The sequence below is a fragment of the Saccostrea echinata genome, unplaced genomic scaffold (assembly GCF_033153115.1).
Source record: "Saccostrea echinata isolate AGI-Se365-2 ecotype Australia unplaced genomic scaffold, CSIRO_AGI_Sech_v1 ptg000024l, whole genome shotgun sequence".
Lineage (NCBI taxonomy): Eukaryota > Metazoa > Mollusca > Bivalvia > Ostreida > Ostreidae > Saccostrea > Saccostrea echinata.
Genome location: NW_026889773.1, coordinates 941,799 through 1,085,977, shown reverse-complemented (window position 1 = coordinate 1,085,977; position 144,179 = coordinate 941,799). Strand labels below are relative to the sequence as shown.

The following is a 144,179-nucleotide window of genomic DNA, read 5'->3' as shown; positions in this document are numbered from 1 at the left end:
TTTTATGGATCTAAGATAAGCAGCCATGCACAAATCAGTCAGCCTTTCCTCTGTTACTTGACAACATCACGGAATATACCAGTAGAGCAATTGCTATTCATAATGCCATGTTCACTGAATAATGTTTTTTATTCCTTAAACAACCAACTAGAAAAGAGATGAAGCAAGTACAAGGATGTATATATAGCAACAAGTACAGGGAGTGGCAAATGAGTTACATGTGGATATTCGTCAGTTGTTCTGAACATGATGTAATGTGACATGGTAGCTGTCTTTTCATCAGTTTGAAGGGTTTAGCTTGGCAAAAATAAAATACTGGCTATAGTTCTAGTTGCATAATCTGCCTAAAGCCTTTGGTTTGGGATGACGTGAGGATCAATTCATTCAGTAAAATGATATACATGTACATCTGTCGTCATTTATTGCTGCATTAAAATATTTCAACATGGACATACCTCCAAACTTCTTCCTTCTTTATCTACAAACTCCCAGCCACTGCTACTTGAGCTACTTTCAGCCATCATCAGATATCTGTAAAAGGTCAATTCTAGTATGTTATACATCACCAGTTCTTAGATACTTCTTGTTTTCTACCCTTCAGATAAATGACCTTTTCCAAGCAACAAGGCTCATGAGAGTCAAACAGGTGCTTATGCCCAGTTTCTGTGGTGCTAAGCAGATGAGAGTCGATGGGACGCCAGTCCATTACAGGTTAACCCCTTACATAAGCCGGTACCCATTGCATCTGGGTGGACTGAGAAAAATGCAGATAAAATGCTTTGTCTAAGGACACAACACCAAGTGCCCACAGTGGGGCTTGAACCATGCAGTGACCTTTGGGTTACTGGCCAAACCCTATGACCACAGAGCCATGAGCTCCACTTGAGCCACTTATACTTGCAAGTCACCAGTTTTTAGACCCTTCTTGTTTACTACCCTTAGCATGATAAAATTATCGAAGATCAATATTAACCCATTTTTAGCAAAAACAGATCAGACAGGTTCAATAGTCAGTGGCCAGATAGCTCAGTCGGAAGAGCGCCTGGCTAGATATTCTGTGGGGCCTGGGTTCGAATCTTTATATCTTGATCCATCGCATTTTTCTCCTCCACAGTTATACCAGTGAAGAGTAGGGCTGTCACGAGTACCCGAAATAACCGAGAACCACGGTACAAGTTGTTCGGTTCGGTTTCGGTTCCATTTTTCCGGATTTCGGTTCGGGGCTGGTTTATATATTAGAGTCTGTTCAATACAAAAATGGCGTCGAAATCAAAGGAATGATGGCGATAACAGTGATAAATAAACATTACAGTCAACTGAAATCTACTTCTTTCCATGACAAAACACTTGTCACGGAAGTATTAGATAATTATCAAAACGAGCAGGAATAGTCAGGTTGTGGCTAATTGTAGGTCAAGTAGTTCTACACACTGATGTCTAGACGTTCGCATGGTTAAGACTTGTTTTCAATGTAAATTTAATGTAACAAATAAAGATTTTTCAAGTTAAATTCATGAAATTAAGGTTTAAATAAGGTTTACACAGATGTGAATAACCGAACCGAAAAACCCGAAACCGAACCAAAAATTTACAGAACCGACCTGACCTGAAGAAATTTTGGAACCATGACAGCCCTAGTGAAGAGCCTGGGTTTGTCCATTTGTCATGCCCCCCTCCCAATTATTTTATCAGAGTATACTTTACTATAGAAAACAAAGCTACCCCCACCCCCGCAGGAGGGAAAAACTCTGTGGCCAGATGAGTTTTGCTGTAGGCCAGCTTGTTCAGTTGGCAGAGCATGGGATCTTATTACTGGTGTTTCAGAGGGCTCGGGTTGAAATCCCAGTCTGGTTCTCCTTGTCAGTTACATTAACAAACCCCAGAGTGTATAATTTAGGTCCTTCCTAAATCTTAGATAACATTGAGAGTGTTACACATAATATTTACAGATTGGCAACTGGGCTGACAAGTTTAACCAGCAGGACAAATTTGACCGACTGGCAGACAGACTGACAAACAGTACGGTTTCATATCAAAACAAATTAATATACAAATCCATCTCTACTTTTTATACACTGTTCATTAAGAAATTATAACATAAAAGAATTCTGCAAACTAACTTTCAATGTGTCTTTCATCAGACACATAAATGTTAACGTTACTTACATTTTATTCGATGTAACATCACTTACAAACTCATAAACGTGGAAAAAATAAGCTTATTAACAGAAACTTTACCTGGAGTATCAGTGTGTCATCTCATGTGTCGTTACCAACCATGCAACCTTCTTATTACAGTTGTAAGACAGCAAAATGTCCAAAATATTTATCAACAAATGTCACGTGACATATAGTTAGTTTCGCATTCCATCGTAAATATTGATTTCATGGGGAAATTCTGAAATTTAGAATGTCGATAATAATGTGCCTTGACGTCTCATAAATATAAAAAAAGTTTATTATTGTCTTAATATTTCAGTCCAACTCTTGCACAAAGTTTTGACTGAGGATTTCTCAAGCCAATCAAGTTTCGACCAATTTTACACTCGCCTCTTGGTTTCACCGAATGAGTTTTGCGCGGGAAATGTTCGATTAGGCCGTACAGCAGACCTTGCTTTAATAGGTCTATGATTTAGGTTTATGATTACACCATGTAAGAGTATTTTCGTGTGAACACATTTATCGATAAAGCAATGTAAACAACAACCAGTGAGCTTTACGAGCGTAGCTGCCTGGGTTGGTTGGCCTTGACCCCCCCTCCCCCAAAAAATGCCAGCGTATATATTACTATTAAAAAAAAAAAAAAAAAAAAAAAGACAAGCCAAAATTAATTTGTGTCCGGCCCCTTAATAGTTTTGTCAGTATATAATATACATATAAAGAAAACAATGATAATTTACATATGCATATATGTGTCCCCTCAAACATGTCTATAAATTTTTTCAGTTGCTTGATAGATTGTGCCCCCATCCTCTACCCCCCCCCCCTCCAAACTGAAATTGCTCGCTTCCCTCATGAAGCTCACTGGTGGTTGTTTACATTGCTGTATTGATAAAACTGCTGACTCCTGTGGTGTGAAAGACTTTAACACAAATTACACAAGGCCATCATTAAAAATATTTTTGTTTCCCCTAACCCGACCCTAAAATTTCAAGTTGGGTAGGTAGGTAGGTGAATTATTTATTTTTTTTTTTTTCTCACAGCAATTTTGAAAATACATTCTGAAAAATTGAATAATATCTTTATAAATAAGAAAGAACAAAAGAAACCGAATTTTTAACCGAATATCATACAAATGAAGCAACATGTATGGTAAATTATTCACAAATATTCAATTATTCATTTGAACTTGTGCAATATCTCAGGCCAGAGTAAATTTATTGAAATCGAATACATGTATTTTTAAAAAAGACAAGATTCACAAATACTCAACCATCGGACATCCCAGTATATTTTTCAAACCTACTATCATCTTCGAGTACTTACACAGATAAAATGTTAAGGGCCTCGCGTGGCGCAGTGATTCTATAGTGTTTCGTTTTGGAGTCACGACGTAATTCAGGAGCTCATTCTAAGTGACTCACAGATCCCTTCGTGGGACGTGGAAACTGGTCAGTCGAGTGAGACCGTAAAAAACGTAGGTCCAGTGTTGCAATATACATGTAGATGTTGACACGAAAAAGCTCCCTTACTGCAGTGACATTTTTTGAGATGCATACACAAGGTGGGCCCCTCATCTGCTCATGAGGCAGGCTTTGCCATGCTTGCTACGTACGCTAATTTGAGAAGACACATTTGTAAATACCATTTTAACACTCATTAGTCATGATGTATTTAATTCACGAAATGTTTCAAGAGTGTAGAATTCTAATAAGTTAACGATATCCACATGAATATAGGACTCTGGAGATGCAGGTCTTCGGGTAGTGGTGTACAGCTACTTCTCCAAGGCTAGTGGGGATATATACGTCCAGACGAGAAGTCTGGGAACCATGCACCTACATGTAGTTCGCCAGTGGGTTAATTCAAGGACAAGCTTTGTTGCGTGGAGAGGAAAGGGTTTGTGAACAGGGGGCTTCTCACTCATATTTAAAAAAAGAAAAAGAAATTAAAGATATTTAGTAGCAATAAAAAAAAATGACAAGAAATTATCATTTACAAATATTTTTTACTCCATTTTAAGGACATACGCAACGTACCTTACCTACTGATAATTTTTCAAGATATTCTTAATTCAAGATTATATAGTCCCAGATGTTCGTAGACAAAAAATCAACATGCATTACCAGGGGTTTTGAAAAAATATCGATTGATGAAAATTCTTGTATAATTCAAAGAAAAATATACAAAAAATTCTAAACATATATTCTAGATGTTTTGTTTATCCAAACTTGTTTTAGAAAAAGTGTTCAACAGCATATATAGACATTAAAATGCAGCACAGAGTTCCTTTAAGTATTGGAACTCTTCAACTCCAGGGAAAAAGACAATAAAGTTCTTGAAAACTACGTTGCGTATATGTCCTTAATAAAATATCAACTTAATGTTCCTTTCCTTATATTCTTCAAAAACATTGATGATCCAAGTCAACACTTCTGTGAATTAACAGAAGTGCTAACAAATGCCGTTTCGTCGATATATTTTGAGTTCTATAGTGAACTAAATTAAAGGTTTCTGATGCCTATCGGGCTTGAAATAGTCCTGGGGTACGGGGGGGGGGCTAGTTAGAATAATCTGTGTTTCGGAACAAGCCCTCACTATGGAGTATATAGGACAATGTCATTCTAACGTGCCCCCCTCTTAATATGCCAACATTGTTTATAATTATATAGAATAGAAAACAAAGGTAATTTACGATTGTGCTCCCTCAATGTTAACTGATGACCTTTTTTTGTTTTAATTATAATTATAATTTTATTTTTATAATTTGAATAATTATCTAACATGTTTTTTTTTAAATTATATTTCTTGCCTATACAATGTATATTTAAATTACACTGTTAAAAGAAATGAAATTTATCATCAATATCATGACATAAAGCACAGGTACTTGTTGACAGCCCCCCCCCCCCCCCCCCCGATATTCAACCCCGGGGCTTGGACATTTTTTTCACAAATTATATTTATTGCACTTATTCATCATGTGTATCATAGGAAAAAATCGTGAAAACCCCAAAATAATCGTTCCACACAAAAAATACCCCACTATACATTATAAGAGAGAAAGGTATGTCACTCCGGTTTGTTTACGTTGTACCCCCACTGGTCTTTCTGGGTTTAAAAACATGTTTTTGTTTTATTTTAATCTAAAATGTCGGTTCACACTGTCTCTATATATATTTCTGTCTTAGTTCATGCTATCGGATTGGCTCTGCATCTCGTAAGAATCCCACAATTAATCCTTAAACAGCATTGCAGTCAGTGCGTTGAAAAAATCCTTAGGTAAACGCAACGGAAGTGCATAGAGAATATATTACCTATTATGAAAACACCCGAGAGAAGATTATTACGTCAGGGCAAAACTCTCTCGGACGTTATCGTAATAAGTGATATCTTCTTCACCTTTTCTTTAAAATGTAATTAAATTGAATATAGGTATCGGGGTTACTTTTGGGCATGATTTCAAATTGAATTCCATGAAAAGCTTTATTTTCTACATTATATAACCGTAAAGTATGGCAAAAAGTAAATTCAACTCAAATCAATCATGACTTCATGATGGATCAAGGGAATTACATTCCTTCGTGGTTTTTCATCCCAACCCTCCTCATGCATAAGTTGTATATATTCGTATATGGCCCTGCAGTTTCTCGAATTTTGCATTAACAGATAAAATTAGAATTCTTTATAATTGATTGATTGATTGTATATTGTTTTACGTGCCATTCGAGAATTTTTCACTCATATAGAGACGTTACCATAAACCCGTGAAGGGCTTCAACTTTAGCTGCAGAACTGTAGCGTTATGGTATTATATATTAGTCTTTGACCATAACGATGCCATGTTTCCCTCTAGATCTGCGCATGCTACCTATGTCTTGACGCGGCGAGGCGAACGAGAATCGAATCCGAGCCTCCCCGAAGTGAACGCCCTACCACTAGGCGACCGGTAGAATTCTTTATGATGAAAACTGGGACCATGCAGCTGATATTTTATTGTAGTAGTAGTTTAAAAAAGCATAAGAAATAAGACCTTCTGCAGGTAAAAAAAAAATATATATATACTGATTTCATTGTTATATTGTAATTCCTTGGGTATATTTAGAGTAAACTAATCGATAATAGATAACCAGTAACTAGCATAAGGATGTATCTCTAAATCAGCCAATCAGTTTAATTACTACAACATTTCTTATAATCTGATATGCGTTTGCCAAAAGTCTGAGCTCGATCCCCTTCAACTTGTTTGTTAACACTTCTCTCCAAGATTCATTGTTTCTAATATCAGTGAGTGAAGGGTAATATATTCTGACAGCCCATTTTTGGAAAATAAAGGATTGACAGCGAGTTTAACAGTTATATATTCTTGCGAATAATCGGATAATAGTTCTAAATGAATACATTGGTGTAACGAGATGAATTTATACATATATGACCTTGAATTTATTTTGATTAGGTATGAAGAGGTGCCACCGATAATATTTTTATTGTCAAAAACTTGTTTGATTTTTTTTAATCTTTGTAGTGGCGCTCTCGGAATTTGTTTTTCCGGTACTCTCTATTTTAATCCGCGATTTTAAAAATATAAACCGAGCCCTATTATTTATCAAAAATGTACGGAGGCTTGTAAGGGCTGCGGCAACAGATTTTATAAATTAATAATTAACCTGATATTACAGGTTAATAATTCACAAATTACTAATAGAGGGCGGAGCCCTCTCACGGGCCCGAAGGGCCCGTGAGAGCGAAGCTCTCCCTATAGGTAACACGTATGTATGTAAAATATACTGAATTCTATTGTAAACTATATTTTTATTACAATACCTATGGAACTGAGAACCTTGTCGCCAATATGGCGTCCATAGTCTTTTCCATCTTGAATCTCGCGACAAATTCCCGCATAAACGAGATGCTGGAGAATCGTAATTTTACTTCCAATCCTGCGTTTATGAAGTTTTATAAATTCTAATAATCAAAAACACCCTTATAGTACACATCCTTGTTACTTTCGTTTTCATCTAGGCCCAGCCTAACTTGCACTCGATCGTACGTCATAGACCTGACATGTGACGTCATTCATTGACTGCATGAATCAGCGGAAACTGTTGAATTTTTAACAACCTGTAATAATTGATATTTCATATGCGTACTCTCTTTTTAAAAACAAATTTATTCACCTTTTAATAAATCTTAATATGTTTTTGGTGAAGCAAAAAACAGTTTAACGAATTCCAGTGATGTCACTGTCTAGACTGCGTACTACGTACATGTACTATGGAGGGGCGGATCTTTCTGTGGCCCCTTCCACCAGACTTTAGGGAAAAGAAACAACTCTAATTTACTTGTAAATAAAATTTATTAATTACGAATTTCTTTAGGATTATTTTCAATACACAAACTAGAAATAAAAGATATTTTGTGACTTGGTATAATTTTCCTCTTGAATAATACATTTTAAAAATGTTTCAGTGGTAAAATATTGCATGAAAAGCTTTACTGAATTCTGGTATGAACTCAAGAAGGGGGGAAGGGGTATGCATTTTATTTTTTTTTTCATTTTTCATTAATTAATTAATTAATTCATTCATTCATTCTTGTCTTTGATTACCTGCTTGTTCCTATATACATTTGCAGGTGGAGGCCTGTGTCTATCTGTTGTTGTGAATTTTTTTTCTCAAAAGTTTTATCATTTTTTTTAAGTGTCAAATTTAGTTTCGTGAAGTTCCCTATCAAAAGAAGAATCTTTGGACCTGTCTGAAGCTTAAACTACCACATCAAACATATGTTCCATTTATGGATACGCTTCAAATGATAAAAGAAAATGATTTCTAATTTTTATTTTTTTTATTAATTATGTGGTGAATAGGGATGTCACAGAACATTGATACTTCCCAGAAATGTACCCTATTATTCACAAGTTTTGGTTTTAAAATTCTAATAGTTTTCGCATAAACAATTTAATATCTGTAAAAAAAAAATCCTTTTATTGAGTTAAATTTGTTTTTTCCAGAAAAGATTTTTATCTTGCTTTTATGTTAGTTTTTAGAAAGCACTAAACACTATTCGAATCGGATTAGTTTTTTAAAATGCAGAAACGTTAAATTTACTCTACATTTTTTCCATTAAAATTAAGAAAATAATTCTCAGAAATTTTGCGATGCTGATACTTTTAGCCCTCACGATACACAGCCCTAGTGTTGGTCAGATGATCAGTTTCCAAGAGTCCTGATAACCCAGGAGTTAGATCATCTCTCTGTAGTTTGGGTCCCAAGTTCGACTTCCGATGTATTCCCTGAAAATTGTCCTTATTTGTATTTGTTGTCATGACCATGCATTGGAAGTAAAAGATGAGAATTAAATGACTTGATTTTTCTGGATTGGGATTTTTAAATTAAGTCGTGAAAGATAAAGAAATGTTGCTCAGGCATATTCGTTTATTAATATTGTTGGACAGATACATAGGTGAAAGAGTTAATGTTTAAGAGTTCTTGGGCTTTGGTAGGTTGAATCCTTGACTGGTCCAGTGCACGCTCTTTCCACGTTATGCTACTTGATTTTGAGTGCTCTGGCTATAGGCAATCCATGATGAAATAACTTAGAAAAAGTATTCCAGATTTATAAAACTAAATACCCTTAAATTTCTTTATTTGAAATGAAAAATATTTGAGGTAAGAGAACTTAAAGCTTTTTTTTTAAAGACTGAGGTCTTTTTTATGATTTTCTGACACTAACTAAACACCATGCATACAATTTGATTTTTAACACTGACTTATCATTAAACAATAAAATGTAGAAATATTCACTTGATGGCTCCGCCCTCACCAACGGTCACACCGTCTAACATATTAATTTATAATAATTGCATTTTTTTAAATTAAATTTCAAATAATTGTAAATTTCAAAATGTAAAGAAGTATCGGTGCAGTTATCGTGGAAGATTCCGTAAAGATCAATTTGATCACAAAATTGAATCCCAAATTTAATTGAATGGAATATATTGAAATAATTTCAAATTATATACATGACATAGATATATTTTACGAGTATGATCATACTAGTTGAGTTACTATACAGAATATCTAATTTTAGATCGATTTAAATAGATTTCTGTATGCCTAATGCCCGATCTAGATATCATGCATAGTTTAATTTAAATATACCTATATGTTTCATGTTTCATCATGCATTTTTTTAATTGAACAGAACAACAGGTGATTGTATATTGAATGAATGGTAAAACTCCAATGCACATCGCATAACGGGTGATTGTATATTGAATAAATGGTAAAACTCCGAGGTACATCGAATAAATGGAAATGCTTTCAAAGAAAAAGAAGAAAAGTTTAAAACATATTTGTTTCACTAACAATAAGCCGTAATTTTTAAAGGTAACACTCAGAAAAGAATATATAAAATGTTTTTAAAAAATATTTTATTAACTGCACACTTCGGGTTGCTACAAGCTAAAACATGAATTGGCCAATCAAAAAGTTGTATATTTTAAAATTTATCCAATCAATGAACAGCGGTAAGAATTTGAAGACCTCCGCAGTGAATATGGTGAGAACAAGCATCAGTATGTTGTGAAAACAGGCAGGCACTTACAGGCATCATATGCAGTGGTTTCACAATAAAAAGAATTTGAAAGATATTTACATGCTCAAAAAGACACAATGGCTTTAACAAATAGACCACAGACGGTAAGAGTTTCAGCTAAACTTGAATTTTGTGGTTGTAAACAATCCAGGACTTGTTCGACCTGGAGCACGAAATTCCCGGGCGCTTTGTCAGCAAAGATAAATATGATGTATAGAATCTGTTTGTTTTATGTGTCTGTTTGTTCTATAAAATATGGACTCAATGATACATAATTTGAAGCATGCAATTGAAATGGTGTTTTTGTGGATAAAAATCCAAGCACAGCAGGAATAGACATGTTTGCCTATAGGGTACAGTATACAACATAATATTTTTACGGTATACCGTATACAACATAATGTGCATAATGTAATAGAAAATAATGCATTGTTGTAGTCCTTAAAATTCCTGCAATGATCATTGTTTTTCCTTTTTTTAAAAATTTTATTTAAAAATAAAAATCTAACTGCAACAGATTTTTAGATAATGACACAAAAATGTGAAGTGAATTGACTGTTCTGAAACGGGGTACTGTCTAAAGCAAAAAGCAAAAGCAAAAATTGACTGAAATCTTTATTGCGACAAAGCAGAATTGTTTGACTTCTTCAAAAATATGTTAAGTCTTATTATTATTTTTTATATTGGTGGGGAGATGGGGATTCATGAATATAATCACCTAAGTACTTGGTCGTTAGCTCACTAAGAATTGTTGATAATTTCAGGCACGTCCACAACTTGGCAGCACACATGTTCTCATCAACAAGGAAAATCCAGATGGAGGATTACTTGCCAAAACGGAACTTCATCGACCTTCATCTCATATGGGAACAAGATCAGCCCTTGGAACAATTGAAAACATTGGACACAAAGTCTCTGCAATTACGATAGACCCTAGTAAAAAGACAAATGCAATCAAGAAAGAGATCATACAGCAGCAACAGATAGTGACCAGACAGAAAATAGTCAAATCTAAAGCTACTTCTTCCCTAAAAGAACTTGTAGAAACAGAAACAAAAACTGTAAGTTGTATTTGCTAAGATGAGAAATACAATTTTCTGATTGGCAAATTATTCTTATCTTGGCATTTTGAATCGCTGTACTTTTTTCATAAAGTTATTTCTTGATATTTACAATCATGAGTAATAAAATAAAATTATGCCATGAAACTACATTAAGTTTGTGAAATACATTGCAAAATGTTTTTTAAATGGTATTTTACAGGAAGCATCCATAGAAGCAGTGAAAAATGTTTCTAAACCAGACATATTACTGGGACCTCCCGAGTCTATGGACATCAGTGAAGATAAACCTGAGGCATTCTCAAAAGCTTTATTAAAAGTGGAAGATATTGATGAGAATGACAAAGATAACCCACAACTTGTTAGTGAATATGTCAATGACATTTACCAGTACATGTTGGAGTTGGAGGTTAGATTTTAATCAGTTGCAATATGTATTTTACAACCACAGGCACTTGTTTCTGTAATTGCTTTTTTACCCAATAATAAAATAATAACATAAAGTATCTAACTCTGAATTACATGGAGTACCCTTCTACCTACTCCTACAAGTAAGAGCTTCAGTTAAGGTCCCTACACTCTTTGTATATCTAGGAGTCTTGTATCCGAAGACCATTTTTTTATTTGAGCTAGTTCCCACTGAAATTTGGTCGGAACATTATGAGTGAAATAAACTGTAAATGAGTAATTTTCAGGTACTTTCTTATTTGCATGAGGTATAAGCGTCAACAAAAATAATAAAATCCACTTGAGTCAGTATGCATTAGTGTTCATTAATCAAAATCTTCATTATTTAAACTTGCAACCAGAATTTGTTTAGATTTGACATCACATTAATTTTGCAAGCTTTAAAAAAAAAGTGTTGCATCAGCAAGTAATTTTAAATAGGAATAGCAGGGTTGTGGTTAACTTTTGAAACCTTAGGGGCCATGTGGGCTCCTAACTTTTCAAATTTTACGGGCCCACAATGTGATCCACGGGCCCACATTATATGTAAATTAAAAATAAGAACACAAAAATCCTAATGTTTTTTTTCGTAGTATCTATATGTTCACAGAATATGGATTATTGTCACGTTTTCTCTTTTCTAAAAACTTTGATCCGATGATATGTTCATTACATTTTGTAGTATTTAACCTTAACTTGTACAACTGAAGCGTCTATGGTTTAACAAGGGGCATATTAAATAATAAATTACAACCTGTGATTAAGTTTGATCCCGATCTTGTATTGTGTGCATTTGACATGGTAATTCAAATTCTATCTGTGAATAACTAGTCGAATGGCGAGTGTGACAACCATAGCCGATTGTTACAATATTTCTATTAGAACAATCTCAAACATTTGCTTTCGTATCATCAGATTTAACGGAGATTTAACCGCTTCGATAAATCGCAATTTTTTTATCTCAGTCACGTACTTGTACATGTTTGAGTAATATGCTTGTACGCAACACAAACAATCTAAGTTAGTAGAGCGTTTTCTTAAAAAACTGAAAGTACATAAAATAAAACTGAAATGTGATTATGTTCCGGTAAAAAAATCATTCGCCATGTGGGCGACCAGATTTTTAATATCCAGTCGCCCACCTCAAATCTTACTCACATTTGCGAGTGGGCGAGTGGTTATCCACAACCCTGGAATAGACACATGACATAATTTTGTTTTGTGGATTTAAAAATGGATTATTAAAAATCCAGGCTTTGCCATGTACAATTGATACACAAAAATATATGAATTTGACTTTTGACTTCACAGTTCACAATGTATTGAATGCTAATATAAAAAATAACTGTTTTAATTAAATGTAAGTTTTATTGTAAAAATGAGTATTTAATTGTTTCCATGTCACTTGTACATGGCAATGCCTTGATTTTTCGATAATTCATTCTCACTTTGGCAGTTTCAGCAGCGAGATACTTTTGACTTGGCGCCACCTCACCTCTAGCATACTGGGGTACCCCCTCCCAATAATTACAGTCATTTTATGCTTCTAGAGAAAATGCACTGGCAAATTATTTATTATCATTCTCTTCAACAATAATTTATCTTCTTTAATCTGTAAATAGCATCCAAACTCTGCTTGCCGACTGGGAAAATCATTTCGCACCACATAAGTGCTATGCACTAATCTCTGGCAGTATATCTAATTGGATTTTGATTGGCTAAAAGACTGTTTCTAAAATTACATCAGACAAATGTATTTTAGAAAAATAAAATGTTAAAAAAAAATCAAATTTATTAACTGCAGTATTTAAACATTAGGATTGGATTTTCAAGCCCACTGACTTATGCTTTCTGACTGAGATTAGTACATAGCACTTTGTGGTATGAAACAAATTTTCCAGTCATCTTGTAGAGTTTGGATACTGTTTACAGAGATAAAAAGAAATAAAGATGGGCTTTCTTTAGTATGAAAGATATTCAATTTTGTATTTTTCAGCAAAAGTTTCCAGTCAGGCCTAAATTCCTCGAGGGTTATGAGATAACTGGTAAAATGCGTGCCATTTTGATTGACTGGTTGTGTCAGGTTCACCACAGATTCCACTTGTTGCAAGAAACTCTCTACTTGACTGTATCCATCATCGACAGATTTTTACAAGTATGTCATTGCATGAAGACAGTAATGAGGTTTTTTTTTAAGACTTCACCCTTTTTTCTTGTGATTATTTTAAAATTCACTTAACAAATAAACAAACAAAAACTGTTTCACATGAATTTAATATGAATTACAATGGAAGGTGCTGTGATAGTCCATGAAAACTTGCACATGAACTAAAGGTTAAAAATATATTTTAGTTTTCTCAGTATATATATTTTTTAAATATATATATTTTTTGTAATTGTAAAACTTGAGCAAAAAGGAGATGGGCAAACATAGCGTGCAGAAAGCCTATAGCTTCAGATATATAAAAATCATGTTCATTTTGTGAATTTAGTATTTAGAGTAAAGTTCTCATTATTGAAATTTATAAAATTATGATAAACAAAACTTTTCTGAGGAAAATTTTCTCAGCAAAATTGATTCTTTTATTTAAAAATAATGTGGTATTTGTGGGGCTCGAACCCTACCAGTAAAAATCCTGAGGATCATTTTCTTTCAAGACTAGCACGCTATCCACTAGACTACACAAGTCCTGATGAATAGTGGCATTTAAATCATGTTTGTGATATGACCCTTGACTTAAGGATACACCAAAGGCTTTTTTCAAGATTTTCAACAATTTTGAGATTTTTGGCTAAGAAAAAGAAGTTAATCACTGCTTTATAATGCATGTAAAATTCTTGGTAATTATGAAATGGTTTTCTAATTATTTAACAATAATGAAACATAAACACTACCACATGTGAATGTTCCGTTATTGAAGCTTCTGATTTGATCTGTGACTGCCTGCTCATGAAAGACGCAATAAATCACTGTGACCACTTGGGGAATTCTTCACTAGCCACAAAGAGATTATCAGTAATTAAACTACAGGGACTCTAGATTTAGAGAAGGAGATCTAACAGATCACTGATGACCATAAAATAGGAGGTGGAGCTTAGCTCTTGCCATTTTGCCGGGAAATCTTTCTGATTCAGAATTGAACCTATTTTACTTAATTAAAAGCATCTAAATACAGAAAAGAACCTCCCATTCTTGTGAATATGCATAGGAAATATGGCTAAGTGACAGGTATCCAAAGCTGAATCTCCAAGGTGTCATATATTCCTAGCTTTGGCAGATTTTGTTGTGTAATGGGTTTTTGCCCTCTACTGTAAAGTAAGATCAGACAGTTTGTGGTATTATTTCAAAGGATTCAGCTCCCTCATTTATTGACCAATTTCTCTGAAAATTGGATGGGCTTCTTCTCAAATGTGTGTTCACAAAACCGTATCTCAGATTTTTGATATCTAGCTTAGTTTTGGAATTATTGAGGGAAATGTTAAATTAGGCTAATAAATTGGTAACATTGAAGGGCAAATGGCTGTAACTTTTGAATTAGAAGATTTATCAAAAATCTGAGATACAGTTTTTAAGTTCAATCTTTAATCTACCTTGAGGCAAAATGACCACTTTGAGGGGTTAAATACAAAAAAGTTGATTTATAAAATATTTAAGCACTAAAATTTACATTAATATTTAAATAATTTTTAAATAAGTTATTAATTAAAGTTTAAATTAGGATAATTAAATAGTAAATTTAACAAGCTTTCAAATGATATATACTTTTATTATGTTATCTTTGATAATGAAAGAATTACATGCAAATTAAATTCTAGCATTTGGAAACCTTTGGTGTATCCTTAATGTACTTCAAGTATTTCTCGAAAAGATGCGAATGTTATAAAAGTATATTTTTAAGGTATAGTGGGTTTTTGCTCCATATTTTTGTTAACCAAAAAATGTTTATTTTTATGCAAACTATGAAGATCAACTTTTAAAAAAAAATGGTGCGAAGACCCACTCATATCGAAAAATGGTGTTATAGTATGAGAAAATGACTCTTTTTGGCCTCTTTAGTGTGTGTATAATATTTCATAAGCAAATAATTTCAATCTTTGTGAGATTTTTGCCAATTGTAGAAATTTTACATAAAGTATATTTTAATGTTAGATGAAATATCAAGGAAAATTTTGATATAATTGAGATTTAATTTTTCACCTTCATGTTTGTCACACTAGGCTTTTTGCTCGTCATGTTCACCCATCTTCTTTGATTTATATTTTTAGATTCACCAAGTGCCACGTAACAAGCTTCAGTTAGTTGGTGTGACTTCCATGCTGATTGCATCCAAGTATGAGGAGATGTATGCCCCAGAGGTAGCCGATTTTGTCTACATCACAGACAACGCCTACCAGAAAAAAGATATTCGGGAAATGGAGGCTCTTATCCTCAAAACTCTGGACTTCAGCATGGGAAAACCTCTCTGTTTACATTTCCTCAGACGCAACTCTAAAGCAGGAGGGGTAAGACTTCTAACATTATCAGCAGAAATGGTAGACTCAAGTCAAAAAGAATCTTGAAAAACCTTCCGAGAAATGTACAGTGAGAGTCTTAACAGATAAAATGAAAGGAAATAAAGCTGTTTTCCAATTTTCATAAAATCTTTTTTTGATAGGTTGATGCCAGCAAACACACATTGGCCAAGTATTTGATGGAACTTACAATCATTGAGTATGATATGGTGCAATACTACCCCTCACAAATTGCAGCTGCTGCCCTTTGTCTTTCAATGAAATTATTAGATGGATCAAAATGGGTAAGCAACTCTTAAGTGAAAAGAAAATTCCATTAAAACAACAGTGTTGCCATAAATATTAAATATTTTCAGTGCTTTTTATAGAAATTTTTTTTTTTTTAGATATTGGTGATTCATTAAGATAAGAAATAAGCCTTCAATCTAACACTTTATTCTACAGTAAAAACATAAATATTTGATGACAAACTTTGTGACATCAAAATGTTAACATTTATTGTTTATTTACAGACTGACACATTAAGTCACTACAGTTCCTATTCAGAGAAGGATCTTTCACCATTAATGCAAAAGTTGTGTAGTCTAGTCATAAAAGCAGAAACCTACAAATTAACGGTGAGTAGCATTATAGTACATTGGAGTTAATCTTCCTTCCCTCATTCAGGCATCTGTCAAGTTATGTTAAATAATCAGATTTTATTCATACTAAATGACATCTACTATGCAATCTCTGCAAATATGGAAAAGGTAGATATTTGAACATCATACCTAATTCTAACAGAACTTTATTAATAGCAATGTACATGTTTGACAATGTTCAATAATGTTGTTAGTAAATGATCATTATTTTTCTATTTCCAGGCTGTTAGAACAAAATATGCCTCATCAAAATTTATGAAAATCAGCACGTGCTCGGAACTTAAAGGACAAGTGGTTAAAGACATGGCTAATCAATCTGAATAAATTATAAACATTCCCTTGGAATTTTAAAATCAGGCTGTGATGTGTGTATTGTCAGGAGTGGAGTTTTCAGGGAGGATCAAATTTGTGGGGATTCTGAGTTGTGGATGCTGCTAGTTTCATTGTACCAAATTTGTTCTGCTTGTAGAGTTTGTTTTTCATACTTTTTGTTGGTACCAGAAAAAAATTCTTTCTCCCGTAATATGAATTTTTATGCACAATTTTTTTATTCTATAATTTAATCAATAATTTATAAAACTAATTTTTTAGATACAATTTTAGCTTTTACGTTCTCATTTGGTATAATATAACAGTAAATAAAAATATGAATAATTCTATTAGATTTAAGTCATCCATAAGAAAGACGTATTTGGTTAGGTTTGTGATCTATCAAAAGAAAAACTTTCATACACAAATATATAACCCATTGTCTCAGTAATATTCCAATTCATATCTCAATTCAGAATGTTTCATGGGAAGGGGGGAGGGTGTAAAAATATATCATTTGTCACAATGTTCTGTTGGGTTTTTTGGTTAGATATTGAAATCGCCTCACAAATATGAAGTCACCCATTAGAATATTTTGTAGGTTCCTAGAAACATGCAACAGTTCTTCATTCAGAATTCATTATTTATTCAGTATTGTGTGAATGATTTGTGAATGAAAGTGTATAGAAAACTCTAATAAATCATGATATTAATGTTGGAAAAACAAGGGAAGGACATTGCTTTTCACTTTTGACTTCATTTTTTTTTCTTTTTTTCTGTACATTTCACTTGTGTAAAATCCCCTTGTTTTTCTGACAGGAAACTTCTTTTATGTAGGTGCTGAAATGTTTGGATCATGGGTAGTATCATAGAATTCCAACATTTTTTTTTTTAAATCTAATATCTAGGGAAAATGAAATGATAAACTGGGAAGCTTAACAGATGATGCATTCATTTTTAAAGATATCAATCTTGTTGAAACTGTTTAAGGACACTTGCTGAAGCTGTGTAAGTTAAACATTGACCTATATGGATATTTTTAACCTTACGATGTTTGCATTTGAAATTAATATTTATCTTATGTAGCCATTTGCAGCATTTGATATATTCAGCAGGTGTCTTTTCATTTTTACATGGCTATTGATGATTTTGATACTTTTTATTTTATTCATGTATTTGTATGTGTAGAGGAAATAAAAAATAAAACTAATTGCTTGATTTTTTTTTCTCTACTGGATGCTAATATGCAAGTATTAGGTATCATTTTTGTTTTGCTTATTGACATATTCGGTTTGGTCTCGTAACTTTTGAAAAGATATGTACTGCCTTGTAAACTCTGATCCTCTATTGTAGCTACATCCTAATCTCATCCTGATCTGAACAAACCTAAACTAAGAATCTAAACTACCTGATAATTGCATATTAATATAATAATTCGAAGATTTTTCCTATGTAAAACTTTGATCCAATTTACCCCCACTCCCCTCCCACCCACAGGGGTCATGATTTTCACAAACTTGTATCTATACTTTATGAAGATGCTTCCATATTTATATCATTAACCATTGCTTCCCTATTCTTGAGGTTTTTAGCTAACCTGAGTCAAAAGATCAAGTGAGCTTTTCTGATCACCTGTTTTCCATCATTTGTCTGTCCATCCATCTGTAAACTTTTCACATTTTCAACTTCTTAAGAACCACAGGGCCAATTCAAACCAAAGTTGGTACAGAGCATCCTTGGTTAAGGATGGTTTAAATTTTTAAAATGAAGGGCCAACCCCCCTTACAAGGGGAGATAATCAAGAAAAGACAAAAGTAGGGCTGGGTCATTAAAAAAAGTCTTCCCAAGAACCACTCGGCCAGAAAAGCTGAAACTTATGTGGAAGCATCCTGGGTCATGTAAATTCTAAATTGTTCAAATCATGCCCCCCTGGGATAGGGTGGGGCCACTTTAGGGAATCAAAGTTTTACATTGAAATATGTAGGAAAAATCTCAAGATCCACTGGGCCAGAAAAGCTGAAACTTATGTGGAAGAACCCTGGGATAGTGTAAACTCTGTATTGTTCAATTCATGGCCCCCCGGGGTAGGGTGGGGCCAAAACAGGGAATCAAAGTTTTACTTAAGGAATTACATGTAATTTGATAGCTACCCAATTTATACGGTATAAACTGGGTTGGGGCAGTTTACGCTTTATAAACCGCGGTAGCTATCAATTTCATTCCTTGTAATTTAATTTAATTTTCATTCATTTAGTTTTAGAAAAAAAGATTATTGCCCTTAAAAAATGACTTCAAATTGTACAAAATTTAAATGTAACGTCAGGCGGATCGATACTTTTTTGACGCAAGTCATTGTGGCAGAGGCAACCTAATTTATACGATATAAAGTAAATTTTTTATCCAATCAAATGGCGCGTTACAATCAGAATTAAATTATATTGAAATATATAGGAAAACCCTTTTTAAAAACTTCTTAAGAACCACTGAGCCAGCAAAGCTGAAGCTTATGTGGAAGCATCCTGAGGTATTGTAGATTTTAGACGCCAGAATTATCAGCCCAGGTGAGCTAAAAATTATTTTAGGTAAATGTTCCAGTTTTCGACTTTAGCTTCATCCGTCGGTTCGAGACCGGCAAATATATTTGTGAGGTTCGATCAATTTAATTTATTCAGTCCTTTGTGAAAAATAAGGTTCGATTAAAGGTAAAAATGATGATTTTAACAAAAATACAAAATCTATCTGTACGATTGTCTCAATTTTCACGATTTGTTCTTTCTGTTCACTTGTATAACAAGAAGCCCATGGGCCAACTTAGTCAAAATGGCCTTGTTCTTTTCCTATATATTCCTCTATAAAACTTTGATCATTGTGGCCCCACCCTACCCCAGGGGTCATGATTTGATCAAACTTGAATCTACACTACCTGGGGATGCTTCCATATCAATATGACTAATCATGGCATTGCTGTTCTTGAGAAGTTAATTTCAACGATTTTTTTTCCCTATTTATTCCCGTGTAAAACTTTTATCCCCTATTATGGCCACACCCTTCCCCGGGGATCATGGTTTGAACAAAAATTGAATCTAAACTGCAAGATTTTTAAAAGAATTTTCCTATGTATTCCTATATAAAACAACGTCAGGGGTCCTGCACTCGTGGACATGGGACCCCTAACAAACTTCATACGATATTTTGCGGGCTTACTGTGGTAAGTCTTTATGTGAATATTAATTACAAATCTTGATTGTTTTTCTCATTTCTGGTGCAGGACATACGTGTAATGTAAAACCCTTGTGAGTTTGCTTAAAATTACGGTACATTCTGTATACGTATTTCCAGCAAAAAAAGTATTAAGAAAGAGGCTGTACACACTAAATACACTAATCCGAAATATCTGACGTTTTCCACGCTTCGTAATGAGAGAAGCACGCCCGTAAAATAGCAAATAAAGTTTGTCAGGGGTTCCAGGTCCACGAGTAGACTCAGAAGCCCCTGACGTAGGAAGGATGCAGTGGGGTTATCTCGCTTATTGGAAGTCGATGAACCTTAAGCTATTTTTGGTAAGATCGCTGTCATCGGGATATACATGCAATGTAATATGTAAAACAAATAGAAACACTTGTGAGTCTGCTTAAAATTACGGTAAACTCTGTATAGTTTTTAGCGAAAAAGTATCAAGAAAGGAGGGTGTACACACTAAATACACTAGTCCGAAATATCTGACATTTTCCAGGCGTTTTTATTCGATTTTGATATTTGACGTACCAGGAACATGTCAGAATCGGCGCCATTATGAAATATGAGTAATCATTGATCTGAAGCCCGCATTAATTCAATTATTGCTCTCATAAATTCAATTGTTGCGCGCAACAATTCATTTGATGTGCACCTCAATTCAATTGTTGAACTCAACGATATTGTGGAATTATTGCTCGCAAAAATTAATTTAGACATCGGTATACATAATGTGTTGATAGTTGTAGTTCAATTAAACCATATCTAAATATTTAACAACGATTTTGTCAGAGGAATTAGTGCGTGCATCAATTCTTTGAATTCAATTAAATTAAATAGCTGACTCTTTCTTAAAAAAAAAAATTTGCTCCGCGCATAATTGAAAAAAAAACGATATCATTAACTCAACTGAAGAGAGCAATGATTCAATTTTTGCGCGCATTAATTGAATTGACAGGCGAGATAATGGAATTGAAGAGAGCAATAAATCGACTATTCTGCACATTAATTGAATTATTGCTCCCTTCTATTGAACCATTCTGTGCATCAATTCCATTGTTGATAGAAATTTATTTACAATATCACATTGTAACTCATCTATGAAATATGAAAATAACGAACAATAATCAAGCTCAAAAGTCCATTGAAACAGTACAAATTGGGAGCAGAGCTAACACGGACCTCTAAAACACCAGAGGTGGGACCAGGTGCCATGGAGGAGTAAGCATCCTGTGTCGACCGGTCACAACCGCCGTGTGCTCCTTCGGATGACTTGTGTATACAATCAGAATGTTAAGGACATACGCAAAGTACCTTACCCACTGATAATTTTTCAAGATATTCTTAATTTAATATTATAGTGCCATCAGATATTCATAGACAAAAAATCAGCATGCATTACCAGAGTTTTTGAAAAGATATCAATTGATGAAAATTCTTGTATAATTCAAAGAAAAATATACAAAAATTATTGAACATATATTCTAGATGTTTTGTTTATCCAAACTTGATTTAGAAGAAGTGTACAACATCATATATAGACATTTAAATGTAGCACACTGTTCCTTTAAGTATCGAAACTCTTCAACTCCAGGGAAAAGGACAATAAAGTTCAAACTACGTTGCGTATGTCCTTTAGTGTAAACACATTTTATCTGCATAATAATGCGAGTAGTAATTTCAATTGCAGGATCAAGCTCAAAATTCGGTGAAAATGAACCCTCAAATCATTTTCAAATGTTACACCGAAAGTTGAAATATTATAATTAGGCCATTCCATTTTTTTCTCCGTTTAGCGTCATATTATCATTCATAAAAAATAATAAAAAAGTGTATAGTTTTCTTTTATTGTCTTTATCTCGAGGAAAGGATTAGTTGGATGTAAAATAATAGTAGTATATGTATAGATTAAATTCTCCGGATCGTTCAGTTTGATTTGTTGGGATGTTCAAATGACGGTGCTTAACATAGAGAAATTTGAAATGGCGTTAAATGCCATGTATGAATTCGGTTTATAAACATCCGCATAATCCACCTGAGAGATGAAAACATGCATTCCTGAATAAATTACTTCACTTTGTCCCTTTCTCTCTTGCCTCAACCGTAATCCGGCTGTATAGATTTCCGATTTCGATGTTGGGGCAGTGACACCACTTTATGGTAAATGCACCGTTGTACAATTACCTTCGTTTATTCCCGTATTTCAGTCAAGAACAGAGGAAATATTATGCTTCACTATCACAGATTAACATAGTCTTTTTTTTATTATTTTTACATCGCCTGGATCAACATTACAGTTTCCTGTTCGATGTCGATCTGTTCACGAACTCAGGCATCAACAAGAAGACCCATCAAAATGCATATTGTCACAAAAGCAGTGTATTCTGTTTTATCGAAAATACTTGTACTTCGACTATTCCCTCGCAATAATAGCAATTGACACGTATACACGTGCGAGCTTCCATAACAATACATACCATTTGTTAGTCTATCGCTGGCTGTCAGAGGAAGTCAAAAGACGATAATATTTTGAAGATTACCTGTCCTATCCAAAATATGCTAGAAAAATGCTAGATGAACAGAAGACACCAAGGGCTGAAGGTCAGCTCAGTAGTAGATGTTTTTTAATTGTTTGTTGTTTAACGCCCTTTCGAGAATTGTTAACTCATATGGAGACGCCACCATTTACTGGTGGAGGGCTGCAAATTTGGACTTATACTCGCACTCAGGGGCATAGAGCAGTGAGGGATCTTTTTCGTCCTAGTACCTACTGCGACACGGGACCTCGGTTTATAAATACGGTTTGCTCCGAAGGACCAGTCTCCACGTCCCATAGTGGGATTCGAACCCGTGACGTAAGGATCAACTCCTTACGTTGTGACTTTAGAGCAGAAAGACGGACAAACAGACGGACATGGTGATTCCAATATACCCCCCTAAACTTCGTTTGCGGGGGGTATAATAATATACATGTACATGTAGAAGCAGTTCCGCTTATTTAATTCATCATATCCAATGCGCCAAGTAAATTTATTGATAATATTAGATACATTCCATTTAAATCTGGTAGCAGGCTAAATACTGAGAAAGAATTTCAGTGGAGGGGGGGGGGGGCTCCTTTCATATCCCCTAGATCTGCGCATGCAAGGTTTGTGTTACTTTTGCATAAGAAATTAACGTTTCCAGAATAAATTTCGCCTTCCCCCAAGAATAAATTTCTTCCCCCTTCTCATTTTCCCGAAAGAATTAAGTTACTGATACGGTTTTAGTTCTTGCATTTCATAAGCCAGAAATGCCTGTCACTTGGAGAGAGAGAGAGAGAGTGAGTCAAACTTAATGACACTGAATGAATGACCTTAGGGTGGCTGTTTATTTTTAAGGTGTTGAAAAAGACATGGAAATTTGTAACTCTTGGCAAACCAAATCAGAATGACCTCTAGCGAACATTTCTCGCGCAAAAGCCAGGTCTCTTATCTCGGCTGCAGATTTCTTCTTTATTTATCCATGCATAATAAATTGGGTTGTATTTAATTCAAGAAAATTCTTCGTTCTATCTTGTGTACGACTGACGCATGGAATGTCAGCGAAAATCAAATAAAATCTTTAAATTATAATAAAGTTTGACCTTGAAACAGAGTTGAAATAATTTCAAAAGCATATATTTTAACGCAAAAGTCATGACAACACAAAATTATTATTCCCGATGAAGTGAAAAACGAAACTTAGATCTGTACTTCCTTTGTATAAATTTAGTAACAACTATCCAGGGGTGCGTTCAAAAGTGTATAGCGGCTACGTAGCCTCTACATAAAGCTGCGATTTTGAACTATATGCTAGCCTAGTTGCGACGTAGGGGGAGTTAGCATAAATGTTTGATGCTAAGTACCATATACAAGATGGCCTCCTTAGTTAACAGTTCGCAGAACACAGAATTTTAACAAAAAAGGGGTTGTTTTCTACATCTCATCGAATTAAATGTAAATTTACACATATATTTTTGCTTGAAATAAACTCTTTGTTACAAAAATAAGTTCTTACTGATATCTTTTTTATCCGAAATCTAACACTTAGCGGGTAGGCTAGCTGTACATTCTATAGATAGATATCTACCACCTAGCTGTTAGGTTAGCCGCTACGATATTGAACGCAGCCCTGGTCTTAAAAAAACTAATTCGGGGAAATTTTGGCCCCCACTTAACGACACAATTTTATGTGAGATATTTTTCGGAAACAAATTGAAATCATACAAGTTTGTAACCGTGACCTTTGACCTAAAATTCAGTAGAGGTCATTTTTAGCTGTAATAGGGGTCTGTTTAAGTTTAAAAGTCAACACTGTTCAGGCCCGTAGGAAGTAATTTCACTTTGAGGGGCCACAACCATACATTTTCAGTTGAGGGGGCATTATCGACTACCAAAATTCCTTGACAAGCAAAAAAAAAAAAAAGAAAAAAAAAAAAGGTCACCAGACGTTATTATTGAGGGGGCACAAGCATGTAGTAGCTATGTTTTCTATAGTATTCTATATATCGGCAAAATTATTGGGGGGGCACGGCCCCCCGTGCCCCCCCCCCCCCGGTTCCTACGGCCATGCTGTTTTATTGTAAAGACGCAGAGAGAACTAAGGAATCCTCTGAAAACTATTTTATGAAATATTTGAGATATTAGATAGTAGGGAAGGAGAGTAAGGAGTAGAGAATGCACCCCCTTGTCCAACCTCGCACTAGACTGAACCCTTGGAAATGTTGTCTTAGGAGACTTGGATCTTAGTACATGCATATATATGGAAGGATCAGGTCTTTTGGGTTATTTTACTGCATGTAGAGTCTACGTCTTGGTTAATATAATAAAAAGCAATTTTTTCTTAGCACACTAATATCAACTGGGTTAATTTGGATTGTTCTTTCTAATGTGCATTCATATTTATTTTGTTCATTTACAAGTACAGTGTACCACGTACTTCCCCCTTTTGGTAAATTATACACATGCAATTTCGCCAGAGCGCCCTTAATTTATATGTGAATGTTAACTACATTAATCATTTGTCTTGCTTTTTACACCGTTTTACCGCGATTTAAAAAAAATCATTACAAAGGGGGGAAACAGTTATCATTCCTGAATTAAATCTAATTCAGCCAAACAGTTTAATCATCGTCATTCACGAGATTCAAGAAATACGTGAATTATGTTTTTAATTTTAAATGTATTTGGCTTTGGAATAATATCGGTATGTGTTTATATAATAGGCTTCTATATGGCAGGATTTGGAGTCCAAAGGCCGACTATACACGGATTCCTCTCTATTGAATACTATGCAGTAATGACATATAAATTTCTTCCTCAATAATAACACCTGGCTTATCATGTTCATCGATTTTTTATGTTGTAGTTTAAAGTATCATAGCACTTTGTCCATACCCTAAGGAAAAACCCCGAGGACTTTCTTATCCAAAGGATATCCAAAAAACATTAAAACATTAGAGATTTCTGGATATGAAAATTGCAGAGAAAAGGCGATGATTCCTGATTTACCGGTCACGTGGCTACTCAGTAGAGGAGATGGATTAAGGGGTGTTAAATCGCCGATATAATTATTGGACATATTTAAAAGCTGTGCATTCATTCATTAGATCTGCACCGTTTCGGGTAACCATTGATTGCAAGGGGAGTTTTAATCATACATTCACATTTAAGAGCACATGTAAGTACTAATTTAATACCTACTTTTCTCTTTACAAGCAGGAAAGGAATTGTTATACTCAGAGCTGGTTTATATTAACAATATACAAGGTGTTCTGGGTCTTCAGCTGTTTGTTTTGTTTATACGAAAAGAAATAGGAGTCTTTCTCCTGTATAAAAATCTGGTATGGCACACGTGTGATCGACAATGCATAATTCAAGGATAAGAAATAAGAAATCTTTTTATAGCATGCTTATATAAGTGTTATAACACATCAGGACTTTTTAAAAAAAAAATCTTCATATCAAAACGTGAAGTGGCTAATCAAAGCTACTGACGCTCGCACGATGCGGGCGGTATAACATTCACTTGAGGGAAATATTACTCAGGAAAAAACTAAAATATTTACGAAATGTGTGTAAAGACGACTGTGGGTGTTGGAATACTTGAATAAGGATGTCGAAGTTAATGTTTAGTGTGGCTGACTGATGAGCACTTTGTATAAAAATATAATATTCTAAGGGTTCTCGGAGCATGTGAAATGTTACAAAGACACATTGTGTTACAGACGGATTTTTTTTTTGAGCTGTGTATATCTAAAAGCTCTCAAATTAGTCAAAAGATATTTTCATCCACTAACCCTTTTTCTTCGATACTGCTCCAGTCATGTATTGAGAAAACATTATAAGGTACGTTAATTTCTTTAGTGGTTAAAAAATTGCACTGATAAAAATAGTGGTTGTTCAAGGTTGCTTCTTACACAGTGAACATATTTTCGACGGGGGAAAACGAGGAAAAATTAATAGATTTGTAAACAATATAGTTTTCAATGCTCCTTTCTTTTTGGTGTAATATCAAGAACTCATAACGCAATTCTACTCTCATCTTCTTGGACTTATCTCAACAACAATGAATTGACGTAGACTATCTAAACACAACTTAATGATAGGAGACCGTAATTAACCCTCTGTCTATTTGATCAGATTTATGACATACCACGAATCCTCTTCAGGGACACCCCCTTCACGGAGGAGGCATGGTCCACAATCTAGCTATAAATTGAGTTTAACGACTTATCTGATGAGCCATTCTTACAACTAGCTTAATTTGAACTGGCCATATTACGGAACAAGAATATACCATTCGTTGTGTCGTCTAATCAATAGTAATTATTCATTTGGTGCCTGCCTTTAGGTTCAGGGTCAATTTAAAGAGAAATAATTGTCGTCTGGAAATGACATTGTGTCTTTTTGCAGAGTTTTGTCTCCCCTTAGACTTGTCATCTACATACGGTAATTAGTGGTGCCTCTTATGCCTTTGAACCGATTACGAGATAACTCAAAATTTTCTCAAATAATATACTCATACAAGATTTCCCTTTTTTTCCTGAAGTTATCCGAGAAATGACTTACAGTAGGATTATTTATTTATAATAATACTCGTCGACAAGGAAAAGTTTCACACAAGAAAAATGTCTGAAATAGCAATGCAAATCGTGAGCAATATTCGTCCGTAGATCAAGGTTTTTTAAAATTTATTTTTCCTTTTGCCTTTCTTCTTGTTGACAGCATGAACTTAAATAAATCGGGGTCACAATAATATATCATTCTGGCCACTGTATACTTCAGTTCCTAAAGCACATGAATGACAAATGAAGTACAGCATATCTTGACTGACCCATCACATGTAATGTCTTTGAGATTAATCTTAGGGAGATGGATCCGAAAAATAATTTAAGTGTACAAATTTATTTTTTCTGTAGTTTTTGAGAGAGAGAGAGAGTCATACTGTATAACGTTGCCAGAATACATGACAAGATAAACCCTTACATCGAAGGGGGAAAAATTAAACTTCATGAAAGATCAATAAACGTATTTCGTGCAAAAGAACTATTCTTCTCATCCCAAAACCCATTTACAGTGGTAATGACTTCGTATTTATTTATTTTTCATAAAGAACGCAATTTAGTAATGAAGTATCTCACGAAAGATTAAAAATAGTAAAAGAAAAAACCCTGTCGTTTCCATATCTACTACGACCCTTTCCCTGGTACACAAGAGAATTATTTTGTTTAGCTGCAGGCATAGAGCCATGTAAATCAAACCTGGTCACGTCCGTTGACAAACGTATAGAATTTTATAGGAGGAGGCTTTCAGCAATGAACTGACAGAGGACGAACATAATAATTTTTTTCTTTCTTTTTTTTTTAAGTGGAAACGGGTCCCTCTGACGTTTTCGGATGAAATCATGGCGATGGTAACACATAATGGACAAACGATCGGGATAACGGAGTACGTATCTCTTATTATTGAAGCAGCGAGGAAAATTATCGAGAAAGAACAACGAGAAAAAGGAATTTTAGATAAAAGTGGAATGTCTCTTGCCAGCGCGGACGCCCAGGAAGACAGGTTGGCCAGCAGCGAATCAGAATTCCCAAAAGAAATGGAGGAAGCTTCGACAAACTCTCTAGGTAAAATTCGATCAATTACATATTTTCAAAATAAATAAATGACTGAAAAATGTAAGATTTAAGCCCTTAATAATGAAAGTAATATAACATGTTTCTCTCCCTCTCAATTTCCATTAACTTCTGCAACAATTCATCTAATGTTTAAATAGAGTCGATGAGATAAAAATGTCACAACTTCCAGTCAAATAAACTAAACAGTTTGTTAGATATGATAAATAATAGTTATGTAAAACACGTAAATAGATTCTTGAAGAGTGTGTTAAAGCTTTCAATGCCGTTGATTACTCAGAGGGTGGGGAATGCGTTCAGAGTTAATAGACCCCGAACAGCAACATTGAAATCCATATGGAAAAGATAGCCATTCATGGTCAAAATGGGATCTGCAGTACCTAGTGTAATGTTTAGCAAAAAGGGATAACACAGTGGTGATAATGTCAAACATTTAATGAGCTAACGATTTTTTCCCCTGCAGATGATATCATTGTTCAGAATAAATGAAATGTATACACCCGTCCTGTTTTGAATACATGTATTTGATTTCCATGAATGTAAACAGACAACATCGAAATTTTTGGGGGGGTGTTCTAGTTCTGTATATCTTTATTCATTTTTTTAATTTCAGACACAAATTCAGTGAAATTACGTTTACCCGATGGAACTCTGCAGTCGGTGGAAGATTACATCATCGGAATTATAAAAGACGCCAGTGATCAGATCGAAAAAGAACGCCAGAATGCGAGTATAAGAGCAGACGACACCCTTGATAAATCAGCTGTTGGTGCTAACTTGCAGACGCCTTCTGAGACTGAACCCATCAGTAATACATGTGAAAAAGACTCAACACGTAAGGGAAATTTACAAACAGTTTGAAATTTTTTGTCCATAAATATTAGATATTTCCCTAAGTGCTAGATAAGAATAATTCAATTACTTTGGGTGTTTCCCAACACTAATTATGACTTAACACACATACTGAATTTAACAAGATTCTACTGCAAAATTTAATCAGTTTTTATTAGATGAAAAATTATGTATACTTTATCATTTTTACTGCAGCAAAGGCAGCTAAACCCAAAGTATCAAGTCCAAAGCAAGGACCTGTTTCAAAAGTTCTCAATAGGATCTTCAAGGTAGTTCAAACTTGAGAAGGCTGTGAATATGATTACAACAATAAGTGAGATTTTGATATACATAAAATTTTTTTGAATATGTACTTCCTTCCTCATGGGAGGCAATAGAACATTGAATCCTTGAGCCATAAAAAAAATTTACAAGAATTTTTTCTTCTTGGTAACCGGTAGCAGTGTACATGAAAACGAAATATCTGCATTCTATTAACATTTAGTGTTTATGATAAACTGTTTTGTCTAATCTTCACCTTGGCATTTGGATATTGATTTTAATCATAAAAAGTTTATCCAAAACACTTATTGTGAAGTGGACATTGATAAACATTTATTAAAGGAATCCTTAGTTTTCATAAACACACTCTATCTTATCTTCTTTTCAGAGAGGTAAAACAAAGGAAAAGGAGAAGCCAAATGAAGGAATTATCAATGGATTTGACGATTCTCTCACATCAGAGAGAGGTACCTAATTAATCTCTCCTTGACAGGGAAAAATCAATACCCAGAATGGATTTATTTCACTGTCATCATCTTGCACTCTCAACCCCATCATTACTTCCCCATTTGTTTTTCTATGTGACAAAAAGGGAATTACTAAGTGCCAAACCATCACAGTTGTCTTCAGCATTTTAAATCCTGGTCTTGAATCTGAAGCCTTAGTTTGTTTATTACTTTGCCTTTTTTTATGAACAAGGAACTTAGGCACACTAAATTTGTGTCTTCTATCTGAATGAAGCTGACTTGGTTATTACATGCACTTCATTTATTTTCCACTGAGAAGGATTTCTCCCTTAAGATATATATTTTAAGGTTAAAAAAAAACAAAACAAAACAAAAACAAAAAAAACAAAACAAAACACTTCAACCCTACTCATTGTTTTTAAAACCACAATGCTAATGAGAAGCTCTCCATTTGATCTATATAATCAATACATCAATTTTCAAAATCAAATTACTAGAAAAAATTTGTACTGACTATTTTTCATTTTTCATTTTTATTTTGGACAATTTTTTTTCTTTTTCTTTGGTTCATGATAAAAAAAATATTCCACCACCAACATTCAGTATTTCTGTCGCAGTATATCACTCGATTTCTATTGATTTTAGCTCAGTATCAACCTGTGAATGAGAACTTATTTCAAACAAGTCCTATTCACTTACAAAAAAAAAGATACATGTACATGTAATTCAAAAATAACAAAAAAACCCTCCTAAATAAATAGAATTAAAAAAGGATCACACTTGATACCCCCAACCCGTCTACAACCCAGAAATCTACTAAAATTTGACCTACAAATACAGGAACCAAATTACCTCTGCTGATTGATTTTTGTTGTTAATGGTAGTTCTAGCAATCAGGCAATTACACCAGTATTTTTCTCCACAATGATGTGAATGATTTGAGAGCCATTTGATTTTTTATATTGAATTTCTCATATCAGTACTGTAAGTGACTGTGGTTCTGCATTGATCAGGAATATTCTGTGGCTTTTGATAAAGGAAGATCAAGTATAAAACGTGAAAAAAATCAATCATAAAAAGAATATAAATTTATTTATAATTTGAAGGGAAGAGGGAAAAAACTTTCTTTAAAGTGATTAAAGAATCGTTTCTGTGATATATAGTATACATCAATATTTGTAATTAAAATACCAAAAGTATTTATTATTTGCAGAAAATTACTAATGTTACAGAATAAATACTGCTATTATACAATCCACTAGAATAAAAAAAAATATTGTTACTTAAAACTTAATCTGTACTGTGAAGTACTTCTGCATCATCATATTTTTTATTTTTCTATGTCCTTAAAACAATTGAGATGCTGAAAAAAAAAGTACTGCATGATTTATCTTCTGTATTTATTATGATTCTCTTTTTTTCAGCCAAAGAAGAAGAAAATACCCCCTCAAAACCTGAAGAAAAGTCCCCCTTCAAACCTGAACCAAGTTCTCCAAACAGTGTTCACAATGAAGAAATCACTGTTCACACAGAGAACCACGAATCTCCCAGCAAAGACAATAAACAAGAAATTCCCAAAGGAAAAGTCAAAGTCCAAAAGAAAAACTCCCTCAGGAAAATGTTGTCCTGTTTCTCTTCCAAGGCAGCTCAAGCAGACTGATCTACGTACGTATGGAGTACGATATCCGGACAAATCCTAAGCTTATATTTTGGATTGGCATGTTTCTATTCTGATTACATTTGGCTTGATCACAAACATGCATTACATGGATATTTATTACATTTGAATCCAATATTTGCATTAATAACTACATGGAGAATTCATGCAGTTCTAAACCAGTATCCTCATCCTCCAAAAAGAAGATAAGATTTTGTAAAGTGGAAATGTTTTTGTGCCATAATGAAAGGGTGTGAAAGTTTAGAAACACTTCATAATGAAGAATGTAAAAGAAATTGCTTTTCAATTCATGGATTCAAGAAAAGAGAACAAATTTTTTACTCAGTAGTATACAAGCTTAGATGGGATTCTTTAAGAAATAATATTTCAAATTGAAAGGATAAGAGAAATTGAGAGGAAATAGATTGGTTTTCAAGTAATATAAAAACTAGTTGGAACTGATGTCAGTGACAGTATCATTATAGCATTACTGCAGTGACAGCACAGTTGTGGTTGTTGTGAAAGTAAAAAACTGACGAATGACACCTGTCACTTGTGTTTTGCAAATTGTATAAAAATAATTTTGATGGCGAACTGACAATTGATAATAATAATGCAGCAGTATTGTATGTACCTACTGGTATATTAATGTTTGAATAACTAGAAAGACATATACATGTTTCTCATTTTTTTATGATCACAGACAATTAAATCTCATTTACTAGTACATGTAATACCTTTTATCTAATTTTACTACAGTATTATACAAAGAGTTCTTAATATGGTGAGGAAATAAAGAACTACTACTTGTTACACCCCCCCCCCCCCTCCTTTAAATATAGCTAAAATCAAGGATTGGCAATAAATAAAATGACTCATTTTGTATTCATCCTTGAAAATTTTTTTTGTTTTTTTTTTTTGTTTTTTTTTTGTTTTGGTTGAGTTTTTGATGTTCAAATTATACACCACTCTGTAAAATGCTCTAAAAAATGTAACTATGTATACATGTACAAAACATTTACTAATAATTCATTTTCATAGTAAATTTTTACTTCATTGATAACTAATTTCATTATGATTTATTCTTCAAAAACAAACAATGTCTATTTATAGAGTTCTCCTCATGCCAAATCATGATTCAAGTGTTGTAAAAATAAAATGGTGTAGCATGATTAAGTATTTTTCTTGTATTTTTTTTAATACCAATGTAAAAATGGAAACACTATAACAAGATAGTTGATATAGGTCAGTTGTTTCTGTGTGTGATAATGTGTTAATCATTATCACAATTTACAGCTACCATTGCATCCGAGTCATTTACTGAGTCTATCTCATGTACTTTATTTCAAGAAGGTATTTCATATGCCAGTACTATACTTTCATTGTCAAGGTGCTTAATTTTGTCAAAGTTATGTACATAGATATTTTATTCATTAGTAGTTGTTTCAATGGTTGGACATAATTAGCATTAAAAAACTGTATTCTACCGTCTAAGGAAACAATTGAAATATTGTACATTCAAATCCTGTGAATAATCATAAGATGAATTTTTTTTTCAAAATTGACTAAGAAAAATAAAAATGCATATCAAAGAGTTTATCTTTTTTAATTAGGAGAAAGATGGGGCTATAATTTTGCATAAAATTGGTTTTCTCTTACTTTTATGTTAAAATGTCTTTTGCTATGTGCAATGAATATTTTAAACAACATGCCGTATATTCTTTTCCATACAGTTGAACTTCATTATCTCGAATGCCAATATCTTGAATACAAGGGATATGTCCAAGTGAGTTGGCAGTCCCAATAACTCATTCTTTATGTTTTTCTTGAATCATTGGATATCTCGAATTTTAATTTTGGTCCCATTGAGTTCGAGATAACAAGGTTTGACTGTATTATATTTGCAATAACAAGTTTCTATATACCTCTCTAATTTGCTGTCTCGATACAATTTATGTCTTATCCTTTTTTTAAAGATGCATTAAATCTACCACCTGGTACAATTGTGTTTATAATGCATGTCTTTGTCTTATCTAAGGTTCACTGTCCCTTTGTTCACCCATGTAAAATTTTCCTTTACTGCTAACGATTATTTTTCAAGAGAAATCTAATTTATAATTTAAATACTCACATTTTCAGCATACAATGGGGGCAAAATTAGACAGAAATGTCCTTTTAACATGTCAATTTTATATAGGAATAATAGTGATTTAACTCACTGAGAACTATCTCTCTTAACAGAGGGTCAGTGAACCTTAAATTCAAATTTTGTTTACGTTTGAATTCAAAAATTGCAATAAAAGACAAAGTTTTACACATTTGTTTCTTCATTTTATCATATGACCTGGCTAAATTAAATAATTATTTGGCATAGCATTACCTTTTTTTTCATACTGAACATACACATACTGGTATATCAACAGAATTACAATAAAACTTATTTAGTACACTAAAACTGTATCTTCCCTTCAAATTGCCTAAATTCAAAAGTTGGGATAATATTTTTTTTTAAAGAACAAGTGATAAGGCTTGACTGTATCTTAGGCCTTTGTTTAACAAAGAATTATGGCCCAGACATTTCTTTTTTAAACTGAGAAACATTTTTATCCTGAAGCCAAAGGCACTGGTAATGGTCAGATCTGGTTGAGAAACCTATCATTTTATAATGAAACACCCATGCTTATTACCATCAACTTAGGTTAGACTAGAGGCACTGTGAGCAATGAGCTCACAAAATGAACCCCCCCCCCCCCCCTGCCACATGAGTATAATGATAAAGTCCATATTTTGCTATGGGAGAGACCAAATATGTGTCTGATCAAAATGTAAAAGAGGAGATGCACAATGGCACTATGTAATAATTTAAAAGATTTTAGGAAAGTCTCATTAAATTTTATTCAGTGATATAGGAGGAGTTGTGGATAAGAGATGGGTACCCCACATATTATATGAATGACAGTGTCTGTGTTTTGCTGTGGGAAACCCCAAACATGTGTGTCTAATCAACACATAAAATAGGAAGGATAGATATAGATGGACAGACAGACACCCCCATTACTATATACCCTCACTTCTCAAGCAGGGGGTACAAAAATTTGAAAAAAAAAAAAAAAGGAAAAGGACAGGCATTTCTAATCTAACAAAGATATGTTCAATAAAAATGCTAAACCTCTTCAATTTCCTTGCCAAAAGCCTTTTTAATTTGAGTCTGAGATTAATGGTCAGGGTTAAACAGGAATCTCATATGTAACTACACCCTAAGATCTAATATGCATAACTTATGGAGCATCACACCTTTAGATCACTGGCAAACATATTCCAGTGTTTGAAATTATTCCCAATCAAGGGGTGTAAAAATTGAAGCTGTGGCCTGGTGCAACTTTGTGACAGACAGACAGCAAAGGGAGACGAAAACAAGATGTCTTAACTATCATTCTGTTTAGAGAAGAGAAAAAAACTTGGTTAGAACAATACTCTTTGAAGGGAAGACAAAATGATACATGATGTAAGTAGACATGCATGAGTTATCTCTCCTTGAATTTTAATCCATTGAAAAGCTGGTTTGTGGATATGTATGGTAAGAGAAAAAGAACATATTTTTTTCCCACAAGTATAAAAACTCCTTTAGAACATCTGATCTATTAATGTACATTATCAAAATCTTTACAATTATTTGTATATATAACAAGATTGATTCTGTTGATTACTGTTGATTCAGGCCTGGTTTAGTAGACTTCTATACATGCGTATCGAGTGAGCCTTCCTCCTCGGATTTCCTTGGTTCGACCACAGTGACGTAGTATCGTTAACACTGACCGCCCAACACTGTCCAGTTTGAAATTAGTAAATTCCTTGATATCAGTATCCACTATGAAGTGCTCTCCTGTGAAAAAAGTATTTCAGTAAATTATTGTTAATTATAATAAGTCATCAAACATATCAATCTGATGCCTTGATCAACTTCCACTTTTGATTATAATCAAACTGTCACTTGTGATTTCTTTGTAACCTGAATTTTTCTTAGATATATAACATAAGTTTCTTAAAATTATTCCAAATTCAATTTCCTTTCAGGGGCAAAATTAGAGGGAATTAGTTAAGACAGCCTTCATAGATGTAAATATACAGTCAGTTCTGCCTAAGAAAAATGAGAGGAACTGAGGGTTTCTGAAGATGGACAGCCTTATGTATTTTTGAAAGTTACAAAAAAGCACTAAATTGATTCATCTTTAAAGTATTTCAAAGGTACAAGCAGATAATAGGGAGAGTCAAAATAAATTTATAGACAAAGTGCACCAATCTATAGACAAAGTGCACCAATCTATAGACAAAGAGCACTAATTTATAGACAAAGTGCACAAATTTTCATTGTTTTATTGAGCCACTGCCGACTTGATTGGAATATAAACAAGGTACTGAGGGTTGTGGAGTCAACTCAATATTAAAAACTGAGCAAATGACATAGTGATCAATGATGTTTACTGAAGAAATCAGGATTAATATTAATGAGTTTTGAACGTGTTTAAAGAAGGAATTTTTGAGAGTGGGTGGGTCAGTGGGAGACTGGGAATTTAAATTCTAACAAAACTAGATAAAGCAACGAATGCCCCCGCAGGCAGCCAAAATTTCATATGCAATATTTAGTTTTAAATTTGTTTGCACATAAGATTTTAATTTCTAAGTTCAAGGTGCATAACTAAGTTAAAAACTATGCAATATTAACCTTATTAGGCCAAAAAAATTAATCAATAGTTTCTCAGGCACCGCCGCATCAGGTCAAACACTGCCGCATTGATCAATTTTATTGATATGTTGAAAAGGGAAATAACTCAATTGTTGCCAAGATAATGAATGGAAAGTCAATGATGACGGAATGATGGAACAGGGTAACACTTATGACGGGGGGCATAAAAACGACCTTATGTAAAATTGCCCTTAAAAATGGAAAGTCAATGATGACAGGATGACCGAATGAAGGAACAGGGTATCACTATATGCCCCCAGCTATTTTATGGCTGGGGCATTAAAACATGACCTTATGTAAAATTGACCTTAAAAATGAGAATTTTATTCCAGAAACTGTATTTATCTAAAACGCTGTGGTGCTTAACCAATAAAATGAATATATAACTTATAATTAGTTTTTTTCAAACCTATGTCACAAATAATTGAGTTTAGATGAGATGATGATGAAGATGATTTATTTATCTGGACAATTTGGCCAGGAACCAAAGTGTCCAGACTAATGAAGCTCCACTAGTATATATTTTGGTATCAAAGGAAAAAATTGACTGTGGACCCTAAAGGTCAAACACTACAGATTCTCCAAGTGTTCCTTAGCTTACCTACATAAACGACAACTTTAAAATTTACAGGGATCAATGTCACAAGCGTCCATCCCCGAGTCGTTACTTACCTTTGGTGTCCTTGGACTCCTGCTCTTTGTATCTCTCATATCGCTTCCTGTTCACATCATTAAGTGTGGTTCTCTTCATTCCTAGGATTTTGTACTTCTCACTCAATGCCTTATTCAGTTCATCAATGGCAGTGTTTACCTGATTGTAATTCAGTCTTCCTTTCATGTATCTAAAACAGAGAAATTAACAAGACCTTAAAGTTCCTGTTCTACTCTGAAAAACTTGGGTGAATGTAGTTTATAAATGATGACTATTGTAAGGTTGTAAGCACCATGAAAAGATTGTATATCCCTTTTAAACATGTTCCTCTTACTTTGGAACCTCCTCAAATTCCTCCACAGTTATGTAAACCAGGGCAGGGATGTAAACTGCCTTTGCGTGCTTCCTTCCTCTTGAGCGACTCCTTTTATTTGGGATGTTTTCCTTGTCATTGGAGGAAGAAGATGCTACACTTGTTTCGCTTTCACAGGATCTATTGTAAAAGCCGATAAAAAATATCTTTTGAATACTCTACCAAACCTAGAACACTGACAAAGTCATACAGGGCCTTACAGTATGCTAACACAAATAATCTTAAACTTCCTTTAGACATAGTCCCTTTGGCAAGTGGCCTCAGATGATTTTTTTTTTTGGGGGGGGGGAGGGAGGGTTCATTGTGTAGTGAATATGAAGTCTGCATGTTGAAATAAATACTCAATTTTTTGTACCACATTAAAGTTTGCTCATGAGAAAATGAACTATTTGGACCCTGACCTTTGAATGAATAACCTCAAATCTACAGGTTTTAACAATTGTTCACCTAGTAAAGAAAAATGTTCTTTTCAGTTTAAGAAATTGTACCATAGTTACTGTAGAGCATTTCTTAATTCAAAAATGGCTGTATCAATAGTCTTGGCCCTTTGGTCTTGACCTATATTCAACTCAAGAGATGTCTTCTTCAACATATCTTTATCTATGTAGTAACCAAAAAAATTTACAAGGTCTATTCAAACAATCTTGTCATTTAATCTAGAAGTCTTCCTCAAAATATCTTCCACCTTGAATGTAATAAAAAAAGGTCTGTAGATTTAAATGTACCCAAGTTTCCACATGACTCATATCACATAAAAGTGATGGTCAGACAGACAACTCGATAGACAGACATACAGACTTGGTGATTACTATACAATATCAACAGCTCAATGCTGGGCTCCCCTAATATTGATGAAAAACATGTTTTCTTTTTGAACAGAAAGTTTCAAAAACTTAAAATGGTCTAATATACATTGGAATATAAATAAGCAAAAAGACAAGGAATCCTTGCGCAACAAAATTTAAGCATTAATTTCTTTCCTATGTAACTTAAGTTTAAGTTAATTTTCTGTTTTGAAGGATCTTACTGTAGTGGGGTTGGATCTGTTTTCACTGGTTTTGGAAGATGTGGAGGAATATTGTCCATCAAATGCTGCAGACTGCTGATATCAAGTGAATGTGTCAAAGCCTGTAATTAATAAAACATATATTATCAAAGATTATGAGGCTGACCTCCACAAATGTTATCTATAATTAAAGCTTTCTCATATCAATTACTGTAAACGTCTTTGGTAGACAGACACCTCGGCCCAACGACACCTCGGCCCGTCGCGCTTGACACCTCGGCCCTGACAGGTCGGCCCAAAATTATTGACACCTCGGCCCATACTAAAGACACCTCGGCCCAAGGAATTTTTTTTTAAGAATAATTATCTGTATTCACTATGGTAATATAAATGTATGTATGTTTATAATGACGATATGTATACGATAAACGGGCAAATAATTTCAGAATTTTTGAAGAGTGTGACTAAAATGGGTAGTAAAACCCGGGCCGGGCCGGGAATTTTGAAACTGAAAACCGGGTTTTCGCTAATTACTGAAAAAATACTGAATTCTTCAGCACGAAACTTACAGATGTAATTTAATACAACAAAATGTGTCTTCGCTGAGAGTTTTAACACCAAATATTATATTGTTCAATTATTATTAACGATTGTCATTTTCTCGGTGACTAAAATGGGTAGTAAGCCCGGTTTATTCATTTTGGTGCTTTAAAGCTAATTACACTCAAAAATGGGATGTCTTTGTGTTTTATCATTGTTTATTAACTTTAAGAACTTAAATATTACGACAATTGCAAAAATTAATGTCGATAATTAAAATAATCGCCGAGTTTTGATACCCGGGACAGTCCAAAACCGGACGCGTTTGCCCGGGACAAACTGGAACATTCCGAAAAAATGAATGCGGGTGGTTACGTTCCGATGACTTGTTCGACCCGCGTGGTTTCGACACAAATCCATGTTCGACCCGAGTGGTTTCGTTCCAAAGCAATTAATTAACAATTAATTGCTTCGGAACGAAATTAATTAACACTTTCAAAAGTTTTACATTTTATTTTTTCGTCTACAATTTTTTTTTTATATTGACCACGTATAACTGTGGTAATTATCGTATGTAATTAAATTTGGAGAAACGTACATTGTTCAGACAGTGCATATGTGATCACGGTACATTTGAAGAAGTATTTGATTAATTTTTATGGAAAATTGTTCAAATATAATTCATTACTAAATCAAATTTATCAACATTCATGCTCCGCGATAGTAGAAAAAAATGTTAGGAAACCTGCATGTTGACTACACATACGGAAACAACTACCTATTGACACGCACATCTCTGAAGCCATACAATATACAGCTACCGGATATCCATTTGTTTACCGCACAGTGTATACCCCTGTACTCAGGTATTGACATGTAGGGATATATATTAGAGTAGGTCGAAACCATTGCCATCAGATAACCGGGTGCAGAGAATAATGTAGAATTTATTTTAAAAAAGTAATCTAACTCCCCCCCCCCCCCCCCCCCAAAAAAAAATAAATCAACAAATGGAGAAAATAAATGAAATATACACAAAAATACCGACATATTCTATTTTTTTTTCTTTTAAATACTAATGGAGTTATATACTAATGGAGTTATGGACATAATGATTTGACAAGAGAAAGACTGTAGGCTACAGCTAGATTCGTATTCAGGTAATCATTTCGCCGAAATTACATATATGTAGTATATGTCTGCAGAGCTAGCTTGGAACATGTTAAATTAAGATCATGAAGATATTACCAGTAAATTTGATAAAATCTACGCAGTTGGCTTGGTTCAGTAATATTTACTCCTCTCGTCATTATCTCGGAAATTTATGGTTCGTCCCGGGTAAACGTCTCCGGTTTTGGTCGGTCCCGGGTGTTCAAAAATGCATTTATTTTCTACAATCGGTGAATATTAATAAAATGGTTATAATTTTTGGGTTGTTTAAGTTGATTTCCATCTATCCAATACAAAAAGCTGCAATTATTTCAATAATATTAAGTGCAAAACACCAAAATATGCAAACTCACTGTTTTCTATGTTGGTACATTTCACAGTGGTTTTAATTTCACTGTCACTGAATTTCTCATTCCTAAATATTTGCAATTGTAAAAATACTCTTTCAAAACAAAGTAGGTTAAGGTAATTTATTTAAAACAAAAGTTTCCAGTAAATAACTTTAAACTGGCGTTGTTATTAACGATGGATTTCCATTAAGATTTTCAAAAATTATCTATTTTACTTTTACAGAATAGGAAAACAGGATTTTTAGAGCATCAAGCGTGTATTTGAGATATAAATCCTATATTGATATGTCGACAATATTCATGATATATTGATGAAAATTCTTTGATTGCAAACATAGTGAAACTAAAACCTCCACAACGTACTCCACTTTTACAGTAAATGTTCTGGGAATGTGCATCCCTAGATGCAATATCTATGCAAGTTTGGTCCAGGTGCGGCTAACAGTTATTTTGGAATGGGCTGTGCCAAAAACTTGAAACTGAGATGCAGTCGACAACAGTATAGCATAAGCTCATTCTGACTTCATCAGGTTGAGCTAAAAATAAACTAGATTTAGGATACAGCATATTTAACAAATAAATTATTTGTTTTCAACATTTTCAAATACCCCTTTTACATATGTACGCTATACAACCCTGTGAAACACAATGGAAGAAACGCATTGAAGAAAGCATGGACAGAAGAAAATTGTTTCAATTGTTTGCACCTCAACCTGTACAAATTCTTATGAAAATAAAATGTAAATGTTATACAACCAAAGAATCAGAAAATTATTGGGGTCTTTACCTAGGCCTCTTGTTGGGGTTCAGTGGACCTTGGGTAAGTGTGCAGATTAGGTTTTGGGTGGCAGTTCTGAATCTATTCAACTTTATTGTGGGTGTACAATGTATACCAATTTTAAAGAGAACATGCTTGATTCAAATCTGGTCAAATTTGAAGAGTTCGTAACAGTATAAAATTTGACATGAAATTGCTAAGAAAAAAAAAGAAATTTGCTGGGGACACCCTAAATCTTCACTATATCCATGAATTTGCCACATCTGTGTTCATACTAAACAAGCGTTACTGTCTTACCTTTTTTATCCAGTAAAATATTCACCGATTTATGAGGACCTGACCATGATATTAACTGGTTCATTATATATACACAGTTTTAACATGAAGCATGAATGATATCAAACCTTCATTTCATCCACTTTTTGCTGTCTTTGTTTCAAAACAGATTTAATATCTACAAGAATTGACGAGAGTGTATCAATATCTTCAGAGAGGTGTTCAATAAGTTCCTGGCAGGTACTCTCCTCCTCCTCCCCCTCCTCAGCTCTCTTGTTCTCCTTCAGGTCAATCATAAAATGAATGCCTTCTAACTTCTCACAAAAATGATTCATCAGCATTGGCAAACTACCCAATTCCATAATGTTTACCTACATTGAATATTAATTAAATAAACATCAACATAATACACAAATCGAGGGCAACAATGATAAATGCATACATATTACATAAACATTGAAGTATCCTACACTGCAGTTGTGTTGTTACTGACAAAACTACCTCCTTATAATTCACCAAAGAGTGTTTCAAGCTCAAACCTATTTTCTATCAAGTTCAAATATACAAGTGGTTTATCATTTCTATGCATAGTCACCATGGAACTATACTTGTCATACTTACAAATTAGGAATGTAAAATTCGTAGTTTTTCAATTGTTTTTATGTGCACTTGTAACCATTCAGAGACCTTTAAATTAGAAATTTACAGTCAGCAATACCAATTTCATTTAACTTAAAAAAGTGAAAAGAAAGACATGACTCCACTATCAACATTTTTACCCAAGTGACTTTCTAATTATTTCATAGTACATATATTTGCCAACAGTATTTTCAGAGATATGTCTGTGATTTCATTGGTACCTTTGTACGTCTTCTTTTGACATGTCATTATGTACATATTAATACAACTTTTTTTTCTGATCACAGTTTAATTATTGACTGATTTCCCAGTGTGCTGCTAAGGATTTAATAGTCATAAGAATGTTTACTGTAAATTTTACATGAAGAACTTGAAAGAGCTAGGGAAAGTTGCCTATTCTGACCTAAAATTAAGATTTGCTATTCAGTTATAGAATTAACTCCTCATAACATTTATCAAATCTTAATTTTAATCCTAATTTTGAAATTACAATTTCTTTTTCAAGAATTAAGTGTGTTGTTACAAATTAATTGCTTTACCAGTATATAGCCACAAACTTTTAGAACTCTGAGTGCAAAGTGTATTGAGGAAACATGGTTTGTTAAACTATTTTTGTCTTGTATTGCTTTCAGAACAATAACAAGAGGCCCATAGGCCACATCGCTCACCTGAGCACATTAGCTAGGCAAAAGCACAAATCAGTTCAGTATTGAAAAGATTACCGTGGTGGGGTGGGGGTGGGGTGGGGTGGGGGCTTGAATTTTAAACTACCTGATGATGCTTTCATGTCAACATGTCAATATAACAAATGGCTTTGTTGTACTTGAGAAGATTTTTAAAAATTCTGCCTATATATTCCTTCGTAAAATTTTTGATCCCCCATTGTGGCTCCTCCCTATCCCTGGGGGTCATCATTTGAACAAACTTGAATCTACACTACCTGAGGATGCTTCCATATCAATATGACTAAACATAGCTTTTCTGTTCTTGATAAGAAATTTTTTTCCTATATGTTCCTATGTAAAATTTTTGATCCCCCATTCGTGGCCCGACCCTATACCCGGGGGTCATCATTTTAACAAACTTGAATCTACACTATCTGAGGATGTTTCCATATCAAAATGACTAATCATGGCTTTGCAGTTCTTGAGAAGAAGATATTTTCCTATATATTTCTATGTAAAATTTTGATTGTCCATTGTGACTCTGCCCTACCCCCGGGGGTCATGATTTGTTCAAACTTGAATCTACACTATCTAAGGATGTTTCGACATGAGTTTCATCTTTCCTGGCTCTGTGGTTCTTGAGAAGAAGATTTTTAAAAGATACTATTAATTTTTCACTAATTTTTAATTATCTCCCCTTGGAAGAGGGTGTGGTGCTTTTGAACAAACTTGAATCCCCTTCACCCAAGGATACTTTGTGACAAGTTTGGTTGAAATTGGCCCAGTGGTTCTTGAGAAGAAGTCGAAAAATGTGAAAAGTTTACAGACAGACGGACAACTGAAAAAATGTGATCAGAAAAGCTCACATGAGCCTTCGGCTCAGGTGAGCTAAAAAGTTAAAAACTATCACTGCACCAACTTGCAACTTTTTTTACATTACATGCTGAAAAAATGCATATGTAGTGAAAGAGTATGACAAAATAGCTAAATCAAGCTATTTTGAATAGCTTATAAAGCTATATAGCTAAATCAAGAGATTGCACCAGACCTGGTAGAACTCTGTTTTAGGGTTGCATGTTAATCATGTTAATATCACCGAATCTAGATAATCCGTAAGACGGGGTCATGTGACCCCGTCTACAAATGATTGGCAATAATGATGTGTTAGATCGACTAATTAGTACTTGTTTTAACTAAATTTTTAAAAAAAAATCCTACTTGAATCCTTTTGCAACTAGAATTTACTCTGAATTGCATTTTTTTTTCACTATAAAGCATTACATATACAAAATAACAAATTGATTTGACTTAAATATTTTTTTCTTTTTTATAATTCTTAAAATATCATTGTTTGTATATGACTGTATATTATTTCTCACCGATGACAATGTTGTTGAAAAAATGCGACAATTATTTGTTTTTAAAATCAGCGCTCTTCTACCGGAAGTCTTAAGTTCTCGCGAGATTTTCTTCACTTCCTGGTTACAGTGTGCAACAACCTCGACAGTCGATAAATTGGGTATGTCAATAAATGATTTTATATTGTTTTTACTTTAAATATCTTGTAATTTCTGGTTCCAATTTTTATGGTTTTTCCCTGCTATCAATTCTGATCGTTTGAATTAAGGTTATATATAATTTTCTCTCCAGAATACCAAATAGAAGCCATCATTTCCAATCCTTCATAATGATGGTTCAAAGACAGCGAAGGACCCGTGAGGTGACGGGTCCAACGCCTCACTCAGTTGCCATCGTAAGTAAAATAAAGCAAAAAAAAACTTTCACAAAAATTTGTTAGATAAGACTAATTGCCCAATAATCTCTTTATAGAAGTGGACAGACTTAATTCAGCCTTAATCTGAAGCCTAATTTCCACTTCTCTAAAGAGAATAATTGTCTAAATGGGGGGTATAATAGCCGATTTAGGATATAATTAATATTCTTAAATTGGATATAAATTTTCTTTTGCAATAAAATATGGAAAAATTATTAAATATATATTTTATTATCTGCATAAATGTATATATTGAATGCAACACCTTTTGACAAGCAACTTTTTCTTTCATCTCATGTGAGTGTGATCTCGAAGACTTTCAGATCTTCTCTCAGATTAATGTACTAACAAGTAAGGTACAAAAAAATCTTGTTTACCAAAGTTGCTGCTTTTTATGTATTTTATTTGGATTTGTGTAATCCAATTTTTTATATACTTGTATAAATATTTGAAGAAAAACTAAGATCTAAGATTCATGAAAAATCCTTAAAAAATACTGTAGTTAAATAATACCAGTTTTGAGCTAGGTGTTCACTGCTGTTTTAGGTTCTAATGCACAAACAGCACAAATTTCAAATTTCAAATAACAAATTGTTACAGTATTAGATTTTTTTTTACATCAGATGAGGGGCCAGATTTGGCTCTTGACATACCTCATACCATGTCCTTAGCAAAAGCTTGCTAATATTTGATATTCATTTCTGTTTGAAAAGCCAATTATTAGCACTGGGGGAACGACTTTACTTTACCGGTCCCCAGAAAAACGCGCTAAAACATAGTGTCGCCGTAGGCAACTTCAGTATATATGAGATCACGTGAGCGATCGAAAAAAATTAAAAGTATGAGGTTTTTAGCCTTTTTGACCCCAAAATCGAATTCTACAGTTAAAAGTTTAGTTTAAAACTTAAAACACTATATATTAGTGTTTTAGATATTTTTTTCAGTGGAGGAATGATTGAGTGAGGATATGATTGGATGAATGATCTGAGAGAGTGTGGTTGAGTAGATGTTACTCGTTTTCTGAAAAAAGTGATTAATATTGTTTATTCAGTGAAAAGGAGACGAAAAATAATTGTCAACAGAGCGCGTGCAGCGCATGCTTAGTGCCGTTTCTTTCGTACTTAGCCATTTTTTCATGTAAACAAACCAAAGAGATGTCGTTAAAGCTGAATTAAGATCTTGCAAAAATACAGATGCAACTGAACTAATCCAAATCTCCCGGGCGGATGCTAGACTAACCCATGTGCGAGGACTAACCCTAATCTCTCGGATGGATGCGAGACTAACCCTAATCAGTTGAAAACTTGTGCAAGGACTAACCCTAATCTCTCAGGTGGGCGCAAGACTAACCCTAACCAGTCAAAAAATGTGCAAGACTAACCCTTATCAGTTGAGTGACGTAAATCTTACGTCATAATGCAATGAGCGCGCGGATCTTGCGGATCTGGGGACCAGTAAAGTCTACCCGCACTGGGAATTTAAGATTACCTAGTAATGAAAGTTTAAAAATTTTATCATGTACATGTACTATTCTCACCACAACTGAGTATGATTCATGTTTCGTATTATTGAAATTTGGAACAATATCTTAATCAATATTCCTTAGTACTTGTGTAAGAGATTAAAGCTTACAATGGTCACTATTAGTACAAATTAAACAAGAAAAAAAAATCTTGACTTTTACTATATTGTTTGCAGAAAGCAAGACCACCAAATGTCAAACCACCAGAATATTTAATACTGGAGAGAAGAAAAAAGGAAGATATGCTTGAAAATTACAGAAAAAACACACAATATATGGAATTTAATGACCTGAAAAATGAATGGGAAAGGTCAACTGACAGAAAAATCAAATTAAACACAGTAAAACGGAAAGTGGATGGTCTCTTGTTAGCTAGTCAGTTTACGATTGAGGATAGGAGAGAAAGGTATGGAATAATTTCATTCTGAGTCTGGCTCAAAACCCATGTTTGACTACACTTTGTAGAATGAAAATATGATCAACAGTTTAATCAACTGTGTGCTTCTGATGATGACCCTCTTTAATTTCCAGTGATTTCAAATTCTTCATATCCATGTATGGTATCTTAATGTTATGTACCCCTCAGGTTAAGAGCAATGCTTAGAGCAGAAGAACAGGGTTACCTAAGGGAAATGGAGGCTCGAGAGGAAACAGTTTTGGAACGTCAAGCCAAAATGAGGGAACGTGCCAAATTTTTGAAAGATAAAAGAGAAGACGAGAGACTGCAATTTGTTCAACAAAAATATGATCAACAGTTCAGGTATGTGTTAAATTTTTATGTAATTAAAGTATTAAAGTAAATTGATTTTGAATTGATATCTGTTTACTACCATGAATTAATTTTCATAAAGGCACTTTTACAGTGCTTTAAATTCAAGTCAGCCCTAAAGTCCAAGGCTAAAAACTTTTCAATATAGCAGATGTATTTGAAGATTTTTATGGAAATTTCATGTTAACTGTAAGAGTTTGGAATTTAGAGCAAGTTAATTTTTGACAAGAGAGAGAGATGAGCAATAAAAAATGTTGTTTGTTTGTCATGCAGTTTCATATGATTTGATTAATTTTAAAAGACTAATAATAGAAGTTGATTCAGGATACAATAGCAATTCTATGTTCAAATAGTAGCATAGTGGGTATTTTATGGTAAATAGAAGAAAAGTAGAAAAGAGGTATGAAACTCAAAGCTTTTACCTTTATTATCATATTTCTAGAAACCAGTGTGAAGAGTTAAGGTCAACAATATCAAAAAGACAACAGGATGAAGTATGTGTAGATAGACTGGAACAGCTTAGAATCAAGGAACAACTTGAGAAAGAGAGGAAAGAACATGAGGCCTTGTATGCCAAGCTCTGGGAGGAAGACATGTAAGCACTAGTCCTTTCTTCAGATTTCATATAAATCTGATTCCTGTAAGGGGGCATAACTTTTTAGTCAGAATGCTGTTTTAAATTTAGACTAAGTGATATTTTTCAGGAGAATATTTTTTTTCAATCAAAATTTTAGATTTCTCTTGATTTTTTTTCATTTGAAAAATCAAAGTTATATAGAATGTTTCTTTTCTCATTTTAAAAAGAAGATTCTAACCTTCTAATTTGATGGATTGGTAGAAGTTATTCCTCTTTCACAGTACTTTCATTAGCATTATTTTCTCACTACAGGTTGAAAAAGGCTGCTCGTGAGGAGAGAGATGCTCAGTCAGCACACGAGAGAAACCAGGAGGTGTTGTCAGTCCTCAGGAAGCAGATGGCAGCACTGGAGGAGCAGAAGGAGGCAGCTCGACGCCTCAAAGAGGAGGAGGCACAACTTCTGGTGAGAATCCTTTTTTTTTTTTTATAATAAATGGTTTGCATTTGAAGACATTTTTTTTTTGTGACATGGAATATTAAGAAATCTGAAGCATTATTAAATCAATTATGTTCAATATTTAGATTAAGCAAAATATTTTGGGAAAAAAATATTTATTGTGTTGAAACAAATGAGCTGCTAAGAGCCTCACTGAAGTAGCATTTAATTGTTTTCATTGAAATTTAACAGTACAGAATAAGATAACAAAAACAGCTTTATTTTGGTACTTGTATAAATATATATTTTGTTTTACAAAAACAGAGGGAACAGAACATTTTAAGGCAAATGGAAGAAGCTAAAGCCAGGGAAGAAAAGCTCAGACAACAGCAGGAAACCAGAGATGTGTTGGACCTCTCTCTGAAACTGAAGATGAAGAAGAAAGCCAAGGCAGAACAGGAACAGTTGGCCTTTGACCTCAAGATTCTGGAGCAACTATTGGAGGAATCTAGAAATGAGGCTATGGAACAGCTACAGAGGAAGGTATGGAAGACATTTTTTTCTGTACATTAATCAAATGTTAACACAACTACTGGTAATTTCAGTTGTGTTTAAGGAGTGGGTAATATTTTGTTGGGTTTTTTTGGTATTTAAATTATACTTATGAAAGGTCTAAAATACATGTTAATTTTCTTAAATAAAATAGCTTAATAACTCATATGATCTCTTACTCTATATCTTTCTTTTTAAAAGAATTTTATATTTGATGTGAACATTTTACAGAGAGAATTACGTGAAGAAGACAGACGGTACAGGGAGTATTTACACCAGCTGATGGAGGAGGAGAAAATCAAGGAGCGAGAACTAGAGAAACTGGTCAATGAAGAAGTAGAGAAGATGTGGCAGAAGCGTCTGAACCAGTGGCAGCTGGAGAGACAAGCCAGAAAGAAACTGTTACAAGACGTAATGGCAGGCAGAGCTGTACAGATCCAAGAGAGATGTAAGTGTCCATCAATCCACCATATTCTCATTCCATAGAATAAATCTGTACAATCTAGAAAGCATCATGGTCAAAAGTCATGGATTTTCGTGTCCATTCTATTTCCACAATTTCTGTGGAAGTAGAATGGACTCAAAAACCTGTGGCTTTTAACGATGAGAAAGTCATTGAAACAAAGCATGTATGAAGTAAGGATAGATATGTTCCTTCATTTAGGCTTTCATTAAACTGAAGATACCCTCATTATATCCTATGTGCATGATGTTATCTTGCCATTGATGTATAATAACTTTCTGTATAGGCACAACTACAAACTGACTAAAATATGATATTTTTTTAGTTATACAAATATAATGGATCTAAGTATAGATTGATCACAGAGTTTCAGAATAATCTTTAGAAACTCGACTGGTATACATTTAGAATCATTAAAGAATTATGAAGCACTCACACTTGTTATTTACATAATACAAAAATGTTAGACATACTAAATAATTCTCTTTAAAGTTTTCTTCTATAAAAAAATCAATATATTAATGGTATGATCATTTTGTTAAACTTCAGTGGCTGAAAATGACAGGAAGCAGAGGCAAGCTGAAGCAGAAAGACAAGAATTACTAAACACCATTGAGGAGAATCGTCGTCTAGAAGAACAACAGGCAGCCAAACTGTGGGAGAAGAACTACAACTACCAGAGAGACCTAGAGGGACAAATTATATACAACCACAGACTCCGCGAGCAGGCACAACAGAGGGAGGCAGAGGAATTCATGTTGGGAATGCAGGCAGAGAGAGAATACCAGGTCCGTCTGAAAGACTGTCTGGATAATGCCGAGTATGATAAACTCCACCCCCTCAGGAGGGCCATGCAAAATAGTGCTCACTAAGAAGAAAATCAACAATATTGATTTTCTTCTTTGATTGTTGATAACATTTTTTGAAATGTGTGAATTTGAATTATTATTCAATAAAAATAATTGTATTGGTAAATGAACAATGCCTTTAAATGTATGCAGGTATAGTGTGAGTACAAAAATAAGAAAGCACTGTTGTATATGCTAGAACCTGTTTACATATGAATAAATTTGTCCTAGAAAGAAAAGAAGAGAAATGAAAATATTTCTTCAATCTTTTAAGGATTGTTCATCAAATTTTAACAGTTTACTCAGTTTCTGTGACTTTTTATAATAAGTTAGTGATTATATATTGTTTTAGATATTTTTTTTCAATGGTGAATGATTGAGAATGGGGATGTGATTGGATGAATGATCTGAGAGAGGTGTGGTTGAGTAGATGTTACACTTTTTTTATTGGGCATGCAAGGATAAGGAAATGTAAGGGGGGTGTATAAGGAATGGAAGCCAGTATGATACTGACAGGGGAATTCTGTCGTAAATGACTAAATGCCTGCATTTACTGTGATATGCTGTAAATATTATATACCAGGTAACCACATTAGACACCCTAAATTAAGTTTACATGTATTTACACAAAATTTACATATCAAGGTCATTGTAAAATCATAGGTTATTGATTTTATTCTATATGGTTTAATGCATGTGTGAAGTCTGTTTTTTTCCTCTTATCTGTTAAACACTTAATGCATAACAATTTTTTTAATTGTTATTTTCAATGTTTGTGTTAAAATGTCATCAAACCTATACAGTTGAAAAGGAAACATTAAATTACTCTGTAAAAAAAAAAAAAAAAGGTATTTTTTTATGTTTGTACATGTAGTTACTCAAAACAATCAAATTGTTTTCTTTCTTTGTTAATACAGGGATTAATAGTTGGACATTGCAGAAAAATTACATAACACCTATAAGCGGATGTGTAAGCTGGTTATCATTATGTAAATTTTTTCTACAATGATTGCTATCTGCTCCTCAGCCAGGAACAGTAACTCTTAAAATTATTATTTAATTTAAAAAAGTCTCAAATGAAGCTTGAAATTGAAATCTTTCTATGCAACAATTTTAGTTTCATGCATGCAGCATCTCAAAATGATTCTAGGTCTTTGAAGTCTTACAAATTATTACTTATTAATTTAAACAGTTTCAAATGAAGCTTGAAATTAAAAACTTTCCATGCAACAATTTGAGTTTCATACATTTCAAAATGATTCAAGGTTCTTTGAAGTCTTACAAATGGTCTTGTAAAAAGTTGATATTTTTACCCCATAAATCTACAAAAAATGAATATAGTTGTAGGAAAATCAAATTTTCTTTAATCTATCCATAGATTCCAATGCTTATTAGCATGAAATGAAATAAAAAACAAAATTATCTGGGATGTCTTGCAGTGAATGCACAAGGTTTTTACTCTACATATTATAAACAATTGAAGTAAATAGAACTAAAACACAGTATAATCTTCAAATGTATGGATACCTATAGCTTTTTATTCTAATTCAAAACAAGTAATTTTCTTCAAATGTATGGATACCTATAGCTTTTTATCCTAGTTTAAAATAATTTATTTTGTTGATCAAATTTCAATAGAAATGATCAAATTTCAATAGAAAATACATAGATGGTGCTTTTATTCGCATTTCCTGAAAACAAACTTGAGATTTGGTAATTTTTTCCTATAGAACATGATTTACTATAATGATGAACTTTGAAGAAATACCATGCATATACAACTTCTTTGTGAAATCAGAGAATTTTCAAATACTAAACAGACAAACCCTTGTCCGACGTATAGGCGAGTTATAAAAATATTGGTATTATAGAGGGTCAATCCATTTAATGTAAGCTTAAAAAATGCAACCGACTTACAGGTGGACCAACTTATAGGTGAGTATATATGGTAACTTAAATAACCCAATACTAACAATAAACAAAGAAATACATTTAATTGTTATGCCCCCATGAAATAGAGTATATATTGTTTTGCACCTGTCTGTATGTTGGTAGATAGACCAAGTATTGTCTGTTCAATATCTTGAGAACCATTAGCTTGACAGACATCAGACTTGGTATACTGGAATCCCTAAAGAGTAGATGACCCTTATTTTTTAGGTCACAAGGTCAAAGATCAAGGATCAATTACTCTTGACATCAGAAGATTTTGTCTGCTCAATATTTTGAGAACCCTTTATATATTGTTAGCAATCTGTTTACTGGTACTCCCTGTAGAGTAGATGACCCCTATTGATTATGAGTTCAAATGGTCAAGGGTCAAATTGGACGCTTGAAGATATTGACTGCTCAAAATTAAAACCGTTTTCAAATAAATGTAAAATAGGAAGTAATAAGCAGAATTAAATTTTGGTCTTAGTCGTAAGTTCTTTTGGTAAACAAGTCCCAGATTTTCCCCTATTGAATAGATGACCTCTCTAAATTTTGAGGTCACAATGTCAATAGTCAAAATATTCTAGACATAGGAAGATATTGTCTTCGATGTTTATGCAGATTATCAAATGAGCAAACTGATTGATCACATCAGAAAGCCAAAAAAGTAAACATTTATTCCTTATAAACAGGGTACTGGGTAACATCATCCATAAAATTGATTCAAATTAGACACATTTATAAAAAATCACAATTACTTTTGCATAGAGTAAGATGCCTTTTCATTAAAATATGACATAGTATTTGAAAATGAATGTGTAAGATATCACAAGAACAGATATTTTACCCTTGGCAAAAGTAGAAATGTGATTTTCATAGTTTTTCTAATATAAAGAAATGCTATCCAGGATTCTAATATGAGTTTATTCTACTTGAACCCACCCCCCTCCCTATAAATGGCCTTCCTGACATAGCAATATAGAGAATTTCTTTCCATTTTTTTTTATGCCCCCGTAATCGAAGATTTTGGGGCTTATATATTTTGTCCTGTCCATCCGTCTGCCTAGCTGTTTGTCTGTTTAGCTTTTTGTCTGCAAAAATTTTAACCTTGCCCATAACTTTTCATTGGGTGGAACTATGGTGTTCATATTTCACATGCGTATTCATTGTGACAAGACCTTTCTTTGGGTTTGACCTTGGAGTTTGACCAACTTTTGCAAAATTTTATCAAAATTTAACCTTGACCATACCTTTTGAACAGTTGGTGCTAGGGCTTTCATACTTCACAGGTGTATTCTTTGTGACAAAACCTTACATTGGATATCAACAATTTTTACCTTTTGACCTTGACTTTGGGTATGACCCACTTTTAAAAAAACTTAAACCTTTTCCATTACTTAATTTTGATTGGTTGGTGATAGGGCTTTCATATGTCACAAGTGTATTCCTTGTGACAAGACCTCCCATTGGATACCAACCACTATGACCTTGACCTCAGAGTTTGACCTACTTTTGAAAAATGTTACCGTTGTCCATAACTTTTGAATGGTTGGTTTCATAAGTGTATTTCTTGTGGCAAGACCTTCCTTTGGGCACCATTAATTTTGACCATTTGACCTTGACCTTGATGTATGACTTACTTTTCAAAAAACTTTAACCTTCTTTAAGCTTTGCCATAACTTTTCTATGTTTGGTGCTAAGGCTTTCATATTTCACAGTTATATTCCCCAAGACAAGACTTTTCTTTGGGAAACAACATTTTTTATCTCCTGACCTTGACCTTGGAGATTTACTTGCATTTGAGAAACTTTAACCTTTGCCATAAGCTGCCATATGGGGGCATCAGTGTTATAGAAACACATCTTTTTTTTTTGGGGGGGGGGGGAGGGGGGATTTTAGAGTGTACTCCCTTTCCTTGTCGAAATAGCTTTTCAGGTTATTTTGCTTTCAGTTTTTCTTTCTTCCTGAGATTCCTTTCAGAAATTCCCCTTTAAAAATTCTAGATTTGCTCCTTTTTTAGCTCACCGCGAGGAAGTTGAGATGAGCTTATGCTATACCCCCAGCATCGGCGTTAAACGTTAGCATCAGCATACCATCTCAGTTAAAGTTTTAGGAGCAAGTCCATTTCCAAGTAACAATAGCCCTATGTGGACCAAACTTGCATGGATGATGCATCTAGGGATGGACACTTAACCACTCTTGCTTCAGATGCTGGATCTGACCTAGATTTTTCAGATGAGTGACCAGGTTAAAGTTTTAGGAGCAGCTCCATATCCAAGTATTATAACTTATAATGTTTAGCCCTACCTGGATCAAACTTGCATGGATGATGCATCTAGGGATGTACACAGCTGAACCAACTGCTTCAGATGCTGGATCTGACCTAGATTTCCCACATGAGTAAATTTTAGCCATACTTTAATCAAATTAACATGGATGCTGCATTCTAGGGATGGACACTGACTTAAATTTTCCAGATGAGTGACCAGGGTGTTTTTGGAGCTTTAAAAGCTATATAATGTATATTATGGCCTGTTATGATTGAACTTAAGCTTGCATATATGGTGCGCATCTAAGGATGAAAACTTCCAGACTTGCTTTGGATGTTGGAACTGACCAAAATTTTAAAATTTGTCATAAATTACAACTGAATTAAGGCATTTCACTCATTATAATGCGAAACTATTTGCTATTTTAAATTTTCATGCCAAGTATTCTATATTAGAGTGGAGGTCACCTAGAGAGATGGGTTGGGTTTGGGGGTAATGGAGAGGGGAATAGGAAAGTATACAAACAACTCCAGACCTCAGATCAGCCTCTTTTTTTCATTGCTGTAATCAGGATCGACCTATATTATACTAGCTTTAAGTCCCTGCTGTAATTTGATTGATAAAACAATCATGAGTCAATATCATCTATAAGCAGTGGCAGTCAGTAGTTAGCAGTTGCAGTCAGCAGTTGGCCGTCTTATATAATATCTGCCAATATGACAATTAAGCATTCAGACTGGAGCACTTTTTTTTTTAAATATTGAAAGAATACAGATATAAATGTAATTTTTTTGTGTTAATCAGAAATAAAATAAAAAAGGGAGAAAAGAAGAAAAAAAAATGAAAATCTTTGAGAATTTTACTTTATTTTTTATGAATAAAAAAACTACCCACTAAAATACCAGAGACATATCTTATATGTCTCTGAAAATACTGATTGTGCACAAATGTATTTTGACATCGGGTTCGGATAATATTAAATTACCCTGTCAGTGCCGAGGTATAATATGTATGCTTTTTTGGATCTCGTAACCAGCCTCTATAACCAGGTAGAGCGCATGCGCGCAATAATTTTCCATCGAGATCGGAAAACGGGAGGAGGAAATTCGGAATAAATAATGGAAACTAGTAATGCAGACTGATACTATAGTCAGATGCAGAAATTTATGCATAATTCGATCAACTTTTATTTAAAAAGCAGAAGAATAAATGAATCAACTTTACAGTTACTTTTTATTTATTTCATTTATTTATTTATTTATTTCATTTAATTTATTTATTTATTTATCTTTCTAATAATTATATAAGTAACTGATTAATTTATTAAAAAATGTATTTATGTATTTTTTTATTTATTACATTCTTTCCTTTATTTATTAATTATTCCATCCATTAATTAATTATTTATTAATTAATTCATTGATTTATTAATTTGTATGGTTGTTAGTTTATTTATCTATTCATTTATTTATTATTCTTATAATTAAATAATTAAGTAATTGATTAATTCATTAGGAAGTTCATTTATTTCTTTATTTATTTATTACATTCATTCCTTCGTTTATTTCTTATTCTATTAATTAATTAATTAGTTTATTTATTTATTTATTCATTTATTTATTCATTCATTCATTCATTCATGCATGCATTTATTTATTGATTTATTTATGCATTTATCATATATTACTTTTATAAATTAATTGTGTTTACAGGGTCTGTATACTTATTACCAGGGTCTGTTTATATATTGCCATAGTTTGTATTATGTATCACCAGGGTCGGTATTATCTATCACCAGGGTCTGTATACCTATCACCAGGGTCTGTATACCCATCACCAGGGTCTGTATACCTATCACCAGGGTCTGTATTGTCTATCACCAGGGTCTATATACCCATCACCAGGGTCTGTATACCTATCACCAGAGTCTTTATACCCATCACCAGGGTCTGTATACCAATCACCAGGGTCTGTATACCTATCACCAGGGTCTGTATTGTCTATCACCAGGGTCTATATACCCATCACCAGGGTCTGTATACCTATCACCAGGGTATGTATACCTATCACCAGGGTCTGTATACCCATCACCAGGGTCTGTATACCCATCACCAGGGTCTGTATTATCTATCACCAGGGTCTGTATACCCATCACCAGGGTCTGTATACCTATCACCAGGGTCTGTATACCCATCACCAGGGTCTGTATACCCATCACCAGGGTCTGTATTGTCTATCACCAGGGTCTATATACCCATCACCAGGGTCTGTATACCTATCACCAGGGTATGTATACCTATCACCAGGGTCTGTATACCTATCACCAGGGTCTGTATTGTCTATCACCAGGGTCTATATACCCATCACCAGGGTCTGTATACCTATCACCAGAGTCTGTATACCCATCACCAGGGTCTGTATACCAATCACCAGGGTCTGTATACCTATCACCAGGGTCTGTATTGTCTATCACCAGGGTCTATATACCCATCACCAGGGTCTGTATACCTATCACCAGGGTATGTATACCTATCACCAGGGTCTGTATACCCATCACCAGGGTCTGTATACCCATCACCAGGGTCTGTATTATCTATCACCAGGGTATGTATACCTATCACCAGGGTCTGTATACCTATCACCAGGGTCTGTATTGTCTATCACCAGGGTCTATATACCCATCACCAGGGTCTGTATACCTATCACCAGAGTCTGTATACCCATCACCAGGGTCTGTATACCAATCACCAGGGTCTGTATACCTATCACCAGGGTCTGTATTGTCTATCACCAGGGTCTACATACCCATCACCAGGGTCTGTATTATCTATCACCAGGATCTGTATTATCTATCACCAGGGTCTGTATACCCATCACCAGGGTCTGTATACCAATCACCAGGATCTGTATACCCATCACCAGGGTCTGAATTATCTATCACCAGGGTATGTATACCTATCACCAGGGTCTGTATACCTATCACCAGGGTCTGTATTGTCTATCACCAGGGTCTATATACCCATCACCAGGGTCTGTATACCTATCACCAGAGTCTGTATACCCATCACCAGGGTCTGTATACCAATCACCAGGGTCTGTATACCTATCACCAGGGTCTGTATTGTCTATCACCAGGGTCTACATACCCATCACCAGGGTCTGTATTATCTATCACCAGGATCTGTATTATCTATCACCAGGGTCTGTATACCCATCACCAGGGTCTGTATACCAATCACCAGGATCTGTATACCCATCACCAGGGTCTGAATTATCTATCACCAGGGTATATATACCTATCACCAGGGTCTGTATACCTATCACCAGGGTCTGTATACCCATCACCAGGGTCTGTATACCCATCACCAGGGTCTGTATTATCTATCACCAGGGTCTGTATTATCTATCACCAGGGTCTGTATACCCATCACCAGGGTCTGTATACCTATCACCAGGGTCTGTATACCCATCACCAGGGTCTGTATACCCATCACCAGGGTCTGTATAATCTATCACCAGGGTCTGTATACCTATCACCAGGGTCTGTATACCCATCACCAGGGTCTGAATTATCTATCACCAGGGTCTGTATACCAATCACCAGGGTCTGTATACCCATCACCAGGGTCTTTATACCCATCACCTGGATCTGTATATCCATCACCAGGGTCTGTATACCCATCACCTGTTTGTGTGTCCACAAAAACTTGCCCATTACTTTTGATTGGTTGGATCTATGGTTTTCATATGTCACATGTGTATTTCTTGTGATAAAGCCTTTGTTTGGTTTCTAACGTATTTGACCTTTTGACCTTGATCTTGGAGTTTTGCCCACCTTTGCAAGAATTTACCAAACTTTTACCTTGGCTATAACTTTTGAACAGTTGGTGCAAAGGCTTTCATACTTTACATGTGTATTCCTTTCAACGGATATTTTTTAAAAAAATTGACCTTGACCTTTGAGTTTTACCCATTTTTAAAAAAATTAACCTTGAGGAGTTAGTATCAGGGCCTTTATTTTCCACATGTGTATTCCTTGTGACAAATCCTTTCTTTGTGTTCCAACATATTTGAAATTTTGACCTTTATCTTGGAATAAGACCTACTTTTGAAAAACTTTAATCTTGGCCATATATTTTGGACAGTTGGTGCTAATGCTTTAAAGTTTTACATGTGTATTTCTTATGACAAGGCCTTACCCTGGGTACCTTTAATTTGACCCTTTGACCATGACCTTGCAGTTTGACCTACATTTAAAAAAAACTTTAACTTGGGCTAAATCTTTTGAATGGTTAGTGCTTGGAATTTCACATTTCTCATATATTCGTGTATTCACTGAGAGTCCTTTCTTTGGGTAACAACATTTTTCAGCTATTAATATTTGAGTTTGAGTTGCATTTGAGAAACTTTAACCATTAGCCGAAAGCTGCCATACAGGGACATCAGTGTTTCACAAACACATCTTGTTTTAATTTGAAATACCAAACAAAATTAAATTGAAATATTCGATAAGAACCATTATAGTTTTTAGATAATTTTGTTCACTAAAGAAGAGAAAGTTCTTTGCTGTAAAGTTAGGTTTATTTGTACGTTTGTTTGTTCAATAATTTGTTTATTTATTTTTGGCCTGAAATGACCATGTTATTGACCATTCGAGAAATTAATATCAATACGATATGTTCTTTGATATCAAACATATAAAACTTTCATGAATACTTAGCTTTGAAGTCTGCATTTGGTCTGTGCGACTTTGTAAATATATTTTTTAATGAACGCTTAATTGCACTGAAAATTCAAGTTTAATTTTAAATTTAAATTTAAGGAGGTATAACCTACCGATTACATGTATTTTTATTGGGGGAGGTGGGTTAAACTCACTATTTATAACAAGGTGTTGTCAGTCTAACTATCATGATAAATAAATAAGGATGACTAAATAATTGTCTGGAATGTGTTGCTTGGAATTTATTTCAGGGCCTAAACATGTAGATCAAGGTGTAGGGAAAGGTAGACCAATAATAACGACCTCACTATAGATTTTCAATCCACCTTCTTCGGTGTAAATACTACAATTTTATTTATTTCATTTGTATTTACAATTCATCAAATTATAAATTCAGATTAACAATTTGTTATTACAATTTTTTATCTTTTATAAAACAAGTTAACTTTTTATAATTGAAAATTATTGATTAGTTGTTAAAGTGTTGTATAAATGTTTTCCATCCTGCTGGGTTAATGTTAAAGTATGAATTTGAATTCCCCCAATACTGATGTACAAAAATCACCGTTACAGAAAAAAATGCGAATAAAGCGTTAGATTAATTTATCTTATCCAAATAAAGAATTGAGAACGCTTAAACTGGTTGCAAATGGTACATGTAGTCTAATTCAGGAAAATTCTATGAAATATTTTGTTTATAAAACAAGTAAAATCAACAGTTAACACATTAATCACAGATTGTGTTTGTCTGCACATGATTAGAAAAATCGGCTTTCTAAGAAATTGCCCCAAAATGTACGATACATGGGAGAATTATTTGAAATCACAAAGATAAAGTCAGATAGGAAACAAACTCACTCAATCTTGTAATTCATATTCGATTATCTTGTGATTTATTTTTGAAGGTTGTGAATACTTTATAATTACATTTAAAAAATCCCTGTGATTCATATTTAATTATGCGATAATCTTGTGACTTATATCCGAAAAGTTCATATTTGAAATCTTGTTACTGTGTATTTTTTTTTAGGTGTGTCAAAATATTTATTTTCCTTAGTCGACTATTCGATAACATTATTCGAACGATAGTCGAATATTCGGAACATTTTCTTAAAATAAAATTTTAATATTTCAAACCTCACTTGTAAATGCAGGAGGTATTTATAACAAAAAAAAAAAAAAAAATTTTTACCTCATATATACAAAAAAGTAACATTAATTGCCTCTGTTGCACACAGATGTTTACAGGCACCTAACGTGTGGGCAGTGTGTTTAGATGAAATAAATTTAGACCGTAAATTATTCATATATCAGTTTTTATTTTAGCAAGCATTAAAAAAAATTGCCAGCATGATATTTTTTAAAGTTTACAAAAATAAAGAGGGGGTGGGGGGTTAATACAAACTATCTACACGTCTTACTCTGAATATATGTATTGTTAATAAAATTAATTTGGAAAGATATACATGTAGATATCATTACTTCAATAAAACGTTTTATCATAATTATCATTTTATATTTCATGGAATTTTATTCAATTATTCTCCATTGCTAGAGCAAATTCGCCGGGACAGTCTATGTGTTTGTTCATCACAAAAACTTGAACATTCGTCATAATTTTTTGTTTAGTTTATCAATTTCAAGAAATATCCATCTAATAGAAAATGTATAATAATTTTGAAAAGATCAGACTCTCATATTCCACATATGAATTAAGAATTACAGAATCTTTCTAATTTATCATTTTTTTATCTTATGACCTTGTGAAATTTGATACACTTATAAAAAAATAACCCTGACCTAAGCTTAGTATGGAATGAGATATATGTTTTCATAATTCACATGTGCAATGCCCGTGACAAAACTATAACAAGTCACTGGAAAGTATGATCTTTGACCTTGACATTTGACCTTCTTTACAAAACTTTTAATCCTGGCCAAAGCTTTGCACCTGATGAGACAGGACTTTTATATTTTCATGTACATGTACATAGCTGTAACAAGACCTTCCAAATATACTCTGATTTTTAACCTCATAAACTTGACCTTGAAGTTTGACTTTCAAGTCATAACTCAATCCTTGGTCCAAAGCTTTTAAACAGAACATCCAACTTTAAAAATATATAATAATTTTAAATATGATGAGCTACCACGACAGTCACAATATGCCATAGATGATTGCATCCCAACCAAAAAAAAAAAAAGATTAAAGACATTACATATCATTTCCCTGTAGTGAAATACACTGGGTATCCTTCTTGACAACATGACAGCTAGGGTTTGTAGAACACATATATTTTGGCACTATTATCCTACTGTTCTACTGTCATGAACATAGAAGAAATTTGAACTTTGTGCTGGTTGCTTTTCTTTTATGATATTTTTTTTTTTTCATTTCACACTTTATTGATTAATTATGTAGATATGTATATGTTCACATTTTCTGTGGAACAAGTAAACAACATAACGGAATTTTAAGATTTCTCTCGATTTATGCAATAGAGGAATCAGGATACATTGACATTTACAATGTAAAGATATTTCCACACAAATTTAAATCTTTGTCCATTGTTATAAATTTCTATATCCTTTGCTTCCTCCTTGACAGGCTTACACTACAAAATAAAAAGTAAATAAGATCAATATAACATTAGAGTTAAGGCATCTTCTCCACAAGATGTTACGTTTATGACTAGAAACATGCAAAGAGACACCCTAAAAAGTAATTAAATTGGATTCCATTTTCATAATGCAAACTAGGTTGAAGGACACCCTACTAAAAAGATGGCATTTAGACCCTGCGAGAGGGAAAGATAAACTGTGGTGATGGGTATACATACCCTGGTGATGGGAATATAGACCCTGGTGATAGACAATACAGACCCTGGTGATAGGTATACAGACCCTGTTGATTGGTATACAGACCCTGGTGATGGGTATACAGACCCTGGTGATAGGTATACAGACCCTGGTGATAGGTATACATACCCTGGTGATGGGTATACAGACCCTGGTGATAGGTATACATACCCTGGTGATAGGTATACAGACCCTGGTGATGGGTATACAGACCCTGGTGATGGGTATACAGACCCTGGTGATGGGTATACAGACCCTGGTGATGGGTATATAGACCCTGGTGATAGACAATACAGACCCTGGTGATAGGTATACAGACCCTGGTGATAGGTATACATACCCTGGTGATAGGTATACAGACCCTGGTGATGGGTATATAGACCCTGGTGATAGACAATACAGACCCTGGTGATAGGTATACAGACCCTGGTGATGGGTATACAGACCCTGGTGATAGGTATACAGACCCTGGTGATAGATAATACCGACCCTGGTGATACATAATACAAACTATGGCAATATATAAACAGACCCTGGTAATAAGTATACAGACCCTGTAAACACAATTAATTTATAAAAGTAATATATGATAAATGCATAAATAAATCAAAAAATAAATGCATGCATGAATGAATGAATGAATGAATAAATAAATGAATAAATAAATAAATAAATAAATAAATAAACTAATTAATTAATTAATAGAATAAGAAATAAACGAAGGAATGAATGTAATAAATAAATAAAGAAATAAATGAACTTCCTAATGAATTAATCAATTACTTAATTATTTAATTATAAGAATAATAAATAAATGAATAGATAAATAAACTAACAACCATACAAATTAATAAATCAATGAATTAATTAATAAATAATTAATTAATGGATGGAATAATTAATAAATAAAGGAAAGAATGTAATAAATAAAAAAATACATAAATACATTTTTTAATAAATTAATCAGTTACTTATATAATTATTAGAAAGATAAATAAATAAATAAATTAAATGAAATAAATAAATAAATAAATAAATAAATGAAATAAATGAAATAAATAAAAAGTAACTGTAAAGTTGATTCATTTATTCTTCTGCTTTTTAAATAAAAGTTGATCGAATTATGCATAAATTTCTGCATCTGACTATAGTATCAGTCTGCATTACTAGTTTCCATTATTTATTCCGAATTTCCTCCTCCCGTTTTCCGATCTCGATGGAAAATTATTGCGCGCATGCGCTCTGCCTGGTTATAGAGGCTGGTTACGAGATCCAAAAAAGCATACATATTATACCTCCGAGTGCCCCATAACCGGATCAAATATGGCGGCTTTGTTGAAAACGTAACATTTCATCCGTGTAGTGTTTACACCGTAACAGAACAAACAGGTAAGTTGTAATTTGTCAGAAGCTAATTTATAAGTTTTGAATAATCTTTACTCCGTAGACAGGAAAAAAAAAATATAAAGGAATATAAAATGCACAATCGATAATTTATTAACCTGATAGAAAATGAATACACGAGACAGTAATTTGGTAAACAATATTTTGACGTCAGCAATCTTATCCAGGATTGGGCCTTTTAATTTTTAGCATAGTATAATTAGAATAGAACCTTAATCGTCATAAAAACTGCAATATCTATTTGTATACATGGACACTTTGAACCTTTCTTCATTAACGTTATGTGTGACTGTAGCTATGCCAACTAGTGCATGTTCTGCATTTCGAAATATGTAGATACACGTGCAGGGTGGCATGATCTTTAAGTGAGTAGCAAGACTTGCTTTCTTTCGATCTTTATTTGTTTTGCAATTTAATTTTTGCACATATGTAACATAAATTCATATGGAAAGTTGCTTTATGAAGTATAAATTGAAAAATGAATGATTTGATTCTCAACTTAAAATGTGTTTTAATTCTTTGAACATAAACACTGTGAATAAAACTTAAAGTAAAATTCTGCAATCATACTTTTCAAAAGCTGTGATGGTTGCCACACCTTTTCAGAGGCAGTAATGATTGCCACACCTTTGTCATACCATGCATATACTTGTGTCCAGTTTAGAGATTTCCTGTTTGTGGAGTGGCTTTCCTTTAAATTTAAATTAAGAATTTCACACAGATCTATACATATCTGTTCTGATTTGTAAAGGATGGGGTGTATGTTATGTTTCTCTTTTTCTTTTTTCTTTTTTTTTTTTAGTTGACTGAATGTTTATTTTTTTATACTATAACCACAATATCCTTGCTTAGATATATATGTATTTTAAGTATACTGAACAATTTTTTTTTTAAAACATTATCCTTTTTTTTGGCTAGCATTGAAAACATTTTCTTATTGACATGATTATATAAATTTGTCACTTTCAATTAAATCCCTTTTTTTAAAAAAAAATAATTGCATCAAAGAACCAGTGTAATAAGCTTTCAATTGCAAATGTAATGCACACATGCATTCCTCACAATACAGGACATTACATTTCCAGAGTTAATAGATAAAAAGTCTTGGATATGTTTCATAGTTTTTAAGTAAAAATTTAAATTTGACATATTACAGCCCACTAGCTTTTTGGATTTCATCTTCTGAATTCCTTGTGCAGTTGAAGAAAGGGTTTATGTTATTGAAATAATCAATGCAACACAGAATGTCTTTATATCTTTTGTAAACTTATAATGCCTCTAGTAACAGCTTGTAGCATTTAACACATAACATAGTGAGAAATAAAAAAAATATCAAAATAAATTAATGAATTAAACTTAATATGATTTAAGAGGGTAGAGGTGAGCGGATGTTGGAATATCTTGGGGGGGGGGGGGGGGGTATGCTTTTGAGGTCAGGGAGTGGATTATAAATAAAGAGGGTTGAGATAAGTCAGGAATGGAACAGAAGTGAGTCAGAGCTGGATGAAAATTAGTTTTCAAAACAATTTATTGACAGGATTTTTTTTCCCTATAACATAAAAATATTGATACCGAGACCTGATATATAACATGTACATAACATGTATTTTTCTTGATGATCTGGGAGCATCTTTGTGATATTGTTGTAGGGAGTGTATATAATAACGTACAGTGCAAAAATGTAAAACAAAACTGTTGTGTTTTGTATATATTTAAACTGAACATAAAATACCTAGAACAGGAAGTACATGTTGTCAGCTTATATTTCTACCCTTTTAGAAAATCCTATAGAGATAAAGCAAATCATAATCAGATATCTTTTAATAGTACATTATAATGATACTGGAAAACAAAATTGTAGCACTATATTTCCTTTACACACATAAGTTAGCAATATGTATGATAGAAATCAATTAAACAGCTGTAAAAAACTTAATAAGAAAAGTTATTCATTAGAGAACACTGATGGTCATTCAGATCAATCCACTCCAACAATTTTTTTTTATTTCCCACACTTCACTTTAAATAACACAATATGTTAAAAATTAGACAGTCATTTATAATTTTACGAAGAAACTTCACATAATTGTCAAGTGATATACAAAGAAGTATAGTATATACTTAAGTTATTAACAAATCAGTTTTCGATAACTTGTATGCGTCACTTTGCTGAATTGTGATGACAATACTATCTCGATTACTTAACTCAACGGAACCCTTTTGTGTTGGAAATAGGAAACGTCTGTAACTGGGGACAGCATGCTGAACATTCCATGAACCACGTTAATAAAAATTAAGAGGAGCTAGTTCTCTTGTGTTACGTTTAAAATTTGTTGATACTTTCCACTAAGCTAACTCTTCTGATTAAATTCAACCATTTCTTTCTACTTTTGAAAGTCAATAAAATACTCAAAACATTCCAAATTAGATTACCTACTACCTGAAGTGCAACCCCAGCAATATATTGTTACAGTAATTCTGGAATACCAATTGTTCGAATCTAGTGTAAATTTAGTGAGATTTAGAGCTTCTTCCACTTTGCCGCAAAGAGCGGCAGTAAGTTAGATTACCACGAGGTATTTGACTTAGATAGTAGGTATCAAGTAGAGCATTTCCTTCGGAGCTTTTTTTTTTTTTAACACATTCATTATTGCAGGTGCTGGTAGTATTTTTGTACTGACCACTCATGGAAGTCCTTACTTGGACTTTATAGCACTGGATATTTTTGGCATGAATATCTAGAAATTGGAAAGTTGCAACAATTTTGGACCCCTGGAATATAACATTTGTAAATTGCAATTTGATAAGGCATAAGGCCTAGCCATTTTTGAAATCAAAATTTTAAATCCAAATATTCATGGAGATGTGTGTGTATGTGTGTTTTTTAAAATTCAAATTGTACATATTCCAAGGACATTTGAAATACTGGTACATAAATATTCAGTACATACTATTCACCATGACACAAAGAAAATGGATTTAAGAACCCATCTGTAGTAAATTCTTGGTAGTGAGTGGATAACTATTGTGATATGCATATGGTTGAATGTAGTTTTGTGATTTGATAAAACCTCCTTAGTTAGAGGCAGACAGTTATTGATCAAATAAAACAGACAAACACTGTGTCAGTGTTGAAAGACTTTTAAGATACTGATACACATACCATCCATTAACTTATGTTTATATTATATGGCAACAATAGGTTTCTTTCTGGGAGCATGATGGGAGCTAGAGCCTTTGTTATGTTATCTTTGGCTATGTTTATGTGTTTGAAGTTCAAAGAACCAAATGGCAGTATAAACAATAATTAGTTTATGATGAGGAGAGTCACTGAGCTTAAAATGTGCTCAGACTGAAGAATTTGGGCATTGGTCATCTAGATGTCTAGGGAAGAAGAGATGAATGAGCAGCAAGCAGTCATGGTGGTTTTTGCTGGTGGGTGAGTAGGGAGGATTTGCATCTATTGGATTTGTAACTGCAGGGTTTCAGAGGCTGGCTTTTGTGAATCTTCATTAAAACACTACAAAAGAGCTATGTAATGACAGGATACTCTTAGCAGTAGTCTTGAAATAAGTTTTTTTTGGTCCAGTCCATCAACCGATGATTTTTGTCAGAGAAAGAGAGGGTATAGGAAAGAAACAGGTAACAAATGTGGTCCTGAAATGGGATAATTTGCTCACCCATCAGCAAATGAAATTTGTCAGAATGAAAGCTTATTCACTAGAATGGGGAACTCATTTTCAGTCTCAAAGTGCACAGATCATTCAGAGCTTGAAATACTTCTAGTTTTATAATGATAGAAGCTATAGTTTGTTATTTTGAAATGTGATGTTCTATTTTAGTTCATCAGAAAAATAATTTTTGTGTCAAAATGGTGTTTATGACATTTTTCTGTCAATTCTTGAAAGTATTAGGTTAATTATGGGGGGGGGGGGGTAATTATTGCTTGGCCCAACATGGAAATATTGCTCTGCATTTCCTTCCTGATTGTACAAAACATAAAGAAGTCGCCATTGTCCCAAGTCCAAAAGAAGGAGAATGTAGGTAGGTTAAGGTTTTTGGCAGAATCTGCAAATTTAAACATTTTCTTTACCTCTTTATGCTCGGCGCCGGCATGGTGCAGTGATTAGAGCATCTGCTCAAGAGTCGCGGAGTACAGAGTTGATCCTGACGTCAGGGGTTCAAATCCACTGCGGTACGTGGAGACCGGTCCTTAGGATGAGACCGTATAAACCAAGGCCCCGTGTCGCAGTAGGTGTAGGAACGAAAGAGATCCCTTACTGCTCAATGGATCTCAGTGCCGAGCATAGGTATAAATTTGCAGCCCTCCACCGGCAAGTGGTGTTATGTCCATATGAGTGAAATTTTTTTGAGAGGAACATTAAACAACAAAGGAACATGTTTTTGCTCCAATTCCATGTTTATTAATATGAAGTTTATATGCTAAAAACAATATAAGTTACTTTGAGATAGACAATAACAAGCGTAGATACTAGGGATGTGTGATTTTATCGGTATACCAGTATATCATGATTTTTTATTGCACAATACATATTGTGATACACAGACAAAAATACTGGTATTTAGTAGGTATAATGATATATTTTGGAAATAATTAATTATACTCCACGCAACTAGTTGCGGTGGGTATAATGTTTTTGACCCGTCCGTCAGTCAGTCCGTCAGTCCTGTTTTTTTGTCAGCGCAACTCCTCCTAAACCGCTGCACAGAATTTGGTCAAACTTTGCAGATATTTAGGACACAATGTGTAGATGTGCATATTACCAGGAAATTCCGATTCCTTTATTTTTTCTGGGAATTTCGGCACTTTTCCACTTAGATATTTGGCCATATCTTGAATATAGAGATGAACAGTTTGTCAGCGCAACTCCTCCTAAACCCCTGCACAGAATTTCGTCAACTTTTGCAGATATTTAGGACACAATGTGTAGATGTGCATATTACCAGGAAATTCCGATTCCTTTATTTTTCTGGGAATTTCGGCACTTTTCAACTTAGATTTTTGGCCATATCTTGAATATAGAGATGAACAGTTTGTCAGCACAACTCCTTTTAAACCACTGCACAGAATTTCGTCAACTTTAGCAGATATTTAGGACACAATGTGTTAATATAGATGTGCAGATTACCAGGAAATTCCGATTCCTTTATTTTTCTGGGAATTTCGGCACTTTTCAACTTAGATTTTTGGCCATATCTTGAATATAAAGATGAACAGTTTGTCAGCACAACTCCTTTTAAACCGCCGCACAGAATTTCGTCAAACTTTGCAGATATTTAGGACAGTCACACAGTGTATAGATGTGCATATTACCAGGAAATTCTGATTCCATTATTTTTGCCCCAAGAGTTTTGCCTATTATTGAAGAAACTTTCCAGCTAGGTAATAAGGAAATCCACTAGTGGAATCAGCCTTTGTCGTGACATTTTATGTGAAATATTTTATGACCTTAAAAGACCCCTATTGATTTAGATATCAAAATATTAATGATTTAACACACACACACACACAAAATCTTTGCTCACTTTTTCTTTCATTATATACAGTTTTACAGTTTGAATTTTGATGTTCAAAACTAATTAATTTGAAATCTGGACCACTGGAAGGCATGTTCAGTCAGTGTCAGTCTGGTCTCCTGTTGTGATGCACTCCTTGAATAGTAAGAAACACTTTTCAACTTAGATTTTTGGCCATATCTTGAATATAGAGATGAACAGTTTGTCAGCGCAACTCCTCTTAAACCACTGCACAGAATTAGGTCAAACTTTGCAGATATTTAGTACACAGTGTGTAGATGTGCATATTACCAGGAAATTCCGATTCCATTATTTTTGCCTTAAGAGTTTTGTGTATTATTGAAGAAACTTTCCAGCTAGGTAATAAGGAAATCCACTAGTGGAATCAGCTTTTGTCATGAAATTTTGTGTGAAATATTTTATGACCTTAAAAGTCCCCTATTGATTTTGAGATCAAAATATTAATGATTTAACACACACACACACACAAAATCTTTGCTCACTTTTTCTTTCATTATATACAGTTTTACAGTTTGAATTTCGATGTTCAAAACTAATTAATTTGAAATCTGGACCACTGGAAGGCATGTTCAGTCAGTGTCAGTCTGGTCTCCTGTTGTGATGCACTCCTTGAATAGTAAGAAACAGTGTTTAATAAAAAAAGGAAGTAATAACAGTAAATACAAGAAGATAATTAAAAATAGTGTAATTAAACATAATAATATGAATTAATTGGGTAGTAAAAACTAAGTGGAGAGAATAGCCTTGCTTGGTATTACCTAACATTTTCACCAAATTTCAACTTCATCCTGGTGAGTTTGTACCATCAAGCAGAATTACTTCAGCCTCTGTATCCAGAATTTTTCTTTGCTTTTTCTCTCAGCATAATGACCCATTTTGGGTTATTGTGCAACAGAATTTATGTTCAGTTCAGTTAGTCTGTTTAAATCAGGGGATATTAATCCTAAAACTGTAGTCAATGCATCAAATTGAATGATGTATACCAAATTATGAATAAGATAATTGATATATGGCTCCGTTGTGTTACGTTGAGGATAGTACCCTGTTATTATGTGTAAATGTAAGTACATACATGTCATATATTGTGTATGAGCAGTATAGACAGCTGGGGTATTGACCATTTATAAAACAACAGTTTAGTTTGATTTTTTTTATGATTAACCACAGCTCTCTATAGGGATGTGTAGGTGTGTATTACCGTGGTTATTTACTGGTAATCGAAATGTGGCAAAAATCAACAGAGGACAGTTAGGAAATTGATTAGAAGACCCAGTTCATATGGCTCTTCAGACAGCACTGATTTCAAAACAGATGTTCCAAAACTGAGGAACGGTTACAGTTGATGTAGTATTTCAAGGTTATTCTATTCTTGAGTGAACATGGAAGGAAACGATGTAATCAACTAAAAAGACAATTACAACTTTACTCAGTGTCTTCCTGTGAGGATCCTTATTTAGAACAATCAAGTAGTTGAACAACATTAAACTTGTGGATGATAGTGATAAACATGTAGAGTATGTATATAAGTTATTGGAAATCAGAGGTTATGGATGTAACACAGAGCTTGATATTTGCCTGTAGGGTCTGGTAATATAATACTGGAATCTGCTGGCCTTGGAAATATAACAGAGGAATGTGAAATTCTTATTATAACAAGTTACTGTTTTAAATGGAAATTTTTATCTGAGAAATGTAATATTAACAGATGCAACTCTTATTTCTTTAATTTTTTTTTTTCATGCAATGTTAAGAGTACCCTACAACGTGAGTTTCAATTAAAACTTGGAAACTGAGCTGGAATAGGATATAAAGCTTAAGTAAGGCAGGACTAGAAATCTGTAATTTGATTGCATTCATGTATTAATCAGTCCAAATAGGACAAGATTTTATTTTGTCATTAATGGATTTCCTAATTAATATTTGTTGATGATGTGTTTAAAAATCTGTAACTAATATACATTTTGAAATGAATTCAAGGATCGCATATGATGCATTGATAAATCTTATGAGTAACACGTGTTTCTTTAAATTATAATATGAAACAATTGACCCTTGAATTAACTAGGCAATAACAGTCGGGGTATTTCCGTCTAAATATACTTGATGATTTAATCCTACTTCTGAACTTGATGACCATCTTTGTCAAAGGAATTCAATTTACACATTGTATTGAAATAAGTATATTGCTTTTTGAATAACATTATTTCACAAAGTTGTAATCCTCTTCGGTCTTTAACAGAATCTGTTTGTTTCAGCCTCTAAGGATGTGTTGGAAGAAAGTGTGAGATTGGTTCACCTGATGCTGGAGATAGGTAAGGGAAAACTGTTACCTTTGTTCTGTGAACAGCTCAGATTTCAATTGAACGTACCACACCCTCTTGGCTAGAATACGGTAGTTGATATGGATTGTCTAAGTTAGATGACACTTTGTTGTTCGAGACACTGGAATTGTTTAAGTGGAAAGAAATACTCAGGCAAGCATTTCGGTTATACCTTGATATCAAAATTTCAGCAACTGTTTGCTCATAAGGTTGCAAGTATAAAGAGATTTTTTTTTCATTACAGTTTAGCCTCATTATGCAGTTTTGGAAGAAGGACAAACCAATAGGTATGTTTGAATTTACTCTTGAAACATTTGAGCATTTATCCAGTTTGCAGCAGGCAATATAGTATAATATATGGTTGTTGTGAAAAAAAAAAACCCACATGGATGAGCCATAAATAATGATCTGAAGTTTATTGGATTCATTGACACAATTGCAAAGCATAATACCATAGGACAGATTTAAAACCCATAATCAGGGTGTAATTTATGACATACTGTTACTTGTCGTCTGAGTCTTGTCTCATCTAAAATAGAAATGTTTCAATCATTTCAATTTTCAGCCATTATTGTAAAAGTAGCTGTTATATATTTTTGATTATTAAAATGATGAGTTTGTACTTCCATATAACAACCATTTCCTTATAAATACACTTATTCACTTCCTGTAAAGGGAAAAGGAGAGGGTCCAGGACCAATCATGTCCCTGGAGGTTGTGGTTGGGGGAGGTGTTTGGGGGCTAGCTGATCACTTTAGTCACTTGTGTGTTGTTATGAAATTTTATTGAATAGCTTTGAAAGCAAGCAAATAAATTATAGAAAGACTACTTACTGCTTTAATTAATCATCTGAAGAAAAGGAAAGACTGATATGGAAACTTATTACATAAGATAATTGTTCTCTTATTTAAAAAAATTATAAAACAACAAATTAGATTAACCAGTGTGTTTATTTGTATAGATAGCTGTCTTTTCTGTTGATCTACTCTGGGACAGCATCAGCATTAAGTTTACATGATTAGGAAGAAGGACTCACTTGTAGTCATATCTTCCTTGAGATGATACAAGCTTTTATGTACTTAAAGTTCAATTGAAAACAAGATTTTTTTGTAGAGTAGTACATACATCATTGAATATTGTAAAATAACCCTAAAATCAATAGCACAAACATTATCTTTTGACCAAAATCATTAAAAGATGAGGGGTTCAAGGAATCCATGCTTAAAACAATGTATCTGAAACTTTTCAGCATACATGATGAATAAGTACACTAAATTTAACATGAGATATAACACATTCATTTCCTTCTCCACTGCTTAGAAATCATTATCAGTCTATGTTGGAATTAAAAATTTCAGCCAGTCAGACAGATACTAGTAGCAGTGTTGTGATGCTTTTCTGTCTTATTGCTCAGGGAATCTGTATGAAAATTTGACCAATGTGTGCAATGTTGATTAGAAGAATTCTAAGGAATAGAGAACAAATCCTGTTTCAGCAGGGAGTAGTTCTAATGGCATTTGGAACAATTAACACACAATACTTAAAACACTCCATGTTAATGATAAGTATCTTCTGTCAGTTTTAATACAAGTTGGAGTTAGTACATATTTTTATTATTTATTCTCATAGAAATAGTTGGTTCTCTCTGTGAACCAGTAAATTAGATTAAATGAATGTATAACTTATCACCTCCCTTTGTTTCATCAAATCATGAAAGAAGTGGGTTTTTTTGGAATTTGGAATACTTTGAAGGCTCAGTGAATCATCACTTAATTTGATATAAAAGTAACCAATTTCATCCAAAAACTGGACTGCCTTGGAGAATTTGTAAATGAAATTGAGCACCGGTCCATTTGTTAGGAGAAAGTGACAGTTGTCATAGAGAAAATCTGAATCCTCCATGTGTATCATTATTTCAATATCCATATAAGTATTATGAAGTCTGAACAAATAGCTAGCTCCGCTTAATGGAACCAGCGTACAATCCAAGTATTCAGAAACAAAAGGATCAAGACACATCAATGAATTCTAGGTCCCTCAGTTATTTCCACCTGCAGTTATTCAGAGCAGTGACTCTGAATCAACATTTTATGGATCAGTTGGATATATAATCAATCAGTTATTTTTCTCCCCCAACCTTTTCATGTAGTTTTCATGCACATGATCTGTAGGGATGAATATTTTATGATGAATTCTGTTCTGTTGATAAGAAGATGTTTTTTTTTTAAAAAGATTTCATTATTCATGTAAATAGTCCTCCATTACTTTGTTCAGACACAGAAAAGGTTTCTCCTATTGATCAGTACTATGGATGTTTTGAATCTGTAAGGTGGCTGACATCTTTTCCAAAAAAAAAAAAGGGCAGCTAAGTTTCACTTCCTTCTTAGAGAAGCAAAAATAGAAAGTTGTATTGTGCAATGTTGTAAAACTTCATTTAGTTCAATCATTGGATGTGTATTAAAGGAATGACAAAATTGTTTCATGGAAAAGTATCTGATGTTAGAGGTATGGTACAATTTGGTCTCAATTTTCTGCTTGAGCATCACTTTAATGTTTTATTCATGATAATATGATGAATGGCATGTATTATTCATTGTTCTTCAATACATAATCTAGTTATGTCTGCTATAGTTAGACCAGACATTGTAAATAGGCCAATTAATATCAGAATAAGACCCAGGAGAAAATATAAATAATGTACTCTAATAAATGTTTAAAGAAAAAAAAAATGTATTAATTCTTTCAACTTTGAAAATTGATAGTGCTGCTTTCACAGTTATGTATCGTTTTGTTTTGTAGAACTAGAGCGACACATCAGAGGCAGTGATCCAGAATACAATCTTCAGTTTCAATATGCAGTAAGTAAACATTCAGCTGATCAATTTACCAAAATATATATATGTATACCATTTAGGAGATAATTTCTGTGCACAGACTTTCTATTTATATGCGTTAATGCTGTAAATGTTTGTGATTCAAGTTATAAAGGCCAGTAATGTTTGGTGAACATATAGGATATGAATATTTCAGTGACTTCACTTTTTATTGCAAAACTGGTATTGGTATATAAATTAAGTTGTGCTTATATACTGAAGTTTATCAATCAAGTACATGCATGTATAAAAAAAGAGAGAAAGTTAGGGTCATTATGTAAATAAATAGCAGTGATAAATATTGTTTCAAAGATGAAATCAAATTGCGGAGGCATTTTCAAGGACAAATTAAGAACATGTGCAAAATATTTTGAAGTTTATTTTCTTATTCCCTTGTTACAGTGTCTCAATATGTAATGCTGTACACCTCTTCTAAACAAATTTTGAGAAAGATAGTACCTCCTAAAATACATTTTTGGGGTAATTTTGGTACCTGTGTTATAGTAAGACTGAAAATTTTAACACGTACCACTGGTTGCACATGTTTGTTTTACACATGTATGATGTTGACAGTGTCATATTACCTGTCAATAAATTTTATGACAAAATCTTAATGCCTTTCATTAAGGAACACTTTCAGCTCATTCAGAAGTCGATTTTGGATTGTGCAGTTATGTGCTCTTCATGAACAGAATGGTTTTGATAAAGTTAATATATCAATAGGTTTGATACCAAGTTTATTTGGGTAAATCAGTTGCTACAGAGATTGATTTGGGCCAAGAATGTACTCTTATATGTCACATGTATCTGGTTTTGAATTCATTAGAATGGTCCATACAGAACCGGACTAACATAAACTTATTGAAAGTTAATATAGACCCCTTGGCATGCTGAAGTTACTACAACCTGTGCCAATATTAAAGCTAGTCTCAGGGTGACCTTTTATTTGGCTTGAACAGGGAAGGTGCATTGTCATCTAGTATCAAAGCATGGATGATGGATAAAGGTTAAATTTTGATTTGGGTTCCATGCTTCAGGCTGTAAATATACAGGGTTTGTAAGCTAGGGAGGATTTTCAACTCTTAATAAAATTTTGAGAGTTTTATGCCATAGTATTCTACATTGTGTACATAAATGCGAATTACAATAAGTTTAAGTGAAAAGGGTGCTGGGCATTAAGACTCCAGAAAAGTAACAGGGGCCAAATATTTCCACAAGACAACCAGAAAACATTTTAGGCATCAAATTATACTGATACACATTGTTATTTTTTGTTTTTCTGTCAACATTCACCAATATACAAATTTGTCAGAATGTTTTATTGTTCTCGTTTTCTTTTTATTAAATTAATGAATTTTTGTTAAGAGTTGCATAGTAAATTTATGTCCTTCATTAATCTTAAATTAATGATACATCAGGGAGTAGTAATTATTTACCCGAATATTGTTGGCTTTAAAAGGTAAAAAAATCACAATTGGGTTGCTATACAGAGAAAGTAGATATTATGTAGCTCCTCTTCTTATGCAGGTAAAGTAGTAGAGGTCTGTGACGTGAAATCCCTTCAGTGATTCAGTTCAGGAAAAATCCATTGTTTAGATGTGATGTAATTCTTCGTGATGTCTTAATAAGCCCACTTTTATTGGTCCCACTGGCCACTGCAACAAAATCAGAGAACAGACATTGATGCCCAGTAAATACCCATATATTTAGTTGCAAGGCTCGTGTTTGTCAAGTGCCATGGACTGAAAACGATAGTTATAGTTGGGAGACCCCCCCCCCCTTCCTTGAAAAAAACCCTCCTAGTACCCCCCCTTTCTTTTCATCATGTGTTTGCAATTTTTGATTTTATGTTGGATGAACAATATTTTTCATGAAAAGCTATGGAAATTGGTTTCATTTGATTAAACTCCTCTTGGATTTTGTGTCAACCCATGCAAGCAGTGATTGATTTCTGCATGAATCACTGATTCAGAATTGATTTGAGGCAGATGAAGTTTGGACCTTAGAGTAAATACAGACACAGGAGTAATTAAAGAAGCACCTCAGGAGACAGCTTAGCACTAAGACAATGAAGGGTATGACCATGCCGAAATTACTATAGCCACAGCAGAAAGGGGAATTTTTTACAGTGAAGTCCAAACATACATTTCATCAGGATTCTGGTCATAATAATTTGTGTTTAGAAAGCTTACATAGTGGGTTTTATGAAGATTGGAGACTGGATTTTGATAAATCACATGCTGAAACCTTTTGAATTGACAATACAATGTACATGTATAAGGATTTCAGTCATGCTGTTAAAGGTTAAATCTGCTCACATAGTCTTATAAAAATGATCTTCATGTAGATACTTTATATCCTCATACTAAATAAAACTTGGGATGGGGTATTTTGGTTTTACCTCCATCTGTCTACACATCACTTTTACATTCCCTAATTTTAGGAGTTAATTAAACTATGAGATAGGTACGCAGTTGTATACAGAAGAGTTGCAAATCTATTTATATAGGTAATTTAAAATTCATGGGTTTCAATCCTTTTGTAATTGAGTGTTATGACCATTTATTGACTGATAATTAAAAAAAATATTTTTGATACACATTTGTATATAATATAAAAGATTAAGATAAAGCTTTATGGGATTTCAACCCTGAAAGTCTAGAGTTATATATGGCTCTTTGTGGACAGAATATTAACCAACTTTGAGACCTATTGAATCAATATAAAGTACATTTCTATGCTGGACTTTGCTGAGGGATTTAAATTTCAAAGGAATTTTTACTTTAACCCTTTACTGTCTGAAAATCTGTGAAAATTTTGTTTTCCTGAAGATTTTTTGACTAACCTTGAGAACATAGATATGTCTTTGGTTCATCTCTGACCAATTTTCATAATTCAAAGTCATGGAGTTTTAAAATAAATCGAGCACATTATGTTAACCTGCTTCTCTTTTTCCCTTCAGTATATAAATGGGTTATACAATGTATTGTATGTATTGTTGTCTTTCAGGAATTTATATATTATTATGTAAAATCCCAGGATGCTTTGCCCATATATTTCATAATGTTGCTATGACTGTTATTATTTCATGCTGAGGGTTTGGATTAAAACAATACATGTGATTATCGAGAAATTTTTTTTATACAATAATGTCACTTAAAAAGTAATTTTTAAAAGTCTATTGTAATACTGTATAAACTGGGTTGGGACAGTGCGAGAAGCAGTTAACAAAAAAGAGTAAATTGTTCAAACCCAGTTAATATAAATTGGGTAGCTATTAAATTCATTCCTTTTAATTTAGTTTTAATTCATTTAATGTAAGAAAAAAAAAGATTTCCCTTAAAAAAGACTTCAAATTGTACAAAATTTAAATGTAACATTAGGCAGAGTGATACATTTTTGACGCAAAGTCATTGTGATGTAGGCAACCCAATTTATATGATATTAAGTAAATTGTTTATCTAATAAAATACCCTGTTATAACTAGAATTCAGTTATGTATATAGATTGGGTCTGGGAGAATTTTGGGTAAAACAGCAAGCAATAAACTTTGCTCATTTTATGCACGTGTATAAAAATAGAATCCTAGATATATACCTCCAAGAGTGCACTGCATTTATGGATAATTTGTCAAAATGCTTTCTATATAAACATACTGTCCAATCTGACTTCTGTAAAATGCAATCCTATTTAACAAAACCTTTTCAGAGTAATTTAAAAAAGCATATTTCCTGCATTAGACTTTCGTCTCATTATCTTAACATAGAATGCGGAAGGTACCAAGGCAAAAGTAGAGAGGATAGATTTTGCGATGTTTGTAATACACGTGAAATAGAAGATGAATTCCATTTCATTCTTCAATGCCCTAGATATCTAAATTTAAGAAAAAATATATAAATGAATATTATTACGAATCGCCAAGTACTTTTAAATTAATCCAATTGTTGGGTACCAACCGCATATCTACCTTAGTTGGTGTGGGGAAATATATTCATTATTCTCTAATATTCCGTAACGAAGATCAATCAGGTTAACCTAATTTCTATCTGTGTAAGGTTTATATTTTCAGATGTCTGTACATTAAAACATCATTGCTTTATATTGTATTATAACTTTGAATTATGTATTGTACTGCTTATTGTATTGTACTTATTTTGTTCAATATATTATTGTTTACTATAAATGAGTGGAACTGTGGGACTGAGGAACACTTGACCAGGGATTTCACCCCCCAGTTTATGCTCACTGAGAGTCTTAAATTTTGTAATATATGTTATTATATGTTAATTTTGTAAACTGATGGGCTGTATTGCCCAAAGTTATATCCTGAATAAACTAATATATTAATAAAGTGAATGATATTAGATATAAAGGTAAACATTGGTATTTTGAATATCATGCATATGTCAAAGTGTGGTGGAAGTCCAAACCACCTTTATTTCATGTATTTTAACCTTGATATCTGGAATCTTTGGATACCTCAGACAAAGTATTCTAAGTTTGAGAGAACATGGTTTTACTGTATATATCAGAAATAACAAAAATCAATCATTCTTATTCTATTACAGAACAATTACATCTGTACGTCTAAGTACTCTGTCGTCTCATTTGTGCCGAAGAATCTCCTGGAACAGTTTCAGAGGATTGCCAACTTCTACTTCTTATGTCTACTTATTCTACAGGTACTGTGTATTATTTTTTTCAAAGTGCAAGTTAACTTTTTCTAATTCTAAATTGATATCTTAAAAAAAAGAAGGAAATGGTGCATTTTGCTCACTAGAGGGAAATGTTTCTGTTGAAGTTTTGTCATCTGTCCGTGTAAATGTTCCATATTGTAAAAACAATTTGAATTCATTATCATTCTATTATTTCTGATTTTCTGAGAAATCTTCCATTTATTCCCTGTTGAATTTCTGATATTGTCAACAAACATAGCAAAAATTTTCCTTCAGTATTCCCAGGGAAGTCTTGTTGCATTTTGGCATGAATAAACAACCAATCAGGAGATATGACTGCCACACATTGCCCCAAACAAGAGTGTCTTAAGTGTGTGCGTGGGCTTCTGGTTGAGATTTATGTACAGCAGATAGAATATTGAATCTACCTACCAATATCAAAATGGACTTACTTGTGGACAGAAACTCATATATGACTTAAAAACTAAGTTACTTGAATGATAAGAATATTCTGATCAGGTTTATGAGTCATTTTGAAATGTCTCCTGTGCATCTGTGAGTCATATTGAGCTGATTTGTCGAAAACAAATTCCATAGGGTATCTGTAGATTTACTTTTTAAAAATTTCAAATTGGATATTTTCTACCTCTTCAATGAATAAAAATTTGATAAATGTTATTGATAAACCTCAATGAATTGTCAAATTGTTAATGAACTTGGATCAAATGTAGGGTTATCTATAATTCTTTCTTGTAGTAAAAATAAAACCTATGGCATATAAATTAAACGCTAGAAAACCTGCATTTTTTAAAATTTTGAGTGTGTTAATTGATGAAAATTGATTTTGATTTATAATTAAGTGTAAAAAATGCTTTTAGTTGACACTGTGAGTATAAGTCCTGAAACCAGTGTATATTAGAAAACTGTAGTAATTTGAGGCAATAATTCAATTCACTTTATTGACAATTACCATGTCGGCATACAGTCATGACATAAAACGAATTAACAAGAATAATACATACATATACAAAGTGACAAATGTGAGTTGAACAAAACAATGTAGAGTATATTCACATATTTCTAAGTATTCATTGCTGACTTTCTTTTCTGGTGTCAAAGCACTTTTTCAAAAAACAACATATCCTTCTAGCAGTTGTAATATTTGTAGGATTGACAATTTTTCTAATGGGATTATCACTAGTATATGTGTTTACATTAAATATATCAGTATAATTGCATCTAAATTGGTCATACTTTGAACAGTATAGAACAAAATGTTTTTCATCTTCAATTAATAATTTACATGAATAGCATAAACGTTTTTCTCTAGGAATAGGGGGTTTACAGTATCTGCCCGTTTCAATATACAATGGATGGGCACTGATCCTTAATTTTGTTAATACAGATCTAAAACTTTATATAATACATGTACTGAATTCAGAATATTAATTGGAACAAATTTTGTGCATCTCTCAGATGTCTTTGGTTAAATATTGTTTTGTTTACCATCATAATTATCTAGACTTTTTAAAATAAAAAATCATCGATAAAATACTTAAAGTAGGTTCATTATCTCAGTGCATTTCTCTCAAGAATCATGGTCTGATTATGTAATCTGCTTTGCAAAAGTTATTACATCACTAATTCTATTTGCCAGCAAAATCACACAAATCTCAATAAACACCAAGGATGGGGGGTGTGCAGGAAGAAATTGAGTTTTCTGGAAGTGATATCTTGCATTTAATCAGATAAACACTGGGTTTTACGATCATTAGTAGAGCACAGTGACTTCTTGAAGCTTAATGATACATGCGTGGTGTGTGGCAATATGACAGAACAATTTGTAAAATGACAGACAGTGTGATCAAGTTCTATTGGCAATTGTTCATGAGTTTTTAAAGATAGCACTTGAAAATAAGAAAAATAAAATTACAATGAAATGTGCATGTAGGACAAGATACTGAAACAATATGATGGATGGAATTGTAGAAGAAATACTTCTAGTCATTTAGAAAAGGGGGTCAAGGTCATGATACTTGATGATGTATCCAATAACCCTCATCAAAGTCATTATGAGGCATGCTACTGTACTGTTAAGTTGCAAAATATTTCTTTGAATAGCTATCATAATGGTCATGAATTTCAAACCACAAGGGAGGGTTTTCATGAGGAATTAATATTAGTAAAGTACAAGAAGGGAGATTGAGTTTAAGAAGAATACACTTTCTTTATCGAGCATTTTTAATATTTTGTTTGTCTTTTATATTGTAATGCAGATCTTTGATCAGGTTTATAATCTCACTCAACAGATATTGCTGGACAAGTACTAGTCCGTATCATACTTTATATTTACTAGTTTTTATTTAGTCAGTAATGGGAATTTTAAGCTAAAGTGTAAAGATCGACATAACATGTTTCAGATTACAGCTTGCATTTGGAAAAAAAATGTATTGCTTACTTTTCAAGAAAATTATAAGGAAAACCAAATTTAGAGAGAGAAAAAATATGTATCATTTGATATTCTAAAATTTACAGTGAAATTAATGTCTCCATGTTTTTGATTAACTGTGGTAATTTCAAAAAGGGAAGCTAACTTCAACAGAAAGTAATTGAGTTAGACATATTAACTAGATTAACTGCTTCTTGTTTACATTTTTCAAGTATGAGAAAAACAATTATAATGACATCACATCATCTCTGCTATTAATCCCACTGAAGAATATTTACTGTAAGTATGAGATGCATATGTTCAGCTTGCATTATCTATTGCTGTACTATTAAAACAGATACATGTATGATGTCACTTGTTAGACACTCAGTTTAGGGAAACAGAGAAGTGGATCAGTCTATTTCATAAACTTGTAAATATTGACGTAAATGTAAAAACTCAAAAAAAACAAGATGTGTTTGTGTGAAACCACTTATGCCCCCGTATGGCAACTTATAGTGAAGGTTAAACTTTCTCAAATGCAAATCAAATATGTTGGTGCCCGAAGTAAGGTCTTGTCTCAAGGAAATAGCCTTTGAAATATGAAAGCCCCAGCAGCAACCATTGAATAGATATGGAGAAGGTTAAAGTTTTTTCAAAAGTAAGTAAACATCAAGGTCAAGGTCAAACGGTAAAAATTAATGGTGCCCAAGGAAAGGCCTTCTCACAAGAAATACACATGTGAAATATGAAAGCCCAAGCAAAAAAAAAACGTTCAAGAGTTATGACCAAGGTTAAAGTTTTCGAAAAGTAGGTCAAACTCCAAGGTCAAGGTCAAAGGGTCAAAGTTGTTGGTTCTTATCACAAGTATTACGTATGTGAAGAATGAAAGCCCTAGCACCAACCATTCGAAAGTTATGTCCAAGGTTAAAGTCGGGTAAAATTTTGCAAAAAACTGGGTCAACCTCCAAGGTCAAGGTCTAAAGGTCAAATATGATGGTATCCAAAGAAATGTCTTGTCACAAGGAATACACATGTGAAATATGAAAGCCATAGCTCCAACCAATCAAAAGTTATTGGCAATGTTAAAGTTTTTGCAGACTAACAGACAGACAGACAGATGGACGGGGCAAAAGCTATATACCCCCGAATCTTCAATTACGAGGGCATAAATATTTAGTATATGTCAAAGCATAAAATTTGTTCAAGATTTATTTATATAATCAATAATTGAAATAATTTTTGTATCTGTAATATTCTATTATATTACAGTCTATCACATAGTCAGTTGAATCATGTGACTTAGTGTCCTTTTCATCCTTTAAAGGATTAGAAGGGGTTTTCCATGTGAATCATATATACTATTCATCCTTCCAGATGGCTGAGCGTTTGAGGCCTCCAAAATATCTACTTTTTACAAGTGCTCTAAAATTGAAGAAATATTGCCACTGAGACTTGAAACACTAGTGGTTATTTTACAGTTTTAATTTGCATTTGCTTTTTAAAATATTTTGCATGAAATGAATTTGATGATTTGTAGTATATTTTATTTGATTATTAAGAAATATCACAGTAGGACAAATTCATGAATAGATGTGTATGTATTATATTCCATTCCCTTGCTAATTAAAATTATCTTTCACTTTTTAGCTCACCTGAGCCGAAGGCTCAAGTGAGCTTTTCTGATCACATTTTGTCCGTCGTCCGTCCGTCCGTCCGTCCGTCTGTCCGTCTGTCTGTCTGTCTGTCCGTCTGTCTGTAAACTTTTCACATTTTTGACTTCTTCTCAAGAACCACTGGGCCAATTTTGACCAAACTTGGTACAAAGCATCCTTGGGTGAAGGGGAATTTAAATTGTTAAAATGAAGGGCCAAGTCCCCTCACAAGGGGAGATAATCAAGAGAAGACAAAAATAGGGTGGGGTCATTAAAAAATCTTCTTCTCAAGAACCACAGGGCCAGTAAAGCTGAAACTTATATGGAAGCATCCTGGGGTAGTGTAGATTCTAAATTGTTCAAATCATGACCCCCGGGGGTAGGGCGGGGCCACAATGTGGAATCAATGTTTTACATAGAAATATATAGGAAAAATCTTTAAAAATCTTCTTCTCAAGAACCACTGAGCCAGAAAAGCTGAAACTTATGTGGAAGCATCCTGGGGTAGTGTAGATTTTAAATTGTAAAAATCATGACCCCCGGGGGTAGGGCGGGGCCACAAGAGGGAATCCAAGTTTTACATTGAAATATATAGGAAAAATCTTTAAAAATCTTCTTCTCAAGAACCACTGAGCCAGAAAAGGTGAAACTTAAGTGGAAGCATCCTGGGATAGTGTAGATTCTAAATTGTTCAAATCATGACCCCCGGGGATAGGGCGGGGACACAATAGGGAATCCAAGTTTTACATTGAAATATATAGGAAAAATCTTGAAAAATCTTCTTCTCAAGAACCACTGAGCCAGAAAAGCTGAAACTTATGTGGAAGCATCCTGGGATAGTGTAGATTCTAAATTGTTCAAATCATGACCCCCGGGGGTAGGGCAGGGCCACAATAGGGAATACAAGTTTTGCATTGAAATATATAGGAAAAATCTTTAAAAATCTTCTTCTCAAGAACCACTGAGCCAGAAAAGCTGAAACTTATGTGGAAGCATCCTGGGATAGTGTAGATTCTAAATTGTTCAAATCAGGACCCCCGGGGATAGGGCAGGGCCACAATAGGGAATACAAGTTTTGCATTGAAATATATAGGAAGAATCTTTAAAAATCTTCTTCTCAAGAACCACAGAGCCAGAAAAGCCGAAACTTACGTGGAAGCATCCTGGGGTAGTGTAGATTTTAAATTGTTCAAATCATGACCCAGGGGATAGGGCGGGGACACAATAGGGAATCCAATTTTTACATTGAAATATATAGGAAAAATCTTTAAAAATCTTCTTCTCAAGAACCACTGAGCCAGAAAAGCTGAAACTTATGTGGAAGCATCCTGGCATAGTGTAGATTCTAAATTGTTCAAATTGTGACCCCCAGGGATAAGGCGGGGCCACAATAGGGAATACAAGTTTTACATTGAAATATATAGGAAGAATCTTTAAAAATCTTCTTCTCAAGAACCACTGAGCCAAAAAAGCTGAAACTTATGTGGAAGCATCCTGGGATAGTGTAGATTCTAAATTGTTCAAATCATGGCCCCGGGGGTAGCTCGGGGCCACAATAGGGAAACATTGAAATATATAGGAAAAATCTTTAAAAATCTTCTCAAGAACCACTGGACCAGAAAAACTGAAACTTATGTGGAAGCATCCTGGGGTAGTGTAGATTCTAAATTGTTCAAATCAGGACCCCCAGGGGTAGGGCAGGGCCACAATAGGGAATACAAGTTTTGCATTGAAATATATAGGAAAAATCTTTAAAAATCTTCTCAAGAACCACAGAGCCAGAAAAGCCGAAACTTACGTGGAAGCATCCTGGGGTAGTGTAGATTTTAAATTGTTCAAATCATGACCCCGGGGGTAGGGCGGGGCCACAATAGGGAATACAAGTTTTGCATTGAAATATATAGGAAAAATCTTTAAAATCTTTAAAAATCTTCTTCTCAAGAACCACAGAGCCAGAAAAGCCGAAACTTACGTGGAAGCATCCTGGGGTAGTGTAGATTTTAAATTGTTCAAATCATGACCCAGGGGATAGGGCGGGGCCACAATAGGGAATCCAATTTTTACATAGAAATATATAGGAAAAATCTTTAAAAATCTTCTTCTCAAGAACCACTGAGCCAGAAAAGCTGAAACTTATGTGGAAGCATCCTGGCATAGTGTAGATTCTAAATTGTTCAAATCGTGACCCCCGGGGATAGGGCGGGGCCACAATAGGGAATACAAGTTTTACATTGAAATATATAGGAAAAATCTTTAAAAATCTTCTTCTCAAGAACCACAGAGCCAGAAAAGCCGAAACTTATGTGGAAGCATCCTGGGGTAGTGTAGATTCTAAATTGTTCAAATCATGACCCCGGGGGTAGGGCGGGGACACAATAGGGAATCCAATTTTTACATTGAAATATATAGGAAAAATCTTTAAAAATCTTCTTCTCAAGAACCACTGAGCCAGAAAAGCTGAAACTTATGTGGAAGCATCCTGGGATAGTGTAGATTCTAAATTGTTCAAATCGTGACCCCCGGGGATAGGGCGGGGCCACAATAGGGAATACAAGTTTTACATTGAAATATATAGGAAGAATCTTTAAAAATCTTCTTCTCAAGAACCACTGAGCCAAAAAAGCTGAAACTTATGTGGAAGCATCCTGGGATAGTGTAGATTCTAAATTGTTCAAATCATGACCCCGGGGGTAGGGCGGGGCAACAATAGGGAAACATTGAAATATATAGGAAAAATCTTTAAAAATCTTCTCAAGAACCACTGGACCAGAAAAACTGAAACTTATGTGGAAGCATCCTGGGGTAGTGTAGATTCTAAATTGTTAAAATCATGACCCCGGGGGTAGGGCGGGGCCACAATAGGTATTACAAGGGGGGAAGTCTGGTAATGAACAGCATGGCCAAAGTTACTCAGGTGAGCGATGTGGCCCTTGGGCCTCTTGTAGTTAGATATCTACCATAATATATATGTACTTTAATTACAAAATTTCTTCTTTTTTTTTGAATTTTGATTGACAAAGTTTTTTTTTTCTATCAGAATGATATGTCATGGATTTTCTTTTTTATCAGAATGATATCCCTTGGATTTTCTTTTTAACAGAATGATATGTCATGGTTTTTCTTTGTATTAGAATGATATGTCATGATATGAATTTGACATGTTTTCTGCAGTTAATGCACTGTATAAACACATATCTATCTTGAATTTATTTTGGATCTGTCTTGATATAAATTTTTTTTTTCAGTATTTATATAATCAACAGACTCCTTTTTTGCCAGTTTCTTTCAGAGAAGCTGCTATTTCACAACCATCATTACGGATTGAAGTCCTTAACCCTTGGCTTTTTGTCATTTTCCTTTATTTTGGAGCATGTAGATATCTGCACTAACACATGACAAATCTCATTACAGGTGATACCGGCAATTAGTTCTTTGCCCTGGTATACCACTTTGCTGCCCCTGGCCTTTGTATTAGGGATTTCTGCCATTAAAGACCTTGTTGATGATGTTGTAAGTTTGCACACCATAGTGAATGACCTTTAACCTTGGTATTGTGTGACTTTTTTGCCTGGGTGCTTGTTTAGTAAACAAGTAGTTTATACCTCAACTGCTTTTTAAACCCTCTTACATATATAATTATTGGACCAAATTGTACACTTATTACAAGATTCAGCTTGTTCTGCAAAGAAAAAAAGATTTCAACATCATCAAGGCTTAATACTGTCAAAAAGTGTTGTTGATTTTCAAAAGGTGTGGTTGCATTCAGAATTAAATCATCATAACAAAATTTTAGATGACCAATTTCTTTATCTTAAATTATTATCAACCATGCTAAGTTCACAAATTAATCAAAATTTTTGCAGTCCATGTAGAAGGAAATGAAGATGATTTATTTTTGTAAAATGCTTGGTATCTATCTGATATCATTTGATTAGTCATATATAAACTATGAAACTTTAGTTATGATACAGAGAGCTGCAAAGTAGAAGTCTCAACTTAATAACTGTACAATTTGTGAAGAAAACAGTATCCACATTTATTCTTTCTGCATGTTCATATAGTTCTGTTTTAGTTTGTATGAACTTTTATGGTAGTATGCAAAATAACCTTGGCTTGGTCCTATGTTCTTTCTCTTCTAAAATTCACACTCTCACACATTTTAAAACCCAGCTTTCCTTTGCTATATTATTTTTCAGCAAAACCTTTCAGATGCAGACAATCCAAGCTTCAACCAGACCCAAAAAAACCAATTTGGAGAAAGTTTTGGATGGGGAAAACAATATTGCTTTCACAATAACTAATTATAGATTATTAAACTTGCTTCCCTTTAGCTAATTCCAGCAATATCATCCCTGACACCGCTCACCACTGTGATCCCTTTGGTGGTAGTATTAGGCGTGTCAGCTGTCAAAGATGCCATTGATGATTTTGTGAGTTTCCATTTTTCTTCAAATCCTGCTGATTTGATTTTAAGTTTTAGACAATTTCCAGTTTCTACTTTATTTCTTGTTACTTATTTCTATTTATTTATTTTTATCAAAAGAGAATAAGTACAGACAATATTTTACATTTAGATTTTCATTATTTTATGTGAAACTGATTTAAATTTCTAAAATATTTCTTGGTAAAATAATTTTCTTTTCTGTACATTCATTGACTTTTTATTTTTTGAAAGTATTTCATTGAATTTTTAAGTGGTTTTACTTTTGATGTTTGAAGACAGGAAAATTTATGCATTCATTGGTTAAGTTTAATTTTTTTTTTTTTTTTAAGTAACCTTATCCTTGCTGTATGTGCATCCAACTTCTTAAGAAAATTTTTAAAATAGTATTTCTCCTTTAGTCATAATTAAATCAAACTTGGAACAAATGTAAATATTTGTAGATAAATTATATTCATTGTCAATTTCCTGAAATAATGAGCAAGCTGTTGCTAGGAACACATCCAAAATTATGTATTATTTCAAAATAATCCTCACTCACATTTATAGGAGATGTCAGAGCAACTTCTCAAATTGAAAATCAAAATCCATGTGCATAGTCTACCATTTCCCCAAATTTTTTAGTCAAAGAGCAACAGTCCTATCAGAGCCTTCAGGTTTTTTAAGCCAAAAAAAATTGCAAATGTCAAGTAGAAGGGAATGGGGTTTTTGCTTCTGGTTTTAATGCTGGGTTGATTATATAGATAATTTGTTTACTTTATGCTGCTAGATTAAGATAGGACTCTGTATCAATATGCTAGTGCCCTATATAGTAATAAACTTGTTTGCTGTTTTGCCATCTATCCAACTTTCATGTGAAACTGAGAACTAAATAACTTCATAAATGCGACACAGGTAGAGAATAGTTTACAGAAGACTCGAGAATTGGGGATCATAAATGAAAAAGGTCAAGATTTTTTTTATGTATCTGTCAAAATTTTCAAGTGATGCAGTAGCACTCAAGTGTTTTTTTTTTAAATCCTAATGACTTCTTATAGAGAATATTAAGCAGAGAAAGAACAAGGTTAAAGGTCATGACAATGAAAAATTCTGTCAACAAATTTTTGCTAATGATAATAAGATCCCCTTAAACCATATGGTTTTATATTCACTGCACAGACTGTTTATATCTAAGGTCAAGAAGAAGAGATAAGATATTGATGTCTGTCAACACTTTTAACCTAAATGCTTGCAATAACTCATTGACAAAAGATATCTGGTCACTGGGTCACTGAAGGACCTTTAATGACTTTATCAGTTTTGAAGATTTTCTGAATTCTAAAGCATTGAGATTTTTGACAATGGTTTTATGTTTTTTTTTTATTTTGGTTTCTTATTTTCCAGGGGATTGTAGTATTTGCCACTAGTTTAATGGGTCCATTTTTGGGGGATGGAATATTGTCACTTTTTTGTGCCTGGCTTTCCTTAAAAGCAGGGAATATTAATTTGGGTCTGTCCATCCCTCATTCTGTCTATATCACTTTAGTTTCCTGAGGTGGTATCTGAAAGTCCCATTGAAATGAAATTTTATATCATTACTCCTAATGACTTAAATTAGATCCCTATTGATTTTTAGGTCAAAAGGCTAAGGTAAAAGATTAATAATACAAGGGTTGATCCAAAAGTGATATCACATTTTATATCATTACTCCTAAGGTAAAAGATTAATAATACAAGGGTTGATCCAAAAGTGATATCACATTTTATATCATTACTCCTAAGGTAAAAGATTAATAATACAAGGGTTGATCCAAAAGTATTATCACATTTTATATCATTACTCCTAAGGTAAAAGATTAATAATACGAGGGTTGATCCAAAAGTGATATCACATTTTATATCATTACTCCTAAGGTAAAAGATTAATAATACAAGGGTTGATCCAAAAGTGATATCACATTTTATATCATTACTCCTAAGGTAAAAGATTAATAATACAAGGGTTGATCCAAAAGTGATATCACATTTTATATCATTACTCCTAAGGTAAAAGATTAATAATACAAGGGTTGATCCAAAAGTAATATCACATTTTATATCATTACTCCTAAGGTAAAAGATTAATAATACAAGGGTTGATCCAAAAGTGATATCACATTTTATATCATTACTCCTAAGGTAAAAGATTAATAATACAAGGGTTGATCCAAAAGTGATATCACATTTTATATCATTACTCCTAAGGTAAAAGATTAATAATACGAGGGTTGATCCAAAAGTAATATCACATTTTATATCATTACTCCTAAGGTAAAAGATTAATAATACAAGGGTTGGTCCAAAAGTGATATCACATTTTATATCATTACTCCTAAGGTAAGATTAATAATACAAGGGTTGATCCAAAAGTGATATCACATTTTATATCATTACTCCTAAGGTAAAAGATTAATAATACAAGGGTTGATCCAAAAGTGATATCACATTTTATATCATTACTCCTAAGGTAAAAGATTAATAATACAAGGGTTGATCCAAAAGTGATATCACATTTTATATCATTACTCCTAAGGTAAAAGATTAATAATACAAGGGTTGATCCAAAAGTGATACAACATTTTATATCATTACTCATAAGGTAAAAGATTAATAATACGAGGGTTGATCAAAAAGTGATATCACATTTTATATCATTACTCCTAAGGTAAAAGATTAATAATACGAGGGTTGATTCAAAAGTAATATCACATTTTGTATCATTACTCCTAAGGTAAAAGATTAATAATACAAGGGTTGATCCAAAAGTGATATCACATTTTATATCATTACTCCTAAGGTAAAAGATTAATAATACAAGGGTTGATCCAAAAGTGATATCACATTTTATATCATTACTCCTAAGGTAAAAGATTAATAATACAAGGGTTGATCCAAAAGTGATATCACATTTTATATCATTACTCCTAAGGTAAAAGATTAATAATACAAGGGTTGATCCAAAAGTGATATCACATTTTATATCATTACTCCTAAGGTAAAAGATTAATAATACAAGGGTTGATCCAAAAGTAATATCACAACTGCTATAAAATCTGAAATAATCGAATATTATCAACAAACTTTTGATACTAATACTATGTAGATACTAATACCCCAGTCTATTTTGATTTTTGCCTTAAGGTCAGACGACATATTCCTCAATAATATATAATTTTTCCCAAGAATTTGTCAATGAAGTACTGCTACTTTAACAAGTTTTCACACAAAAAAATTGAGGTACATTAGGCCAAATAAAAAAATATGTGTCGTTCCAGTTATCCGACCTTCCCTATTTTATACCCCCGACCCTAAACTTTTTTTGGGCAATTTTCATATTTTTTCCGGAATTTTCCCCGATTTCCATCAATGGCTCTGGTTTAAGTTTTAGTTTCAGCAATGACGGCCTCCTTGCAAAACATAGTGCAAGTGTTTAATAGTATTAAGTCCAAAGCAAGCTAGCATGTAGGTGTCCCCTACCAATATTGACTAGTATATTATAACATCACATCTAAATGCCATTTGCAAAGCAGTGATAGGTATTATTTAGAAAAATTAAGAAAATCATTTTGTTAAAAAAAAAAAAAAAAAAAAAAAAAAAAAAAAAAAAATCCCTACCTACCTACCCTAATTTTTTTGGAAGTGTAACCGGAACCACACATATTTTTTTGTTTGGCCTTACCAGACATTTTTGCAAGAGACAAGAGGATGGTATTTCGCATATTACCAGGTATACTAATGGAAATCATTACCATTGCCAATATCGCAATTTTTCGAGTATTTAATTTTGATACATTTTGAAAACACTGTAGAAATCCCAAGATAATGATAATTATGATTAATTTGTTGTATATTACTTAGAGATAGAAAACAGATATTTGAGGAACGTGTCGGAAGACCTTAAAATTCATGAAGTGAAATATATATACCGGTAGCTGAAAAATTTAAAAGATTTCTGGATGAACTGAAAATGAGTGCCAAAGAGAAACATCATAATGATGTTGGTATAGTCTTGCCGTGTGGCGATAGATGAGACATAATGGTTTATTTGTTAGCTCACCTGAGCCGAAGGCAATGGGCAATCAAAGTTTTATAAAGTAATATGTAGGAAAATCTTTAAAAATCTTTTTCTCAAGAACAGCAAAGCCATGATTAGTCATATTTATATGGAAGCATTCTCAGGTAGTGTAGATTCAAATCTGTTCAAATCATGACCTCGGGGGGGTTATTGTGAGACCACAATGGATGATCAGTTACACATAATAATACATAGGAAAAATCTTTAAAAATCTTCTTCTTAAGAACAGCAAAGCTATGATTGGTCATATTTATATGGGAGCATTCTCAGGTAGTGTAAATTCAAATTTTTAAAGTCATCACCCCTGGGGTTAGGTTGGGGCAACAATGGACAATCAAAGTTTTAACTAGGAATACATACTAGGAAAATCTTTTAAAATCTTTTTCTCAAGAACAGCAAAGCATTGATTGGTCATATTAATATTGAAGCATCATCAGGTAGTGCAGATAAGTTTGTTCAAATCTGGATCCCTGGAGGTAGGGAGGGGCCATAATGGACGAACAAAGTTTAAACAAGGAATACACAGGAAAATCTTTATAATTTTTTTTTTTTCAAGAACAGCAAAGCCATGATTGGTCATATTAATACTGAATTATTGCCAGGTAGTGCAGATTCAAGATTGTTCAAATCTGGATCCCTGGAGGTAGGGAGAGGTTGCAATGGGGGATCAGATTTTTACATCAGAATATATAGGAAAGATCATTAAAAATCCTATTCTTAAGAACAGCAAAGCCATGATTAGTCATATTAATACAGAAGCATCTTCAGATAATGTAGGTTCCAGATTGTTCAAATCAATCAATAACCCCGAAAAGGGGGGGGGGGGGGGCAATAGAAGATAATACTTATACAGGAATATTTTCTTTAAATCTTTTAAAGCCATTAATAGTCAAAGAAATATTGAAGTATCCTCAGTTATTGTAAATTTGAGTTTGTTCAAATTATGCCTCCCCCCATTAATAGTAAATAGGTTGGGACCACTTGTGTATTTAAAGTTTCAAAACTGAACCGATTTCTGCTTTTTCCTAGCCAAAGTGCTCAGGTGAACGATGTTGCCCATATGGGCCTCTTGTTTAATGTTTTAGAAAGTATTGCACATATCTTAATGAGGAAAAAGACAAAATAGATACAGGTAATTATATATAAAAATTTTTTTTTGATAAGTTTTGATTATTAAAGATTAAACATAATTACTTTTGGATCGTGTGTATTAAATACAATGTAATTGTTAACTTAAGTTGTCTTTAAGCTTTTGCACTAAAACGGAAGATGATGACTCTCAAAAACTTAAAAAGATATCGTTATTGAAATAAAAGTATGAAATAATTTCCTGATGATATCTCTGAAAGTGTTTTTAGTTTTTGTGATGAAATTTTATATCAACTTCCTTATATTCACTCGAACACCCCTATTTACTATGAGGTCAAGGTCAGGATCAGATATTTTACACATGTATTAATTGGTTTCCAGTGCTAACTTTAGTTCTTTTTGAGGTTTGCAGTGAAAAGTAAAGACGGTTGACTCTCCCTTACTTAAGAAACAATTTAGAGGCCAAAAGGTGAAAAGTTTAGGTCACAAATTCATATATGGTATAAAATGGCTTCTGTATTTACTTCAATACTCATCTACAACTAAAATTTAAAACCGATTTCTATTGATTTATTTTGTCCTTATTAAAGCAGGAAACACAGATTCACTGAGTTAGTTTATTAACTGTTGGTTAAGTATAGCCAAAAGTTTTCAGATAGAAATTATGTCAACATACCAGATAAAACATGGCCTTTTTATTTTGAAAAGAAAACTAATATTTTAGCAAGCTGCTTGATGAAAACAAGTATGTAATAATCATTTCTTTTACCCCTAGTCACATTAAGACCTACATTTTAACATTTTTTTCTCCTGATAAATCGTTTTCTTTTTCTTACTAACTTAAAACACTGGTACATGCATTGCAGTTTGTCCCTTACACTCTGACAAATATACCAAAAAGCATGAGTTTTCCATATCAACAGGTTAATTTTCCTACCTTTATTTGAATAACTTTGGTGGTAAGATTTTTGTAGTAGTCTAACATTTGATAAAATTGCATTGCTGTCTGTTTATGCCTTTTCTTTCTTCTCTTACCTAAAATTAATCAACATTATTTGTGAATGTTGGTAGAGCTGTGTTTCATCAACTCAAATAGATATATTGGGTAGTTGTATTATTTATATATTTATTTCTCCTAAATTTATAATCAGTATGATAATTTTGTTACTTCCTTCATGTAATTGACTGGTTAATGATAGTAATATGCAATACTTAATCTAATTGAATTTTGATAAGTGATTCTTATGCATATAACAAATACTATAATTATGCTTGCACATTCAGTACAATTATTCACTATTTTCTTAGCAATATATTTGTATGCATACTTTATCTTTGCATGCACACTTGAGAGCAGTAAGGGGGTAACTCTGAACTATGAACTTGAATTGCCATGTATCAATTTTTAGGAAGGAAAATCAGTTGTCCTACAGGTGTATTATTTTCTTTAAAATAAGATAATTGGGTGAAAAATGTACAGGAAATCAGGGAAACATTTGATTTCACAAGATTAGGGGTAATATTGATTCACAGTAGATATGAAACTGTGGATTTTATGAAAAGCTTCTATATATAATATGTGGGGGGGGTTTTTTTGGTAAAATATATATTTTTATTTTCTTAAACTATATTTTTTTTGGAAGGAAATTTTGGGTAACATTGTATCATTGATTTGGGGGGGGGTGGGGGGGGGGTGAAAAAATTCTGTGTTAGACAGAATTGGAAATGCATGTACTCAGGTTTTCTAAAATTGGATGAGAGATCATGTTGCCTAGCAACATTATTGAAACAAAGTAGAGATGATAGAATTTATTTTTTTTGTGCAAATAAGGCAAATAAAGATGCTGAAAGATAAATTGTGATGTAATCCTCTTGGATGACATGTTAAGCCATGAGAATAACACTGAAAATTTGATTCTGTTTCATAGCAACTATTTAAACATTGATTTTCTCCCAGATTTGTTATGTAGAAAAACATGCTTACTATTACAAAGGAGATGATGTAAAATAAAGTGTTTTTTTTAATATATATTTTTATAACAATAGCAAAGACACAGAAATGATGCTCTGGTAAACAACAGAAAATCCTGGGTTTTACGGGATGGCAAACTGATGGAAGAACGATGGCATAAAGTTGTTGTTGGTGACATCATCAAAATGGAGACCAATCAATTTGTTGCTGTAAGTGAAAACTCTAAAACACACATGATGTCCTTGAATGCACTTATGCAGTAATACAGTGGGAGAGGGCCAAAACGAAGAGGAATTGGTTTTCAGTTATAACATCCTTAATTAAGAGATGAATTTAATTTTTGAAAATTCTTGAGGGCATGAACTACGACGCTTCACGCCTGCATATATTATGAAGCGTGTTAGCACTTCAGGATAAAAATGCAGGCATGAAGCGTTGTAGTTCATGTACCTCATGAATTCTCAAAAATTAAATTCATATCTTATATTTACATTATTTTTCTGATGACTTGCCACATATTTTTGAAAAAAAAGTTTGCACTAATTTTTTTTTTTACTTCAATCACATCACAATTGAAATATTCTTACTCATCCCACAGTAGTTCATGAGAACATGAACTTTTTCTAATTTGCAAAGAATCTTAAGGAAAAATATTTGGATATGTAATTATTAACTTATATATGATGGGTTGCTAAGTTTGGTGAAGATTGAATTTCTTGAACTGTTATTATCTGCTTTCATGACCCAAATAGTATTAACGAAATAGATGCATGTTAGTTAATATGGGGTGATGTCACATTTTTCATGTATGTAACTGGTCAAGTTTGATTGAAACCATTGCTCTTTGAATCCACAAACATTTTTATAATGTTGTCCATGGAACATTATGCAGGTGAGTAGGGCACCCAGGTTTAAATCAGATGTCAGAAATCTGCTACACAGTACACATCAAGGTTTAAATCGGATATTGGAAATCAAAAATCAGCCAAAAACCCATGATTTGAAAAACAAAAAACAAAAAATACACCAGACTGATCCATTGAACCTGTGAAGTACATTTTTCTGTGTAGTTAGAGCCCCAGTTAGCAATGTTAAAGGATGTATTGATATTTTATATCATAAATGAAGGTCTCAGACACTAATTGTGATCCATGTTTAGACATTTTATAGATTTAGCTGCTTAGTGAGTGTAAAATTAGGATTTAAATGGATGGTGCCATTATTGAATGAATTTCTGTTTTAAATTGTCGCTTTGATAGAAATTGTGCCTTGGTGTGAATATTTGCTCAAAATAAATTCAGATCTTAAAATATTCATTTCTCATACCAATTTAGACAAGGGATTATTTATAGATATATAGCTAAGAGGAGATTTCCCTGTTTTCAATCTTCTCTGTTCTTTCCTCAAATATACAGCTTGTTTTTAACCTTGCTTTGAAGCAGAAAGTATTTTACAGTAAAGTTTATAATCCTTTCTACCATAACTAATTAAAAAGTATTGATAAATATTGTGTGCAAGTACCTATTGACTGATAAATATGTGCATAAATAAAGGTCTTCAAACTTAAGTCAATTTAATCCCTAGATATGAAAAGTAAATGATAGCATAATCAAGTTTTTAATGCACAATATTTATTCAGTGCATATTTTACTTTATATTAAATTGTGTTGAAAGCTTTGGCATTTATAATTTTATAACACAGATGGGAAGATCAAAAGGTTAAAGTATTAATTTTATTGTGACGTCACATGTTGAATACAAACATATGCGAAAAATCAAAATTCAAACTGAGTCACTGAATAGTAATGGTTGCTCAATCAATTTAGCTATGTCAAGTATGATGTGTATTATTTAAAGCAATATGAGCTGCAACTTGGACATTGGAAATTTTTGTTGCAATATTGTAAAGAACTTTTTCAATGACAGTTAAAAGAACGTTACTTTGTAAACTTTTATAATACTTAGATATACCATTGTACAGAAATCTTTCTTCTGAAACAAATACTTTAAGTATAATTGATCATAAAGAGGTTACATACAGGTTTATTATAACAGCACATTTTGACAGTAAAATAAAATCCTCAAAAATGCAGCTCATATTGCTTTAAACAACCATAATTTAGTCGAAGAAGTGATATTTTATCAATTTACCATGAAATTGATAAATGTAAATATAAGTATTGAATAAATGTAAGTATTGAATAGTACAATTTAGACTCATCATCATGTCAAAATATGGAGAGCTTTGCAGATATTTTTTTTAGAATTCAATAAAGTTTGTTACTCAATTTGTCAGCTCAGCTGTCCTTGTTATGACATGATGAATGTAAAAAATTTACAATTCATTGCTTAATTTAATTCTACTAAATGGGATGTTTGTCATTGTTAGGTAATACTTCTGCATGAATTCAGAAAATCCATTGGTGGGTGGGTGGGGGGGGGGGGGGGTGGAATTATTTAGATTTTTAACTAGCACATACTGTGCTTAATAAATCTCTTTTTATTCAAGAGAACTTTATCTGCACATAATTATGTAAAGCAGTTTGCTCATGAAAATTTCATTCTCGCATACTTTTTTTACCAGAAGTCATGAAAATTTTGTCTTGCTTGCTTATAAATTCCAATTACCTAGCAATCTCACAAAAATAAGGTGTTGCGAAAATTAAATGACCTACAGTATGCAGTAATGGACTGGGAGAGGAGTCAGTCCTTTAATTGTTACAAAAGTCATAGCATAAAATCATTTCTTATACCAACTCCAATATCATGAAATTAATTAAAATATGGATTTAATATGCTACATGAACTGGGTTGTCTCTCTCTTCAGTTAATTTTTTGTGGTGGTATTTTTAGGCTGATCTCTTGCTTCTGTCTACAAGTGAACCTCACAGTTTGTGTTACATAGAGACAGCAGAACTTGATGGGTAGGTTACTGCAGAAATCATCTCTAATGTATTACTGCTACTAAATTAACTTGTACATTTAAACTGAAAAACATCATATGCATGTTGTCTTAGATATATTTTGATCACTGTTATATGATGTAAGATTTTTATTTGATATGTATACCTTTATGTATGTTTATTCCATTTGGAGTGTCATTTCTGTATGTAAGTTTACTCCTTTTTCACTGTAATTACAGGGAGACTAATTTGAAGGTGAGACAGGCTATTCCGGAGACTGCAGAACTTGGAGATGACATATCACAGCTTTCTAGATTTGATGGTAATTTAATCTATCAACAGAACTCTCCTTGAAGTAGATCAGTTACTGTACATCACCTTTTACAGCTTGTTTCACTGTATATAAATGGGGGAAAATGGAAAGCTTGCTTATATAGAATGTAGGCAAAATTTTATAATAGAGGGCATTATTGTCAATGTTCTGTAGTAAAAACATAGATTTAGGGGACATACATGTACTTGATGAGTTTGATCTTTCCACTGTTGTACTCGGCCACACACAGATGATGTTTGTCATCCACACTTAATCCATGTGGATTCTTCAAGTTACAGTTGTCTATGTAACTGAGGAATAGCCCTGTCTGGTCTATGATATGAATGCAGTGATTATCACTGTCTGATGTAAGAATCTGGCTCTGACTGTCTGTTGTGATTCCATAAGGTTTAAATGGGTTTTCTTTCGTAGCACAGGGATGACCAGTGTATCTAAATTGGAGGCTCCCAGCTTTGTTGACTACAACAACTGCACTAGCTTCACTGTCAGCCACACAGATATCTAAGTTCTTGTTTTCACTTATGTATTTTATTTTTGAATTCCCTGAATAGAATGGTTTACCCTCTTCATCAAACTGAATGGTTTGGATCTCATAGGACTCATAGTACCGAACTACTTTCACCTGTGTTTCTTCATCATTACACATAGTTACCAGAAGATCACCAGAGAGGCAGACACATATGTTTCCAGGCTTCCAGGATTTGAATTTCACCATTTTTTTCACTGGTCCCCTTTTCACCACATTTATTGTTTTTGCTACAGAATCAGAGTACAAAAGCTCCCCGGACTGCTTGCTTGCTATATCAGCAGGCCACATTCCAGAGGTGGTCATGATATTTTTCAAGCAGGATCCATTCTGGTCAAACTGTTTAATTGTGCTTACTTTACCACTGCTCCAAATGTGCCCTGAATTCATGCAGGCAACATTGCAAAGTTTCTGAAAACCAGAAGAGAAACTGGCTACAAGCTCTGGTTCATCAAGAAGCTGAGTTGATGATAAATACCCAGGAAGATTTAGAGTGTCACCCTCCCTCTGTGTTGTAATGGGAAAAACTTCCAGAGATCCAAAAATTTGGACTATTTCTTCCTCCTTGATTGAACCAGCAGTAAAAACAGGACTTTTCACTTGCAATTTTGGGGGAAGTTTTCTAAAATTTAGAAATTTAGTTTGACAATCCAGTGTTCTGATAACTTCATTTGAACACAATGTCCCATTGTTTTCATCTATTGCTTCCCCAATGGCTACAATTTTATTCTTTATCAGTGATAATTGTTTTCTCAAGGCATAGACCTGATCTTTACGGATTTCATCAATCTTAGCTTGGAGTCGGCTTACAGTGAGGTCAACCATTCTGTGCACTTCATCTCTATGCTCAGATATCATTGTAGTGATTTTTTTGTATTCACTTTCAAGATTTTCCAATTCACTCTCAATATTACTCACTAAATTTTCATATTTTGGGAAAATAACATCTTGTAAGGCTTCTGTATCTTTTTCTATTGCTTTCTGTCTGGATCCAAAAACTTGAGACATTTGCAAGAACAAATGTCTGCAGTGCTTTTCAGAAGAAATGCAATTAGAACAAACAGGAAGATCACATTCCTTGCAGAAAAAGTGACAATATTGGCTGGAATGGTCAATGCATTTTGTGAGTATCAAGGAGGACTTGTGCAAATCGAGACCTAATATTTGATGTTCAATTCTGGAGTTTAATGACACATGATTCCCAATACAGGCCTTGCACAAACTGGCTTCACAAGATTGGCAGTACACCTGCACTACAGCAGTCTCACAAACTTCACAACGAGTCACATCCTGGGCTGCAATGTGAGGGTCCATTCTAACAGTGGACCTGTAATTGAGTTTTGATTGGAAAGCTGAATTCTTGTTAAAGTGAAACTGCAAATTATCAGATAACCATTTCTATGAAAATCAGGAAATTAAAGTTTGCTTATTTTTTTTTTTAAAGAATATATTTAGATGCTACAATATCACACTCGAGCTAAATAATAAGTATAGAAGATGCTGAAAATCATCTTTATATGGCAAGGACGAAAAATTAACAATTAAAACTTACCTTTTATTGAAAATTATTTGCTGCTGATATATAAGGATTATGTGATGTGATACATGTATCTATGTATACATGTAATTCCTGTTCAGTGTTTTGTGAAAATGATCTATTTCCTGATAAGCTTTCCTTATTTGATAAATGCAGCACTTCCAAAAATTCAACACAAAATGAATATTAAATTTAGATTTGAAAGCCTTTCTTGCAAATTCCTTGAATCTTGTTTCCTGATTATAAGATCTAGGAGGATACTGTCTTTGGTCTGTCACAAATTTAAGTAGAGTCTTCATATTTGGCAGAGATCAAGTTATACATCAAGACCAAAGGTCAAGTACATTGCATCACTGCTATAAGATTTGTGCTTTATATAGAAGAAATTTTGTGAAGTCTACTTTTACTCTCAAAGTAATCATACACTTTTGACACTATTATATAATCTTTTTAAGAAAAACAAAGTTTTCTCAAAAGTTTTCTATTTTTGAAAATTATTTATAGTTGCTTTTTTGTGTGCTTAGTTCAGCAACAGAGCAAAATGATACTGACTGTCTACATGTATTTATATATATACAGGATGTTTCATCAACATACATGTCCTGACTTTTGATCTCTATATTTTTGCACAATAATAAAATTTTTACAAAATTATAACTGTATTTTATAGCACATTTTCCGGCAATATAATTGTGATATAAAAAATATAAAAAAAAACTTAGTTATATTTTTTCCATTGAAGTTTTGATTACATCTTCAAAAAGCAGGTTATCAGGGTTTTTTCTCCAAAAAATAGTTCTATGAATGTTTTGAAATAATTAACACAAACAGAAAATATCCAAAATCACAAATACTAGTGCATAAGATTTTGAAAAAAGAAGTATTCATATGAAAACCATCTTTCTAGGAAATAGACTTTTTCAAATGATGTCAAAATATATGCCATACAGGACTTCAGAGATAAAATTAGGATGTTGACTTAAAACATTGCAGCTTTTTCAAACACACAAAAAATGCTGTTAAAATTTAAAACTGCTGCTGAAGTTCAAACTTTAAAAATGCCTGTCTTAAAAAAATAATTGATTCAGCATTACTTCAACTTTCATGTTGTTAAAATTGTTTGGTTATGTGGTTTTCGTTTTTGCAAAAAAAAATTTTAATTTAATACTCCTTTGTAAATATGTACATTACAAAACAAACTGGACATAATTTCTTCACATCTTTTCATCTTTCACATTTTGAAGACCAGTTTATAAGTACTGTCTTTGAAATAAATAGAGACACCAAATACAGTGTATTTATTAAATATAGTTATGGTTTGAAGTTTAAATGACATTTATTTTCAAAACTGAGAGCATGCTTATAAGCTTTTTTTTTGGGGGGGGGGGGGCTATTTGATATGCACATGTTAATATATGTGTACTGTTAGGTGAATACGTGCATTATTCTCTCAATAAAAATAAAGAAGCAGTGACCTTTTATACAGTGTCTCTGCTGAAAACTCAATGTTTAACTGTATACTGCATATAAAAACTATTTTTCAGCCGAAATAAAATGTGAGGCTCCGAACAACAACTTGAGTAAATTTGAAGGCACCATGACTTGGCGAGGGCAAAAGTACTCTTTGGATAATGAGAAAATTTTGTTGAGAGGCTGTGTTCTGAGGAATACCCAGTGGTGCTTTGGACTGGTTATATTTGCAGGGAAGGATACCAAACTCATGATGAATAGTGGCAGAACAGTCTTCAAAAGAACACATATAGACCGACTCATGAATCTTATCATCATTGGGGTAAGTCAGATTCTTTAAAACTTTCCTGTAAGAAATCATCTCATAATCAGTGCAGGGCCAGCATACCAAGTACTTCACACTTATTGACCTAGAGTAAGACATGACCCTGAAACAAGATCATTTCAAATGCTACTGGTAGGTTATAGGGTAATGAAAGTTTTAGACATTACTTTTAATTTTGTGGTGCAAACACTGGATCAGAAAAGTTGTAACTTAAGTGATAGCTTTCTGACATAGTGTAAATTCTAAACTGTTCAAATCCTGATCCTGAAATTGAGGTACCATAGGGAAAAAAATAATTAGGGCCCCGCTCTGTGGGCGCCCTATAGTGATCAGTCCGTCCGTCCGTCTGTCTGTCCGAGATCTCTTGTCTGGAGCATATCTTCTCTCTCCTTGGCCCAATCTGGCTCATACTTCACCCACAGAGTGTCCTTGGGTAAAGGGTGTGCAGTGACCTTGAACCATATTTCCAGGTCCAAGGTTAAGATCATAGCAGAATTATATGAAAAATCCTTGTCCGGAGCATATCTTCTCTCCTGTTGGTCCAATGTGGCTCATACTTCACTCACAGAGTGCCACTGGTCAATGGATGTGCAGTGACCTTGAACAAAGTTTCTAGGTCAAGGTCAAAAATAGTCTCTCTGTTTAAATTCTTGTCCGGAGCATATTTTCTCTCTCCTTGGCCCAATCTGGCTCATACTTCACCCATAGAGTGCCTTTGGGTAAAGGGTGTGCAGTGACCTTGAACCATGTTTCTAGGTCTTAGGTTAAGGTCATTGCAGAATTATATAAAAAATCCTTGTTCAGAGCATATCCTCTCTCCCCTTGGTCGAATGTGGCTCATACTTCACTTACAGAGTGCCACTGGTCAATGGATGTGCAGTGACCTTGAATGAAGTTTCTAGGTCAAGGGTCAAGGTCAAAAATAGCCTCTCTGTTTAAAATCTTTGTTCGGTGCATAATTTCTTTCCCTTAAGTCCAGTCAGCCTCAAACTTTACCAATTGACTTAGGGTATGGAACATTTGTGATCTTCCTTCCATATTTTGATAGAGGATATGCATCAATTTTCATAGAGGATATGCAACATTCGTGATTTTTGTGCCGTATTTTTGATAGAGGGGATGGAGCACTCGTGATTTTTGTGCCATTTTTTATTATAACAAGGATGACATAGAAGCCCTTTAGACTCAAACAACACATCCCTTAATAGTACACAAATGTTCCTCTTCAAAATAAACCCTTTCAACTACCTTACATTTTCATGTTTGTTGCTGAAAGCGGGGCCCTTTGAGATGGCCACCATCTCAATGATATCTAGTTGTAAATATGTATGTCATAATGTGAAAAAAATCTTCAAATAATGTTCTCAAAAGATGGGCCATGCTTAGTAATATTAATACAAGTACATGTATTATCAGGTTGTGCAGATTTAGTTTGATCAAATCATGACCCCTGGGCTTATGGTGGCCACAATACAGGTTCAAAATTTAAAATGGGAATTCATCAGAAAAAAAAACAAACATCTCCTTGATAACTGCAGGGCCATGATTACTCATATTAATATGCAAGCATCCTCAGGTAACGCAGTTTCAAGAATGTTAAAATTTTGGCCCCTGTGGGTAGGGTTTGAGTCACAGTACAAAGTTTCATAGGGTTCAAGTCACAGTACTATTTCAAAGTTTTAACAATGGAATACAAGGGGAAAAATCTTAACAAATCATCTTCTCAAAATCAGCTGGGTCATGATTTTGTGCAAGCATTCGGGTGTAGTGCAGATTCACATTTGTTCAAATCATGGCTCATGGGGGTAGGGTGGGGCTACAATAGGACATGAAGGTTTTAAATAAGAACATATAGGAAAAAATCTTTTTAAAATCTTCTTACGAACAGCAGAGTCATGAAATAAGTCATTTCAATATGCAAGCATCCTCATGTATTGCAGATTCAAGTTTGTTCAAATCTTGGTTCACAGGGGTGGATGAAGCCACAATAGGAGCCTAGTATATCCAAAGTGACTCAGATGAGCATTGTGGCCCATAGGCCTCTTATTAAATTGATGAGTGTAGTCAAACATCAGTTTTTTATTACATTCTTCTTTTCCTTGATTTTTACTACACATAAATATTTCCTTATTTTGCACAAAGTTTATTTTTTTGGAATAGATCTTCATGTAATTTCCTGCACAGATATATTTCTTTCTCAAACAGGTATATTAAATAACATTTATTTCTTGAAAATCATTTTCTTTTTTCCCCTAATGGACATTAAAAAATTTCAGTATATATTTATATAAAAATGTTCATTATCCTTGGACATTAGGCAGGTGAATTGTTTGCATGATTGTAATGAGCAGTTAACCTTCTAAGAAAAAAATGCAATTTATGTTGCTTAATTATGTCCTGTTGGTCATGCTCATACCTAATTATAATAATACATGTTCTTTATTAATAGAAGGTAACACGATTAGTGCAAGGTACTAGTCTTCCTCAGGACCTTCTTAATTTGTTCCTTTTAATAAATTGAGTCTGGTGACTAAAAAGGAAGTGCTTGGACAAGAGGACATACATGTTTATTTTAGAAAATGTTATATTTACTATTATTATACTTTCATGTTAAATTGTCAAATATGATTGGTTTTAAAAAATACTGTTACTCTACTGCCTGCGTAAACCATGCCCTCCGGGTAACATTAAATAGCAACAATTTTCTTTTAAATGCATTCTAAATACATTCATTATAACAAAGAAATATTACATGTTTATTTAGGGTAACATATGAAATGGTTTTGGCAGGATAACAATTTCACGTTACCCTAAAAAAGTGTATTATTTTAATAAAATTTCTAATTTCCAATATTTTTTCTGTTTAGATTTTCATTTTGCTTCTTGTCATGTGCCTGACGATGACCGTATCATGCGGTATTTGGGAAACCCTGGTAGGAACCAAGTTCACAGTTTATCTTCCCTGGGAGTCCTTTGTCCCTGGCTCAGCAGATAAACCAGGGAATGTGACAGAGGGAGCTACCACCATCTCTCTACTGGTCTTCTTCTCCTACATTATCATCTTCAACACTGTGGTTCCTATATCTCTCTATGTCAGGTAAACAGTTGTGTCTGGTAGCGATTGCAAATGAAATACATGTACCTTAATACTATGTGTGTATAAAATTTTAGCTCTACTGGTAGAAGAGCTTGTGCATTAGTAAGCTGTCTGTCATCTGTACATCTGTCGACCTGTCTGTCTGTCTGTAAACAATTTTTCAAAACATTACTCCTCCAATAGTTTAGGTCTGATTTTAGTGAGACTTGATACACAAGTAGACTTTACTAACTAAATACATAATTCTGAATATTGGAGTTTGATTTTGATGAACAGTATTGCCATAGTTACTAAAAATAGAAATTTCTGTGAAATACTTTCAAAACGCTCTTCCTACAAATTTGGTCTGATTTCAGTAGAACTTGCTACAGAAGTACTAGTAGACTATGTAAGATACATAAGTTTGTATATCATCAATCAGTTATGACTTTGATGAACAGTGTTGCCATGTTCTTATTTAGAATCAATCAAATTCATCTTGGAGTTGAACAGATCCCTTAAAGCTCATCTTTCCTTGTTTTGCAGTGTGGAAATGATCAGACTGGCCAACAGTTTCTTGATTAACTGGGACAACAGAATGTATTATGAAAAGACCAACACACCAGCCAAAGCTCGGACGACCACACTCAATGAAGAGCTGGGTCAGATCGAATACATCTTCTCAGACAAAACAGGAACATTAACACAGGTTCTTCATAAAATTATGAATTTTTAAAAGCCTACTGCAATCTTAAATTGAGAAGGACAAGAGATTATTGGTATTATCTGTACATTTTCAAGATTTACGTATGAATATCAAAACTCATGAAAGATATAAACTAGCAAAAAAAAAAAAAAAAAAAAACTAAAAAAACTAAAAAAAACTCCAAAAAGAAAGATTTATTTGCTAAATGAATAGGTCACCTTTGTCCTTTTTAAACTTTATTTGGAGAGTCTATTCTTTCTTACTTCAGAATATTATGACATTTAATAAGTGTTCCATTGATGGAAAGTCCTATGGAGATGTGGTGGATGAGTATGGAAATCCCTTGGATATAACTGAGGTAACGTTTTAAAAACAGTGAAAAAAATAAATTTTGATCCATCCTGTGTAAATTTTTTTTTTGGTCTGGTTCACCATACTCTAGATTTGCTGTGGCTGATAAACTTATGTGTTTCTAGAGGATATTTACTTGTCATGAGAAAAAGTATTTTTAAAAAGATAATTAGAATTTTTAAAATAAACTGTAGATAATTATCAGAGATTTTAACAAAGTGAGTATCAGTATTATGTAATTTTTTTGATCATTTATTTCTGTTTTTCAACTTTAAACTTTCATAACAGCAAATGACATTTAAAAGGTATTGCTGAGACAAAAGAATTCACAATAGGTTAAATTTGCTGCTTTTGAAATAAGACATTATACATATTAACAATTGCCTTTTGTAGATAGTCTGTACCTGTGACTAGAGTTTAATATATATATATATATATATATATATATATATATATATATATATATATATATATATATATATATATATATATAGGATCTCCCATGATTTGTAGTTGGATATGATTTTTATCCAACGAGTTGTGTGTTTTTTATCCCCGAGCCTAGGCGAGGGGATAAAAACACACAACGAGTTGGATAAAAGTCATATCCAACTACAAATCATGGGAGATTCTTTTTATTCCATGTTAAATACTTCACATCCAATGTTTTACACTGTTTTATATAGGACTCCACTTTATTTTACTTCATCACTCTAATGCGAAAACCATTGTGACGTCACAACTGCACTTAACTGTGGAATATGAAAAATTTATCCAATGAGTCATATCCACGGGATAAAGGGGTAAACATGGGATAAAAATATATATATATATATATATATATATATATATATATATATATATATATATATATATATAAAAAGCCAATACTAAGTGATATTTTCTAAATATTTCACAAAATTAATTTGTTGTAAATGATAGCTATACATTGGAATACCCACATGAGAAGTTCATATTGATTTTCTACTTGCGGACATGATAAAACTGTTGCTGTTGATTGTTGAATGAAATTGCTTTAGATTTTTACATGTTTTGTTTATGAATTTTGTAGTGTGTTTCATGTGACAGAAATTTAAATGACTTTGCACTTCGTGGTTTATTGTTAGTTCTGATTTCAAAATCTATTAAGATAATTGTTAAATGTATAGTTTAAGTACTGGGGGTATGGGTAAGATTTGATGGTATTTGTATTTCAAAGGTTGATCATGTTAAATAAAATGGACAATGTAAACAAAGATAAAAAAGAAAATGAATGAAAAGATGCTGAAATTATTCTGAACTGTAGGACACTCTAAGGACATTTGAATTTTTTTTTTAAAAATTCATCAAAAACAACATAAACTCATGTATTGATGCTATATGGTCATCTTTGTCTCTTTTAACAGCAAACTGCTAGAGTGGATTTGTCAAACAACCCATATGCTGAGGAGAATTTTGAGTTTTATGATCAGCGTTTATTGGATGCTGTACAGTCCAACAACCCTCTAGTTCATGAATTCTTTAGAATCCTTGCCCTTTGTCACACAGTCATGCCAGAAGTCACAGGTAATATAAATGACTGTATTGACTCACTATGTTAAGTGCCCCCAGTAAAACATCTCACCTTTTCAGAATAAAGAAGACTTTTCTTTCATAACATACTATGGTTATTAGCTCTTCTGAGCCAAAGGCTCAAAGAGCTAATGCTATGGCCATTTGTGCGGTGTGCATAAACTTTTTAGAATATGGGCCATAACTCAAGAACCCCTTGGCCAATTATTGTCAAATTTGTCACAGGGTATCCTTGGCCCAAGGGCCCCCTTTTATACTAAAACTGGGGTTGTGACCCTTAAACAAGGGGAGATAATTAGGAAAATAGAAACAAAAGTACTGGTTGCTAAAAAATCTTCTTCTCAAGAACCACTGGGCAGATTATCACCAAACTTACACAAAAGGATGAGGATATGTTGTAGATTAAAATTTGCACGGGGATTTACCCTGGGGCAAAGGGCGTGGTCTCAAGGTCACTTCAAAGTTGACCAAAAATTACATTTTATTAAAATGTTGATATTTTGCTTACTATAAGGACTAGGATCATCAAATCTTGTCAGTTGGTGCATCTAAGGACCTCATATCATGTTGACTCAAAAGTAGGTCACGGTGACCTACTTTTTAAATTTTGCGGCCATTCTTTTTCAAAATGATTTAGAGGCATATTTTGAACAATTTAAGGCCTATGATCATCAAACTTTGTCAGTTGATGCATCTTGGGTCCTCAAAGTACGTCAACTAAAAAGTAGGTCACCTTGACCTACTTTTTGAATTTTATGGCTAATCTTTTTTAAAACAATTAAGGTCATTAATTCGAATACGGGGAGGCTTAGAATCATTAAATCTTGTAAGATGATGCATCTTGGGGCCATAAAACATATTTATTAAAAAGTAGGTCACAGTGACCTACTTTTTGAACTTTGCAGGCATTCGATTTCAAAGCGTTTTAGAGGCATAATTTGGACATTTTAAGTCCTATGATCATAAAACTTTGTAAGTTGATGCATCTTGGGTCCTCAAAAAAGGTCAACTGAAAAGTAGGTCACCGTGACCTACTTTTCAATTTATATGACTATAATTAAATATTTCAGGTACTAATTGGCTTAGAATCATCAAACTTTGTCAGTTGATGCATCTTGGGTCTTCGGAGTAGGTCGACTAAAAAGTAGGTCACAGTGACCTACTTTTGAAAATTTATGGCGTTAATTAAATATTTCGGGTACTAATTGGCTTAGAATCATCAAACTTTGTCAGTTGATGCATCTTGGGTCTTCGGAGTAGGTCGACTAAAAAGTAGGTCACAGTGACCTACTTTTGAAAATTTATGGCTTTAATTAAATATTTCGGGTACTAATTGGCTTAGAATCATCAAACTTTGTCAGTTGATGCGTCATGGGTCTTCGGAGTAGGTTGACTAAAAAGTAGGTCACCGTGACCTACTTTCGGAAAATTTATGGCTTTAATAAAATATTTCGGGTACTAATTGGCATAGAATCATAAAACTTTGTCAGTTTAGGCGTCATGGGTCCTCGGAGTACAACAACTGAAAAGTAGGTCACCGTGACCTACTTTTGAAAATTTATGGCCTTAATCAAATATTTCGGGTACTAATTGGCTTAGAATCATTAAACTTTGTCAGTTGATGCGTCTTGGGTCCTCGGAGTACAACAACTGAAAAGTAGGTCATGGTGACCTACTTTTGAAATTTTATGGCTGTATTTAATATTTTCAGGAATTATTTGGCTTAGAATCGTCAAAATTTGTCAGTTGATGCATCTTTGGTCCTCCGAGTAGGTTGACTGAAAAGTAGGTCACTGTGACCTACTTTTGAAAATTTATGGCTGTAATTAAATATTTTGGGTACTTATTGGCTTAGAATCATCAAACTTTGTCAGTTGATGCATCTTGGGTCTTCGGAGTAGGTCGACTTAAAAGTAGGTCACAGTGACCTACTTTTGAAAATTTATGGCTTTAATTAAATATTACAGGTACTAATTGGCTTAGAATCATCAAACTTTGTCAGTTGATGCATCTTGGGTCCTTGGAGTAAAACAATTGAAAAGTAGGTCACTTTGACCTACTTATAAAATTTTATGATTATAATTTTAAAAAATATTTTAGGTATTAATTGGCTTAGAATCATCAAACTTAGTTGATGGGTCCTCAGAGAATGACAAGTGATAAGTAGGTCACCATGACCAACTCTCAGGTACTAATTGGCTTAGAATCATCTTGGGTTCTCAGAGTGTGAATTGGAATTTCAAGGGTTTATGTAAATATACAGGATACTTCGAGGCTTCAAATAGAAGTGATAGGTTGTACAGTTTATCAGAAGAGCGATTCAAGGCCCATGGGCCTCTTGTTAATTATTCAGTACTGTAGTAGCTGTACTATACTTTAATTCTCACAACTGTTATTCTGGTACTGCAAACCTCTAACAATCAAGTGTCACAATGTTTATCGTACTCTCTGTCACTAGATGGTGTGTTGGAGTATCAGGCCCAATCTCCAGATGAGGGAGCCCTTGTGTCTGCGGCAAGAAACTTTGGCTTTGTTTTCAAGGTTTGTGTTGCCATCAGTGAAACTTACCAGCTGAGACAGACTTTAAAAAAACTTACACTTGTTATTTAGTACATGTAAAGATTTACATATTCAATTAATGTTTGTACTCTACACATTTGTGATAGATGGACACTTTTTTTCATACAAATATGGAGTCTAAACTTAGCCAATAGAACCCTATCTGAGTGAATCAAATACAAGTTAATTTCAATTTTTAAATTAAATTGATAAAAAAAGTTTTCATATCTGTTTTTCAGTCACGTACACCTCACACAATCACAATTGAGGTCAATGGAAAAGAGGAAGTTTATGATTTACTGTGTATCCTGGATTTCAATAATGTCCGAAAGCGAATGTCTGTAAGTATGAAATATAAGTACTTAAGTATAAATATGTAAGAATACCTGAATTTATCATTTGTATAACATCTTTATTGGCTTCAGTGAATGTTTTCTGACCCTCAGAAGCATATTCATTTGTTAATACATGCTAAGAATTTCTATACAGACCTTGGGATATTTCTCTGATGAATGTCATACTTTTCAAATATATGTACATTTGTAGAAAATGTTAGTTCTATGATATTGCTCCATTTTAGGTGATTGTGCGAAAAGATGGAAAAATGCAGCTGATGTGTAAAGGAGCTGATAATGTGATATTTGAACGACTTGACAAGAAATGTGCAGAATCGAAAGAAATCATCACCCATCATTTAAATGTAGGTTTTATAGTATCTACAGAGAGATAAGTATGTTAAAATGGGAGGGGGTTGAATTACAAGTAATCTGTTTATCATTTGCTTTGTGTTAGCAGCTACCTGTAATTAATGGAGTGAAAAAAATTAAGTAAGCTCCAGGTTTTCTTAGGTTTTGGAGGATTAATGAAATACTAGGTATATACATGTACATGTAATACAATGCCTATGAAATGACATCATCCTGATAAAAATTCATGAATAACTCTTTGTAGGAATTTGCCAATGATGGTCTTAGAACACTTTGCTTGGCTTCAAAAGATATATCTGAGGATTTCTGGAATGTGTGGAAGGTCAAACACCATGAAGCAAGGTAACCCTGCTGATCAGCTAGCATCATTCTAAGCACACATGACTTTACATTTACAAGAAATACTCAACAAAACAGGTGATATATTATGTTTGTTTCTGACAGCACAGCCATGGAGGACCGAGATGAGAAATTATCCCAAGTTTATGAGGAGATAGAACAGGACATGTTCCTGGTTGGATCCACTGCTATTGAGGACAAATTACAAGATGGAGTCCCAGAGGCAATAGCTAATCTAGCAGCAGCTGGGATAAAGATCTGGGTGCTTACAGGGGATAAACAGGGTACATACTGAATTTGTAAAACCAATCTGTGTCTCGTTGATCCTTGAGAATGTAAGGAGTGCGATATAGTTTCAGAAATGTGCAACTTTGCTACATGATTGATTTACTTGTACAAAGGAACTGAGAAAAGAGTTCAATGTACAGATTATGGTAACATCTTTCAGAAACTGCCATTAACATTGGATACTCCTGTCGTCTGCTTACGGATGAAATGGAGGAAACTTTTATTGTGGATGGAGAAACAGCACCTGAAGTCAAGAAACAGATGTCGGACTATCTTCGTGCCATTAAAGACCACAAGGCAGAGAGACAAAATGAGGAGAGGGTTCACATTGCCAATGGAGGAGGTGTCAGTTTTGATGGATCCACAGCAGACTTAAATGTAGACATGCCAGGTGTGGACTTTGCTCTAGTCATCAATGGACATAGCTTGGTAAGTCAAAACTTCTGTAAGACTTTTTGGAAACAGTATTTATTGTGTAAATGTGATAGATTTTTCTTACAAAGCTAATATTCTCATTCCCTTTGAATACCCACACTGTGTGCAACATGGCCCTTAGTAGCTGCTGTTGGTAACTTAGATCCTTGTATTTTCAGTACCATGCTTTGAGTGCAGAGCAGGAGAACCTGTTAGTAGAGTTAGGCTGTAGCTGTAAAGCGATTATCTGCTGTCGAGTCACTCCTCTACAGAAAGCGCTGGTGGTGGATCTTATCAAGAAAAGCAAGAACTCCATTACACTCTCTATTGGGGACGGGGCTAATGATGTCAGCATGATCAAGAGTGAGTCCTGTATTTTATGCAGAAAGAATTTTTTGAAACTGACTGTCACTTTACAGAATATTTTTTTATGTATTCATTCTCTCCTATTACCTTTAAGGTTACCAGGCTTATTGTATGAAACACAACATATGCATAAATGTATTTACTTTCCATCTGCATCAATTATTAAAGGAATAAAACACAATTTATACATGTATCATTCTTTGTTTTTGCCTACAGCTGCTCATATTGGAGTTGGAATCAGTGGACAAGAGGGAATGCAGGCTGTTCTGGCTAGTGACTACTCAATAGCACAGTTCCGATACTTAGAACGTTTACTTCTGGTGCATGGACGCTGGTCATACTTTAGAATGTGCAAATTTCTGAAGTATTTTTTCTATAAGAACTTTGCCTTTACACTGTGTCATCTGTGGTTTGCATTTTTCTGTGGATTTTCTGCCCAGACTTTATATGATCCATATTTTGTGTCTTTCTATAATGTGTTTTATACGTCCATACCAGTTCTAGTCCTGGCATGCTTCGATCAGGTAGGGAAATATGGGTGGCAAGCCATTCATTTTGAACAATTTTTTGGCAAAGAAATGTTTATTATGATAGAATTTTTATATGTGTTTTTTTTTTCATTCAAAGAATAAAAGCACTCATACATACAAATATATTTTATTGTTCATTTATTATTCAGGTTGCACATATTTGAAATTCATTTCATTCTGAAATTGAAAAAATAATTATTCAGTGCTTACACAATTAGAAAACATACTTTTAAATGGAGTGGAAGTTTAAAAGTTCAGAAGTACATAGTTTGTGTATATACACATGTATTCATTTTTACTGATAATGTTTGACTTTCTACAGGATGTCAATGATTACTACTCACTAAGATACCCTAAGCTATATACACCAGGACTGCTGGACTCCATGTTCAACAAGAAAGTGTTCGCTTTCAGTGCAGGGGAGGGAATCATCACATCATTAGTGCTCTTTTTCATACCTTACTTTGCCTTTAAGTATGGCGTCCACTATGATGGCACAGATCTAACTGATCACCAGTCACTAGGATGTGCTGTTGCTAGCACACTAGTTGTGGCTGTTAATTTAAGGGTAAATTTATATCTTTTGACGATTTTTTTTTTACTAATCTCATACATGTAAATTACAGAAGATTAAAGATATTGTTTATACTGGTATTTGTTTTCCCATAGTTTTTACCTGTAAAACCATAAGCTTTTTTGAAAACAGTAAAATTTTATTTTAATTTACTTTGGTAAATGTAATTTTGTTATTTATAGATGTAAAATAATTCCTTAAAACACTGATATTAGTTTATACATTTGTGTATAATCTTTCTTATTCCAGTGTGCAATGGATATGACATATTGGACAGCTTTCCATCATGTGGCAATATGGGGGAGTATTATATACTACTTTTGTTTCATAACAGCCATGTATGCAAGTTCCTTTAACTACACGTATGAAGGTGTCGCCTACCAGGTGTTCTCATCAGCCCAGTTCTGGTTTACACTGCTTCTAACCTGTACCGTACTGCTGTTACCTATTATTGCCTATAGATTTTACTATATAGATGTCCATCCAACGCTCTCAGATCGCATCCGTCTGAAGCAGAGATTAACAAAGTCCAAATCACGCTCAAAGGATCTTCACATAAGACGTGCCTCCACTCTTCGACGCAGCACAAGATCCTTGCGTTCGGGTTATGCTTTCGCGCACCAGGAAGGCTTTGGTGAACTTATTACTAGTGGTCTTAATATGCGACAGCGAGTGGAAAAAAGTGAACAGAAAAACTCTGTAGAGTTGACTAAGGTGAAAAAGATTGATACTCCACCCTTGCCTGATTATAAAGATTTGTACCAAGAAAATAATAATTCTAATGGCGCCTCAAATGTTTCTGTTGGCGAAAACAGTACAACAGCAGTAGTGATAGAAAACCATCAACATCTTGATCATCATCATGATCCGGATAGACATGTTGTGTTCTGTGAAAAGCTTTAATGGAACATTTATAGTAAATTAATTTATTTTTGAAAGTAAGAGAGACTGTTATCTGTTGTTATTTTAGATAGGGAAGTTGTTAGCTAGAGGAAGTTAATGATGAGTGTTACTTTTCTTTTGTCATGTACCTGGTACCATTGCATATTAACAATCAGGTTCTAGAATTTGTATCATTATTTTTAGAGACAACAATTTTTCTTTATGTATGAATATATTACATTTGTATTTATGATTTAATCAACAAAATCAAATACTTGAATATTTATATTAAATTACATTTTTTTGAACATGGAAAAAGGTATATATTTCTGGTTTTCATTTCAAAAGGACATTATTTCATGTTGTAAAATTCACATAGAAGTGCCAATCGATATTTTTCTTTCTTTTTTTTTGATATTTATTCTCACTTACTATGGTTAAGTTATACATGTTATTCACTTTAATTTGTTTTCTTCTTTTTTGGATTTTTTTCTCTCTCTCTTGGGCTTTGGATCCAAGGAGAGTAATAAAAATGGCCACCATATGTGGTACATTGTTGGATCTTTATGTTGTTGTTTGGGAACTACTTCTTGTGCATTTATATAAACTCTGTTGACAGGATGTTATTGAGAGCATATAAAAGCAAGAGTACTTTTTAGCCATCTATTCCTCATAATTTAACATTGATGTATACATTGATATTTATCATTTTTACCTAACCTTTTAAAAACCTTGTATTTTTTGCATTTTTATTTATAATAAATGTATGATTGGGCATATATCATTTTAAATGAATTGGAATAGCTAATTTCTTCAGTGGCAATATGTCCCTTTTGTGATAATTAATGTATTAGAAAAAATTAAATATTTGTTTGCCAAATCACATTGGATCAATTTTAGTATTAAAAAAATTAAATATGTAGGTTTCATTTTTTGTTTTTAATAAAAAATGTTTGATTTTCTTTAAAGGGATTTGAATCATATTTTCATAAGTCAAAATATATTTGTTAAAGAAATGTATTTTAAGATATTATATTTTTATAAGGAATAACAATGCTAACTTGCTGTCAGGTATCAGTATTCTTTGAGAATTGTCCAGCTGCTCAAAATTGTATTCAACTTTTGCCATCCTTACCAATTTTTTTTAAGGCATTAAAAATAGTAAAACTATACCCTGAAAAATCTCAATATGTAAATTCATGTTTGATTGAAGGTATCACCCTTAGACGTTTAGAGCTTACTTTGATTCATGATAGGTGTTCAGTTTTTTTCCAAGAGAATTTTTTTTATTTAAAGAATGTGAACATTGTGGCCTCAAGCCTCTAATTAATAAATGACCCACTTTGACTTACAGTCTTGTTACATTGAATGATGTGTAGTGCTTTTTTTCCAGGCAATCACAAAGTCTAAATAAATTTATGTAATTTGTTGTATTTTAAATATTAACACTATTTGAAGTACCAGTATAAAGATCTTCTTTGGTTCAAAAGGTATAAGTCAAATAAAATGGCTTTTAAAGGGCCAGTTGAACACAAAATGTAAATGGTTTGACAAAGCTTTCTCCACGAAAATCAGTCTTTCAAGTACGACAAAAAAAAAAAAAAAAAAAAAAAAAAAAAAAAAAAAAATAACAAACAACAAATTAGATTTATGTTCTGAATAGTCCAATAAGTTTTAAAGCAAATGGGAGAGAGGCCTAGTTTATCCATGGATACGGGTACCAATTATTCTTGTATGTTAATTGTATCAGTTTCTGTTGAGCAAATTATTTTTATTTGTGTTATTTCTTTCTGAGTCAGAGTAGAACTGTTTATTTTTAATTTACATATCATCATCATCAGAATCTGTGCTTTATATCTTTCTTGTTTTTACTTGTTAAACTATCATTCATTACTTTATACATGTACTTGGTTTACAATTAATAAGGGTGTATATTGAAAAAATAGTCACAAAACTGTAAATGTGATTTTTTTTTTTTTTTTTTTTTGTGTTTGGAATGTAGCTGAGACATCTACCTGTGCAATGCTGTCCAAAACTTCCAAATGAAAAATATTGTAAAATGAATTTGAAAAATGAATCGAATATCTGTTCATTCAGTGAAGTACTGCATGTGTTCTTATTTTATATACATATTTAATCACATTATACACTAATATAAAGTATTAAATTATTAACTTCACCAAATGATAAATTCACATACATATGGTGAATGTTCAAACTGATGGGGCTAATTTATGATGTGATTACCAAATCATAACTATCAGATATGCTGATTGAATGTCAAAGTTCTAAGTTCACACTGTGTGACGTGATTTCTGTAGATCTTCTTGACTTCAACTGATATGGTAATTCTCTTGTGTGTCCTTGATTTTCTTACAGTTGTAAATTACTAGGAAATACAGTTCAGAAATGAAGAATTCAAAAATTAACTTGTACATTTTTTCTTTATTTATTTGATTTCATTCCCTGTCATGATCTATGATTTTTGTTAAGTTTTATTTTTGTTCTATAAAGTTATAAAATGTTTGATGGCTATTTAGAGTTGCCCTCAGTTTTACCTTTTACTTCTTACCTTCTAGTAAAGTTTTTGATGTCTGATTGAGGCAATAAATATATTTTAATTAAATTTGTGAATTTATATTGTTTTCGACTCATTTATTCTTATACAAAAAGATATTTTTAATGTAATGCAACATCCTTTTTTTCGATTCTATATAAGATCCCACTTGAAAAAACTCACTTTGGGTCAATCAATTTGCTCAGTCTTGTTTGAACATGTTATGTAAAATACATAATTAGGCAGCAGGCTTTGCTCATATATTCCTTACTTCCTATGTTTTTGTTGTGAGGGGGTTGTGTCAAAGTATATACACAGGAAGATCTTGAAAAAATTCTTTTGAAAATCTTCCATCAAAGAACATAAGCTTTCTTCCGATATTATTATGCCCCCCATTCGAAGAAGGGAGGGCATATTGCTTTACTGTTGTCTGTCGGTTGGTCTGTCTGTTCGTCTGTCAGTTCACCAACAGTTTCCATTCATTTTCTTCGCAGAGGTTGCACATACTGAAATGAAATTTGGTATACAGATTTATCATAAGAATATCGAGGTCAAGTTCTGTTTTGGGTACGACGGAGCAATTTTTGACAGAGTTATGCCCCTTGGACTTAGAAAAATTCCAATTATTTGCAGTTTCCATTCATTTTCTTTGAAGAGGTTGCACATACTGAAATGAAATTTGGTTTACAGATTTATCATAAGAATATCTCGGGCAAGTTCTATAATGAGTATGATCACGCAATTTTTGACAGAGTTATGCCCCTTGGACTTAAGAAAATTCCAATTATTTGCAGTTTCTGTTCATTTTCTTTGCAGAGGTTGCACATTCTGAAATGAAATTTGGTATACAGATTTATCATAATATCTAGGTCAAGTTCTGTTTTGGGTACGATGGAGCAATTTTTGACAAAGTTATGCCCCTTGGACTTAGAAAAATTCGAATGATTTGGAATGGGGGGGGGGGGGGGGGCTAAGTGTTTCACAAACATCTCTTGTTTACAATTTACTTTATTAAGTCTGTGCAATTTGTAAATGAAAGTCCCGATGTGGCCAAAATATGGGTACTCCTCAGTTTTATCCAGTTTTAATAATTTTTCATAAGGTAGTCCTCAATTTTAAAAGTTCATAGAGAAGTTCCAATTTTGATTCCTTTATTTTATTGAATTACTAATTGTTAAACAATTTATTTTTCCATTATTTTTTTAAGATAAGTGAAAAGACAAAAAAAAAAACCTCACATATGATCTGAACTCTCTCTAAAGTTCTGCATAGCAGAGAGACACTTAATGATCACTTTACCTGGTGTCTGTCCATCTATCTGTCTGTCACACCTTATATCTGGAGAACAACCGAAAGAACTCATCAATATGTATCAGCATACAAGGTTTGATAAAAGATCTTGTGAATAGTTTAACACAAATTTAAAAGTGATGCCAAAGCTCAATGGAAAGGTCAAGGTAAATAAATGTTGATGATGTTGAATAGCATTATTTAATGTGTATCAGCATATAAGGTTTAATAAAAATATCTTGAATAGTTTCTTTGAAACCTAGCTAAACACACATTTTTGAAAAGCGAGGTCAGTGTCAAAGGAAAGGTCAAGGTAAAAAAATGTTGATGCAGTTGAATAGCTCTCATCAATAAGTATCAGCATATAGGGTTTGATAAAAAAAAATCTTTGAAACTGAGCTAAACACAAATTTTTGAAAAGTGAGGTCAAGGCCAAAGGAAAGGTAAAAAAAAAATGTTGATGCAGTTGCTCTCATCAATAAGTGTCAGCATATAAAGTTTGATATAAAAACATCCTAAATAGTTTCTTTGAAAATGAGCTAAGCACAAAGTGTGACAGAAAGATGGAGGACAGACAGGACAAACACTGGTCATATTCATGGCGGGGCATAAAAAGAGTGTAAGGGTAATTATAAACAAGCAGCCAAATGGATGATGCATACTTTATCAATGTGTAAGTTCTTCTAGTCTCATCTTTGATCATTACTGTAGAGTGAAGAATAAGAAGATTATATATTCAATTATTTTTATTTTTTATATTTAGGAATTAGATATTGCACTTGTAGAATGTACCTAAATACAGCAAAGCCTAAATCACACAAAAATGTGGTTTATTTACACACATCCGGAATACAGGCCAAAATAATTCTTGTTTTTTAAACAAACATTTTGAGGACATGTCAATGACACTAGATATGTAAAATTGAATAACTGAAAACAATATTGATTTGTTCATAATTATTCTTTTACACATTTTTCCCTATTTCCTCTATAGTAAATAACCAGTTTTCTGTCTTTAATTTAGGACTTTGCATGTTTATTTAACTGCAGTGTATATTCTGCCATGAAAACAGCAAAAATAAAATTGCAGCAAAAATAACATTATATACAACTGATCAGCAATAAATCAAAATGTTAACACTGGCACAGCTCTAACAAATCATAGAGAACGGATGAAATTTACTGAAAATATTGAAATAAAAGACATTAAGCTGATGAGCAGTAATATTACATGTACAGTGTAGCCTCAGTAATCTAGATCCAGTTATCTCCCAACAATAAATCTTGTTGTGAACAGAATTAATAATTATTTCTAACAATAAAAGACTATAAGTTTCAGTTATCCAGAATCCAGACAATTTGCTTGGGAACACAAACATCCAGATTAACAAAGCTCTACTGTATATGAATACAGAATAACCATCTACCATAAGTATCAGAGCTTGTTCAAAAATAAATCACTCATCAATCTTCTATAGCACTGCATGAAAAGAATTATAATTGTAGTTTTCTGGAGATATACATCACTGATTCAACAAACTGCTTAATAACTTCAAAAGTATTGAGAAGGTTCACCTTCACATCGTGAGAATGCACAAGTTTTATTTTGTTGACCATTTTCAATTTGAGAAGTCTAATAAAGGCAAAGACCATTATATATTGATCAACTTTGATGCCTTTTGTAGAAGAACTTGTACAGCATTACTCTGGGAGTTGCTTCAGCATTGAGGAAATGGCCATAGCTAAACCCACTGCTAACTGATCTTCTGTATATGGTTGATTCAATGGTGGGACATGAATAAAAGCAGAGCGAGACTTGTTGATTGACAGGGAAGTGTAATAGGAAAAGTCACACAAATACCTGTTAACATAAATTTGATTAAAATATAAGTATACATGTCAGTTATTGAAATATACATGTACATAACGAGCATCAGTTTGAATAGCTATTGTTGTGCTGCCTAGCTGTTAAAATTAAGAATGAAATATATGAGATGTGATTGGTTTCATTTGTTATCTTTTGACCAGTCAAAAAATGTGTTGCAAAGCTATAGTCATTGACAATATCTACATGTATTTTTTCAATAAGGAACGTTTCTTGATTTTGTTTGTGAGAAGAAAGGCATATCAGAAACACTTTGCTTGTAAAGGTAGAATTATACATGGACTTAAAATCATTCTATCAGGGATGGCTGGGGGAGGGGTTTAACTCTTTTTGAAATCTTAATAGGATCTAGAATGGCCATGAGGATAAAACAACAAGCCACTACTAAGAGTAGTATACGTGGCATTCAGATTTCTCTGTCAAACACACTGAACATTAAAAATTTTCCACCATGCATGTACAGTCAAACCTTGTTAATCTGGACACTTACGTTCCCAAGCAAATTGTCCAGATAAATGAAGGTCTGAATTACTTGAAACAATTCTTTAATAATTGGTAGATATACAGTAAATGTAAATTAAATTCCCATAAATCTCATCTGGAATTTGAAGCATCCTGAGTATATAAGTCCGGATTAACAAGGCTCCACTGTATACAATTAAAATCAACACCAAAATGTACAGTAACAAATGTCAAAGTCATACCTTCCAGCATCCTCAGAAACCTCCGCTTGCAGCTCGTTATCTGTGTCGTTGATCTCAGCACTGACTCGACTCATGTCAAGCCCTGCACAGATACACTCCTCCCCTTCTTCTCTACAGCATTCCTTATTGGGAGTTTTCCCTTTGACATCTTTGCGGTGGTAACCTACATTGTGAGCTCTCTGTTCTAACGTTAATTTATCTGCTATTCCTGAGACACCAACATGTACTACCAGCTAAAAATAACAAAGGTCCATGTCAATTTGTTAAAGCTATACGTACAGGCACGGATCCAGTTTTTTGCATTAGAAGGGGCTCTATTAGATTGCAAGTGGTTTGGGTACAGCCGAATTGCCCAGCAGGTCAAGACAGTGTCTGATGGGGGGGGGGGGGGGGGGGCTTGGACTAAGCCCCCTTAAGCTCCTCAGTATCAGCAAGTAGTAAAAGTTATTTTGGCACATAAAATGACTGTAATTTTACCTTTATTACATCAATGTATGACAGTGAAAATATACCTGAAATATTTTTTTTTTGGGGGGGCGAGCGCTAGGAGTGCCCCACCTTAATCCACATATGGTGTGTAGACTAGTTGGAAAAGTTCTTTAGGTTATATTGATATTAAGAATATTGTACAAGTTTTAATGTAATTTGCCATTCAAAATGAACAATTAAACATGAAGAAAAAATATGCTTTTAAGCAGTCGCCTTTAAAAATCTGCTGATACCTGGTACTTTTACTCGGTGGAAATCACAATTGTACTGGTCAAAATATTTGTTGGAGAAAAAATTTTATAACATAATTTAGTTAAAATCAGTTCAAGCTACCTCCTATTTTTTGTAAAAGTACCACCTGTTTCTAATCTTCCTGAAAGCCTTGACGAGTTTATTACAAGTAATTTAAGGATCAAAAGTGATTTTAAAGGAATACTTTAGGTGTAACTTTAATACACTTTATCAAACAATGTTATTACATTCTGATCCTAAATAAGACTGGATTTTTTTCCATTAAAATTTCAGAATACAGTATACCGCAGGATCTTTCCGTTTCCATAATTCTGGCACAATATGGCTGACTTCTTGATAATCTACTGGAATTTCTTCAATGTGAACATTGACATCTGGCAACAAGTTCCTTTGCTTTAGATTCTGTACAGCCACCCAGCTGGCATTGACTGAATGTTCCCCAAAAGGTCCAAATCCTGAAATAGCAAGAGCACTTTTGTTATAGAAATAATTTTAAAAACATACTGTAATAAACAATTTATCATGCTAAATTACAGTCTCTTTTTCAAAAAGAAAGAAATCAAAATAAAATGATCACTACTGAGTAGATATATTTAGTATTAAGTGTCTTGTTTATTTTAAAATAAATATTCACAAATAAACAATCTTTATCTGGCCCTTATAATTTCACTCTCATCAAGAGTCCTGAACTTTTGAGCGGTTCCATACGATTTCTTTTCCATATGATATGAATATAGTTGCATGATGAAGAGTTTGATTCAACTATTCTCAAAATAGAATAATGTTTAACGTACTTCCATAACATATTGCCATATATACTATTTTGCCCGTTGTCTTCCAAGCTCCAGATACTTCATGAAGTGATCAACATATACATCATTACGTGTAACGTTAGATCTATATCTAATTTTATTTAATTTTTTTTTTTTTTATTTAATTGTCGTACCTGTAATTAAAACAGTCCTCTTTTCATTTCCCATGTTTGATGCACATAAAATCCCGCAACTTCTGAAAAATAATTAAAGAAGTAATGATCAAATTAATATACTGTAAACTGTTGAACACGGACGACTGTCATGTCAACAAGATTATACACATGAAAGGAAAGTGAAAGTAGAAATGAGATCGAGGAGTTCCGATACAAACTCAATCTCTCACCAGAGGGCGTATTACGCTTCGCTACAACACCTCTGTTAACGTCTTAATGCCAAGATTCTTGGCAAAACTTACCCTGACCTATTGCAGAACAAATTATAAATTTTAAAGTTAAATATTTTAGCTTTAAAATTTAAAGAAAAGTTTATGTATGAAAATTAGAAAGAGATATATCTGTATCCCCGTATCTTACAAGGGATTATTTCTCGGCGGGATATTGCATCACTCATGTAGACAGAATATGAAGAACGTGGAAAATTTAAAACGCATTGCCGACAAATATCAACATGGTTTAGTTTTTAAAGACAAACAACTTGCAGCATTGACACATATACAGAAAAGTGAAGGTTATACGCTTGTTAATCTTCCTGTGATAGGGGCCACGCGTCTCCGCCTTCCATACTACTTTTTAGACGTTGACAGAGGTATAAGTGGAGCGTAGTGGGAACGATAACTCTGGATAGACATTGATACAAACTATTATAAGTCAATTTTCCGTTTTATTTAATATTATATTTATAATGATTATAAGTAGTTGCTAGTTGTACATAGCGAAACAACAAAAGTTGGAGATTTGAAATGATGTTTCATCTTTCCTACTACACTGTACACCAACAAATATATATGTGCCCTTGGCCTAGGGCCATTTTTTTTTTAAAAGCCTATTTATTTATTTATTCGAGTCCTTTGCAATGAAACTTTTAAGTGCGAATACATTCTAATTTTAAACCACGGGCGCTAAGTTGTTTCCGTTATAAATCCACAATACCCCAAACCCGCCTAAAAAAGAGTGCCATATCCTTCCTTTTATACATGCACATACTTAATATTTATTAATTTACAGTGCGCGTGCTGATCTCCAAAGACTTTGGGCATCATATTTTAAAACAAATCAAATGTCAACTCATAACTAAAACTTGAATATTAGTTTTTTCAATTCATTTCTAATATGTCTAATATAAATTTATATTCATTAATACGTTTAAAACACCGGTACTTGTTTCTGTAATAATTTTTTCCACAGTACTAGTATAATAACACAAGGTATCTAACTCCGAATTACATGGAGTAACTCCCCTCCACCAGAATCTGGCGCAGTCATTTACACCACTGACCCACAGGCTTATGGATCGCTTAAATCCGACTTTAAAAAAGTGGGATGTATAAAAAAGATATTTTTTTTAACACCTTAATTTTTTTAAGCGATCTAAGGGCCTGTGTACGGAAGCCCATTTAGGACCTATCAAAAAATATTTTTGAATTCGATATATACGAATTGTAGAATTTGTTGAATTCGTTATAACGAATTCAAAAATTTGTTATAACGAATTCAAAAATTTGTTATAACGAATTCTGAAACTTGTTATAACGAATTCTCTAATTTGTTATAACGATTTAAATTCGTTAAAACGAATTCGCCAAATCGTTATATTAAATCTATACATATTTTTCTATAGGCCCTGCTTGTTGAATTTGATCTAACTAATTCAATTCGTTATATCAAATTTTTGAATTCGTTATAACAAATTAAATTTGTTATAAAAATTTTTAGAATTCGTTTAAATAAACGAATTTAATTCGTTATAACAAATTTTTTGAATTCAACAAATTTGTTATAACAGATCAAATTTGTTATAACGAATTCAAAGTAATTGTTATAACGAATTAAATTCGTTATAGCAAATTCGACAATTCGTTATATCGAATTCGAAAATATTTTTGACAGGTCCTAAATGGGCTTCCGTACCTGTACACTGGCCAACTCAGTGTTTATTATCATTCTTTTTTACAATAATTTATCTATACATGATCCTATATATGAAATATGTGGAGATAACGAACAGTATTCGAACTCAAAAGTCCATTAAACATTACAAAATAAGAGCAGAGCAAACACGGACCTCTAAGACATCAGAGGTGGGATCAGGGGCCATGGAGGAGTGAACATCCCCTGCCGACCGGTCACACCCGCCGCCGTGTGCTCCTTGTCATGATCGGGAAATAACGGGGAAATCCGTCGACAATTCTGTGTGTAAATAATGGCCTAACAATTAGTATGAAAAAAGTCAGTCAGTCAGACTTAATGATAGATCGTATTTGCTGACAAGGTCATTGTATCGACCATAGAACTTACAAAATGATGACTTTAAACGAGACTGTTGATATTCTTATTTCATCAACTTGTTTGTCAATAACTTACCTCGTTTTAGAGATCATTGTTCATACGTAGAGCATGCTCTGGCGTATCGAATCAACTGAGAGATATAAACCCCGTATGCCTGTCTTTATTTTCTTTCATTTCCAACTCAAAACTCTCTTCGCCGACTGGCACGTGAAAATTCTTGATTACACTATGGCGATCTCGCTTCATTCCGCTCCAATGCATATAGAAATAGACGTTTTTACACCTCCAAGTGCCTAAGAATTTTGCTAGACTGCTCTTTGGAAAATTTGTTAATTGAGCCATCTCCTACTGGATTCACGAGTCGGTGAATTTTCTTTGGACGATGTTTTACTTTTGATTTTAATTTTCTGCAGTTTGACTGACCAATCATAATATAGCTCAAATTAGCTCAAAAAGAGTGTCCTACCCTTCCATTTTTATACATGCACATACTCAATATTTACATTAACTTCCAGTGCCCGTGGAGATCAGTACTGAGAACGCATTATACTGTTTGGAAATACATGTATTTTTTATACAGCAGACGACAACAAAATCACATGACCTTTCGATGTCACATGACTTTAGTGTGTTAAAAATAACAGTTGAAATTCCATAGCTATTTTTAACCAAATTTTATTTTAGTTAAAACAGAGAACTTTTCATTGCGAATGTAAACACGCCGACATTTGTACGAATATTTATTGCATCATATTTCCAAACGTGCACACAATTTTTTAAGTATAATGCGTTCTCAGATCATACATCAACGACTTTTCTTTTCTGTGCTGATGATCACTTCGGAACTGGTAACTTTTCGGCATACTTCCATTAAAATTTTAAATGGGAAGAGCAAAACTTAATCGATATTTATCTGCCTTGGAAGAATATACTGTCTCAAGAAATTCACATGTGAAGTATGAAAGCCCTAGCGACAATTAATCAAAGTAATGACCAAGGTTAAAGTTTTCAAAAGTAGGTCAAACTCCAAGGTCAAGGTCAAAATTGTTGGTATCCAAAGGAAGGTCTTGTCACAAGGAATACACATGCGAAATATGAAAGCCCCAACTGTTCAAAAGTCATGGTAAAGGTTAAAGTCTGATAAAATTTTTGCAAAAGTGGGTCAAACTCCAAGGTCAAAAGGTCAAATTTGAAGGTACCCAAAGAAAGGTCTTGTCACAAGAAATACACATGTGAAATATGAAAGCCATAGCTCTAGCCAATCAAAAGTTATGAGCAAGGTTAAAAAGTTTTTGCGGACAAACAGACAGACAGGACAAAAACTATATGCCCCCGAATCTTCGATTACAGGGGCATAAAAGCCACACCAGCATCAAAAGTTAGGCTTTCATTTTTATTTTAGCACTTTCAGAACTTTGCTAACGATTATTTATGGAGACTAATAACCCTTTATTTAAGCTCTAGGACACTGAAATTACTCCAAAAGAATTGAAGCCTGTATATAGAAAAGTTGAAAACAAACAAAAGTGCAGTTGATGAATGGATTTTTCTCGGAGTTTCGCGATCTGATTCTCCCTATTCTAGTGTATCTTTTCAACAAATATTTCGACTCCGGTATATTTCCAACATCATAGTCTAAAGCAGTTATTATTCCAATTCACAAAATTTTCAATGTTACTCTCAACTATATATATGCAATATTTATTATATTATACAGAATGTTTCGTTCAAATACGTATAACAATGAACGGTGCACGCATAAATTTTGCGCAGTCAACATTTTTTTTGGGGGGGGGGGGGATATAGCAATGTTGACTGTTTCTACGTTTTGTTACGCTGGAGAGTTAACAAATGTTTCTCGACGAATCGGTTGACAATGTTACCCTCAACTGCATACAATATTTATAAAAGAGGTCCAAAGACCTTATCGGTCACCTGAGTATAACGTAACACTGTAGAGGATCCACAGATTGAAGTATAGATTAAACAAAATATGCTGAAAAATAAAGCTATTTGCCCCAAAGCAAGAGGATTAGGATGATCATGGATCAGCAAAATAATCAATTTAATTAATTTAGTACTCGGTAACAAATCTTAAAGTTGACTTATTAACTTGACCCCAAATGTCACTATCCCCATGCGGACTAATCAAAACAATAGTTCTTGAGCACTTTTAGTAAACCCATCTCATTCTCTCTCAAATTGGTCTCTTTTGGTCTTTGAAGAACATTTAATGCACAAAGATACATTTTTATTTATCTATTGTTTACCATAAGTCTATATGACCATTAAAAATTATGAAAGTACTTTCTGTATTAAAATTTCGTAAAAATTCTTTTATAGCTCCGTAATTCAATTGACATTTCAATTACATTATTTACAGTGATTAGCTATCATAGGTGAATAGCAATGGGGAATAACATCTTCAGTAGAACACAAATTGATAAATTGGCCAAGTTGTGCAGAATATCAGTAATGTGGTAAAAATACACTTGCTTAATACAACTTCATATACTCTGTTTGCCCCTACTCTGACATTAACTGACAAAAATTGATGATTCTAAGCCTCTTTATATCCCAAATATTGAGATACAACTATGAAATTCCAAAAATAGATAACAGTGACCTACTCTTTAGACGGAACACTCCGAGGACCCAAGATGCATCTACTGACAAAGTTTGATGATTCTAGGTCTCTTATTATTTGAAATATTTAGATATTGCCTTGAAATTCCAAAAGTAGATTATGGTTACCTACTTTTTGGTTGACCTACTCCGAAGACCCAAGATGCATCAACTGCCAACGTTTGATGATTCTAAGCCTTTTATTAGCTGAAATATTTATATATAGCTATAAAATGTCAAAAGTAGGCCACGGTGACCTAATCTTTGGTTGACACACTCCAATGACCCAAGATGCATCAACTAACAAAGTTTGATGATTCAAAGCCACTTAGTATCTGAAATATTTAAATACAGCCATGAAATTCCAAAAGAAGGTATCCGTGACCTACTTGCTGATATATTCCGAGGCCTTAGGATGCATTAACTTACAAGGTTGGATAATCATAGGCTTCAAAGTGTCCAAAATGTGCATCTGAGGTCCTAAGATGCATCAAGTGACAAGATTTCATGATCCTAGTCCTTATAGTGGGCAAAATATCAAAGTTTTAGCAAAACATCATTTAAGGCCAACTTTGAAGTGACCTTGAGACCACACCCTTTGCTCCAGGGTGATGCCTTGAACAATTTTAATAAACTACATATCTTCATCCTTATGCATGAATTTGGTAATAATCTGTAAAGTGGTTCTTGAAAAGAAAATTATTAAGCAACCACTACTTTTGTTTTCATTCCCCTAATTACCTCGTCTTGTTGTCACATCCCTATATTTAGTAGAATGAAAGCCCTTGGGGCAAGGATACTCTGTGACAAATTTTACAAAAACTGGCCGAGGGGTTTTTCAAATATGGCCCATATTCCAAAAAGTTGACGCACTCCGCTTAAATGGCCATAGCATTAGCTTTCTGAGCCTTCAGCTCGCACCCTTGCTCATCATAACTATGCACTTAATTTGTTTGTTTAATATTCATGAGCAGAGAAGAAGACTTTCAAAGAAATGGTGCACTTTTACTATATAATCAATAGAGCTCCCCCTCCCCCCCCCCCCCCCCCCGCAGAGCCCTGACACAGGGGCCAAAAATTTCACAATTTCGGAAGAGGTACCCTTGATCATCATGACCATGCACTTAGTTTATCTGCTTTATACCCAGGAGCAGGGAAGATTTTCAAAGAATTAATGCCTTTTCACTATAAAATCAATAGAGTCCCGCCTAACACCAGAACCCCTGACCGAGGGGGCCATGAAATTAACTTTTTTGAAGAAACATCCTTGTTCATCATATCATGCACTTGAATTGTTTGCTTAATACCCAGGAACAGATCTTCAAAGAAAAATACACTTTTATCAAATATAATCTATAACCCACCCACCCGCCGCAGAATCCCTCACCCTGGGGCCACAAATTTCACAATTTTGGAAGAGGCACCCTTGATCATCATAACCATGCATTTAGTTTATCTGCTTTATATACAAGGGGAAACAAGAAGATTTTTAAAGAATTTATGCATTTTCACTATATGATCATTAGAGCCCCACCCAACTCCAGAACCCCTGACCCTGGGGCCATGAATTTCACAATTTCGGTAGAGGGTTCAATGCTTATTACAATCATGCCAACAGTTTGACTGCTTGTTTTCCAGATAAAGATATCACTAATTTTGATGGTTTTAATCCCATCCCTAAGACCCCAGGGAGGCTGAGACCATAAAATCACAATTTTTATACCTTTTTTCACCTACTAGAACTAAACATTCTTACTAGGATGGATTCAAGTATATTGTTGACCAGATGTAAACTGTCAAGGTCATATCTCAAAGATCAAGGTCATGAGGCAATTAACAGATATAAAAGCAACAACTCTGGAACAGTTCTTAGGAATATATCTATTCAATAACGTCATGTATGTTGTACATATGTAACTATCGTATTAGATATGTCCTGATTTTCCTTCAGGCTTGTATGTAGAATAGTTGATTAGTAATGACCAGCGAATATGGTCAAGGAAGGGAAAGAAATACGTTGTTTAAGAACAAATATTATGTACTTTTTGCAGCATATTAATTAGTTTGAATTAATTGCGATAGACAATAATTACATACTTTCTGAGACAAAGTATCAGAATTGAGCGAGTTAGTCAAAAATCCTATCTCTTACCTATAGTTAATCCTATATGTAACGAACCTTCTTAGAAATGCTTTTCCCATGTTAAATTTTTGTGAAGTTTTGGCCGCATACACTTTCTGCAGATAAAAGCCTAATAAATCACAATAAATAGAGTATAACACAACTACATCAGTCTGCTGCAAGTTCATGTAGTTGATGTCAAACTCGATTTTTCAATGGACTTAGTTTTTTGTAGTATAGCCAAAGCGTATTTACATGTCTGTGTGAATATGGACGATTCTGGCTTAATGTTTCGCATCTTTATATATGAGATCTGGTATTATAATAGGACATTCACGTCTTTTCACACTTCTTGATTTGTCGTAACCGATAACAGAATCGTTAGTTCCAGATAGCATTAGACGATAAAGTCAAAGAATTGTACAAAGAAAAAAAAAGATAGAGGAGGAAAATATTGATCTTAAATTTCAGTCTTTTACATTTTAAAATGCGCTTCTGCAAGTACTAAATGATTTTTTTGATATTATTTGAACCTTTAAAAAACTGCATGGTGAGGTATAATGAAGAGTAATTTCTTGGTGCTTATCGTTTTCTTTGACTATTATATACAGAACGATATAAATGACAAATGAAAATAATCAAATATAGCTATTTTACAACTTGTAAATATATGTTAAATGTTATGCAAAAATAGAGGTATATTTGTACGAAGGGGCCTTGCACTAAACTAAAAATAAAATACACATGTATATACATGTGTGTCATGAACGATGGAGGCGCATACAATATGCAACATGAAAAATGCATAATGTACTTTAATCCTAACATTACATAATAAACAGTCTGGTCAGATTTTACAAGATTCGTAATGCATTGCCTACTTAAAAGAAAAGTCTCTTTTGAGACTGTAGTTCGATTGGTTTGTTTTTGTTTCATTGGAAACTCACTTTAGGAGAAGAAGAATTCCAATTTTTTTTTCATGATTATTCTTTTACGTGTACCAAGTTTTACTGAAGGGATAGAATTTTAAAAGAATTTTACAGAATTTTCTAAACCTAATAAACATGCAACACTGTTAATCGGAATCAAAATCCGAAACACATATAAGTATGTGTCTTGGTGTGTACTACTGCACTCAAGTTTTATTGAAAATCAGAAATCAAACCAAAAATAAAGAAAGAGTAGTGTTTGCAATATCGTTTACACATAGACAGACTGATGGACAAAGGGCAGGCATCTCAACTATCGCAACTGCTATGTAAAATAGTATAGTAAAGAAAATTTATAACCCAGCTTTTCTTTATCTTGCCACATTCTTTCTGATAGCAGTGATCCATCTGTTGGTGTAACATGTATACTTTCGATTTGTATCTAAATAATGCACATCAAATAATTTTTTAATAGAATCGGTGCATTAAATTTTAATGTATCAAATGGTATGCTTGCATATTCTTACGTTTAAAATCGTGGAGGACCGGGGGGGGGGGGGGCTCCGTCTCAAATAGATTTGTAAAACACGCACAACTGAAATAGCTGCTACGAGTCTATACAGATGAATAGTATCGACACTAGATTTGTATGAAGGGTTATAACAACCTAGAAACATTATCCTCAGATGCATCATTCATCTAGCCGACTAACTCCCCCTCCCCAGGTCCTTCCCCCAGCTTGGTCCGCCTGTGTAACTTCAGAAATTTCACTTCTAAGTATTTAAAAAATTCAATAATTTAAATACATCTCAAAATATGTGTGATTGTCGAGTCTTTGAAATTTCAAATGGCACTCTATATGTACACAAAACGAACCCAGGACGCTCATAAGTATTCTTAGAATCATAGAAATCCATTTGTTTTATCCTTTATTTGTGAATTCCAAGCACCAATTATATAGTAACAATGGATTTTGAAAATTCAAAAAAAGATCGAGACTCATTCCTTTCAAGTCGTACACCATTGAGCACCATTACTTAGGCAATTGCTTCAGCATTGCAGAAATGGCCACAGCCACACCTTCCCCTAACTGATCTTCCGTGTATGGCTGATTCAGGGGTGGGACGTGAATGAAAGCGGAGCGCGACTTGTTGATGGATAGAGAAATGTAATAAACAAAGTCGCACAGGTACCTTAAAAACACACAAAACCTAAGTATAAACATCTACATATGTTGAATAATTTCAGTATGCTAAATAATTTCGAAACCATGAAAACTGGGATAGTTTTCAAAGTAAAAAAAAGTCAAATCTTCTAAACTCAGTTTGGCCTCTTTTGAGGTGTACATGTATATAAATGGTATTCAATATATTATTTTTTTCTAATTGAAAATCTGTTTACTAATTCCAAAATAGCACAAATGATGTTGAAAACGTTAAAAATCACACCTCCCAGTCTTAGCATAAGAAACCTCTGCTTGCAGCTCGTTATCTGCGTTGTTGATCTCGGCACTGACTCGACTCATGTCAAGCCCTGCACAGATACACTCTTCCCCTTCTTCCCTACAGCATTCCTTATTGGGAGTTTTTCCTTTGATGTCTTTGAGATAGTAGCCGGTGTTGTGAGCTCTCTGTTCTAGTGTGATTTTATTTACGAAGTCAGAGACTCCGACATGCACCATCAGCTGGAAAGTATAATTTAGTAATACATTGTATCAAGGTATTTTGGCGTTGTTATAGTAGATGTAGGTAATATCATAAAGATTGAAACATCTGTCCTACCCCACCCACAATTTGAATACGTGTATGTAGTATGTATATACATGTACGATGGGCGACTATAATACATGTACCATGTAATTCAAGTGTAGCCTATAGTATTTAAAATTACATAATAGACAATACATGTATATAAGATTAATCAATCTATTTTGAACCTTATGCAGATATATTTACATTAAGATACAATTATATCCAGGATGCTCCCTCCTTAATGGCACCTGATCCCTCCTCTGTTTTTAGAGGTCCGTGCTTGCTCTGCTCACAATATGTATTGTTTAATTGGACTTTCGAGCATAATTATTGTTCCTTATCTTCAAATTTCATTCAGGTAAGTCATTGATTTCTCTTAACGCTTATTTCTAATGATTTTGTTATGGTAATCACAAAAAGTACGAGCAGTACCAGAGGATCTTCCCTTTCCCATAATTCTGTTACAATTTGGCTGACTTCTTGATAATCTACTGGAATTTCTTCAATATGCACATTGACATCAGGTAACAAGTTCCTTCGTTTCAGATTCTGTACAGCCACCCAGCTGGCATTGACTGAATGTTCCCCAAAAGGCCCAAATCCTGTAAAATGATGACATGTACATTACACTTTCATGCCAGTATTTTGAAATAACATGAAGTTGTGACAATATCACTTCTGATGGAAATATCGACTCCAGGTTAACCCACAGTATTTTGTACGACTATCAGTTGAAGGAGATGGTCACAACAATATTCCTAAAAATGCTAGAATAGGATTATCTAACGTTTACTAGAAAAAGAGATGCTTTATTGACTGAGCTATTTGGTTTGGTCACCACCTGATATCGGATTTTTTTTTTCTCCTCACATTTGTTTAAAACATTAACAGATGCAGTTACAAGTCAAATTATGGTAATACCAAGGATCATCCCTGAAATCATTTCTATAGCATACACATGTATATGCATTGACCTACTTTAGGTATATGGTATATGTTGCACATTAGCTACATTTAAGATAAAACTATCGTACCTGTGATTAGAACAGTCCTATTGTCATTTCCCATGACCTCTTCAAATCGAAAAAAAAAATTAAAAACAGTAAATATATAGATAGAAACTGAAAGTAGAAAGTAGTATTTAAGAAAATCGAGGAGTTCCGACAGAACTATGCACACTTCACGAAACCGGAATTTTCTTTTTGGTACTGCTATATAATTGCAGCAAATATATAATAGGTAATATTCTAAAGTTAATATTAAGTTAATTAAAACAAAGCTAGTGTCCTCATTATCAATCCTACTAATTCTTTGATTTTTCGGTGTTCAGTAAATAAAAAGACCAGAGAAGTTCCGGGCTCAGTAGCTCTGGCGAGACTTTAGTGAGACTACGTACAGCACCAGAAATTAACCTAGCCTGGTTCCCTGTCCCTGTTATGCTTCATATACTCCGCGACACTTGACAAGGATGAGCCAGGGAACCAGGCTAAAATTAGCCTAGCCTGGTTCATTGTCCCTGTTATGCTTCTAGAACTCCACAGCATATCGACGCCAAGGCATTGCCGCAGAGTACACGGAGCAGAACAGGTACAGGAAAGTGACTAGCATTATTGATTGTATGTTATTTTACATTCCATTCGACTAGTTTTGCGTCCCTTTCAAGATTATTTCACTCATATACGTAGATACATCATACCAGTGAAGGGCTTCAAATTTAGACCTTTTCTCGGCACCTAGGGCTGTTGAGCAATTATGAGAATTCTTTCGTGCCAACACCTACCATGACACGAGATCTCGGTTTTTATGGTCTCATCCGAAAGACCCGTGACTTTCAAATCTAATGCCGGGTGCTTGGCGAAGGAATAGTCACTCATGTCAAGAAATCCCGTCCATTTTTCCTCAGCGATGGAGTCAATAAAAGTGTAATTGATGCAAATCACCCATATTCCCCTAACGCTGGCGAGACAATTAACGGCAGCAGATTTGAGGGGGGTGGATCCTAAGTTTTCCGTTTTCTAAGTCAAAGAAAAATGAACTTCTACCCCAGGAAGTAGCCTCCTATGCCCTGAAAAAAATAGTTCCTGTCAAAAACCTTTATTTATTTACAAAATATGTAAAATGCACTAGACACAGGTACCAAAATTGTAAAAATAGGAAAATAAAAAAAAATTCAAAAGGAAAAAATAATAATTTTATATGTATGGAACTACAATTGACTAAGTTCATTTTCATTGGTCAATTACCGCTATGATACCTTAATAAGGCGCGAGACTTCCACAACAACCAAGTTCATCGTGCCCGATGTTAATTTATACTAGGAAAAAATATTTTGATATATAAACACTGAAAAATTTGAAAGGCGTCTAATTTTTACTGAACAATTAATTAGTTCACTACAATTTATTTCACTTTCTTTTTCTTCTTTTTTTTTTTTACTTTTTTAACCGTATATGATTTGCATGGAAAATCGCCACCCCCCCCCCCCTCCCCCCTTTAAAAAAAAACAACAGGAAAAAAGGTGCAAAGGCTTCTAAATAGTAAGTATTCTAGCTTTAATTTCAAACCAGTAAAACTTAAGATCCTTCCCTCAAAACTGCTGACATTAATTGCCTCGCACACATCTCCCTGGGGAAAAATCACAGATTAACGCTAATTCCGCTTTTATTGAGTTCGCTCTAAAACTAGAATGCGTACCTTTTCTTGGCATGGTAAAAGACATCCCCCCCCCCTTTTCCGTGCTTCTGTTTGTTTGAATTTCATTTCCAATGCATCAAATTCATTTGAAATAATATATTTAGACAGAAAATGACTTAATGTTGATTTACTGGGTCGAGTGAAATGCATGAAACCTGCAGAACACCATAATCAATAGACAAAAGTAACACTCTCTAAAATTATTTATGCGCAAATTATTAAAAATTTAGAAAAAAAAAAAAAACCGCTCCTTAAAAGAGCAAATCATGACAAGGCCAATGATGTTATACATGTATCTACACAATTTTTCTGACCGTGACTTATGTTAACGTCTTAGGTTTGACGCGGCGCGGCCAACGAGAATCGAACTTGGGCCTTCCGATCACGAACCGAACGCCCTACCACTAGGCTGCCGTGACCGGTGTGACTAGCATGTGGATACAGGATAAACAAAAGAACTAGCTTATTTGGATATCATCATTACCACCCTTTATTATGGTAATCATTTTGATTGGGGTTGCCGGAACAGCTTGTTGTTTTACCTGTGGTCAGTTGTTTCCATCCAATTCCATTCCATTTTCCTTCTCTTGTACCTAGTATGCTTATATCGTGATTTCTCATCTCTTTCGCAACCTGTTCACTTTTTTCTCCGTCTCATATAAATAGTGTGAATATTCTACAGTGTAACTAATTTATGTCCCTTGCTTTCGATAAAAGCGGGGGATTCAAAGTCCGGTTTGTCCGTCCGTCTGTCTGTCGTTCTATGTGTAACATTTTTGTTTCCAGACGATATCTCAAAGAGTCCTTAAGGAGGGATTCTTCTCATATTTCTAATATTTAAAAATCAATGAAATTTTCACAGAATCAAGAAGACAATATCACTAAGTGATGGTATCAGATTAAATTTGACCGTTTTATATTAGAGGCAAGGTCAGGTCAAGGTCATTACTTATTCCCTGGACATTAAGAATAAAAAAATTACTGTTGCCAATCATGCGATGCCTACTTCTATTTCAAAAGATTAAATGTTTTTCTTTTTGCATAAAGAAATATTACCATATAGGGTCTATAAGATGATATTACCAAATTGACATAAATAATTTAACTAAAATGGATATTGGCTAATCCGAATTTTCTCTATTTTTCTTAAATTTTTAGGATATTTTATATATAATTAGTTATTTTTTTATGCTTCCTATATTTAAATTTTTCTTATTTTCACATATGGTAAAGTTGTCACATTAAGATACAAATGATATCAAAACAAAAAGTTTTGATCGTTTACTAAGAGAGGAAAAAAAAAAAACACTTTTTACGGATTTTTGTCTCAAATATGCACTTGGATTGGAAGCTTTTAAAAGCTAACATAATTGTAGTTTGTTTGAAAAATCATATTCATTTGCTATATTTTAAAACTTTAGTCCCTTATTATTAATTTATCTTACATTTAAAAATTTCTTCAAGTTTTTGATTGTGTAAAAATTATAACTAAATTCATTGCTCTATAATAATTTTGAGAGGCAGAAAAGAAGATATTTTCATACGCCGCCATTCCGCCAAAAATATAGTCCCTGCTAGATTTCAAATTTAGTTTACCATTTCCATTTAAAGTTGTACAATTGTGATGAGGAAAGAAAAATATTATCTTTTAAATCATTTACATCTAATTATATAAAACATATGAGCAAATATACTTTGAATATTTCATCTAGTCAGAAACCAGACAAGAATCCCTCCTTAAATAGTGAATTTTTATATCACAGCTCCCTACGACTTAAAGAAAGCCAAAGGTTATAGGTTAGAAATTCATTTACCCATATTGTATAAAATAGTTTCCAGATGAGTTTTCTTGAGCTTTTGCAATGAAATTGTATATATTACTCCCTATGACTTTAAAAAGATCCCTATCAATTTTGAGGTCAAAATGTCAGAAATCCATAAGTTAAGATCTGTTGTTTCCAGAAGATAGTGTGACTAGTTTTGTTTGAGCCTAAGATGATAACTCTCTCTAATTTAAAAACACCCTTATCTATTTTTAGGCAGATGTAAAGATGAATAATGACCCCGTAGAATAATGAGTGGGGGTAAATTTTCGACGTAGAAAAGTGTGTTTCTTAGGAAAAAAAATCCAGAAGTCAGTTTTCTATCTGTGCCACCTATAAGAAAATGACCCCCGTTGACAAATGACCCCTAACCCAAAGAGAATGATAAAAAATTCTATTCCATACGGTGAATGATTCCAAGAGGAACTATCAGTTGTCAGGATATGGGTTGTAGCCCAATTCTTTTTTTTCTTACGAAATCATATATAGCAACACCCCCATGCTCATCCTTCAGCTTTTATGAAGCACCGGTTAATTGAAGATTAAGATATCATTAGTTATTTCAAGATATATGTCGAGCATAATAATTGAATTATTGCTCTCTTTAATTTAAATATCAAAAAAATGTAACATAGTTGACTGTAATTTACTATTGTTAACTACAGTCTACTATAGTACATACTTATAAATACTTTGATTTACTATGTAACTTTATTCCAGAACTGTTTTTATTTAGATTGAGAGCCCTGTTACAACGCGAAATGTAATAACAACGCAAAATGTAATAAACTGGGATTATTACATTTTGCGTCGACGCAAAATGTAATAATACGATTTTTGGATTATTACATTTTGCGTTGGGATTAACGCAAAATGTAATAATGCACTTTTTGGTTGTTACATTTTGCGCTACTTAATTTTTCGTTAAGGACAACGCAAAATGTAATAAACAAAATGTAATAAATACAAATATAATTATTTTTTTGTATTGTTTTCAACGCGAAAGATCACAAAATTGATTTTAATATATAACAATGGAAAAACTCGATTTACTAAACAGACAGACCTATGACTATTAAGACAAACGTTACGCCTTTAACGGACATTACTAAATCTATTTGTATATTTTTAAAACTCTGTTTCCAACATTTTTATTGAATACATATAAAACGTTAACTTAATTTTGATTGACATGTCTGTTTATAAATCAGTCTGTATTATATATCCGTCACTGACACTCTTGATTACCAAAGATTGACCATGGGTCCATTAAAAGCTCTTGATATGCATGTACGACGTGCATGTGTACATTGGTTAGCAAATTAGAAGTGCGTGTGTGTGAGTGTCTGGTGAGGGGAAGCGAGGAGTAGCGGTTACTTCGTATGTTGATCATTGTATTTTTATGCGCATGCAGAAACAATTCATTTTATTATTGGAGAGAGAGAGAGAATTTTATTTTTGCTGGTCTGCAATGCACATAATTTGTAAAACAGTGTGATATCTTAATTGTCAAGAAACCCCCTTCCCGTTATACTTGCCAGTAAAAATAAATAAATTTCTTTTCTAAATTTCGTGCATGTTCCTATGAAAAAGCAAAAGCAAACTGATACACTGATCAACGAAATAACCACCCCCCCCCCCACACACACACACACACAAAACACGTGTGCACGCACGTTTCTACTTTGCAACACCTATGATTTGAATATCAACTGATTTTAAATGGCTAATGAAATCAATATATGATGAAATCAGATCTAATGTAAGCATAAGCATATGTTTATTTTTCCTTTTGTTTTATTTTCTTTCCGTTTATTTTCTTCATCCACTACTCAATTAAAAATTATTCTCAACCTGACTGACCAAAAAATGTGTTATCACATTTTGCATTCTTGTATTTTGCTTAATTTGCTTTGCGCAAAATGTAACAACGCAAAATGTAATAATCCAAAAATCCTGTTTTTACATTTTGCGTTGATCACGACGCAAAATGTAATAACGCAAAATGTAATAATCCTAAAAAGTGTGTTATTACATTTTGCGTTATTACATTCTGCGTTGATATCGACGCAAAATGTAATAACGCAAAATGCAATAATCCCAGTTTATTACATTTTGCGTTATTATTACATTTCGCGTTGTAACACCATAAAGAAATATTACCATATAGGGTCTATAAGATGATATTACCAAATTGACATAAATAATTTAACTAAAATGGATATTGGCTAATCCGAATTTTCTCTATTTTTCTTAAATTTTTAGGATATTTTATATATAATTAGTTATTTTTTTATGCTTCCTATATTTAAATTTTTCTTATTTTCACATATGGTAAAGTTGTCACATTAAGATACAAATGATATCAAAACAAAAAGTTTTGATCGTTTACTAAGAGAGGAAAAAAAAAACACTTTTTACGGATTTTTGTCTCAAATATGCACTTGGATTGGAAGCTTTTAAAGGCTAACGTAATTGTAGTTTGTTTGAAAAATCATATTCATTTGCTATATTTTAAAACTTTAGTCCCTTATTATTAATTTATCTTACATTTAAAAATTTCTTCAAGTTTTTGATTGTGTAAAAATTATAACTAAATTCATTGCTCTATAATAATTTTGAGAGGCAGAAAAGAAGATATTTTCATACGCCGCCATTCCGCCAAAAATATAGTCCCTGCTAGATTTCAAATTTAGTTTACCATTTCCATTTAAAGTTGTACAATTGTGATGAGGAAAGAAAAATATTATCTTTTAAATCATTTACATCTAATTATATAAAACATATGAGCAAATATACTTTGAATATTTCATCTAGTCAGAAACCAGACAAGAATCCCTCCTTAAATAGTGAATTTTTATATCACAGCTCCCTACGACTTAAAGAAAGCCAAAGGTTATAGGTTAGAAATTCATTTACCCATATTGTATAAAATAGTTTCCAGATGAGTTTTCTTGAGCTTTTGCAATGAAATTGTATATATTACTCCCTATGACTTTAAAAAGATCCCTATCAATTTTGAGGTCAAAATGTCAGAAATCCATAAGTTAAGATCTGTTGTTTCCAGAAGATAGTGTGACTAGTTTTGTTTGAGCCTAAGATGATAACTCTCTCTAATTTAAAAACACCCTTATCTATTTTTAGGCAGATGTAAAGATGAATAATGACCCCGTAGAATAATGAGTGGGGGTAAATTTTCGACGTAGAAAAGTGTGTTTCTTAGGAAAAAAAATCCAGAAGTCAGTTTTCTATCTGTGCCACCTATAAGAAAATGACCCCCGTTGACAAATGACCCCTAACCCAAAGAGAATGATAAAAAATTCTATTCCATACGGTGAATGATTCCAAGAGGAACTATCAGTTGTCAGGATATGGGTTGTAGCCCAATTCTTTTTTTTTTCTTACGAAATCATATATAGCAACACCCCCATGCTCATCCTTCAGCTTTTATGAAGCACCGGTTAATTGAAGATTAAGATATCATTAGTTATTTCAAGATATATGTCGAGCATAATAATTGAATTATTGCTCTCTTTAATTTAAATATCAAAAAAATGTAACATAGTTGACTGTAATTTACTATTGTTAACTACAGTCTACTATAGTACATACTTATAAATACTTTGATTTACTATGTAACTTTATTCCAGAACTTTTTTTATTTAGATTGAGAGCCCTAATATCTCTTTAATTTCATTTAGATTTAGAGCCATAACATCTCTTTAATTCCATGCCAATGATGTTAATTTAGAATATACTAGTAATATTTCTTTCAAATATCAAAAAATCGCCTGTAGAATCGGAGGATATGAAATATAACATTTTGAAATGCATAGTAAAAAACCCCCCAGAAAACTTTGATTTACTGTAGTAAAAAAATGATTTACTATATACTAAAAACTTTGATACTATAGTAATATGTTTACCGGGGTATATATGCATATGAATTTCGATTGTAAAAACTACGATCTATATACAATTGTATATGGACATATTTACCAAATATCGGGAAACTTTGCTCCCCCCTTTTAACTTGGTTCAAATGGTGACCCTTAGGCCAGGACAGGGTGGGGCCATAAAATTGGGGGGGGGGGTATGAGTGAAACGTATAATCCTTAAAAAAAAAATACGTCTTACTGAATGAAAATTAACATGGATGTTATTTCTGGAATTCGTATGGAAGACCTCATATAGTGTAGTTCAATTGTGACTCATTTGGTATCGTCTGGGCCAGAACTGAGGTTTTATATAGGAATATATAGGAGAGTACCGTTTAAAAAACCTTCTCAAGAACAACACTGCTATATTTATTTGTCAAATGTATATGAAAGGACACTAATATAGTGTTAATTTAATTTTCTTTTATTTTCGTATCCAGATTTTCGGCATAACAGTGGAGCCCCAGTCGAAAGTCTAAAACATTACTTTTATTACACGAAATTGTAAATATTATACTATTGACTAAAAAAAGATTGTTTTATCATATTGTTTAATTATTAAATGTTTTATTATATTGTTTAATGATTAAATGATACAAACTCGTTAAATAAACCATGTTATCTTTCTTGATATTTTTTACATTTGTTAAAGTTTTAGCCATAAACATAACCAGTTGTAGTATTTGATATTTCTTAATCTATTTTAGAGAATACAGTCAAGCTAATTCATAACATTTGGGACCCTCGCTTAAGGAGACAAGAAGAGGGTGGAAGATCTGAAAAAAATATGCAGATGGGGAAAGGGAGAAGAAGGTCAACCTTGACCTTTCAGCTTTTGGCCTTAAAAGAAATCCAAGACCTTAAGTTTACTGAGCTTACTGAGAACTAAAGTTATCAAATGAAACTTATGTGTACAATATGCAAATTTCTGACCTTGGTCTTTGACCTTTTGACCTCAAATCAATAGGAGTCTTTTTAAAGTCATATTGACTAACGGTATAAATTTCATTGCAAAACATAAAAAAGAACTAGAGTTATCACCAGAAAACCATTTTATGTAAGATATGAAGTTTTGACCTTGACCTTTTTACCTAAAAATCAAGAGGGATCGTCAATAAGTCATTGAGAGTTATGACATACATTTTCATTAAAAAAAGCTCAAGAAAAACTAAAGTTATCAACTGGAAACCAATTTTTTGCATTTTATGAATTTCTTGACATTTTGACCTAAAAATCAAAAGGGGTCTTCTTTAAGTCACTAGGAGTTATGATATATAACTTCATTTAAAAGGCTTAAAGAGAACTAAAGTTTTCACATGGAAACCATTTTTTTGCAATATATATGAATTTCTGACGTTGAACTTTGACCTTTTTACCTCAAAATCAACAGGGGCCTTCTAAAGGCCACAAGAAGTTGGGACATAAAATTTCACTACAAAAGCCCCAAGGCTTCATGAATAAAGGAGGGATTTAACTATACTAGAAGTTCTCAATCTATTTTTTGTCCATGTTTCTAGGTCAAAGTTATTTTAGATCTTCGGGCAAATTCTCTAAGGTGAGCAAATTTCCTCTGTCCTTGGCTCCTTCTGGCTCATACTTCGCCTAAATACTACCCTTGGGAGGACATATAAGCAGAATTCAAGGTCAAAACAAATCTCTCTGTAAAGTCTTATTTAGAACATATTTTCTCTCCCTTTGTCTAATCTGGATCATACCTCAAAGAGTGACTGTAAGTAAAGTGTGTGCAGTTTCCAAATAAAGTTATAGACAAAGCAGGCCTTTATGTGAAAAGGTCAGAATTCCAGTTCAAAGCAAACCTTTGTGTAAAAGTCTCGTCTGCAGTACATATTTTCTGCCCTTTGGTTCAATGTGCTTTTGAGTAAAGGGTATGCGTTGTTTAATGTCAGCTAGGATTTTTGCGTTAATTTCTAGTGTGTGTGTGTTGGGGGGGATATATAATCTCCCCTTAATCCAACATAATTCCATTCACACTATTCTACTCTACACATTCTGTGCCTTTAATTTTTTTTAAACAAAAATATGTCTTTTCTTGCATATACATGTAATAGTGTCGTTTACTAATTTTTAATTGAAAATTAAAATAAGTACACGAAAGGTCGTGTACTTATTTAAATTTTCAAATAAACATCCTTTCGAAAAAGAATGGTACTATAGTACCATATATACTTATAGTATAAATTTCTGTGTGTATACTATAATTTTACAATACAAATGGAAAAGTGTACAATACAAAAGGAAAATTATACAATACAAATGAGAAATTATACAACACAAAAGGAAAATTATACAATACAAATTGAAAATTATACAATATAAATGGAAAATTTTAGAATACAAATAAAAATTATACAATACAAATAAAAATATACAATACAAATGGAAAACTATACAATACCAATGGAAAATTAAAGAATATAAATAAAAATTATACAATACAAAAAAAAAAAATTATAATACAAATGGCCTCAGGCAAATAGTTTGGTTTGAGGGGTCGACAAAACGCATTTTGCCCGAGAACACAGTCAATAAATGTTTTGTTAAACCTTTTACTTTTTATTTTGACATAACATGATGTAAATTTTGTTTACCCGCACTGCGGTTTAAATTTGGTCAATTCCGTAAAGTTCTGTCGAACTCCAACGAATGCAAATAAGATACAGCTGACGCCGCCCACAATGTGACGTAAGCGGTCCAACATCTCATCGACAGGTCCAATATTTCGCTCTGCGGTCAAACTTCGATTTTTGTATGACCGCCCAGTAAAACATTGGAAATGTTAGACTTTTTTAAGTATAGAATTATATAGAACCAATTTTTAAAGGTATAACAATGCTTCGTTTGACATGCCACATTCCAATGTTTTACTGAGCGGTCATCAAAAAAATCGATGTCTGATAGCGGAGTGAGATATTGGACCTGTCGATGAGATATTGGACCGCTTACGTCACCCAATGGGCGGGATCAGCTAAATCTCATTTGCATTCGCGGGTGTTCGACAGAGACGGAATTGACCGATTTTAACCTCAGTGCTGGTAAAGGAAATTTACATCACGGAAGCCAGCACAAGATACATGTATGTCAAAAAATAAAAGGTATAACAAAACATTTATTGACCGTGTTCTCGGGCAAAATGCGTTTTGTCCACCCCTCCAACCAAACTGTTTGCCTTCGGCCTCAGGCAAACAGTTTGGTTCTCGGGTCCGACAAAATGCATGTAGCCATGAACCCAGTCAATAAATGTATAATGTTGAACTTGTCATTGTATGCATAAAAAGTTGTTTTGGAAAATAAGGAATTTAATAATATTCTTAATAGGTAAATTTGTTTAAAGTTAAGCATCCATTATTATTTTTATTAATTGTTGTTACATGTAAATGTTGTAAATTGTTTCATGCTGAAGGTTCCCCTTTTGTCTAAACCACACTAGGTTTCAGCAATTCTGGAAAACTTCATGTTAATGCCAGTTTGTGAACTGTGAGAATTAAAATAAATTCGAATAAATTATGAATAAGTCCGCCAGATTGTGTCTGATTTATGGAGAGAAAGAGAGTCCTTGTTATTCTATGCACTATAGTCAAATACGTTCAATTTCTATGTTATCAAGGCGCCTTTGTAGCAGTGTAGACAGAGGGATCACTTTGTACTGTGTCTGCCTGTCTGTCTGTCTTGTCCTCTGATACATAGACATGCAATAACTAAAGAATTCATCGGGAAATCACGTGTTTCATCGTCTGTCTATCAACACCTTTGTCGATCAAGTTTCATGTTTTAATCACCAAAACAGTTGTTAAATAAACGTATTTGACCATTGACAGCAACCCAATATTTCTTCTAAGGTAATTATTTCTTTTCATAATGCATGAGGATTAAAGCAGCTGAATTTTTTTTTTTTTTACATGCGTTTGTGTTTTTCCTAATTTTAAGCACTGTTTGGAATTTCAGTGTCTATACTGAGCAATCATAATACAATAATCCGAGAACATATTTTTTCCCATCAGTACGGATATGATTTTGAGGATCTATAATTGAAATATAATAATTGTTTACTCTGTAATCACTCCTACATTTGATTCATCATTTATTCCATAAGTATATTTTCAGGAATAAATTATATGAATTTACAATACAATTTATATTTGTTATAATAGATTGATACTTATCGAGTTGTCTTTCTTAGTGAAGACCAAACACTCTCTGTCTCTAACCCTTCGAAAGAAACCCCTGGCATGATTTGAAGTTACAACAAACTGACAGCTATTGCGATAAGTAGCACTTTTAACAAACAAAACTTTCCTAATTAAAACCAACTAAATTAAACAGGTGTAGATTTTCGAACTCATGCCAACATTCAAAATTATCTCCAAAAAAGTTATTTTAGAATATATAATTACGTTATTTACTAGTACCTGCTGCAGAATATATGTTTCTTTATGTTTGTCTGACTGAGGGTACACATTGCATAGAAAAGTAATATTTTTATGCATTTCCATTGTCCTTTTTTGATCAATCACGTGACCATATCTACGCTGGTGGCCTATTAATGCAATAAACATTTGTTTTTGTCGCTCAAGTTTCA

General features: G+C 33.3%; 8 protein-coding genes across 11 annotated transcripts in view; 4 read left to right on the top strand and 4 right to left on the bottom strand.

Annotated features, from left to right (window-relative positions):
• The window catches only part of LOC133191732 (uncharacterized), a 14,957-nt gene extending 12,632 nt beyond the window's left edge, over positions 1-2,325 (bottom strand). The window contains exons 1-2 of the mRNA XM_061327468.1: positions 2,239-2,325; positions 456-531 (exon numbers count right to left, since the gene is read on the bottom strand). Coding sequence (XP_061183452.1) covers positions 456-524 — 69 coding nt within the window. The 5' untranslated portion in view covers positions 525-531; positions 2,239-2,325. The remainder of the gene's footprint in view (positions 1-455; positions 532-2,238) is intronic.
• A 7,374-nt stretch (positions 2,326-9,699) lies between these two features.
• LOC133191687 (G2/mitotic-specific cyclin-B-like) lies at positions 9,700-17,936 on the top strand. The gene is made up of 8 exons (XM_061327421.1): positions 9,700-9,860; positions 10,521-10,817; positions 11,020-11,226; positions 13,261-13,419; positions 15,531-15,767; positions 15,920-16,060; positions 16,289-16,393; positions 16,640-17,936. The coding sequence occupies exons 1-8, from the start codon at positions 9,834-9,836 to the stop codon at positions 16,739-16,741; spliced, it is 1,275 nt and encodes a 424-aa protein (XP_061183405.1). The 5' UTR covers positions 9,700-9,833; the 3' UTR covers positions 16,742-17,936.
• A 7,301-nt stretch (positions 17,937-25,237) lies between these two features.
• Positions 25,238-31,361, top strand: LOC133191792 (uncharacterized). 2 transcript variants are annotated; one of them, XM_061327527.1, is made up of 6 exons: positions 25,238-25,660; positions 27,851-28,109; positions 28,732-28,953; positions 29,166-29,239; positions 29,620-29,698; positions 31,123-31,361. In XM_061327527.1, exons 2-6 carry the CDS (start codon positions 27,887-27,889, stop codon positions 31,356-31,358), a joined length of 834 nt encoding a protein of 277 aa, XP_061183511.1. In that variant the 5' UTR covers positions 25,238-25,660; positions 27,851-27,886; the 3' UTR covers positions 31,359-31,361. The 2 variants fall into 2 exon arrangements, with proteins under 2 accessions (XP_061183511.1, XP_061183512.1); XM_061327528.1 differs by lacking the exon at positions 25,238-25,660 and adding an exon at positions 26,008-26,328.
• Positions 31,362-34,119: 2,758 nt separating this feature from the next.
• On the bottom strand, positions 34,120-41,614 carry LOC133191791 (spindle and kinetochore-associated protein 1-like). Its single transcript, XM_061327526.1, has 5 exons — positions 41,373-41,614; positions 38,152-38,252; positions 37,086-37,244; positions 36,772-36,941; positions 34,120-35,238 (listed from the first exon to the last, which is right to left on the bottom strand). Exons 1-5 carry the CDS (start codon positions 41,604-41,606, stop codon positions 35,081-35,083), a joined length of 822 nt encoding a protein of 273 aa, XP_061183510.1. The 5' UTR covers positions 41,607-41,614; the 3' UTR covers positions 34,120-35,080.
• A 2,621-nt stretch (positions 41,615-44,235) lies between these two features.
• LOC133191691 (cilia- and flagella-associated protein 53-like) lies at positions 44,236-49,777 on the top strand. The gene is made up of 8 exons (XM_061327427.1): positions 44,236-44,301; positions 46,021-46,250; positions 46,431-46,604; positions 47,056-47,208; positions 47,503-47,653; positions 47,951-48,169; positions 48,410-48,626; positions 49,191-49,777. Exons 1-8 carry the CDS (start codon positions 44,236-44,238, stop codon positions 49,511-49,513), a joined length of 1,533 nt encoding a protein of 510 aa, XP_061183411.1. The 3' UTR covers positions 49,514-49,777.
• A 20,711-nt stretch (positions 49,778-70,488) lies between these two features.
• LOC133191685 (phospholipid-transporting ATPase ID-like) lies at positions 70,489-113,578 on the top strand. 2 transcript variants are annotated; one of them, XM_061327419.1, is made up of 23 exons: positions 70,489-70,548; positions 70,802-70,844; positions 73,357-73,415; positions 77,999-78,112; positions 86,521-86,619; positions 93,859-93,993; positions 96,638-96,708; positions 96,927-97,009; positions 100,629-100,876; positions 103,747-103,976; positions 104,502-104,664; positions 104,930-105,019; positions 106,419-106,578; positions 109,043-109,125; positions 109,383-109,484; positions 109,724-109,843; positions 110,095-110,192; positions 110,295-110,473; positions 110,638-110,906; positions 111,071-111,254; positions 111,474-111,781; positions 112,110-112,355; positions 112,611-113,578. In XM_061327419.1, the coding sequence occupies exons 2-23, from the start codon at positions 70,814-70,816 to the stop codon at positions 113,262-113,264; spliced, it is 3,726 nt and encodes a 1,241-aa protein (XP_061183403.1). In that variant the 5' UTR covers positions 70,489-70,548; positions 70,802-70,813; the 3' UTR covers positions 113,265-113,578. The 2 variants fall into 2 exon arrangements, with proteins under 2 accessions (XP_061183403.1, XP_061183404.1); XM_061327420.1 differs by lacking the exon at positions 86,521-86,619 and adding an exon at positions 85,601-85,699 and having other exon boundaries at positions 112,611-113,577.
• Positions 113,579-117,818: 4,240 nt separating this feature from the next.
• On the bottom strand, positions 117,819-128,614 carry LOC133191790 (pyroglutamyl-peptidase 1-like). Its single transcript, XM_061327525.1, has 5 exons — positions 128,478-128,614; positions 121,367-121,428; positions 120,706-120,875; positions 119,680-119,912; positions 117,819-118,951 (listed from the first exon to the last, which is right to left on the bottom strand). The coding sequence occupies exons 1-5, from the start codon at positions 128,525-128,527 to the stop codon at positions 118,792-118,794; spliced, it is 675 nt and encodes a 224-aa protein (XP_061183509.1). The 5' UTR covers positions 128,528-128,614; the 3' UTR covers positions 117,819-118,791.
• Positions 128,615-130,286: 1,672 nt separating this feature from the next.
• Positions 130,287-132,236, bottom strand: LOC133191789 (pyroglutamyl-peptidase 1-like). Of its 2 annotated transcripts, none has more exons than XM_061327524.1 (4): positions 132,162-132,236; positions 131,605-131,729; positions 130,825-131,060; positions 130,287-130,569 (listed from the first exon to the last, which is right to left on the bottom strand). In XM_061327524.1, exons 1-4 carry the CDS (start codon positions 132,193-132,195, stop codon positions 130,410-130,412), a joined length of 555 nt encoding a protein of 184 aa, XP_061183508.1. In that variant the 5' UTR covers positions 132,196-132,236; the 3' UTR covers positions 130,287-130,409. The 2 variants fall into 2 exon arrangements, with proteins under 2 accessions (XP_061183508.1, XP_061183507.1); XM_061327523.1 differs by having other exon boundaries at positions 130,290-130,569; positions 131,560-131,729.
• Positions 132,237-144,179: the final 11,943 nt, after the last annotated feature.

Bases quoted from the DNA above. Each gene is read 5' to 3' on its own strand.
- LOC133191687 (XM_061327421.1), top strand. From the start codon at position 9,834: ATGGCTTTAACAAATAGACCACAGACG. The intron at 11,227-13,260 runs GTTAGATTTTAA...TGTATTTTTCAG, and splicing joins AGTACATGTTGGAGTTGGAG to CAAAAGTTTCCAGTCAGGCC. The intron at 15,768-15,919 runs GTAAGACTTCTA...TTTTTTTGATAG, and splicing joins GCAACTCTAAAGCAGGAGGG to GTTGATGCCAGCAAACACAC.
- LOC133191792 (XM_061327527.1), top strand. From the start codon at position 27,887: ATGGCGATGGTAACACATAATGGACAAACGATCGGGATAACGGAGTAC. The intron at 28,110-28,731 runs GTAAAATTCGAT...TTTTAATTTCAG, and splicing joins AGCTTCGACAAACTCTCTAG to ACACAAATTCAGTGAAATTA. The intron at 29,240-29,619 runs GTAGTTCAAACT...TCTTCTTTTCAG, and splicing joins TTCTCAATAGGATCTTCAAG to AGAGGTAAAACAAAGGAAAA.
- LOC133191791 (XM_061327526.1), bottom strand. From the start codon at position 41,606: ATGGAATTGGGTAGTTTGCCAATGCTGATGAATCATTTTTGTGAGAAG. The intron at 36,942-37,085 runs GTAAGAGGAACA...TCTCTGTTTTAG, and splicing joins GAATTTGAGGAGGTTCCAAA to ATACATGAAAGGAAGACTGA. The intron at 35,239-36,771 runs GTAAGTAACGAC...CTTTTTTCACAG, and splicing joins GGAGTCCAAGGACACCAAAG to GAGAGCACTTCATAGTGGAT.
- LOC133191691 (XM_061327427.1), top strand. From the start codon at position 44,236: ATGATGGTTCAAAGACAGCGAAGGACCCGTGAGGTGACGGGTCCAACG. The intron at 46,605-47,055 runs GTATGTGTTAAA...TCATATTTCTAG, and splicing joins AAATATGATCAACAGTTCAG to AAACCAGTGTGAAGAGTTAA. The intron at 47,209-47,502 runs GTAAGCACTAGT...TTCTCACTACAG, and splicing joins AAGCTCTGGGAGGAAGACAT to GTTGAAAAAGGCTGCTCGTG.
- LOC133191685 (XM_061327419.1), top strand. From the start codon at position 70,814: ATGCAGTTTTGGAAGAAGGACAAACCAATAG. The intron at 93,994-96,637 runs GTAAGTGAAAAC...TGGTATTTTTAG, and splicing joins AGACCAATCAATTTGTTGCT to GCTGATCTCTTGCTTCTGTC. The intron at 112,356-112,610 runs GTAAATTTATAT...TTCTTATTCCAG, and splicing joins TTGTGGCTGTTAATTTAAGG to TGTGCAATGGATATGACATA.
- LOC133191790 (XM_061327525.1), bottom strand. From the start codon at position 128,527: ATGGGAAAAGCATTTCTAAGAAGGTTCGTTACATATAGGATTAACTAT. The intron at 121,429-128,477 runs GTAAGAGATAGG...ATTATTTTTCAG, and splicing joins ACATATAGGATTAACTATAG to AAGTTGCGGGATTTTATGTG. The intron at 120,876-121,366 runs GTACGACAATTA...TTGCTATTTCAG, and splicing joins GAGGACTGTTTTAATTACAG to GATTTGGACCTTTTGGGGAA.
- LOC133191789 (XM_061327523.1), bottom strand. From the start codon at position 132,195: ATGGGAAATGACAATAGGACTGTTCTAATCACAG. The intron at 131,061-131,559 runs GTACTGCTCGTA...TATACTTTCCAG, and splicing joins GGGAAAGGGAAGATCCTCTG to CTGATGGTGCATGTCGGAGT. The intron at 130,570-130,824 runs GTGTGATTTTTA...TGTGTTTTTAAG, and splicing joins TCTTATGCTAAGACTGGGAG to GTACCTGTGCGACTTTGTTT.